At 51.5% G+C, this 136,701-nt stretch overlaps 6 protein-coding genes across 13 annotated transcripts; 2 read left to right on the top strand and 4 right to left on the bottom strand.

Annotated features, from left to right (window-relative positions):
* Positions 1 to 16,131: 16,131 nt before the first annotated feature.
* On the bottom strand, positions 16,132 to 29,835 carry LOC101598970 (angiotensin II receptor associated protein). 2 transcript variants are annotated; one of them, XM_004657638.2, is made up of 5 exons: positions 29,707 to 29,835; positions 21,585 to 21,619; positions 20,141 to 20,246; positions 18,566 to 18,761; positions 16,132 to 17,143 (listed from the first exon to the last, which is right to left on the bottom strand). In XM_004657638.2, exons 1-5 carry the CDS (start codon positions 29,731 to 29,733, stop codon positions 17,025 to 17,027), a joined length of 483 nt encoding a protein of 160 aa, XP_004657695.1. In that variant the 5' UTR covers positions 29,734 to 29,835; the 3' UTR covers positions 16,132 to 17,024. The 2 variants fall into 2 exon arrangements, with proteins under 2 accessions (XP_004657695.1, XP_045005859.1); XM_045149924.1 differs by lacking the exon at positions 29,707 to 29,835 and adding an exon at positions 28,068 to 28,087.
* A 10,652-nt stretch (positions 29,836 to 40,487) lies between these two features.
* Positions 40,488 to 75,678, bottom strand: Draxin (dorsal inhibitory axon guidance protein). The gene is made up of 7 exons (XM_004657639.2): positions 75,554 to 75,678; positions 53,703 to 54,151; positions 50,064 to 50,254; positions 47,440 to 47,551; positions 46,974 to 47,063; positions 45,443 to 45,532; positions 40,488 to 40,747 (listed from the first exon to the last, which is right to left on the bottom strand). The coding sequence occupies exons 2-7, from the start codon at positions 54,139 to 54,141 to the stop codon at positions 40,635 to 40,637; spliced, it is 1,035 nt and encodes a 344-aa protein (XP_004657696.2). The 5' UTR covers positions 54,142 to 54,151; positions 75,554 to 75,678; the 3' UTR covers positions 40,488 to 40,634.
* Positions 75,277 to 91,762, top strand: Mad2l2 (mitotic arrest deficient 2 like 2). 3 transcript variants are annotated; one of them, XM_045150241.1, is made up of 9 exons: positions 75,277 to 75,507; positions 85,586 to 85,636; positions 85,739 to 85,857; positions 88,444 to 88,515; positions 88,963 to 89,063; positions 89,819 to 89,913; positions 90,206 to 90,279; positions 91,188 to 91,280; positions 91,436 to 91,762. In XM_045150241.1, the coding sequence occupies exons 2-9, from the start codon at positions 85,597 to 85,599 to the stop codon at positions 91,475 to 91,477; spliced, it is 636 nt and encodes a 211-aa protein (XP_045006176.1). In that variant the 5' UTR covers positions 75,277 to 75,507; positions 85,586 to 85,596; the 3' UTR covers positions 91,478 to 91,762. The 3 variants fall into 3 exon arrangements, with proteins under 3 accessions (XP_045006176.1, XP_045006175.1, XP_045006174.1); XM_045150240.1 differs by lacking the exon at positions 75,277 to 75,507 and adding an exon at positions 75,944 to 76,002; XM_045150239.1 differs by lacking the exon at positions 75,277 to 75,507 and adding an exon at positions 84,493 to 84,802.
* Positions 91,763 to 91,875: 113 nt separating this feature from the next.
* Positions 91,876 to 101,011, bottom strand: Fbxo6 (F-box protein 6). Of its 4 annotated transcripts, none has more exons than XM_045150236.1 (6): positions 100,915 to 101,011; positions 97,202 to 97,495; positions 94,375 to 94,501; positions 93,820 to 93,915; positions 92,691 to 92,826; positions 91,876 to 92,354 (listed from the first exon to the last, which is right to left on the bottom strand). In XM_045150236.1, the coding sequence occupies exons 2-6, from the start codon at positions 97,464 to 97,466 to the stop codon at positions 92,118 to 92,120; spliced, it is 861 nt and encodes a 286-aa protein (XP_045006171.1). In that variant the 5' UTR covers positions 97,467 to 97,495; positions 100,915 to 101,011; the 3' UTR covers positions 91,876 to 92,117. The 4 variants fall into 4 exon arrangements, with proteins under 4 accessions (XP_045006171.1, XP_045006169.1, XP_045006170.1 ...); XM_045150234.1 differs by having other exon boundaries at positions 100,636 to 100,978; XM_045150235.1 differs by lacking the exon at positions 100,915 to 101,011 and adding an exon at positions 100,464 to 100,526.
* Positions 101,012 to 101,212: 201 nt separating this feature from the next.
* LOC101599855 (F-box only protein 44) lies at positions 101,213 to 114,801 on the bottom strand. 2 transcript variants are annotated; one of them, XM_004657641.2, is made up of 6 exons: positions 114,670 to 114,801; positions 113,434 to 113,719; positions 106,834 to 106,960; positions 106,616 to 106,711; positions 106,366 to 106,501; positions 101,213 to 102,125 (listed from the first exon to the last, which is right to left on the bottom strand). In XM_004657641.2, exons 2-6 carry the CDS (start codon positions 113,696 to 113,698, stop codon positions 101,982 to 101,984), a joined length of 768 nt encoding a protein of 255 aa, XP_004657698.1. In that variant the 5' UTR covers positions 113,699 to 113,719; positions 114,670 to 114,801; the 3' UTR covers positions 101,213 to 101,981. The 2 variants fall into 2 exon arrangements, with proteins under 2 accessions (XP_004657698.1, XP_004657699.1); XM_004657642.2 differs by lacking the exon at positions 106,616 to 106,711 and having other exon boundaries at positions 106,863 to 106,960.
* Fbxo2 (F-box protein 2) lies at positions 114,784 to 121,358 on the top strand. The gene is made up of 6 exons (XM_004657643.2): positions 114,784 to 115,236; positions 118,855 to 119,241; positions 119,635 to 119,764; positions 119,838 to 119,933; positions 120,588 to 120,726; positions 120,899 to 121,358. The coding sequence occupies exons 1-6, from the start codon at positions 115,215 to 115,217 to the stop codon at positions 121,031 to 121,033; spliced, it is 909 nt and encodes a 302-aa protein (XP_004657700.1). The 5' UTR covers positions 114,784 to 115,214; the 3' UTR covers positions 121,034 to 121,358.
* Positions 121,359 to 136,701: the final 15,343 nt, after the last annotated feature.

Below are 136,701 nucleotides of genomic sequence, written 5' to 3'. Positions count from 1 at the left end.
AAGAAGGAATCACACTAGAAAGTGGCAGAGCTGATACTCACACCCAGGACCAGTTGACGTGACTGAATGACCTCTGCCTGCCACCCACCCACCCAATATGCTCCACCTTTGCCAAAACCAAGCTCAAGCATGGAAGCTGGAAGCATGGTGGGGCCCTGCCCTCAGGCCATGGGCACTCAGCAGGCACTCAGTCTCTGGCCAGTGTGGGCTCGGCTGATCTGGCCAAGATGAGACTCATACGTCCACAGTGTCCAGCACAAGCCCACCAGAACCTGGACCTGAGCTGCTGCCTGCTGCTGGGCCTCACGGTGAACTCCCAGAGCTGCTCGCCATGCCAGGAAGACCTGCTGGACTTGGGCTGTGCTCAGCCACCTGCCTTCCCGACCCTGCTGCACACAGCTTCTCCAGCACAGGGGGAGGCCTGAGCCAGGCACTGCTCCTGTGCCCAGGCCGCAGTCCCGCAGGTCTCTGGCTGGCTAGCATGTGAGGACCCCAGTGCTCTTCTCAGGCTCTCCTGGGAGGCTCCATACTGGCTGTGGGGCACCACTGTGCCCCTCACAAGCTCACGCCAGGCCTGGAAGTGGCTGCAAAACAGGAAGGCCTGGCTGTCTCTCAGTCCTGTGTGTTCAAGTTGACATGTTGGAGAGACGGCTCAGCAGTTTAGGTGCTTGCTTGCAAAGCCTGCCAGCCTAGGATTTGATTCCCCAGTTCCTACATAAATGTAGGTATACTAAATGGCTCATGTGTCTGGAGTTTGCAGTGGTAAGAGGCCCTGGCATGCACATACTCTAAGTTAAAAAAAAAATTAGGGACTGGAGGGATGGTGTAGTGGTTAAGGCATTTGCCTGCAAAGCCAAAGGACCTTGGTTCGATTCCCAGGACCCAAGTAAGCCAGATGCACAAGGGGTTGCATGTGTCTGGAGTTTGTTTGCAGTGGCTGGAGGCCCTGGCAATCATTCTCTCTCTCTATCTGCCTCTTTCTCTTTCTGTTTGTCACTCTTAAATAAATGATTTTTTTTTAATTTAGAAAAAATAAAAGTTCACCGGGCATAGTGACATACGCCTTTAATCCCTGCACTTGGGAGGCAGAGGTAGGAGGATCACCATGAGTTCGAGTCCACCCTGAGACTACACATAGTGAATTCCAGGTCAGCCTGAGCTAGAATGAGACCCTACCTCGAAAAACAAAACAACAACAACAAAAAAAAAAAAAAACCAAACCAAAAAAAGTTCTTGGGGGCCCAGTGTGGTGGCGCACACCTTTAATCCCATCACTCGGGAGACAGAAGTAGGAGGATCATTGTGAATTCCAGGTCACCCTGAGACTACACAGTGAATTCCAGGTCAGCCTGGGCTAGAGTGAGGCCCTACCTCAAAAAAACAAACAAACAAATATATAAATAAATAATGGAGGAAAAGCTAGGCATAGTAGCACATGCATTTAATCTGTGAGGTAGGAGGATAGCTGTGAGTTCAAGGCCAGCCTGGAACTACAATGAGTTCCAGATCAGACTGGGCTAGAGTGAGATCATACTGGGAAAAATAAATGGCGGCAGCCAGGCATGGTGGTGCATGCCTTTAATCTCAGTACTTCTGAGTTCGAGGCCACCCTGAGAATATATAGTGAATTCCAGGTCAGCTTGAACTAGAGTGAGACTCCACCACAAAAAACAAAAACAAAACAAACAAAAGAAAAAGGCAGGAAACCTCAAAAACAAAGCAAAACAAAAAAAGAGGCATGGTAGAGTATGCCCAGAATCCCAGCACTTGGGAAGTGGAAGTAGATGATCAAAAGTTCAAGGTCATCCTCAGAAAAAAAGAAATATTGTTTTTGTAAGGCAGGGTCTTGCACTAGCTTAGGCTGATCTGGAAACTCACTCCAAAAAGCCCAGGGTGGCCTTGAACTCACAGAGATACTCCTACCTCTGCCTCCTGAAAGAATGAATTATGGACACTCCAGGGCCTCCTGCAAATGCAAACCAACTAGTACATGCAAACCAGATGCATGCACCACTTTGTGCATGCTTTACACATGTACTGGGGAATCAAGCCTGAGCTGGTAGGCTTTGCAAGCAAGCACCTTTAACTGCTGAGTCATCTCCCAGCTCCATGCTGAGTTTTTTATTTTATTTTATTTTATTTTATTTTGAGAGCGACAGACAGAGAGAGAAAGACAGAGGGAGAGAGAGAGAATGGGCGCGCCAGGGCTTCCAGCCTCTGCAAACGAACTCCAGACGCATGCACCCCCTTGTGCATCTGGCTAACGTGGGACCTGGGGAACCGAGCCTCGAACCAGGGTCCTTAGGCTTCATAGGCAAGCGCTTAACCACTAAGCCATCTCTCCAGCCCCATGCTGAGTTTTTAAATATTTATTTATTTATTAGAAAGATAGAGAGAGAATGGGCATCCCAGGGCCTCTAGCCACTGCAAAAGAACTCCAAGTGCATGTGCCACCTTGTGCATCTGGTTGATGTGGGTTCTAGGATATCAAACCTGGGTACCTAGGCTTCGAAGTTAGGTGCCTTAACCCCTAAGCCATCTCTCCAGCACCATGCTGGGTTTTATGTGATGCCGGGGATTAATAGCAAGCATGTTATCAACTGAGCAACATCCTCCCAAAATATACATTTAATTAGTTAGTTAAGAGAGAGAGAGTGAATGGGTGTGCCAGGGTCTCAAGCCAATACAAACAAACTCTAGATGCATGTGCTACCTTGTGTATCTGGCTTATGTGGGTTCTGGGGAATCAAACCTGGGTACTTTGGTTTTGCAAGCAAGTGCCTTAACCACTAAGCCATCTCTGCAGCCCCCCAAAATATACATTTAAATAAATAAAAGCCAAGCATCATATTGACTGGTTACCCAACTGTTCATCATGTGGTTAGGTCCTAATGCATGCACTCACTGTTTCCCAGCTTTTACAATCATAGCTAACACTTCAACAGGTATCATTTTGCCCATATCTTTTTCCTTGCCTGCTTGTTTCATCTGTATTCTGTTTGGGAGGGAGTGCCAACTACCCAGACCAGATTGGAGGTCCCAGCTTACCTGCCTTTCTAGGCAGTGGCTACCACACTTTTCTTCTCAAGAAGGGGTGCCCCCAGAAGCTGATGCAACCTGTGTATGGGGATGCTCCATTTTCTGCTGCAGAGCCAAGCATCTCCACTGGATCAAAAGATAACTGGAAGCCGGACGTGGTGGCGCACACCTTCAATACCAGCACTCAGGAGGCAGAAGTAGTAGGATCACTGTGAGTTCAAGGCCACCCTGAGACTACATAGTTAATTCCATGTCAGCCTGGGCCAGAGTGAGACCCTACCTCAAAATATATATATAATAAAAGACAAAGAAATAGAGACTGAAGCACAGAGGGGCTTTGCCCAAGTTCCCAGAGCTAGAAAGTACAGAAGCAGATTTGAACTTGGGCAGGGCTGCTTCTGGTGCAGTCATGACCTGCAACTGAGCCCCAGCAGGTCTTCTGAGTAGGTTGACACACTAGGGTTTCATCCCCTCCCAGGCCCAACTTGGAGAGCTCTGACCTCTTGTGTGGTGCCCCATGCCGCCTGCAGTTGGGTCTCCCGGAGCCACAGGGCCCACTGCAGTGCCTGGAGGCCCTTTCGAAGCAGCTGCCTGCGGCTCAGTGACACTGCATTGGCCATTGCTTGCCGTCTTCGTGACAAGTGCCTCCAGGCTCTGAAACATCTGGACAGCAGCTTCTGGCTAGGGACAGAGCTGGCTCAATCAGGGCCAATCAGGAGGCCAGCCCAGGTCATTGGTCTTTCCAGCAATCATATGTGATGTCCCGGGCCACAGTGGAAACCCTGGCTGCAGACCCAAAGAACTTCTCTCTCACTGGTGGCTGGATAGGAAAGCCCCCCCCCCCACCTCCCTCCCACAAGGAGAGAGAAGAACGCCCCACAGCACTGCCAGGATTCCCCATGAAACCCTAGAGCCCAGTTCTCAAACTCTAGATCTACAGGCCCAGGGGGGCCTTTATTCCCCAGCAGGGATAGTGGGAAAGTAGTTCTGTCCCCTTCAAATCCTACCAAGGCTCTGCCACTGAAACCTATTTCCATCAGGCCCTAGTTCCCAAATGGGAGAGGTGTTGTCCCTGGAGGGGCCCCACCCCCACACACTATGGCCTCACCCAGTGGTGCTGAGATGTTTCAGGTCTTGATCTGCTGAAGCAAAGGGACACAAGTTTCTCAGGCCAAAGAGTAGATGTGACAGCTTCGGCCTTAGCCAACCCAGCCTCCCCAGGCCTCTACCTGCCGGACACTCCAGGCTGGGGCTGTTGTGTCTGGTGGACAGGAGGCCTTACTTTTCTGTTCCCTGCTGACCGGCTCCTGGGAGGCTCTCTTTCCCCCTTCCTGCCCAGGTGGGATGCTTGTTTGGCCTCTTTGCTGCCTGCCCTTCTCGTGACACTGGGGTGCTCCCCTTGTTCCTCCTGCTATATGGAGGGACTAGAGGACACTTCTCTCTCACCCCTAGGGGCTGGACAGGAAGGACCTCTTGCTCAGAGTCAAGGAAACCGTCAGTCAGTGTCTGCAGAGTGGCTTTGGGCCACTCTGAGAGTCCACCCTGGAAACCTGCATTGTGTCTGGACCCCTCATCCCAACTTCTGACAATAGGTTGACCAGGCTTGGGTGCGGCTGGGGATGGCCAGCAGCAGCTGGTGCAGTGCCCCCACCGTGCAGGGCTGGGGGATTCCTGCGATGTTTGGCTTCCAAGACTGGTTGCCTCTCGCTCGAGGTGTTGCACCGAGGCCAGCAGTCTGTAGATGGAGTCAGGGGACGGGGGCAGGGTCCAAGGCTGGCTCTGGACAGGGACAACCAGGTCCTCTAGGGTAAGGGGCTTTCCCACAAGCTTGGATGCTTGACTCCCTGGGCCATGCCAAGAACCAGACCACAGGCCCCCAACAAGAGGTGCCATGCTCTCAGAGAGCCTTGAGTCTGGGCAAAGGGCATCTGTGGCCTGGGGTGCCTGCCTTGGGCTTAGGGATGAGTGGCCCAGTGGCTGGCAGCTGCCCCAGAGATGAAGGCTGGCGGTCCCCCGGAAGCACAAGTTGGCCTGCTGCATAACAGGCTCCTGGGCTTTTCTCAGGAGCCTCCCCGCCTGGAGCTGAACATTGCTCTGCTGCCGGAGACCCAGGCGGACTTGTTGGCCAGTTGTGTCCTTGAGGGCCAGGCGGCGGGGACTCGGACTGGCCAGGTTGCTCTGGACTTGGTGAAGCTCCTGGTGCAGTGCTGCTCCTGAGGAGGGGGGGTAAACTGACACATGGGCACCTACTGGCCTCCTCCACTGCCCAGGCTGATGCCTAGGCTCCTGCAGGGTCTCCACCGCTCTACAGAGAAGAACGACAGTCACACCCTGGGGGAGTATGCAGTGACCGGCTCTCAGGTGAGATGAGTGGGGTATCTAGGCTAGGGAGAGTCAGAACTCCCGGTGGGAGGGACTTGAGTTCTGGGTCCCTGGGGGAATGGATGTGCAGCTCCTGGGGGGTCTTTGAGCCAGGTGGTGACATGGTTTGACTTGGCTCCGTGGAGCATCAAAGGAGAGGGAACAGAAGAGATCAAGGAGACACTGAGCTTAGAGCGTCTTCTCACACCCCTGGGGTCCTGCCACCCGATGCAAAGTGGTTGGTGTGACATCTAGGGGCTGCTTACAAGGGCCTGGCAGGGATGAATAGGCCATAAAAATGCCAACTTCGTGGACAGGAGCTAAAGCAACTTAGCCTATGGTCACAGAGCTAGAACACGAATAAACCGTGTGAAGGGTCCCTACATCCACCCCTCAGCAGCAACCCTGGCTGCCCTCAGCTGACTGGGGCAAGGAAATCAAAATCTAAACTTGAGCCAGGCGTGGTGGTGCACGCCTTTAACCCCAGCACTTGGGAGGCAGAGGTAGGAGGATCGCCGTGAGTTTGAGGCCAGCCTGAGACTTACATAGTAAATTCCAGGTCAGCCTGGGCTAGAGTGAAACCCTGCCTCGAAAAACCAAATTAAAAAAAAATCTGAACTTATTCTTGGAGCAGCTCTGTGGTGTCCAATGGCTCTGAGAGCCGAACAGGAAAGTCTCTAGCCCTCCATCTCTGACACAGATTGGTATGCAGAGCATCATACAGCTCAGGACAACATCCAGGCTCACTCTTGGTCCCAGTTGTTCTAGATCTTACTCTCCAAGACAGGTGCCTGAGACCTCTCCCTCTGGAGGCCCCTTCCTCCCAAGTTCCCTCCCTCCTGAGACTACCTCCCAAGACCCCACCCTCCTGTAACCTTGCCCTCTCAGGACCTCCCTTGGGCCCCAGGCTGAACCACCCAAGCCAACCCTGGGAAGCAAATCTCTAGAGCTAGGGAGGCCCTAGGCAGGTGGGAAAGTGGAGGGGATCCCACTGCAACAGCCTACCCAGGCCAAGTTTCTTGCCTGGCCTCAGGAGGGCCACATGCTTTGGGGGTACATTCTCCTTGTGGCTGGTGACATATCTTGGCTCCATGGCTTTGAGACAGCTGTGTCCTTAGTTCACACAGCCTGCAGTCTAGAGATGTAACTCAGTGCTGGAGTGATGGCCTAGGTTCCATCCCCAGCATGGGAACATGGGAGTACAGGAATAAGGAAGAGTCAGGGACTGCAGATAAAAGATAGGAGAAAAAAAAAAGACAGGGTGCCCTAGTCACATTGCTCTGGTCCCCACCCCACCCTTTAGCATCAACCCTGGCTGCACTTGGGTCATCCCCAGCTGTCCTTGGCATGGCCTCTTTCTCTTCTTGCTCAGCCCATCTGGGTCTCCTCTCCCTACCCCGCATACCTTCTCCCCTTTTCATTGTAACTTTCTTTTCTGTTTTTCCCCTTTGCTTTTTTTAAAAATATTTTATTTAGTTATGTATGTAAGAGAGAAAAAGAGGCAGACAGAGAAAATGGGTATGCCAGGGCCTCTAGATGCATGCTCCACTTTGTGCATCTGGCTCATGTGGGTCCTGGGGGATTGAAGCTGGGTCCTTAGGCTTCGCAGGCAAGCACCTTAACCACTGAGCCATCTCTCCAGCCTCCCCCCTTTTTTTTGTAGGGTCTTACTCCAGCCCAGGCTGACCTGGAATTCACTATGTAGTCTCAGGGTGGCCTCGAACTCATGGCAACCCTCCAACTCTGCCTTCCAAGTGCTGGGATTAAAGGTGTACACCACTACGCCTGGCTTTGCTTTGCTTTCCTCCCCTATCCTTTTCTCTTCAACCCTCATTCTCTCTCTTTTTAAATACTCTTTAATATTTTTATTTTAACTTATTTGAAAGAAAGAGAAAGAGACAGAAAGAGAGAATGGACGGACACGCCAGGGCCTCCAGCAGCTGCAAATGAACTCCAGATGCATGCACCACCTTGTGCATTCTGGCTTTACATGGGTCCTTTGGTTTATTTTATTTTATCTTTTATTTATTTTTTTGAGGTAGAGTCTCGCCCTAGCCCAGGCTGACCTGGAATTCACTATGGAGTCTCAGGGTGGCCTCGAACTCATGGTGATCCTCCTACCTCTGCCTCTCGAGAGCTGATATTAAAGGTGTACACCACTGTGCCCAGCAAACCTCTCTCTCTCTCTCTTTTTTTTTTTGGTTTTCGGAGGTAGGGTTTCACTCTAGTCCAGGCTGACCTGGAATTCACTAAGGAGTATCAGGGTGGCCTTGAACTTACAGCGATCCTCCTACCTCTGCCTCCCCAATGCTGCAATTAAAGGCGTGTGCCAGCACGCCCGGCTAACCCTCTCTCTTTTTGAAAGGGTCTCTCACTATGCAGTTTAGGCCTACCTTGAACTCATGATCTTCCTGCCTCAGCCTGCCATTGTGACTCTCCAGTCTCCTCCAGCCCTGCTGTCCACTGAGAAGGAACCGTGCTGCCAGGACAGGTTTCTCTAGAGGGGACTTGAAGGAGGGGTGGATCCCCTTTGCAGCCTGTGGCCATTTCTGCCCATTGCCCACCCCTGACTCAGCTCTGAGCTGAGGCCAGGCAGGCCAGGTGGGCAGAAAGTCTGAGTCACGCCTAAGAAAAAGGGAGCTCAGCTCTTGGGTCACTGTCACTCTTCCCAGCACACTGTCTCAGTTCTTGGTGGTCACCACCTACTCTTCCCTGTACATTCTGGGGCCTCTCTGTCTCACCTACCCAAGGGCAGCATCCAGGCTTCAAGTTGCCATAATGTGAATCAGGGCTGGAGAGATGGCTCAGCAGAGTGGTTAAAGGTACTTGCTTGCAAAGCTTGCCAGCCCAGATGTGATTCCCCAGGTAAAGCCAGATGCAGAGTGATGAGTGCATCTGGAGTTCTTTTAAAAGGGCACTTGCCCTGATGCACACATTCTCTCTGTGTGTCTCTCTCATTATAGCTAAATAAGCAAATAATGGGATAGGGGAGTGGCTCCGTGGTTAAAAGTGCTTGCTTGCAGGGCCTGACAGGCCAGGTTTGATTCCTCAGTGCCAACACAGAGCCAGATGCACAAGATGCTACATGCATCTGGTGTTGTTTACAGTGGCAGGAGACCCAGGTGCATCCATGTTCCCTCTTCCTCTCTCTCTCAAATAAATAAATGAATAAAGAATAATAAAAATAGCCGGGCATAGTGGCACACACCTTTAATCCCAGCACTTGGGAGGCAGAGGTAGGAGGATCACAGTGAGTTCAAGGCCATCTTGAGACTACATAGTGAATTCCAGGTTAGCCTGGGCTAGAGTGAAACCCTACCCCAAAAAACAAAATAAATAAATAAATAAATAAATAATAATAATAGACCAGGGGTGGTGGCTCACACCTTTAATCCCAGCACTCAAGGAGCAGAGGTAGGAGGATCCCTTTGAGTTTGAGGCCAGCCTGAGACTAATTCTAGGTCAGCCTGGGCTAGAACAAGACCCTTAGCTCAAGAAACAAAAAAAAAAAAAAAAAAAAAAAACATAAAAAGTAGGGCTGGATAGATTGCTCAGCGTTTAATGTGCTTGCCTGCAAAGCCTAAGGACCTGAATTCTATTTCCTAGTACCCACATAAAGCCAGATGCACAAGGTGGTGCATGCATCTGGTGTTCATTTGCAATGGCTAGAAGCCCTGGCATGCCCATTCTCTCTCTCTCTCTCGTTGCCTCTCTCTCACACAAATATATATTTTTTGGTTTTCTGAGGTAGGGTTTCACTGTAGCTCAGGCTGACCTGGAATTCACTGTAGTTTCAGGATGGCCTTGAACTCTCAGCAATCCTCCTACCTCTGCCTCCAGAATGCTGGGATTAAAGGCGTGCGCCACCATGCCCAGCAAATGTAAAATAGTTTTAAAAAAAATGAGGAGTGCCGGGCGTAGTGGCGTACGCCTTTAATCCCAGCACTTGGGATGCAGAGGTAGGAGGATCGCTGTGAGTTCGAGGCTACCCTGAGACTCCATAGTGAATTCCAGGTCAGCCTGGGCTAGAGTGAGACCCTACCTTGAAAAACCAAAAAAAAAAAAAAAAAAAAAGAGGATATTGGAGCCTAGAAGGACCACCTGCTGAGCTGATGGGCCTACAGCTGTTCAGCACTGCAGAAGGGGCCAACTCAGAGTTGACTTTTTTTGTTGTTTTGTTTTTCGAGATAGGGTCTCGCTCTAGCCCAGGCTGACCTGGAATTCACTAAGAAGTGTCAGGCTGGTCTCGAACTCACGGAGACCCTCCTACATCTGCCTTCTGAAAGAGACCCCCAGATTAAGAGTTGACTTCTAACTCTGGCCTCCTTCCTCGCACTTGGCCAAAGTTAACAGGAGATCCGTTACCCACCCGGGGCCAGGGATCTGTCCACGTGTGCCCAGCTCCGCTCCTCCATCCCTGTTCGCCCCTCCCTGCCCAGATAAGGACGCTCAGAGCCTCCTTTCCTCTTCCCACCAGAGCAGCCTGCCTGGGGTCGGTCTCTTGCCCTGCTGGGCCTGCTGTCGCGTGTGTCAGCCTTCCTGAGGGCTCTCCTTTGCCCGGTGGGGTTCGAACTCGCAGGGGACGTCGGAGGCCGACCGCTAACGACCGCGGGCAGGAGGGGGCGGGGAGACGAGAGAAGAGCGCGCACGCTGGGCCCCGCCCCCCGCCCCCCCGCCGAGTCCCGGGCCTCTGCGCGTGCGCGTCCGGCAGCAGCCTGGCTGGGCTGCGGGCGCGGGTCCTGCTCGCCGGGTTCGGTGGATGTGGCCCAGAGCCCAGCTTCGCGCGTCGTCGGTCCGGCCCCAGGTCTCTCTGCAAGCGTCTAGAACCTACCCTACCCGTGCCTCACTATACCTTGAGGTTGAATTAATCAAGCTTTCCTCCAGACCTCTTCTGTTTTTTTCGAGGTAGGGTCCCTGACCTGGAACTCACTGTCAACTCACGGTGCCCTCGAACTTACAGCGATCCTCCTCCCACCTCTGCCTCCCGAGTGCTGGGATTAGAGGCGTGTGCCCACCACGCCTGGCTCTCTTCATTTTACACACACACACACACACACACACACACACACACACGTCTTTGCATGTGCTGCTCTGTAGAGTTCTAAGCCCTTTCCTGTCCAGATTGTGTATGTGTGTGTGTTAATTTTCCTGTGATAAACTCCCACGAAGAGAGGAAAAAGTCCTGGCCAGAGGTCAGAACACGCGCTGGAAATCATCCTGGTGACCTTCTGAAAATCCCAAACCCTAACCCTTTCTTTTTGCTTTGCTTTCGCAGTACGTCAAGCAGTGCACATACCCCTAGCAGTCCTCCCTTAGCCTCCTGAGTGCTGGAACTAAAGTTGTGAGCCACCGCTGCTGGCTTTTTAATTTTTGTTTTGTGGGAGATTGAACCCTGGCCTTGCACGTGCTAGGCCAGTGTCTTATCACTGAGATACATCCCCAGCCCAACTGCTTCTTTCAGATATCTCTGTGGCATCTCTTCAAGTCCCTCTTCCTGGCAGCCCACTCTCTTCAGGTGTCTGCTCTTTTGATCCCAGTTTTAACCCTGTTTGTCACCTGGAACTTGTCCTCTTTTTAAATCTCTCCTAGAAATTCCATCACCACAGTGTCATGTTCCAGCTCTGAGATCACACCTCCAGTGTCCTTGGCTGAGGCTCCTCAGTCCAAACCTGTGTCCACAGCAAGGGTCTAAAATACCAGCTTTCACTGTGGGCTCTAGGGAGCCCTTGGTTCGCTGGTAGTGTGGGGAGGGAGATGCTTCAGCAGAGCAGCTCTTTGACATTCTGAATCATAGGTACATAGACACAATTTGAAAAAAAAAAAACCAAAGGGCTAGGGAACCCTAAGCTCCCTTCAAACTCAAATCTGTGACTCTCAGTTTTCATCTGAGAAACAGCAATATTTTATGTAGCAGTTACTTTCCCATTGCTGGCACAAAACACCAGATCAGAAATAGCTGATCAAAAGAAATGTTTTATTTTGGCTTACAGGTTTTTTTTTTTTTTTCAGTTTCTTTTTTATTAACAACTTCCATGATTGTAAACAATATTCCATGGTAATTCCCTCCCTCCCCCAACTTTCCCCTTTGAAACTCCATTCTCCATCATATCCCCTCTCCCTCTCAATCAGTCTCTTTTATTTTGATGTCATGATCTTTTCTTCCTCTTATGATGGTCTTGTGTAGGTAGTGTCAGGCACTGTGAGGTCATGGATATCCAGGCCATTTTCTGTCTGGAAGAGCACGTTGTAAAGAGCCCTACCCTTCCTTTGGCTCTTACCTTCTTTCTGCCACCTCTTCCTCAGTGGACCCTGATTGGCTTGCAGTTTTGGGGGGAAGCTTCATTGTGGCAGGAAAGCATGGCAGAGCAGACAGCCAACATGTCACATCAGCTGGGTGGAAGCAGCAAGAGTGAGCTAGCTCTGAACACTCAGTGGCCTGGACCAATAAACCTCAAGGCCCACCCCCAGTGACACACTTCTAGCAAGGCTCTGTATCCCAAAGGCCCCACAACTTTCCCAATTGCCACTAGCTGGGACCACGTATTAAAAACACAGGAGAGTTTGGAGAGATTGCTCAGTGGTTAAGGTACTTGCCTGCAAAGCCCAACAACCAGAGTTTGATTCCCCATGTGCCTGGAGTCCAGTTGCAGTAGCTGGAGGCTGTAGTGCACCCATTCTCTCTCTGCTTGCACATAGTTTTATTTTTAACACAGCAGTCAACCAGGCATGGTGGCACACACCTTTAATCCCAGCACTCCAGAGGCAGAGGTAGGAGGATTGCCATGAGTTTGAGGCCACCCTGAGACTACATAGTGAATTCCAGGTCAGCCTGAGCTAGAGTGAGACCTTACCTTAAGAAACCAAAACAAACAAACAAAACTTCAGGAGTCTATGGGGGACATTTTATTCAAACCACCATGTTACTGCAGATGGTCTCTAGACTCTCAGGTGTGCGTGAACCACCCACTACCTGAGGAATGGAGCCTCTCTCAGAGCCTGCAGTTACCAGCGATGAAAACCTCAGCTTTACTTCCTGAAACTATTCCAGTCTTCTGAAATTTTGTAAAAGGCACTCCATAAGTGTTTGCATAATTGATACTAAATGAATATAGATATTTGAATGGGCAGATTGTCACCCCTCCCTTAATCACATGGTAATATGAGCAATTGGATTTAACATTTAATAAACATTTAGGGCATACCATTTTAAACCTTCACGAATCACGGAGTCAGACACAATTCTTACTCCTTTCTGTATTAGGAAACTGAGGAATGATGAGATTCAGAGGAGTTTTGTTTTGTTTTGTTTTGTTTTTTCCCCAGAAGTAGGGTCTCACTCTAGCTCAGGCTGACCTGGGATTCACTATGTTGTCTCAGGGTGGCCTCGAACTCATGGCAGTCCTCCTACCTCTGCCTCCCCAAGTGCTGGGATTAAAGGCATGTGCCACCATTCCCAGCAGTTGTTTGTTTATTTACAAGGAGAGACATTGAGAGAAATAGGCACACCAAGGGCTTCCCCCACTGCAAATGAGCTCCAGATATAGGGACCACTCTGCATCTGGCTTTACCTGTGTATTGTGGAACTGAACCAGGACTTTCAGATCCTGCAAGCAAGCATCCTTAACCTCTGAGCCATCTCTCCAGCCCCTGTTGTTTCTTACATAGCAGTCTCAGGGTACCTTAAACCATGGCTTGCTGGCTGAAGAGCAGGTCTGGAGAGACAGGCTGTGAGAGCCAGGCTTTCTGAGCCAGTCTGGAGAGGACCGAGGAGAGGAGTGAGGTGAGCCTGGTCAAGTTCTGTAAAAAGGAAGAGGTACTGACAATTTCTCAGGCTTCATTCCAGGGAAGGCTCAGCTTGGGGAAAACAGGAAACAGATTCAAAAACTGGACAAGAAACTTGGGCTCTCCAGATCAGAGGTGAGAAGCCATCAGAGGAGAGGGCATTTTGAGTTTATAGAAAGGCAGACATTAGAGAGAGGGGTGTAGAGGAGTGTCCAGGGAGTTATTGTCTTAGACCACACCAAATCCTGCAGTTTAGGTTGTGAGAACATACAGACATTTTGTGTGACACTATGATGTGAACTCATCTATAAAGTTCATACCAGGACACTTTGTAATTGAGTTACCAAAAAAAATTTTTTTAATGTCTTTTTGTCTTAAGTAGCTTTATGATTTTGTGTTGGATAACCTGCCAATGTAGACTAAAACCTGGGAGCTGCCCTTGCATAATCTTGTAGACTGTAGGCACTGATACCCCCAGGCCTTTCTCCCACTAAGACTGTATTATAATGAAAACCATGGGCTGGAGAAATGGCTTAGTGGTTAAGGGACTTGCCTGCAAAGCCAAAGGACCAAGGTTTGATTCCCCAGGACCCATGTAAGCCAGAGGCACAAGGGGGCGCATGCATCTGGAGTTCGTTTGCAGAGGCTGGAGGCCTTGGTGCGCCCATTCTCTCCCTCTCTCCCTGCCTATTTCTCTGTTAAACAACTAAAATTTTAAAAATATATTTTAAAAAATGAAGGGCTGGAGAGATGGCTTAGCACTTAAGGCGCTTGCCTGCAAAGCCAAAGGATCCCAGTTCAACTCTCCAGGACCCACATAAACCAGATGCATGGGGGTGGGGGTCATGAGGGCGTGCATCTGGAGTTCATTTGCAGTGGCTAGAGGCCCTGGCATGCCCATTCTCTCTCTTAAATAAAATAAAATAAAATGAAAACCAGCTTGGGTTTTCATCTTGTTCCCCTCAGGTCACACACACCCTCCCCCATGGCTGCTGCCACCATGGACCTGATGTTTTGTAGGTCACATTTTTTTTTTTGTTCATTTTTTTTTAATTTATTTATTTGAGAGCAACAGACATAGAGAGAAAGACAGATAGAGGGAGAGAGAGAGAATGGGCGCGCCAGGGCCTCCAGCCACTGCAAACGAACTCCAGATGCGTGCGCCCCCTTGTGCATCTGGCTAACGTGGGACCTGGGGAGCCGAGCCTCGAACCGGGGTCCTTAGGCTTCACAGGCAAACGCTTAACCGCTAGGCCATCTCTCCAGCCCTGTAGGTCACATTTTTATACTGGACCACGCATAACCCAAAGAACAAGACCCCGCATTGCTCTGGAGTTGTCAGCCACACACCAATGCTCTCCTGTAGCTCCTATCGCTCTGCTGTAGCCTGTTTGCTCACTGCTGCGAAAGCGTGGATGCCAGAGGGTCTGAGTTGTCCACTCTTAACTGTGGAACTGCTCGACACTAGGAGCTGGTCACCAGTGTCCTCACCTCCTGACATCAGTAGTGCTGTCGTGCGGCTTTCTGGCCCCCAGGGCAGCCTTGCTCTCCTGCTCACAGACCCTTTTTTTTTTTTTTGGCATTTCAAGGTAGTGTCTCACTCTAGTCCAGGCTGACCTAGAATTCACTCTGTATTCTCAGGTGGCCTAGAACTCACAGCAATGCTCCTACCTCTGCCTCCCATGAGTGCTGGGATTAAAGGTGTGCACCACCACATCCAGCACAGACCCATGTTTTCTTTCAGGACTATTTTTTTAATATTTTATTTCTGGCTTATGTGGGTCCTTAGGTTTCAAAGGTAAGTCCCTTAACCACTAAGCCATCTCTTAGGACTCTTGTTTCAGGCTATGTCCTCTTCATGAGAAATCTCCCAATGTCTATCCCTAGAGAGCAAGCACCACCTGATCCCCAGCTGGGGCCCAAGCCCTTGCCCAGCACCTGGTAGCTACTCACTTGGCCTCTGCCAGCTAGCAAGATGGACACGGGAAGCAGTGGGGGCTATGCCCCTGGGAAAGCCTAGGCACCCGAGGCCCAGGGATAGAAGATTAAGCTATGAACAGCCAGTCCAGTCACAGTGGAAGCCTTGGCCCTGTGACTCCAGGAGTTCCAGAACAGCAGTCAGCTGTGGCCAGAACATAGGGGCTACTGGAGCTGGCCCCTTGCCCTTGCCTCATGACTACTCATCACTGGCTCCAAGAGCAACACCACTGGTCACTTAGGACGCTTGACACTGAACTTCATAACCACCTCTGTGCAGGTCTGGACCTCTTCCAGAATACATTGAAGGACAGGTTGGAGAGATAGATAGCTCAGCAGGTAAGTGTGCTTCCTGCACAAACATGAGGGCCTGAGGGGGCCTGAGTTCAAATCTCCAAAATCCATGTAAAACTGCTGGGTGCGACCATGTGCTCCTGCAACCCCAGTCCCATTGGGAAGCAGAGACCTGGCAACTACCAGAGCATGAACAGGGGGGACTGGGACTGGATCAGTAAGCCACAGAATGAATCAACGAGAAGCTTCAAAGAGGGCTGGGGGAATGGCTTAGTGGTTAAGGTATTTGCCTGTGAAGCCTGAGGACCCCAGGTTCAATTCCCCAGAACCCACATAAGCCTGATGCACAAAGGGGCACATGCATCTGGAGTTTGTTTGCAGTGGCTGAAGACCCTGGTGTGTCCATTCTCTCTGCCTCTTCCTCTCTCCCTCAAATAAATAAATAAATAAAATATTTTTTTAAAAAAGAAGCTTCAAAGAAAGAAAACAAATTTTAGCTCAAACCCAATGTCCCACTCTGGCCACCACAGGTAAGTATGTGGGGCACTGCAAGGGACATATACATACATACATACAACACACACACACACACACACACACACACCAAAAAAAACCAAAACCCCCAAAACCAAAAAGGACATTGAGCCGGGCATGGTGGTACACACCTTTAATCCCAGCACTTACAAGGCAGAGGTAGGAGGATCACAGCGAATATGAGGCCACCTGAGAGTACATGGTGAATTCCAGGTCAGTCTAGGCCACAGCAAGACTCTACCTCAAAAAACAAACAAACAACCCCAAAAAGGACACTGAGGGTGCACAGCTGCTGTCAATGAAGGACTCAAGCCAAGGCCCAGGTCCTCAGAGTCAGAGGACTGATGCCTGCGTGCCAAACTGACCAGCATCCTCCTTGGGTAGGCTGCAGCCAGGCCCAGCAAAAGCCACTCCTTCCTCCATGCACAGAATGGGCAGCTCAGCCCAGGCTCTATCTGGGCATTCAAAGGTGAAATTGTCCCAGGAATGGCAAGTCAGGTCTCAGCCCAGAGATCAAACATGGCTCAAACACAGCTGGGTCACTGAGTCCCTGAACTTTAATGCCGGGGCTCCAAGAAAGGCAGCTGCAGGCTGTGGCAGGTCTTGGAAGCTTCAGGCCTTGGCACAAAGCAATCAGGCGGTGAGAGTCATGGGACCTTGTTCCTATGCAGAACAGGTCCCGAGGCTGGGCAGGATCCCAAGCTCTCAGAGCTTCTGCAGAAGGGCTGGGCAACCTGGAGGAGGCCTGAGGAGGTGGCCCTCAATACCTGATGCTGCCACCCTCAGTACAACTTGGCAGGGACTGCTTGGCGCAATTACGGGATGGGAAGAGAAGCCAACAACTAGAGTTCCAGCCTGGGGACCAGGAGGTGACTTGAAGGAGAGATGCACCCGGTGCTCTGAAGCCTGGGTAGGACTCCTGACGTTCCAGACACTTGATTCAGGCCACTCCTGGCATGGGGACTGGAAGACAGTCCTCTACAGGTTCAGACAAGGGAGGCAAGAAGCACCAAGCAGGCCGCGCTGCTGGGGCGGTGTCAATACCCCCGGGGGGTGGCTTGGCCTCTGCCCTCTGGGCCTGCGAAGTGCTCTGCAGGCTCCTCTGTTGTGTCAATTGTCTGGTAGGTACCATGTTCCTGAGAAGGTCCAAGGAAATCTGGAGGACGTGGGAGGAGAAAAAAGAAAGGGTGAGAACTTGGGGCCTTTTATTCAAGCCACATCAAAACCCGACCCCCACACAGCCTATGGTGGACAACGTGATGCCAAGGACAGTGGCAGGGGCCCAGACATCAAGCCTTTATCAGGAAGCACCAGTATATCCCTCAGTGTCTCTACAGGGCAGGTATTTACAGACGAGGAAAGTGAGTGCAGGTCAGAGAGGTGGACTGCATCGCCCAATAGCCTGTGGCTCGAAGCTTTGATGATACTGAGGTCCAAATCCACACTCCAGGTCCCCTGAGCTGGCGCGCCCAGGCACTGTGTCACACCCTACCCAAGAAGCATGTGCTCAGGGACCTGAGAACAGATGCGTTGCCCTGGGCCCACAGACTTCTCTCCTGCCCACCTCCAGGCATGAGGACCCATGTCACTGTATCCAGAAGCCTTGGAGCCTGGCAGGGTTACTGCACTCCCAGAGCTGGGACTAGGGTAGAAGACAGGGCACAGTGTTCCTCCCACATGACCCCTGCCCCACTCTGTATGTCTGTCCCAGGACCGTGAATAAGTCACAAAGCTACAGGTCTTAGTTTCCTCATCTGAGTGACAGCTGGACTGCCCTGGGGTCCCCTCATCCCGGGGCAAGTCTAGACAGTGCTGAAGTCAGCCAGGGTAGGCAACAACAGGCCTTTCTTTCTGTTCTGCCCAGTACTCTCCCAGGTGGGTCCCAGGACACCCTCATCCTGTCTTGTCAGGAGCAAAAGGTAAAAGACCACACCCAGCTCCCCACACTCACTGCTCCGAGACAGTGAAAGAAGAGCCACTTCAAGCTGGGTGTGGTGGCGCATGCCTTCAATCCTAGCACTCGGGAGGCAGAGGCAGGAGGATCACCATGAGTTCGAGTTTGAGGCCACCCTGAGACTACACAGTGAGTTCCAGGTCAGCCTGAACTAGAGTAAGACCCTACCAAGGAAAAAAAAAAAAAAAAAAAAGCAAAGTCAGAAAGGGCAGGAAAATGGCTTGACCACCACGAAGGTAGTGTGGGCTGGGCTGGAGGTGAGAGGGCCAGTGGACAGGGAGAACCTGCCACTCAGCGCCAATTTTAGCTGGCCCAAGCAAAACCACCTCCTCTGCCCATCTAGAGTTGTGTCTGCCAAAAGACAGTGACCCCACATGGCAGGAGAGCAAGGATTCTAGGAAGGGGCCTGATAGGAACAGAGAGGGGAGGAGCCATTCCTGCAGCTGCCTGCAAGCCCTGCGCCCTAGGAACTGCACCTCGCCTCAGCTCAGCTTCATCCCTACTCGGGGCTGAGGGTGGACCACAAGTCGGCCCAATGCCTGACAGCAGGGAAAGGTCGCAGGAGACAGGCTCCCGAAGCAGCGAGCCGAGCCCAGCCCAGGGAGGAGATGAACAAGGGCTCACCAGGGCGGAGTGAGAGCACGCCTCCACGCTCCCGGAGCATGTGGTAGACCAGGCAGCAGGAGAAGGGCTTGAGCAGCAGGCTGAGGATGGCCATGCCGGCGCTGAAGCGGCCTGTGTCCCCAAGGGTGGACTTCGGGTAGAAGATGCTGATATGGATGATGTCCAGGAAGATGGTGGCCACCAAGCCCCCCAGGAACTGCAAGAGCCACCACCATGAGTTCATGGACACTGACGCCTTGCCACACCCCCAAGATCCCCTCTCCATATATGGCAGGCCAGGAATGCATCCTGTAACTGGGCTATGAGCAGGATGCTGGAGTCTGGACTTGGTCTGCTGCACCATCACAGCACCCCCCCCCCCCGCCGCCACCAGTCCATCTCTTGTCACCAAGGCCATGATGGGGACAAGCACTTATCTCTAGAACCTCCAAGTGGCACAGTCCCCGTTGCTGTCATTCCTAAGTTCTTTCATTAACTCTATCCAATTATCATTCATATGCCATACAATTCATTCATTACAAGCATACAGTTTAAAGTTTAATACAACCGTTTCTATACTCTACTTTTAGAACATTTCTGCTATTACCTCCAATTCCCTCATTACCATTAGTTGTCAATCAGCTCTCTGCCTAGCCACAAGCAATTTCCAATAGAACTAACTTCCTTTTCTTTTCTTTCTTCTCTCTCTCTCTCTCTCTCTCTCTCTCTCTCTCACACACACACACACATACTCTTTCTCTCTCTCTCATTTTTATGTTTCAAGGTAGGGTCTCCCTCTAGCCCAGGCTGACCTGGAACTCACTCTGTAGCCCCAGACTAGCCTGGAACTCTCAGCACTCCTACCTCAATTTCCCCAGTGCTGGCATTAAAAGTGTGTGCCATCAAACCTGGCAAGAACTTCATACAGGCACACATACATATAACATACATACTTATGAGACAGAGTATGGGCATACCAGGGCCTCTTGCCACTGCAAGCAAACTCCAGAAACTTATGCCACATTTTTAATTGACTGTATGTAAGTACTGGCAAATTGAACTCAGGCTGGCAGGCTTTGCAAACGTGTCTTTAATCACTGAGCAATCTCTCAACACTGCCAATAGAACTTTCAAAAAAAGAAGGGGAGGGACAGTCCCTTAGAATCCAAAAGAAAACCCCTTCAATCATCCTGAGCAGCCACGCCTCAGTGCAAAGAGCTGGAGGTGCACCACTTGCCTCAAGCCAGGGTTAACTTTGAATTGATAAATTAGGGTACTCCCTCTTAGCCAGACCTCCCAGTTACATCCCTCACTCTTAAAGACAGCTGGGAGGCAGGTCTTCATACAGCCCTGGATGGTGGCCAATCTAGAGGGACTACTGTGACCCCATCCTATGCTTATCTTGGGGAAGACAAAAGCAGAGGTAGGGTTCTCAAGTTAAGTGAGCCTGGGAGGATTATGTATAAGGCCTTAGAAAACAGAAAATGTGGCTGGCTGGGGGAAGAGAGGACTAAACAGGTGAGGTGAGCTCAGATAGAGACCACAGCACACACTCAAGCATTCCCAGTCCCCCATCCACTCCTGCTCCCCACTCACCATGCCTATGGCATCGATGGAGTCCCGCTGTGCCACGGCCCATACACCCAGGGCCAGAACGGTGAAGTTGGCCCAGGGATAAGCATGCCAGAACACCATGCAGCCCCTGCCGGGAGAGTCCATTTGTCAGGTGGTCACTGCCCTGCAGTTGTCCACCCCTCCCATAGTCACCTCTGTCCTGCTCCAGAGTCCTCTGAGAACAAATCTCATTGGCTCCACTTCCCACATGTCTCCTGAACCTCACATCTCCCAACATGGATCTCGCCATGTCTTTCCTGCCCCCTGTGACTCTCCTGGCCACTGTCCTGTGAGACTCCCTCTGCCTGAACACCCACCATTTTTTGTCTCTCTTTCTTTTTAAAATTTTTATTTATTTAAGAAAGAGAAAAAAAGAGGCAGAAAAATAGAGGGAATGGGTCCATCAGGGCCTTCAGCAGCTGTGTGTGTGTGAGGGGTGGGTGTGTGCATGCGTGTGCACACAGCACACTGGTGGTCAGAGGGCAATTTTGGTTACTGTTCCATCTTGTTTGAGGCAGGTTCTCTCTTGTTTACAACTGCATTTGTCAGGCTAGCTTGTGGGAGATTCTCCTGTCTCCACCTCCCTTCTAGCCACTGGTGTGTTGGGATTATAAACACTAGCCCTGTAGCATCTGGCTTGACACAAGACTGGCATGGGTTCTGAGGATCCTGGCATGGCAAGTAACTCATCCACTGAGCCACCCCTCCTTTTATTTTTTATTTTTTTTGTTTTTTTTTTTGAGGAGGGTCTCACTCTAGCCCAGGCTGACCTGGAATTCACTATGGAGTTTCAGGGTGGCCTCGAACTCATGGCAATCCTCCTCCCTCTGCCTCCCAAGTGCTGGGATTAAAGGCGTGCACCACCACGCCTGGCTAAGCCACCCCCTTTTTATCATCTTAGTCTCAGCTCAAGTGTTTGTAGGACCTGGTTCCACGCTGACCTGATGCAATGCCCGCCCTACTGTCTGGGCCTCAGTCACCTGGGAGGAAACTTGGTCAGAGTGATCCTGCCCTCACTGGTCACTTCATTCGTAGTGGTTTATGCATGCACTGCACTTCAAAGCTTTCAAAATGCATATGTGACTTCAATGGTTTCTGGCCTTGCTTTGGCAGGGGACTCTCCCCTGACGCTCGAGAAATGAGAGGTCACAGTGAAGCTCCCTCCTGGAGCCCCCACTTAGAGGCGGGCCGGAAGGAGGAGATTGTGAAGGACAGGGCTGCAGGGGCGGGTCTCTGCCCCACTGTACAGATGGAAAGCGGTCCCAGCCCTGAAGGGCACAGTGGCCTGCCCACTAACTCGCATGTCAGAATAGGACCCGGCAGACTGGGACCCCAGGAGACGTGAGGATACAGATCCTAGGAACATGTGGACAAGGACCCCAGGGGCATGTGGGTACACAGCCAGACACACCACAGAGTCACTCACCAGGTGGTCAGCAGCCAGTGAACCAGGAGAATCACCTGTGGCACAAGGAAGGAGGATAAGTCTGTGACTGAAACCGTCAGGGCACAGCAAAGCCTTGGAGCCAGAACACACCGGAGGCCCCTGCCTGCTACCTATAAAGGCAACAGCCTGCCTCCCTAGAAGGGGGGTGGTGTGTGCCTTCACTCCCAGCAGGGGGAGCCCTGGCTGAGGAGAGCTGCCTTCAGAGCCCTGGCTCAGGAATCAGGAGACACCAAGGGACAGGGGGTGGGGCCTCAAACAAGGGGTAGCTTCTCAGGGCACTGGAGCAGAGGGGGAGGTGAGGAAGGAGACCCAGGGTTGCAGTAAGAGTCCAGATTGCAAGTCCAGGGCAGTGAAGGAAGCTGAAGACTTCTGCAGGCGCATCACGGCATGACTCGTGTTAAGAAAGCAAAATCCTGAGCTGGGTGTGGTGGCGCACGTCTTTAATCCCAGCACTTGGGAGGCAGAGGTAGGAGGATCACTGTGAATTTGAGGCCACCCTGAGACATAGTGAATTCCAGGTCAGCCTGGGCTAGAGTGAGACCCTACCTCGAAAAACCAAAAAAAAAAAGAAAGCAAAATCCGTTGGACATGGTGGCACATACCTTTAATCCCAGCACTCAGGAGGCAGAGGCAGAGGCAGGAGAATTGCTGTGAGTTCAAGGCCAGCCTGGGACTAGAGTGAGTTCTAGGTCAACCTGGGCTAGAGTGAGACCCTACCTTGGAAAAAACAAAAACAAAAATAATAATAATAATAACGCTGTGCGTGGTGGCGCATACCTTTAATCCCAGCACTCAGGAGGCATAGGTAGGAGGAGTGCCATGAGTTCAAGGCCACCTGGAGACTACACAGTGAATTCAGCCTGGGCTAGAGCAAACCCTACCTTGAAAAACAAACAAAAAAGGAAACAAAATCCTGTAGCTGGTGGCACTCGCCTTTAATCCTAGCACTCAGGAGGCAGAGGTAGGAAGATCATCATGAGTTCAAGGCCAGCCTGAGACTACATAATAAACTCCAGGTCATCCTGGGTTACAGTGAGACCCTACCTCAAAAACAAAACAAAAATCCTTCTGCCTTGTCTGGATTTTGGTAATATCCCACCCCTTAACTGCTCTGAGTCCTTAAAACCACAGCCCCTTTATTGGACTGGCTCTCATAGTGACCCACAGGGCTCTGCTCAAGAAGCAAAGATAACAGGGGCAGATGCCCTGGGTGAGCAGGATGTGGTCAGCCAGAGCAGGTTATAGCCGGGCCTTCCAGGCTGTGTGCTAAGGATAAGCAGGGATCCAACAGGCTAAGCCAGTGTACCAGGACCTGGGCCCTGAGTAGGAGCGTGTTGCCACAGCTGAGGAGGGAGTGGGGTGGTCCTGAGACTTCCTGGAGGCCAGGAGCCCAGAGTGGGAGCTTCCCTGGAGGAGATGAGGCAGTGTGTGTGGGAGGAGGGGAGAGTCAAGCTAGGAGAGGAGAAGGAGAGAGAGAAAGCAGGGGAGGGCAGTGTGCTAAGCCAGAGGAAAGGAGGCAGGTTTGCAGGAAAAGGCCAAGGCTTCAGGCCTGGCCAGCAGGAGGCAGGAACTGTCATACCTGCGGGAGGTGAAAAGTCTACAAGAGTGGGGGAGGGAAAAACTCTTCTGGAAGAGTTACTCTCTACTATACACATGCACACCCACAGTGGCCCAGGCCTTGCGCTCTGTGCCTCATATACTTTATCTGGGCTTCCTAACAGTGAATTTGTGTTTCTGAAACACAAAATATTTTATTCCCATTTTACAGGTAAGCAAGTAGGGTCATGCAAATCTGGTTGACCAAGATTCCTCAGAGAGGGGCTAGAGAGATGGTTTATTGGTTAAGGCACTTGCCTGCAAAGCCAAAGGACCCAGATTCGATCCTCCAAGATCCCGCATGCCAGATGTACAAGGTGGCACATGCATCTGGAGTTCGTTTGCAGTGGCTAGAAGCCCTGGTGTGCCCATTCTCTCTCTCTCTCTCTCAAACAATAAATAAAAAAATTTAAAAATATATTTTTAAAAAAGATTCTTCAGAGAGCCAGGTGTGGTGGTACATACCTTTAGCCCTGGAACTTAGAAAAGCTTAGGTGGAAGGGAGGATCACCGTAAGTTCAAGACCAACCTGGGTTACAGAATGAGTTCAAGGTCAGCCTGGGCTAGAGTGAGACCCTCTCTCAAAACAAGCAAACAAATCTAGGGCTGGGAGATAGCTCATCTGGAGCTCATCTGCAGTGGCAAGAGGCCCTCAAGTACCCACTCTCACTCTGTACTAGCAAAACTAATATATAAATAAGGCTATTTTTAAAAAATTGAAGCCTAAAATGGGCGTGGTGACACACACCTTTAATCCTAGCACCGGGGAGCCTGCAGTAGGAGGATGGCCATGAGTTCAAGGCCAGCCTAAGACTACAGAGTGAATTCCAGGTCAGTCTGAGCTAGAGTGAGACTCTACATCAAAAACACCAATAAAAGGCTGAAGAGATGGTGTTAGTGGTTAAGGCCTGCAAAGCCTAAGGCAGGTTCAATTTCCCAGGACCCATGTAAGCCAGATGTACAAGGTGGTGCAAACATCTGGAGTTTGTTTGCAACAGCTGGAGGCCCTGGTTGCCCATTCTCTTCCTAGCTGCCTCTCTCTCAAATAAATATGTAAAAACAAAATATTAAAAAAAAAAAAGAACACTGGGCCAGAGAGATGGCTTAGCGGTTAAGACACTTGCCTGTGAAGCCTAAGGACTCATGTTCAACTCTCCGGGTCCCACATAAGCCAGACACGTAATGTGATGCAAGTGCATAAGGTTGCACATGTGCACAAGATGGCACACACATCTGGAGTTCGATTACGGTGGCTGCAGACCATGGCACGCCAATTCTCTCTCTTTCTCTCTCTCTGATTAAAAAAGAAGTCTAGCAGGATGTTGTGGAGCTTGCCTTTTAATCCCAGCAGAGGTAGGAGGCTCACGGTGAGTTCAAGGCCATCTTGAGACTATGTAGTGCATTCCAGGTCAGCCTGGGCCAGAGTGAGACTCTACTTCTAACCACCCCCCCAAATGAAGCCTAACTCCAAAACCTGTACTCCTAACTTCCACCCTGCAGCCAGGGTGAAATAGAGTGAATTCCAGGTCAGCCTGGGCTAGAGTGAGACCCTACCTCAGAAAAAAAAAAAGGTACAAGAGGCTTAGTTCCCAGGGGCTCAAGTGACCAGAGGACACGGATGCCCTGCATCCACCTGGGGCTCAAAGGAGGGTGTAGAGCTGCCAGCTGAGGATAGACAGCAAGGAAGAGTCGTCTTAAGACCACTGGCCTCAAGAGGGTGGGATCCACTGAAACCCCCATCCTGCAGAAAAAGGAACCTCAGGCTGGAGAGATGGCTTAGTGGTTAAGGCGTTTGCCTGCAAAGCCAAAGGGTCCTGGTTCGATTCTCCAGGCCTGATGTAAGCCAGATGCATTAGGTGCTGCATGTGTCTGGAGTTCGTTTGCAGTGGCTGGAGGCCCTGAGTCGGCGCCCATTCTCTCTCTCTTTCTCAAATACATTAAACATATTTTAAAAAATAGAAAATAAATAAATAAATAAAAAGGAAAAGGAACCTCACTGGCCCGCAGAGGAGGAAGGGACATTTGAGTGAAGAGAAAGGTGGCGAGTGGGAGTTAACTGAAGCAGAGACGAAAGAACATGTAGTGCAGAAGGGACAGCCCCCACGAAGCTCGGTGGCAGAGGGGAGCATGGAACATTCTGGAAACTGTAAAAAAGAACATGTACCCGGATGGCAAGGACCCCCCCCCCCATCTTTACCTTGGGCTTACAGGAATCTCACCCAGGTGGAGGGTCATGCAGCTGACCTCTGCAGTCCTTGGAGTCTGGCTTTTTTTTTTTTTTTAGATGAGATGCACATTAAGTTTATTTAAAATACTAAAATTCTTATGACTCCTAAAACTTTACATGAGAATTATAATAGAAGAATGCTTTAACTTAAATACTCAAGGTCAACTCAAATCCAAGAGTCCCTCATTTTGGTGATAGGGGAAGAACTTCACTAGGAAATAGGTGGATTAAAATCCTAACAGAAGCCAGGCGTGGTGGCGCACGCCTTTCATCCCAGCACTCGGGAGGCAGAGATAGGAGGATTGCCGTGAGTTTGAGGCCACCCTGAGACTCCATAGTGAATTCCAGGTCAGCCTGGGCTAGAGTGAGACCCTACCTCGAAAAAACAAAAAACAAAACAAAACAAAACAAAAAAATCCTAACAGAAGCCGGGCATGGTGTCACACACCTTTAATCCCAGCACTTGGGAGGCTGAGGTAGGAGGATCACAGTGAGTTTGAGGCCACCTTGTCTCAGGGTGGCCTCGAACTCACAGCCATCCTCCTACCTCTGCCTCCGAAGTGCTGGGATTAAAGGTGTGTGCTGCCACACCTGATTCTGATGCCTGGCTTTTGGACTACAAGGAGATGCTAAGGAGGCATCAGGGAAGTGGCTCATATCAACACTTTCTTCCTCAAATTGCCATCCAAGCCTTCCTTCTTCAGAAACAGCTGTCAGTGGCAAGCATTACAGCTCCTCTACCTCTACTGTGCACACAGTAGGTCTGGCCTAGTCAGATCTGGAATAGCTGGTGTTTCTGGGATTGCTGAGATCAGTCACCTTTCTCACCACATCATTGTAGTTTCCTAAATATTTAAGAAACCTACACTACATAGTCACTTCTGTTAAGACCCTGGGAAAAGAAGCACATAAGAGTCTAAGCATCCTCTGCCTCAGTTTCCCCATCTTTATAATGGAGGCCTCTGTCCCAAGATCTGTCGTTAATGAAGGCTGCAGGGGAAACAGAACCAAGGGGCCCCACTCTCCTGAAAGCCCACAGCAGGAGGTGCCAGTGACTCACTGGGGCAGAGAACTGTCCCCAGGGGCTCTGGGAACAGGAGACCTGAGGTTTCTCAGGCAGAGGAGCAGGAAGTCTAGTAGTGGACAGTGGAGCCAGGGGACAGTGGGAGAAAGGTGGAGCCTGAGCTCTGGGCATTCACTACAGCACTTGACCCAGGCAGGCTGCCATCTTTTCCCTAGATGAGGCCAACAGGCCAAAGGCAGCAGGGGTCAATGGGTACTGGGTGGGGAATAGAGAGGGTCCTCTCTCTGCCATGGGGGCAACGTATGTCACACAGGGCCTGTCTGTCCCAATGGGCTGTGCCTCCGAGGAAGTAGGCATTTGCTGGTTTCTGCACTTGCCCACTTAGTTACCACAAGATTCTGGGTAGGACTCGCACCTTGCAGCAAGGGCAGCAGAGGCCGCACCTGCTATTCATCCACACTGCCCATGTCTGCACGCTCAACAGGGGCGGAGCTAGGCTCCACCCAAAGCTTATCAACAACAGAAGTCACATATAAATCCAAGATGTATGTCCACCTGGCCAGGGTGTTATTATTATTGTTTTTGTGGCTGTCCTCAAATTTATTGTAACCAAGGATAACCTTGAACTTCTGATCCTCCTGCCTCTACCTCCAAGTGCTGGGTTTGGTGTGCACATGATGACTGGTTTATGGGGTTAGACTAGGATGTGTGTGTGGATCTTTTAAAAAAATACGTTTATTTACTTATTTGACAGAGAAAGAGGGAGAGTGAGAGAATGGGCGCGCCAGGGCCTTCAGCCATTGCAAACAAACTCCAGATGTGCATGTGTTCCCTTGTACATCTGGCTAAGGTGGGTCCTGGAGAATCGAACCTGGATCCTCTGGCTTTGCAGGCAAACACCTTAAACACTAAGCCATCCCTCCAGCCCTAGACTAGGCTTTTTTTTTTTTTAATATTTTATTCTTATTCATTTATTTGAGAGAAATAGCCAGGTAGGGAAAGAAAGAAAGAGAGAGAGAGACAAAATGAGCATGCCAGGGTCTTCAGCCGCTAAAAACAAACTCCAGATACATGCGCCCCTGAGTACAAGAGAAACAGGCATGCACCATCATGCTCGGCTTCTGGCCCAAGGCTAACAGTAGCACTACGTTACTTAGTGGATACCAGATCCTCCCCTTGTCACCCTAGCGGGTACGGCCTGTTTTCATCCTCTTCTTACAGTGAGCAAGCTGATACTCAGAGAGGGCAAGAAACCTACTCAAGGTCACACAGTATCAATGCTTGCCCTTAAAGGCAGGCATGCCTAGCCCCACACAGCCTGTGTGCTCTGTCCACTATTCTATGCTGTCAGGACCTGCAAGGGGAAGGACAGAAGGAAATGAACTTTAGCCTGATAAGACTGGAGAAGACGGCTCAGCGGTTAAGGCACATGTCTGCAAAGCCTAAGGACCCGGGTTCGATTAAAGCACAAGGTGGCACATACATCTGGAGTTTGTTTGCAGTAGCTACAGTTCCTGGTGCACCCATTCTCTCTCTATCTGCCTCTCTCTCTCTCTACATATATATTTTTTCAAATAAATAAATAAGATGTTTTTAAAGAAAAAAGAAAGCTAACCTGCTAAAGGGAAGGCTGAGTAGACGCCAAGGGAGCATAAGGACTTAACACTTGGTTTGGGGCTGAAGATACAGCTCAGTGGCAGAGTACCTGCCTACCATGGGCAAAGCCCTGGGTTTTCTCCCTATTGGAAAACAAAAACAAACAAATAAAAAACCAGTACACAGGGAGGCAGAGGTAGGAGGATTGTTATGAGTTCAAGGCCACCCTGAGACTACATAGTGAATTCCAGGTCAGCCTGGGATAGAGCTACGGGGTGGACTGATGGAGGTGGGGGAGAAACCTTTGTTACTTATCCTGAGAGGAGGGAGGAGGGGGACTTCTCAGACCTCAGATAAGCACTGAATACTTCAATGCATTCTGTGCTTGGTGGCCAGTTATATGAGACACAGTGATGCCCTAGGGCAGCAGAGTAACAGAGCCAATAGCCAGGGCTGCAGGGAGGGTTCACTGGCTAACTGGCAGATTCTAGAGCGAAACTCCTGGGTCTAACCCTGTCTCCATAGGTGGGTGACCTGAGCTTCTCGGAAATGCTTGCTCTTCCTGGCTCAGTGGCTCAAGGACACAGGGAGTTGGAGGTGTGGGCAGCATTCAAGCCCGCACTGCCAGGGGCTCCACCTTTGGGCAGCAGGCCTCATTACCTCTATAAGACCAAGTCAGCTTCCCACGACCTTATGAACCCAAATCTGGTCCTTTCCAAACCTGTCCCAGTACCATTCATCCAGGTCAGGGCTTCCACCAAGAGAAGCATGAGTGGGGTTGGAGAGATGGCTTAGCAGTTAAATCACTTGCCTGCGAAGCCTAAGGATTCGATTCCCCAGGACCCACGTAAGCCGGATGCATAAGGTGGCACATGCGCCTGGAGTTTGTATTTCTTGGTGCGCCCATTCTATCTGCCTCCCACTCTCATAAATAATTTTTTTAAAGAAGAGGGAGAGAAGCTTAAGTAGTGCTGGACCTTTGGTCTCAGACACCAGGGGGTGCTAAGTGATTTGTCACTTAGGAATGACAGGATCATGTCTCAAGGAGCTTGCACCGAGGCCCAAAATGGCCGGTTTAGTCCAAGGTCCACACCCCTCTGACCCAAGCTAAGTCGCTGGCCCTTCTTCTGTTGCAAACGGAGTGGGCGGGGAGAAGCAAAGGAAGAACAGCCTGGTTCAGGAAATGAAGACACTCCAGGAAGCCCCGCAACATGATCCCGGGGCGACAGGGTTGGGGGTTTTGCTGCTTTTAGGAAACTTCTGCAACCCGCGGTTCTTAATTATGAACTATGGGCGCTGCCTGTGGAAGTTAATTATGGAAAGCCGAATGTTTGGGGACATCTGCTCACAAGACCCCCGGGATTGTACTGGAGGCAGGAGGTCTGGCTCTGTCTGAGTGGCAGAGGTGTCCCCCACCCTGTTGCTGAGGAATTCGGGGCGTGCCGGCCACTGTGGACCGGGGTCTCTCCCGGCCGAGGGTCTGGCCCCCCGCGCAGTCCCTGGGTGTCCCTCTCCGAGTGTTCCCGGCCTCGGCCGGGGCGCACCTCCTCCTGCCCTGGTCCTTTCCCCAGGTCCCAGGTCCTCCCGCCGCCTCCCACGAGCGAGCGCCCGGCACCCTCGGGCGGAGGAGACCCGCCCGCCCCGGCCCGCGTGGCCACCTTCAGGTTCACGGCCGGCAGCTCCATCCCGACGCCGGCGGAGGGCACCTGAGCGTCGGCCGCGGGGGCTCCGGGGCTCCGAACTTGGAATACAAACTTGCTCCGCTCCGCCCCGCGCGTGGCGCTCGCTCCAACCCAGGCTGGGTCCCGGGCCACGTGAGGCGGGCACGTGACCGCCGTGGGTTGCTAGGAGACGGCGTCAGGCAGTCAAGGCAAGTGTCCAATGCTCCCGGGCCACGTGAGACGGGCACGTGACCGCCGTCGGTTGCTAGGAGACGGCGTCAGGCAGTCAAGGCAAGCGTCCAGTGCAATCCCCCTACACGGTGCGACGTTCAGCTTGGAGAGATGGCTCAGCGGTTAAACGCGTTTGCTTGCAAAGTCCCCACGCCTGGGTTTGATTCCCTAGTACCCAAGTCAAGCCAGAAGCACAAAGTGCCACATGCATTTCTCTGTCAAATAAATAAAAATCTAGAAAGTAGGCTAGTGCAAACTGCTACTGTGATAGTAATTAGGGTTCTCCCGCCCTAGGTACCCTCTTCTCTCCCACCGTATCCCCACGCAGTTTAGTTACAATATCTGTCTCCAAGGTACTTGGAAAGATAAATGTCTTAATTCATGCCATTAAAGGAAGATAAAAATGGGCTGGCGAGATGGCTTAACGGTTAAAGCGCTTGCCTTCAAAGCCTAAGGTACCCACGTAAACTAGATGCACATGGTGGTGCATGCATCGAGTCTGCAGTGGCTAGAAGTCCTGGCATGCCCATTCTCTCTCTCTAATAAATATATATAATTTAATCCAGGCATGGTGGCGCATGTCTTTAACTCCAGCACTCTGGAGGCAGAGTTAGGAGGATCGCTGTGAGCTCGAGGTCACCCTGAGACTACATAGTGAATGCCAGGTCAGCCTGAGCTAGAGTGAAACCCTACCTCGAAAAAAATATTTACATATATATACATACATATATATATAATTTAATATAAAAAGAAAAAAGGCAGAGGAGGCGACTCATCCTGCAATAACAACACTTTGGAGGCTTTGGTAACTAGTCAAAATGTATGTGTGAGCCAGTTACGGTGGTGTACACCTCTCTCTAATCCCAGCACTTGGGAGGCAGAGCTAGGAGGATCGCTGTGAGTTTGAAGCCAGCCTGAGCCAGGTCAGCCTGAGCCAGAGTGAGACCCTTCCTCAAAAAATCCAAAAAACAACAAAAAAAAACACTAAATAATTTCTAGTGCTCCTTTGCTTGACTCTTCAAAGTGTAACCTCACCACCATGGACATGAGAGACATATGTTCATCTTAAGTGTCTCTCCTATGCTGTTCCTGGAACCCTAGGTGACTGCAGGTTTGGAACAATGATTAGAAACTTTTGGGTGTCTTTGGAGATGGATCTGAAGCAGGACAGTGAAATGCTGACAAATGCCTCAGTTAGTCTTTTTGTTTTAGTTTTTGTTTTTCAAGGTAGGGTTTTACTCTAGCCCAGGCTGACCTGGAATTCTGACCTCACAACGATCCTCCTACCCCTGCCTCCCAAATGCTGGGATTAAAGGCATGATCCACACTCCTGGCTTCTTTTCACTTTTTTTGTTTTTTTATATATTTATTTATTTTAGAGAGAGAGAAAGAAAGAGAGAATAGGTGAGTCGGGGCCTCCTGTTGCTACAAATGAACTCCAGATGCATGCACTACTTTGCACATCTGGATTTACATGGGAAATTGAAGTGTGGGCCATCAGACTTTGCAAGCAAGAGCTTTTAATAACCATAGAGCCATCTCTTCAGCCTTTACTTATTTTTTGGTGTATGTGTGGCATATGCACATGTGTGGAGCTGCATGAGCCTCCATGCACACACGGGGACAGGCCAGAAGAGAATGTTGGATACATATGTGAATGTCTATACCCGTGATTACATGTGTATACTCACATGTCCAGCTATTGTTCCTCTGTGCTCTGTCCCTGGGCCACCCCACCTAGAAAGCACGTTGCTCCTCATGCCTCCGGTAGCCTGCTCTGATTCTGCCCCAACTACAGGATCTCAAGTAGCCAACACCTTCCTTCTGTGGGACCTCCCATCTTTCCACATGGAGGGAGGTGGGATTTTAGGCTTTGGCTGAGCACACAAGACCAGCTGTGGCCCTGGCCCTACAGCCCCAAGATACCCATCGGTAGGTGAGCTCATCTGGGTGTTTGCTTTCCCAGTATCAGGTAGGGCAGGCTCTAGAAGGCCTCACTTCCTTGAAGGAGCAGTATTGGAGCTGGAGCCTGAATCTCTGCAGCTGGAGATAAGAGAAGAATGAGGAAAGGGGGGGCCTCCACCTCCCACCATTGGAAAGCACCCCTCCCCTCAGGAACGCCTAAAAGGCTGTCCTGGAGCCTGAAGGGTTGTCTGCCAAAGATGATGGGATTTTGTTTCTGGCAGCACCCACCAACTGGTCCTAGATGAGCCACAAAGCTCCTGGTGGCAGGAGAGGGGGTAAGGGGATGGGGGGGGGGTGACCGTGTCCTGCTTCTAGTGTAGTGGAAAAGGAGCTGAGAGGCGCCCTGACGTTCTAAGTCGCTGTCAGAGTTAACTGCTGAGAAGCTGAACTTACCTTCCTCAGCAGCTGAAGGAATCCCCAAGAGAGAACTGTTTTAGGGGGTATCCCGAGGGATGATAAGAGGGAAGGACAGTTTTGACTAAAATAAAGTAAAATAAAGCTCATGGTTAGGTCAACCCGACTACACAATTCATATGTGTGTTGATTCATAGGTACATCTTAAAAATTATTTATTTATTTATTTATTTATTTATTTATTTATTTATTTGAGAGAGTCAGAGAGAAAGAGGAAGGGGGGAAGGAGGGAGGGAGGGAGAGAATGGGCGCGCCAGGCCCTCTAGCCACTGGAAACGAACTCCAGACACATGCGCCACTTTGTGTATCTGGCTTACATGGATCCTTGGGCATCCAATGGAGGTCGTTTGGTTTTGCAGGCAAATGCCTTAACCACCAAGCCATCTCTCCAGCCCTCATAGGTACGTTTTGAGAACTTGTTGTGAATCATATAAACTGCACAAGCTAACTGTCACACCCTGCTTCTGTAAACCAGCTGACCGCTTGCTCACTCGCCCCCACCTTGGCTATGAACACTATAAAATGGAAGTAAAATCTCAGCTTAACACCGAGGTTACTTCGAGGCGTGATCCTAACTTTGGTCCCCAGGAAATAAACTCTACTTTCACTCATGCTGGTGCTGGAGTGACCTTCTGAGAGAAGTTCCATAACACCAGTAGGTATATTCTAGGTGCTCAGTGCACCTGTGGCATTTGAGAGGCAATGTGGGCTCATGGACAGAGGCAGGGTGGTCTTATATTATATATGTATATGAAGAGAGAGAGAGTGTATGTGAATATGCGCACACCAGGCCCTCTTGCCACTGCAAACAAACCCAGACACATGTACCATTTTGTGTAATTAGTTTTATGTGGATACTGGGGAATTAAAACAGCAGGCTTTGCAAGCAAGTATCTTTAACTGCTGAACCATCTCTATGTTCTCCGATGGTGGCCTCAAACTCATGGCAATCCACCCACCTCTATGTGCTGGGATTAAAGGCGTGTACCACCATACCATATGTATATTTTGCAGGCAAGCGCCTTAACCACTAAAGCCATTTCTCCAGCCTCTGGTTCTGTTTTTTTCTTTTCTTTTTTTTTTTTTGAGGTAGAATTTTGCTCTAGCCCTGGCTGACCTGGAATTCATGATGTAGTCTGAGGGTGGCCTTGAACTCATAGCAATCCTCTTACCTCTGCCTCCCAAGTGCTGGGATTAAATGTATGTACCACCACGTCCAGCTTGGTTCTGTTTCTTAAGCAAACTCTGAGATCCACCTCTAGTGCAGACACCTGACCCTCTGAGGGCTGTGCCCAGACTGCTGACATCCTTGTGGCTTTGAATTTGGCTGGTCTTGATCCTTTATCCCAACACCATTCTGATCTGTTTTAGTAGAAATAGATTTAAGTTGACATTCCAAAGGAGGCAAGCTTTTAGAAGCCCAGCAAGCCTTTTGGTAGCCATTGACCTAAATGTCAGGAATGAGAGTAGGCAAACTATATCCCATAGGCCAAATCTGGCCAGCTGCTCTTTTTTTGTTTGTTTGTTTGTTTTGTTTTTGTTTTTTCGTGATAGGGTCTCAGGCTGACCTGGAATTCACTATGTGGTCTCAGGGTGGCCTCAAACTCATGGTGATCTTCCTACCGCTGCCTCCTGAGTGCTGGGATTAAAGGCATGTGCCACCATGACTGGTTTAAGATTTTTTTTAATTAATTTATTTTGAGAGAGAGAATGGGTGCACTAGGGCCTTCGGCTGCTAAGAAACTCCAGATGCGTGCGCCCCCTTGTGGCACATGTGCAACATTGTGGGCTTGCATCGCTCTGCATCTGGCTACACGGGACCTGGAGACTCAAACATGAGTTCTTAAGGCTTTGCAGGCAAGCATTTTTTAAACATATTTATTTATTTACCTGAGAAAGAAAGAAGCAGAGCAAGAGAGAGAGAAAGAGAGAATGGGCACGTCAGGGCCTCCAGCCACTGTAAACAAACTCCACATGCATGCGCCTCCTTGTGCATCTGGCTTATGTGTGTCCTGGAGAGTTGAACCGAGATCCTCTGGCTTTGCAGGCAAATGCCTTAACTGCTAAGCCATCCCTCCAGCCCCTGCTGCTCTTTTATATTGATAAAGTTTTACTGGCACACAGCTGTGCTCATGTGTTTTGTACTTATGTGGTTCTGTGCTGTGCGATGGAAGAGTTGTGTCACTGGGACAGGGAAGGCAGGATTTGTGGGGTCTCTAGGAAGGGGGACTTTCGGTTTGGTTCCTTAGAACCATTCTCAGCTGGAGCGTCTTGGCCCACTGAGCTGAGGGACAGCGATTCCTCAGGGAAGTTTTGGTACAGCACTTCACAGTCCTGCATTGTCAAAGAGTCCGAGTCCCAAGTCAACCCCAGAGATGCAGAGCCAGGTGGGCTCAGAAACTTGGGGTGCTCCCCAGAGGATTCTGAGACTGTTCAAGGAGTCACATTTTAGGAAGCACTGGGTTTGGGAAAGCTGGGACCTACAGCCAAGCTGGGTTTGGGAGGTCTTTGCAGGATATCACGCTCCCAGGGGATGCCATATATATATATACACACATACATGCATACACACACACACACACACACACACATATATGTATGTATATATATATATGTATGTATATATATATATGTATGTATATATGCCATATATATGTATATGCCTAGCCTTGTCCCAGGTATGTCTCCCAGCTGTTGGCTTTGGCACCAGGACATGGTACTTACTTACTTACGCAGCAGCCTGCTGTGATCAGCCAGGCCGGGGAGGGCCTGGGCAACAGAGTGGGTGGTGCTTGCAGACACATCCTCCCTGGGCTGGAGCCCTCCCCACTGTCCCCCGATTCACACACTTTCCCAAGATGTCATCTGAGCTTGCCCAGACTTGTCCTGAAGCTGGCAACTGCTTTTCTCTGCACTCGGCTCCTCTCAGGCCCACAATGAAGCCGCTGGAGGCCAACGTGCCTGTGACCAGCCCCGCAATCTCCTTGGAACCTCAGCTGCTCCCACCTCCAAATGTGGAGGAAGAAATGCACATGGAAGTCTGGATAAAGGACACAGTGAGGAGTGAGGTTCAGGTGAGGGAGGGACCCCAGCTACCCTGCTTGCTGCCTCACTCAGAGAAGGTGTCAATCAAATAAACTTAGTCAATGAATGGGAAGTGATGAGAAATACAAGGCTCAGGGTCTCCCGCAAAGGCCATGACGAGACCCAGAGATACCCCGTGCCAGGCCCACAGACCTTCTCAAGGAGGAACAGAGATGACCAGCAGTTTAGCAAGTATCTCTTTATTTACAGCTCAGGCGAATGCATGCAGTGCAACCTCACAGGACTACAGGAATACAGCATCCTTTCCCTGTTCCTCCCAGCTTTAAAGGGGCGCCCCATTCTGCCAGGGAATTTCTAAGCATCCAAAACCCAATGACAGGAATCTCAGGGCAGGCACTATACTATCTTCTAAATAGAGCCAATGCCAGCAGGAGACAGGGCTCCAGGCGTGGAGTTTGTCACTGCTGGTAAGTGGCCCAGAGACGGGCCTCAGAGCTGCCAACGCACGCCTGACTGCAAGCACCCGGAATCGTCCCAATGCTCCCGACCATGCAGCACTTCTGTCTTCCCTAGGCATCAAATCCCATCATGCACAAGAACGGCCTAGGGAGTGTGGCAGCAGTCGGAGGGCCGAGGCCACCCCCAAGACTGAGGTCCAACAGGCCTTCAGGAGGCTCTGCGGTTCTACCAGGCTCTGGCTGTGCAGGGAGGAGCAAGGACAGAGCAGCCTTTGCAGCTCAAAGCGGCCTCCACGCAGAGCTGTGGCAGGCCACTGGTTCCACCTTAGGAAGCACAAAACCAACTCACTGCAAAGTGAGAGCCTGCCTCTGCAACCCATGCCCCCAACCCCTGGCCCATCCCTCTTCAGCACACTCCACGATTTCCACAGCCAGTGGGCATGAAGGTTGTGGAGAAAGGGTACCCAATCCAGTTCAACGAACCCCCAAAGTGGGACCTCAGTGGTTGGCGGGACCCACACTGTCTCCAGACACCTGGGGTTTTGGTCACTTTGTTTCTGAAACACTTGTTCCTTGCAAGTGACATGGCCTCATCCCAGGGAGCCTTGAGTGGCCCATCTTTTCTGTACTGGGAGGGAGAACTTGGTTTAACAGCTTGACCGAAGGATCCACCTGCAGTAGCCCACTGGTAGAGAGATGTGTCTCACGGATTCATCAATAGGCACACAAAGCTGTCATTGTCCTTTGAGGTTTGGTTCTCAGGTCACTGGACCCTCAGCCCATTCCTAACAGACGTGGAAGCCACTCAGCAGAGGAAGCCCAGAAAGGCAGTCTCTATGGAGGGACAATGTGGTCTGTGGGAGTGGCGGTGAGGCTTCAGCCAGAGGAACACAGGCAGAATTAGGCGACAGACACCCGTGGCCACCTCTTGGCCTCTGCTCAGCTCTCCCTAGGGTACATTTTTACACTCAAGAATCTATTACTGCAAAGCCATGAGCTCCCAGCTCTGTGTCAGCACAGGAACTTGCGTGCCCTGGCCAGGGCTGTGTCCGGAACAGTCTTGGGCCTCTCTGACCATACACAGCAGTCCCCTTTTCGAATGGAGCGGCTCAGCCCTTGTGACTCGCACTTGGGAGCCAGCAAGGTGACAGAAAACACTGTTGTGTAGCTGTGGGCTCCTCGTCAGAACAGAAGACCTGCTTGAAAGGCTTGTCCGTCAACACTGTGGGGTGGGGTTATGTGCTGGACACTGTTCTAATCCCACCTAAGAATTAAGTGCTCAAACTACAGGTGAAAAAGTCAAAGCACAGAAAGCTTAAGTAACTGCCCTGAGGTCAGCAAGGCAGAGAGCGGCGCTGCTGCGGGTGGGTGGGCAGGCTTTCTCGGCCCTGCGTACCCGGGAGACCCTTTCCCAGGGCGCAGACCAGTGAGCTTGTGAATCAGCGGTACAGCACTTGCCTGGCAGTGTGAGGCTGTGGGTTTACCCCCTGGCGTAGCACAGAGAAAACCACATCTGTATTGAAATAGAATCTTGGGCTGGGGATGTTGCTCAGTATGTAGAGTGCCTGCCTGGCACGCCTGTGACCCTGGGTTCCATCCTTAGCACCACATAGACCAAGTGTGATGACACAAGCCTGTAATTCCCAACCCTCAGGAGGAGGAGCACTGGAAGAAGTTCAAAGTCATTCTTGACTACATAGTTTGAGGCCAGCCTGGGCTACGACAATCCTTGTCTCAAAACAAAAAAATGGAGGAGCTGGGCACAGTGGCGCATGCCTTTAGTCCCAGTACTCGGGAGGCAGAGGTTGGAGGATCACCGTGAGTTCCAGACCACCCTGAGACTCCATAGTAAATTCCAGGTCAGCCTGGGCTAGAGTGAGGCCCAACCTCGGAAAATAAATTAAAAAAAAAAAAAAAAGGAAAGAAACTCAAGCTAGAGCTAAGGAAGAACTTCCCAGTGGTGAGGTGGTTTAAACACTTAGGGGGGCTGTGGGATACTCACCCCTGGAGATAAGGATTCCACCCTTTAACTTGTTCTTTGCCAATGCAAAATGGAAGTAGTAAGGGACAAGAGATGGGCCTGGAATTTCCAACTGGGATATCTCCTGGGCCATGGAGGTTCTGTGGGTCTTTCAACTTCCTCTTGACTTGGTATCTTTCTTTCTTTTTTTTTTTTTTGGTTTTTCGAGGTAGGGTCTCACTCTGGGCCAGGCTGACCTGGAATTAACTCTGTCATCTCAGGGTGGCCTTGAACTCCTGGCAATCCTCCTACCTCTGCCTCCCAAGTGCTGGGATTAAAGGCGTGCGCCACCACGCCCGGCGACTTGGTATCTTTCATTACTCATGTCTTGAGATTTTTTTTACATTTATTTTATTTCCTCAAGGTAGAGTCTCGCTCTAGCCCGGGCTGACCCGGAATAATTCACTATGTAGTCTCAGACTGGCCTCAAATTCACAGTGATCCTTCTACCTTGGCCTCCAGGATGCTGGGATTAAAGGTGTACACTGGATGAGTTTTTTTTTTTTTTTTTTCAAGGTAAGGTTTCACCCTAGTCTAGGCTGACCTGGAATTCACTATGTAGTTTTAGGGTGGCCTCGAACTCATGGTGATCCTCCTACCTCTATCCCCCTTACCCCCCAGTGTTGGGATTAATAGGCGTGTACCACCACACCAAGCTCAGAGGCTGTGTTTTAATTGCTGCCCCAAACACAGCATGCTGGATTCACTGCCCGCAGCCACTCCTTAGGGTACTGTCCTCACAGAGCCCTTGCAATCTTGAACCCGCCTCTCCCTGTGAGGCACACGTGACACTTGGCTTGGCTGGTCCCTCAGGAGCTCAGGTTCCCATTGCTGACTTTGATCCCTGGGCTCCCCACTCCATTCCCATGTCTATCAGACCTGAGCAGGGAGAGAAGAGCAAGCCTATCTGATTTCTTCCCGATCTGCCTACTTTTCTTGGTGCCTGACCCCTGGCCTAGACAGTTTCCCCAAAGCAGTAAACAGCCCAAGGTGTCCCACGGTGTGGTCCAAGCCCAGGAGAGGTTAAGGCACACTCAGACAGTTGACCAGGAGGGAGATGCCAGGTGGAGGGATTTAAAGGACTCCCCAGGGGCAGTCACTTGAGCCAGATTGGCTGGGACAGATTTTCTGCTGGGAGGAATCACAGGTCTGGCCCATTGGGGTTGTTTCAGAACTCACCCCAATCTTAGGTGGGGCTCCATGTCCCAGGGGATTCTGCTGCAGAAGTGGGGGCGAGGTCTAGAGACGGTGTCAAGGGGTGTGAGAATCACCACAGTAAGAAAAGCAGGCGTCCCCACGCACATGCAGGGGTAGAAACCCTTAGGACAACTTGGAAGTATGTGTCCCACATTTGGATGAGCAGAGCTATGGGGACATGAGGGACATCACTGTTTCCCCAAACACTTCATGTCTGAGACTACCAATTGTCTGCGGACAGGAATCTGCTATCTGCCGGAATCACTCAAGAGGTGCCATGGGCATGGTCATGGGGGTGCGGAGAGGAGGCTGGGGCTGCAACCCAGGGCTCCATGCATGCCAGGCAAGACCTGTCTTTTTTGTTGTTGATTTGATTTGAGACAGAGTCCATGCATCCCATGATGGCCTAGAACACAACATGTAGTTGAGGATAACTTGAACGCCTGATCCTCCTGTCTCCACTTCCCAGTGCTGGGATCACAGGTGTGAGCCACCATGCCTGGTTTATGTGTTGGGCTCAAACCCAGGACTTTGTACATGCTAGGAAAGTATCCTAACAACTGAGCTACATCCCCAGGCCTGTTTTATTTTTTGGGGGGGTTTCCAAGGTAGGGTCTCACTCTAGCTCAGGGTGACCTGGAATTCACTATGTAGTCTCAGGGTGGCTTTGAACTCTTGGAGATCCTCCCATGCACCACCACGCCCAGCTACCTGTTTTGTTTTTAAAGATGATAACCTGCTGGGTATGGTGGCTCAATCTACTGTCATCCCAGTGCTTGGGAAGCTGAGGCAGGAGGATTGTCCTGAATTCAAGGCCAGCCTGGACTACAGAGACTGTCTCAAAAAAATTATTTTTTTTTTCGAGGTAGGGTCTCACTCTAGCCCAGGCTGACCTGGAATTCACTATGTAGTCTCAGGGTGGCCTCAAAGATACAGCAATCCTCCTACCCCTGCCTCCCAAGTGTTGGGATTAAAGGTGTGCGCCACAACGCCCATCATATTTTGTACATCTCTGTCAGAAAAGGCTGAGGACAGTCAAATTATTCAAGTCATAGTGACGATCACCACCTGGGAGCAGATCTCTATGGTCAAGGCTGGAGGGCCATTGACCTAGGATCCTGGACAAGTCCTCTGCGGAAAATGTTCACAATGCCTACTTGACAGGGTCGTTGTGGTGATACCGGGAGACAATGTATGACTCCCTAAGCACAGCCCTGGTACCTAGGAGCTCCTTGGTTAGGCTCCCTTAGGTGTCTCTTCCCCCCCCCCCCCAAACCTCTTGGTTTTCAACTTGAGTCTTCGGCAGTGCTGCGATTGGACGGTAGAGGGCGCGTTCGGCACGGCCATGGCAGACGCGGGCCGCACGGACTGCGCGGGTGGTGCGGGCGGGGCGGAGGCGAAGCCTGGGCAGCTCCTCCTGCCAGCCGGCGCTGCTTGGGTCAGAGTGTCCTGGACCTGCACCCGCGCTTGCAGACTCAGCCATCAGTTCTCCACTGGATCTCCCAGGGCTAGTCACAGACCCCGCGCCCGGCTTCTCCAGACCTCCCGGGCTCAGGCCCCAGGCCGGTGGGGAAGGCGCCACTGGCCCTGGGGCGCTAGACATTGATGAAGGATCCCTGGTCGCTGTCGGCCGTCTCGGGCTCCACGCAGCGTCCCTTCCTCCGAGTGACCCTGCGGTTCCGGTGGAATTTAGCGTAGCAGCGCAGCCCTGAACCGGAGGCCAGGGAGTCAGTCAGGCCTGCGTGCCCCTCCCTTCCTTCCCTCCACCGGTACTGGTTCTCACTCTGCCACCCCCCCCACCCCACTCTGTCCTGTGATCAAAAGAGATGGACAGATTGACAGCTGGTGGCGCACGCCTTTAATTTAATCCCGGCACTAGGGAGGTCGAGGTAAGAGGATCACTGTGAGTTCGAGACCACCCTGGACTGGAGTGAAACCCTACCTCAAAAAACCAAAAGAAAAGAGAGAGAGAGAGAGAGAGAGAGAGAGAGAGAGCGATTGAAGACGGTGACGCACATCTATAATCCTAGCATTCAGGAGTCTGCATCAGGAATGCAGTGAGTGTAAGGCCATAGCAAAAAAAAAAAAAAAAAAAAAAAAAGAGGAGGAAGGTGTGGAAGATGGCTCAGTGGCTCAGGTGCCTTAGCAGCCCATCTAGAATCCCAGTACTCCAGAAATGGAGAAAGGAAAGCCCCGGGGCAAGGTGGCGAGCTATGCTAGCCAAATCTGCAGGCTCTGGGTTTGAGAGACCCGAATTCAACAAAGAAAGTGGAGAGAGATAAGGGACTTGCCCAATGTCAACTCCGGCCCCCAGTGCGCAAATGCGCATGTGCACACGCAAAAACCGGTGGCGTTGCCCAGATTGCTCAGTGGCTGAAGGCACTTGTTTGCAAAGCCTGCCGGCCCATGTTATATTACCCAGCGCCTACATAAAGCCAGACACAAGTGGCATATGCATCTGTGGTTTGTAGTGGCAAGAGAGCCTGTCACACCTGCCTGGACACACACACACACAATCAGAACACATTATATACAGGTGTGAAAATGGGAAAAAATACTTTTCTTAGGTTTGATAGCTTAACCTTCTCAATTCTAACTCCATCCTTACTGTTCTTGCTTTCCTTCATTGTCACGTCATTCCTTCCTCTGCCAGAAATCCCTCGCCCAAGCTCTTTGCATAGCTGCCTCCTTCACTGGTGGCCTTTGGGTGTCAATAAGAGTCTCCTCTAACGAGCACCCAGTTAAAGTAGGTGGGGCCTTCCTGGCCCACCAGGGGGCAGGTGTAACGGCTGTGGCTCTACTGGGGCCCCTGAGAGTAGGGAAAGAGATGCTAGGGTGGCCCCATGAAACCCCAGATACACGAAGTGGTACATGTATCTGGCTTTGTGCAGTGGCAAGAGGCCCTGACATGCCCATTCTCTCTATCTGCCTCTTTCTCTCACTCACTTAAACAAACAAACAAATAAATAAATACATAAAAATAAACTTGGGCTGGAGAGATGGCTTAGTGGTTAAGGTGCATGCCTGTGAAGCCTAAGGACCCAGGTTCGATTCTCCTGGTCTCATGTAAGCCAGATGCACATGGTGACATATGTGTCTAGAGTTTGTTTGCAGTGGCTGGAGGCCCTGGCATGCCCATCCTCTCTCTCTTGTCTCTTTCTCTCTGTCCCTCTCTCTGTCTCTAATAAATAAACAAATAAATCTTTTAAAAAAGAAAGAAAGAAAAGAAACTCTTACAGTTCAGGGTAGGAAGGACCACAAGGTGGCAGGACATCTGTGCTTTAAGATTTCATTATCACCAGCTGAAGGAAGAGGGCAATGCTAGGAAATTTCTCCTACATGACCTAGAATTTACACAGGGGCCATTGGGCCACAGTGACACACTAGAGGGCCAAGTAGTCATGAGGGTGAGTGAGGTGGTTGTTGGAGCCTTTGGGAAGCCTCCAGACCTCTGGTCTGGTCTTAAATATTGGCTTCCGTTCTGAGCCTGGTGTTCAGCAGCTCAGGGCCTTCTGGTTTGGCATGTTGGTGACATACCTCCTTTTGGGCATCTTTTTTTTTTTTTTTTTTTTTTCCTGAGGTAGGGTCTCACTCTAGCCCAGGCTGACCTGGAACTCACTATGTAGTCTCAGGATGGCTTTGAACTCACAGCGATCCTCCTACTTCTGCTTCGCAAGTGCTGGGATTAAAGGCATGCATTACCACGCCTGGTCTGGATATCTTTTTTATTTGCTTTTGTGTGTGTGTGTGTGCGCCGTGGTGTGTGTTGTATGTAGGCCCTTGCAGCACCCCATAGGCAGGTAGGGTTGTTTGTTTGTGGACCCCAGTGAACCTCTTCATCCTCTTCTGCCTGGTCTTACTTGTGAGCCAGACTCTCCTTTTACTAATTCTGGAACTTGTGGGGCTCTGAAGATTCTTGGATCTTTGCTTCCTTGAAGGACTGGGGGTTATGGGTGCACATGGCCATGCCCAGCTGTCTTCCATGGAAGCTGGTTGGCAGTCTCAGGACCTCATGCTTACACAGGAAGTGCATTTAACCACTAGCCAGCTCTCTAGCCTCCCTTCTGGACATCTTTCATGAGCTAGAGTCCGAGTCTCCAGGGAAGAAGCAGCAATTTGGGTGGGACTTAGAGGTGAGGGGCCCTGGATGCCTGGAGGGCAGAGGGAGCCCCTATGGAGGCCCATAGGAAGAAGGAGGGGAGCACCCCATCCATGGGGCCACTCACAGCTCCCTCTCTCGAGCATGGCTGGGTTGGTGCCCTAGGCCTGTGACCCCGCCTGTCCACTCCCCTGTGAAATGGGCCTCATCCCGTGCGCAGACAGCTGCCATCTCTAACATCCTCTCTGCACAGTGCCCGTCCTCTACCTCACAGTCTGGCCCCCCCGGGCCTCGTTTGCTCCCAGTCTTGCAGCCAGATGACATCCTGTAGCTCAGGCTGGCCTCAAATGCACTATATGGCAAGGATGACCTTGAACTCCTGATCCTTCTGCTTTCACCTCCCAAGGGCTGAGATTACAGGCTTGTGCCGCCGCCACACCAGACTCCAGAGACAGCTTATCTCTGGATTTGCTTCTTGTCTGCTCATCTGGCTGGAATGTAACCCACGGGTGCAGGAGCCGCAGTTCTTTTCACCCACAGATTCCAAAGGACCCACCACGATCCAACACCTCACAGATACTCAGCAGATACTTCTTTGCCAACTGGCTGAAACCAATCCCCAAAACTAAATAGTTTCACTGCTTCCACAGATGGTCGTGTGGAGGATAACGTGAACAAAAAAGGACATGTGGCTCAGGTTCATGGCGAGGCTGGAGGATAAGTGAACGAATGATGTGGAATAATTAATGTTCAGGCTGGACATCTTTTTTTTTTTTTGGTTTTTCGAGGTAGGGTCTCACTCTAGCCCAGGCTAATCTGGAATTCACTCTGTAGTCTAGGGTGGCCTCGAACTCACAGTGATCCTCCTACCTCTGCCTCCCAAGTGCTGGGATTAAAGGCGTGCGCCACCACGCCTGGCTGGACATATTGTTTTTAAGGGGCTCTGATCTTTCAGCCTCTCTAAGTATCCAGAAACTCAGGGCTTCAAGATCACAAAGAGGACTAAAGAGGTGGTTCAGTGGGTAAGAGCATTCGCTGTGCAAACCCTCCACTTTGCTTACTGAGATAAGATCTCCTGCTTGAGGATCCCGTCTCTGCTTTTTAAGTGCTGGGCATACAGATATGCTACTAGCCCTTCTGGCATTTGAGTGGATGCTGAGCATCCAAACTGGAATCCTTACACTTGGGTGGCAAGGGCTGTATCCACAGAACCATTCCCCCAGCTCCCCCACCAACTTTTTCTGTTTTCTTTTGTTTTGATGTCTTGAGATGGAGTCTCACCATGCATCCCAGACGGGACTATAGCTCATTATGTAACCCAGGCTGTCCTGGAACTCATGATGCTCCTTCCTCAGCCTCTCAAATGTTGGCCTTATGAGTGTGCCACCATGCCCACTCTTTTCATTCTTTTGTTGTTTTCTTCTTTCTTTCTTTTTTTTTTTGTTTTTTTTGAGGCACATTCTTACTCCAGCTCAGGTTGACTTGAAATTCACTATGGAGTCTCAGGATGGTCTCGAACTCACAGTGACCCTCCTATCTGCCTCCCAAGTGCCGGGATTAAAGGTGTGCGCCACCACGCCCAGCTCTTCTCTTTCTTTCATGGGCTGGGGATAGTGTGTATGCAGGTAGGCACCATGTTCCCAGTCCTCCGTGACTCTTCTACAGGTGTGACTTTGGGAAGTCACTCTGTGGGGTGGGGATCATTACAGCTCCCTTCCAGGGGCCTCTGTGATGATTCATGGAGAAAAGGGCTTACACAGCCCACCAACATGCATGGGCAGGAGGGCTTGAGGTCAGTGCTCAGAGCAGTTGGACAGGCCATGGGGAGCCCAGGGAGCCCTTCCAGTGACTGCTTGGGAACCCAACCCTGCCCCCTGTTATCACCTCTGGAAAGCCTCCCAGATAGAATTCTGGTGTGAATGCTGCCAACCTTCTCAGGTTGGATCTTATTTAAAGAGAGAGATACACTCCTGCCTCCTGTGTCCTCCTTTCTCCCACGTCTAGATCAGAGCTGATCACAGCTTGTATTTCAAGAGGTGAGAAATGCAAATCTGATGCCAGGAATGGAGACAGAGAGTTCAGGTTGGGAGGTCCCAAGCAAACCTGCTCTTGCTTGTGCCTTCAGCCACCCAGAGGATCCTCCCACCTGCTACCTCTCCACAGGCCCCCTCCACCCACCCTCCACCAGGAAATGTCATCCCTAGCATCCCTGTCCCACCGCAGCCCCCTCTCCCTGCAGAGCAGCTTGACAACAGAGACTTCATGTGTCCCGAAGCCTCCCTCCCCCAGGGAATGTGTTCTCACCTTCTACACACATGCAATCGTCAAAACATTTGTTGTTGAGTCCGCGGTTATGAGGCGTGCAGAGATGTTCCCGCAGGTCGCAGCACGTCCCTAGGGACACAGTGAGCGTACGTGGTCAGCCAAGCTGAGCGGCCCCTCCCCGCCAACCCGTACAAGGTCCCACTGGATGGGACATCCATCATCTGTGTGGCAGGCCATGCCCCGGCAAGGGGGACCCATCTGGTGTGCAAGGCTGTGGGCCAGAACCATCAGTGGATGTCATGGCAAGGTCCCAGGAGGCAGGTGGCAGAGACACAAGCTGTCCCAGATGGGCAACTGATTGATCACTGGAGGAGTGAAGGTGGGCTGAGATCACTTTCTGGGAGACAGCGGGTGAAACAGGCGGTGTGTGTGGGGGGGGGGGTTGTTAGAGGTGGAGTCCAGTCAGAGATCATGGACACCAAGGTCCTCTTGGACAGATGGGGAAACTGCTGTCCTAGGCAGGACAGAGGCATGGCTTTGCCTGTCACAGAGCCAGTTCCGGAGGACCTTCCTCTGTCGGACCTGGACTCTAGCCTTTCCTTCATGCTGAGAGTGCAAATGACAGGTGAAAACACAGCTTGTTGGGGACTGGTGTCAGTCTGAATACAACATCCTATGGAGGCTTCACTGGCTGTTTTGTAGAATATTCCAGCCACCAACGTAACAATCGTGGCTCTGTGGAAGTGACCACCCCCAAAGCACTCATTATTCAATGGCAAGAAGGACCATTAGACAGTGGCCTCCAGAGCTGTTAGCCGTCTCCGGGATCACCTCAGCCCATGCCCTTCTTAGTCAGCAGCCCCGGACAAGGCTCAGCCTCACAGATCCAGGGTGGCGACTTCTGCCCAGCAGTGGTGCCTGTGAAAGACATGGCCTTTGCTCCACAGCTCCCGCTACATTGGGGAGACTAGCATCAGGCTGAAGGTCTCTCCATCTAACCTGCTTCCTCCGCTATCTTTCAAGAGCATCCCCCAGTCCCTCATAGTTAGAAGTGTATCCCCGCCTCACACACTTCCAACTCCAGCTCCACCTCCGTCCTGCCTGGCTTCACGAGGGCCAGCAGTTTCACACACGTGTTGTTAGCCTGTCTTGATGGGGTGAGCGGCCGAATGAGTGAAGGGATCACGAAAAGATCCCCAGAAAGCCGGGTGGTGTCATGATTGGATAAGGACAGTATTCAGCCCTGTGCATGTTTAGATGAAGAGGTCAAGAGAGAACCATGCCAGTCAAGGCAGCACCGGCTGCGGTTAGAGGCTTGGGTACCAGGCTGGCCCAGGTTTAGGCTGTTTCCTGTCTGTGTGACCTTGGGAAAAGCTTCTCATAACCATATAGCTTTGTCTCCTCTCTCTCTCATGATGTAGATAGTGACCCTCAGAAAACCGACAGCTGCTATTGTCATTTATTGTTCATCAACGAACATGGACGTTCAGGCCTGGTTCCATGCCAGGGAGCCCTTGCCCACTCCCTGCCATCCTGACCAGAGTTTCCTCCTGGCTGGGCCCTGGGGTACCTGGCAGGCAGTCCTGGTGATGGTTGCAAGGCTCCCCTTCAGTTGCTGATGTCTCGTTACCGTCACTGGAGAAGAGACCTCGAGATTTATCTGGGGACAAGAAGATCTGTGGTCAGTGAGGGCCAGCCAGGGCAGAGAGAGGAGGCATCGGACTTAGGTGTCCTGGAGCCCAGGCTGCCAACTCCACAGGGAGAAGATGCTCTGCCTCTTCGGTCCTCATTTCCCTCTTCTCTAAACCAGAGTCAGCAGTATGCAGACTCCATAGGCTGCTTGTCCACAGCTGATAGCCAGGGCACGTTTGGCATTCAATAAGCCCACCGTACGGTTTCCACGGTGACTGTCAGTGGCAGCTTAGCGCTCGCCTTCAGACAGCTTCAGGTTGGGCTGACCTCAGCAGATGCTCCACCAACAGAGGGTGGGGAGGGAAGAGAGTCTGGGCATGGCGTAGGTGGGAAGGTGGCCATACCTTTCTTCTTGGCAGAAGGCCAGACCTCAGGCTTTAAGTCTTCATAGTCCGTCCAGTCAAACAAGGCCATGTCCAGTGTGGGCATCACCTCCCCGTCAGACCTGGGCTGGGCCTGCAGAAGAGGAGGCAGGTGAGGGAAGCTGGAGCCTTCCAGCTGAGACAGGTAGGAATGTGAGGAGGTCTCAAGGCCACTGGCAAAGGAGAGGCTTCTCAAAGGCCACTTTGTCCTCTGTTGGACAGGTGGAATTCCTGCCAAGTTCCTGCTCCATTCCATCACCAAGCTGCCACTGGCTGGCATCTGTCTTTCTCTACAAAGTTATTGTTAATTGACATCTGCCTTTTTCTAGGAATACAAGTGTAGATATCGTGTGAGTTTCATAAACAATAATGGTTGCTTCTCCAATGTTCTAACTAAAAGATGATCAGAGTTAGGCATGGTGACGCACACCTCTAATCTCAACAGTTTGAGAAGCAGAGGTAGGAGGATCACTCTGAGCCATCAGAGCTTAGGGTCCAGGCTTTGGAAGAGATACCCCTGGGCCCATGCTGGCATGAAAATAAACTGATTCTCCACTCAGTCTCTGGTGATGGTTTTGTGAGCCTTAGCCTCCCATATCAAGTTATTGTTTTGGTTTTCCGAGGTAGGGTCTTGCTGTAGCTCAGGCTGACCTGGAATTCACTATATAGTCTCAGGGTGGCCTCGAACTCACAGTAATCCTCCTACCTCTGCCTCCCGAGTGCTGGAATTAAAGGTGTGCACCACCATGCCCGGCCAACTTCTTTTTTTTAAATATATTTTTTTGTTTATTTGTATTTATTTGAGAGTGACAGGCATAGAGAGAAAGAGGCAGACAGAGAGAGAAAGAGAGAGAGAGAGAGAGAGAGAGAATGGGCACACCAGGGCCTCCAGCCACTGCAAATGAACTCCAGACGCATGTGCCCCCTTGTGAATCTGGCTAATGTGGGTCCTGGGGAATTGAGCCTCAAACCAGGGTCCTTAGGCTTCACAGGCAAGCGCTTAACCACTAAGCCATCTCTCTAGCCCAACAACTTAAAAAAAATTATTTCATTTGTTATAAAGGGGGGGAGGGAGGGAGAGAGAGAGAACAGGTGTGCAAAGGCCTCCAGCCACTGCAAACAAACTCTAAATGCGTGTGTTACCATGTGCATCTGGCTTATGTGGATTCTGGGGAGTTGACGCTAGTTCCTTAGGCTTCTCAGGCAAGTGCCTTAACCGCTAAGCCGTCTCTCCAGTCCCTGTACTTGTTTATTCTTGTTTGTTTGTTTTGCTGAGACAGAGTCACACTGTGCCTGGAACTCTCCCTGTAACCCAAGAGTGGCCTTGAACTCATGATGACCATCAGGAGTCTCCCGAGTTCTGGGGTTGCAGGCGTGAGCCAACATGCCCAGCCTTAAATGCTTTTATTTACATTGAAAACAGTCGTAAGACTGAGTCGTAAGGCTGCATAGTTGGAGGCCAGCCTGAGCTACAGAGTGAGTTACAGGTCATCCTGGGCTCCAGTGAGACTTATACTTCAAGCAAGTGCCTGTAACTGCTGAGCCATATCCCTGGCCCAAGACTCTACAAAAGGAACAAACAGAAAAATGAAAATAATTGTCAAGCCTCAGAACTGTAAAAAGGATTTGGTGAACTCCTGCCCCCCCCCTTTTCCAGAGCCCCCCAGTAGGAGGCATTTGTGTGAGCACCATTTGCTTGCTTTTCCTTTCTCCATAAACCTTTTCCAAAGACGGAGAGTAGACAGGTCAAATGTGCTCTTTGAATCTACGTTATCCGGGGTCATAGGGATGTGGGTTTTAAATCACCATGGCTGCTTCTGGAAATCTTCCAGGCCAGGTGTGTGGGCGCATGCCTATAGTCCCAGTTCATGGGAGGCAGAGGTAGGAGAATCGTTGTGGGTTCGAGGCCAGCCTGGGATTACAGAGTGAGATCCAGGTCAGCCTGGGCTAGAGTGAGACCCTACCTGGGAGGGGGGAGAATTTGCTTCCATGGGCCTGCTACTTTCTTTTCTTTTCTTTTTCTTTCTCAATTTTTATTAACATTTTCCATGATTATAAAAAGTATCCCACGGTAATACACTCCCTTAACCCCCCCCCCACTTTCCCCTTTGAAATTCCATTCTCCATCATATCCCCTCCCCATCTCAATCAGTCTTTCTTTTATTTTGATGTCATGGTCTTTTCCTCTTTTCTTTCTTTTTTTTCCCTCTAGCTAAGGCTGACCTGGAATTCACTATGTAGTCTCAGGGTGGGCTCGAACTCATGGCGATCCTCCTACCTCTGTCTCCTGAGTGCTGGGATTAAAGGAGTGCGCCACCACGCCCAGCAGGTCTGCTACTTTCTTACAGAAGCTAGTGTGCTGAGCTGGCATTGGCTTCCTGGCTGTCCCCAGTGTGAGCCCCTGGCTACACCCTGTGTGCAGTGGCAGCCCTTCCTCAGATGGAGCGTCCAGTGGGGCAGAGGCTGGACGGACCCAGATTCCGGAGACCTGGCTCAGGTTCCTCCCCTGCCGCCTTCCTATCCTGTCTCCACCTCCAGTGGGGACTGAGGTTAGTCTGAAAGTCTCAAGAGCTCTTCCAGCTCCAAGGCCCTGTGGGACCCCTTACCTGGGACTGCAGGGAGGTGACAGGCAGGATCCTGGACTCCTCCGTGGCAGGCGCAGCCTCCAAGGTGGTTAGGAAGAGCATCGTGGGGGCCAGGCTGGTGGAAGACTCCTCGGCAGCGGCGTCCAGGGTCTGGTCTTCAGTGGGCTCGGCCTTCTTTATTAGGGAGCTGGGACCTCGGATAGCGGCTCGGCCTGAGACCGGGCAGCAAACACAGGGTGACCTGCCTGCCACCTGGCGTCAGCCTACAGGACAGCCTACCTTTTCTGCTGTAAGTCAGCTGCCTGTAGAGACCATGGGATGACCACTGGTCCCACCCACATCCCTGCCATCTACCCTGCTAGGGACCTGCAACCTGGGGCGGGGGGCGGACAGCAGGGAGTGACTGGTAGAGGAAGAGACTGGATGGAGGGGCCTCCCTGAAAATTCTAGCAAGTCTTAGGGAGGGGGTGACAGGAGGTTAACATAAAGAATAGGAAAACTGGGCATGGTGGTGCACGCCTTTAATCCCAGCATTCAGGAGGCAGAGGGTAGGAGGATCTCTGTGAGTTTGAGGCCACCCTGAGACTACATAGCGAATTCCAGGTCATGCTACAGTGAGACCCTGCCTCAAAAAAAAAAAAAAAAAAAAGGAAATATGGAAAGCTTCCTAAATGTGAGGTGTGAGGTTTAGGGAGGAAGCAACACCATGAGGCTGAGGGACACTGCACACTGTAGGGGGAGAGGCCTTTGAGAAAGCTGGCAGGCAAGAGCAGACAGTGCTGGGTGATAACAAATAGCCACTGAGCTGGTTATCGAACACCTGCTATGCTGGGTTCCAGGGATGAACCATTTCACAAGTCTTTTTTTTTTTTTTTTTTTGAGGTAAGGTTTTACTCTAGTCCAGGCTGACCTGGAATTCACTATATATTCTCAGGGTGGCCTCGAACTCACGGCGATCCTCCTACCTCTGCCTCCCAAGTGCTGGGATTAAAGGGGGCGCCACCACAAGTCTTATCACGTGACCGTTACAGGAGCTCTGGGAAGCTGGGATCCAAACCACGGAGGCCGGGCAGCTCCACCAAGGACACACGCAGCTCATAAGTAGCAGAGCCTGGACTTGAACCCCGGTTTGTCTGAGCTTGTCCTCCACTCAGAGGTAAGACCTAGCTGTAGGTTGAGTTGGGTCTGTTGGGGTCACGTCACCCTATAGGAATGAACCCAAGAGAGTAGAAGGGGGACTTCCGAGCCGTTCACTTTGCAGACAAGGACGCTGAGGTCCTGTCAGCCAGAGCCTCTACAGATGTGAGAAGCACAGTTGGCGTGGCCTGCAGACGTCCGCTGTCTCCTGCTACCATGACACCCTCCCCCCATCCTAGGGCTCCGTTACTTCACTGACACGGAGGACAAGGACTAGATGCATGTTGTGCCCTCCTGTTGGTTTCCAATGGCACCTCAATCTGACCTCCAGGGTGCAGGCTGTCTGTGGAAGCTAGGCCCTTATCTGGGTTCTGCCACCTGGAAGCGTCAGCAAGCCTGTCAAGAAAGCTAGCCCCAGCCAGCGTGGCGGCACACGCCTTTAATCCCAGCACTCGGGAGGCAGAGAATCGCCGTGAGTTCAAGGCCACCCTGAGACTACATAGTGAATTCCAGGTCAGCCTGGACTAGAGTGAGACCCTACCTCCAAAAACAAAACAAAACAAAACAAAACAAAGAAAGCAAGTCCCACCTCCCATGCTCTTTGCAGGAGAGGGTGGCTGAGGCTCCCCCCCTACCTTCTTCCCGGAGGAACTCTCCCTGGCCTCCCATCTGCCCCTAGAGGCAGTCTCACTCCATGAAAAGATTTAGCAGTCAGGTGCCCTGTGGGCTCAGGGCCAGGTGAGGCTGAGGAGGAGCTTGCTGGGCAAAGCGGTCTGGGCTGGTCTGTCAGACTGTTGAGACTCTTTGGGCCAGGGGAGACTCAGCCTGGGTGGCTACAGAGGCACCAGGACTGGGGAGGATGGGCTAAGAAGGTTAAGAAAACAAACAAACCAAAAAACAGAGACCATTAAAAAAGCAAGGTGTGGTGACACAACTTTAATCCCAAGGTAGGAGGATCACCATGAGTTTGAGGCCACCCTGAGACTACATAGTGAATTCCAGATCAGCCTGGACTACAGCAAAAATCCTACCTTGAAAAAAGAAAGAAGGGCCTGGAGGGATGGCTTAGCCATTAAGGCATTTGCCTACAAAGCCAAAGGACCCAGGTTCAATTCCCCAGTACCTACGTTAGCCAGATGCACGAGGGGCACATGTGTCTGGAGTTCGTTTGCAGTGGCTGAAGGCCCTGGCATGCTCATTCTCTCTCTCTTTCCCTCCTTCTTTGTCAAATAAATAAATAAAAATAAAATATATATTTAAAAAATTCCAGTGAGACCCTACCTCAAAAAAAAAAAAAAAGAAGAAGAAGAAGAAAAAGAAGAGGAGGAGGAGGGATGGCTGGAGAGATGGCTTAGCCTTTAAGGTGCTTGACTGCAAAACCTAAGGACCTAGGTTTCCCCAGGACCCACATAAGCCAGATGCACAAGGAGGTGCAGGGATCTGGAGTTCCTTTGCAGTGGCCGGAGGCCCTGGTGTGCCCATTCTCTCTCTGACTCTTTCTCTTTGTCTCTCAAATAAGTAAATGAATAAAGCTATTTAAAAAAAGAAAAAAGAAAGTTGAACACACAGGCAAACAGAGGAGGGAAGGGATATGATGTCTTTTCTGTGGGTGCTGTGGATTAAGTCTTGAACATCCCTCAAGGGTCCAGATGCTAAAAAGGCTTGGTGAAACAGCCTATGGTGCTACTGTGAGATAGGGGAACCTTTGGGGTCTGGCAGGAGGAAGTTGATGTGTCCTTAGGGGGATATTGGGACCCTGATACAGCTCTCTTTCTCTTTTTTCTCTTTCTCTCTCCCTCCTGGTCATCACGAAGTGAGCAGTTTCACTTGGTACACACACCCACCACCATGCTCTGCCTCACCTCGGGCCCAAGCAACCATGGACCAAACCCTCTGAAACCATGGGCCAGGGGAAATTTCTCCTTCCTGCGCTGAATGTCTCAGCCCCTTCGCAGGAGGAGAAATCAAGGCACAGGAAGTTACCTTGCCATCCTGTCTCTTTGCAGGACTTAGAGTAGAGTAGATTTAGGTCAGATGGAAGGTACAGTATCTTGACTTTGGAGAGAAGTTGACTGATAAACAGAGCTTCTATTGTACATATCCATGTCCACACCCAGGCCTCACCCTGCCCCTCTCCCTTTACCAGGCTGCCCTGATTCTTAGTTTTCTTTTTCTTTTCTTTCTTTCTTTTGCAAAGTAGGGTTTCCGCTCCAGCCCAGGCTGACCTGGAATTCACTATGTAGTCTTAGGGTGGCCTTGAACTCACAGCAATCCTCCTGCCTCCCGAGTGCTGGGATTAAAGGTGTGTGCCACCATCTTTGAATTTCCTTTTCCTTGCTTTTCTTTCTCTTTCCTTCCTTCTTTTTTCTTTTCTCTCTCTTTTTCTTTTTTTTTTTTTTTGCCCTGATTTACTAAGAGGTCTCTCCTCTTCTGGGTGCCCACTGCCTGCCCCTTCCTGACCTTGACACTGGACTGAAGCCCACCCCCATTATAGGACACCCCCCCGCCCAGGCCTCCAGCTACCTCGGTGTGGTTTCAGCCTCTCCCTGCGTCTCTTGTGCTCTCTGCCACGTTTCCTGGCTCTTTCCCACCCTGGATTCCGGGGCTCCTTCTCCGGGTAGGGCAATGCCAGCCCCAAGAGCAGGTCCTTGTCCCTCAGGAGGCCTGCAGGGCTCTGTTCAGGTGGAAGTCTCATGTCCAAGCCAGCCTGCCTGGTGGTGGTGACCACAGAACCTTTCTGGGCTCGGGCGGACCTGCCTGGGTCTCGTTCCCTCCTGCCCAGGCCCCGCCTGCTGTGGTGGCCAGCCTGAGGCTCCCACAGCGCAGAGCCAGGGAAAGGGATGTGAGTCTCAGGTAGGTTCTGGGCGGTTCCAGGTGCGAGAGAGCCTGCCACACTGAGCTCTGGAAACAACAAGAGGACCAGGAACAACGTGGGGACCTTGGGGACAGTGGGCTCTGCCATTGGATCCTCCCTGCAAAAGAAGCAGCAGTGTGAGGGTGGTGATTAATCTCCCTCCCAAATTCTCCCACTAGGGACCCTGTTATCATAGCTCTGCATTATCATTGCTGTTTGCTTAACAGGCTTTGGAGGGAGGGCTCTGTCCCTCACATTTCTCAACTCCTAGAGACACCTTTTATTTTTTAACTTTTTTTTTTTTTTTTGAGGTAGGGTCTCACTCTGGCCCAGGCTGACCTGGAATTCACTATGTAGTCTCAGGGTGGCCTTGAACTCACGGGGATCCTCCTACCTCTGCCTCCTGAGTGCTGGGATTAAAGGTGTCTGCCACCACGCCCGACTTTTTTTTTTTAACTTTATTTATTTATTTATTTTGTTTTTTCAAGGTAAAGTCTTGCTTGAGTCCAGGCTGACTTGGAATTCACTGTGTAGTCTCAGGGTGGCCTCAAACTCATGACGATCTTCCTACCTCTGCTTCCCAAGTGCTGGGATTAAAGGCATGCACCACCGTGCCCGGATACTTTTAAAATGTTTATTATTATTATTATTATTATTATTATTGATTTTTCAAGGTAGGGTCTCACTCTAGCCCAGGCTGACCTGGAATTGCTATGTAATTTCAGGGTGGCCTTGAACCACAGTGATCCTCCTACCTCTACCTCCTGAGTGCTGGGACTTTTAAAATATTTTTGTTAAAGCCTGATGCTATATAGTTTAGCCTATAATCTCAGCACTTGGGAGGCTGAGGTGGGAGAATTGCCATGAGTTCAATGCCAGCCTGGTCTACACAGTGAGTTTAGGACAGCTTGGACTACAGAGTGAGATGCTGTCTCAAAATGAATAAGTTTATAAATAAGCCAATAAACCAGTTGCGGTGGCGCACGCCTTTAATCCCAGCATTTGGGAGGCAGAGGTAGGAGCATCACCATGAGTTCGAGGCCACCCTGAGACTACATAGTGAATTCCAGGTCAGCCTGGACTAGTGTAAAACCCTACCTCGAAAACCCAAAAACAAAACAATAAATAAATAAGCAAATATATAAGAAAAATAAATATTGAGTCAAGTGTGGTGATGCATGTCTTTAATCCCAGTACTCAGGAGGCAGAGATAGGAGAATTTCTTTGAGTTTGAGGCCAGCCTGGGACTATAGAGTGAGTTCCAGGTCAGACTGGACTAGAGAGAATTTTTTTCCAAGGTAGGGTCTTGTTCTGGTTCAGGCAGACCTGGAATTTACTATGTAGTCTCAGGCTATTTTTGAATTCACAGTAATCCTCCTCCCTCAGCCTCCCAAATGCTGGGATTAAAGGCATGCACCACCACATGGGGCAATTTCTTTTTTTATTGACAACTTCCATGATTATAAACAATATCCCATGATAATTCCCTCCCTCACCCCCACTTTCCTATTTGAAACTCCACTCTCCATCATATCCCCTCCCCCTCTCAATCAGTCTCTCTTTTATTTTGATGTCATGATCTTTTCCTCCTGTTACGATGGTCTTGTGTAGGTAGTGTCAGGCACTGCGAAGTCTGGCTAGTATTTGTTTTTTGAACGCACATGTGTGTGTGGTGTACATGTATGTATGTGTGGCAGCATATATCTCATCATGCTCAGTTACTCTCCACCTTAATTGTGTGTGACTGAAGACATGCATGTGCCATGGCCTACGTGTGGAGATCTGAGGACAACGTTGGATATCTGTCCTTACTTTCCATCTTCTCGTTGTTGTTGTTTATTTTTATTTATTTATTTGAGAGTGACAGAGAGAGAAAGAGGGAGAGAGAGAGAAAGAATGGGTGCATCAGGGCCTCCAGCCACTGCAAACAAACTCAGGCATGCGCCACCTTGTTCATCTGGCTTACGTGGGTCCTGGGGAATAAAGCCTCAAATTGGGTTCCTTAGGCTTCACAGGCAAGCACTTAACTGCTAAGCCATCTGTCCAGCCCGCTTTCCATCTTTTTTTGAAAGGGTCTCCCATTATTATTCACCTGAGTTTTACCAAGCTAGCTGGCCCAAGTACTTCGGGGAGATTCTCCTGTTTCTGCTGCTCTTCTCTTCGTGGGAGTGCCGGGATTCAGATGCTAGCCCCAAGGCACACTACAGCATACAACTACTTTTTTTTTAATTAAAAAAAATTATTCATTTATTTGAGACAGGAAAAGAGGCAGACAGAGAGACAGAGAGAGAGTGGGCATGCCAGGGCCTCTAGCCATTGCAAACGAACTCCAGACGCATGCACCACCATGTGCATCTGGCTCACATGGGATCTGGGGAATCAAACCTGGGTCCTCAGGCTTTGCAGGCAAGTTCCTTAACCACTAAGCCATCTCTCCAGCCCTACAGCATAGAACTATTAAGAGAGTTCTGGGGATCTGAACTCACGCTTGTGAAGCAATGCTTTACCCCAGCCCTCTATCCTCCCGGTCCCCCTTTTTTTCTTTTTCTTTTATAATTTTTTTGTATTTTATTTTTGCTTATTTATTTGAGAGAGAGAGAGAGAGAGAAAGAGAATGGGCATAGCAGGGCTTTCAGGCACAGAAAAGAAGTCCAGATGCGTTCGCCCCCTTGTGCGTCTGGTTTATGTGGGTCCTAGAGAATCTGATTTCTCTGTCTTTTCAGGCAAGCGCTTTAATTGCTAAGCCATTTCTCAAGCCCTCCTCCCCACCACTTCTTTTTTCTTTTTTGAGACAGGTCTCATACAGAGATTTGATTTGGCTAGACTTACTGGCCAGCCAAACTCCAGGGATCTTCTTGACTCCACCTTCCCAGCACTGGGATTACAGGCACATGCTGCCTTGCCCAGCTTTTATGTGAGTGCTAAGAATCCAAACTCAGGTCCTCCTGCCTGTGGTGCAAGCACGTTACCAACTGAGCCACTCTCTAGCCTCTTTTTTTTTTTTTTTTTTTGGTTTTTTTTTTTTTGAGGTAGGGTCTCACTCTGGCTCAGGCTGACCTGGAATTCACTATGTAGTCTCAGGATGGCCTTGAACTCTTGGCGATCCTCCTACCTCTGCCTCCCGAGTGCTGGGATTAAAGGCGTGCGCCACCACGCCCGGCTTCCTCTTTTGTTTTTTAAGCAGACATTTATTTATTATTTATTTATGTGTGTCGGGGGAGATGGGTGTGCCAAGGCTTCCAGCTACTTCAGAGGAACTCCAGTTGCATGTGTCACCTTGTGCATCTGGCTTTACATGGGTCCTGGGGAATGGAGCTCAAGTCCTTAGGCTTTGCAGGCAAGCGCCTTAACCACTGAGCAATCTCTCTGCCCTCCAACTTCTTTTTTGTTTTTCTTTATTTATTTTCAAGCAGAGATACAGAAAGAGAGGGCACCTTAACCACTGATCCATCTCTCCAGCCCCTCTTTTTTTTTTTTTTCTTTTTTCAAGTCAGGGTCTTGCTCTAGCCCAGGCTTACTGTCAGGGAGTCCTCAAACTCATGACAATATGACAATCTCCTACTTCTGCCTCCCCGAGTGCTGTCACATATGCCATGCCTGGCGGTTTTTATTTTTGTTGTTTTTTTTTTTTTTTTTTTTGGTTTTTCAAGGTAGGATCTCACTCTGGTCCAGGCTGACCTGGAATTAATTTTGTAGTCTCAGGGTGGCCTTAAACTCATGGTGAACCTCCTACCTCTGCCTCCCCAGTGCTGGGATTAAAGGGATGCACCACCATGCCCAGCTTTTTTTCTTTTATTATTTTTTATTTTTTTGAACAGCGCTTTGAATTCACTAGTTAGTTAAATAATGACCTTAAACATATAGTGGCCTTCTACCTCCCACATGTTGGGGTTATTAATTTGTGCCAATTCACCTAGTTCTTTTTTATCTTTCTTTTTTTGTTTTGAGACAAGGCCTTTGAGGCAAACCTAGGTTACCCTAAAACTTGTAGCAATTGTCCTGCCTCAGCCTCCCAAGTGCTGGGATTATTGGGTGAGCCACCACACACTGTTGGAGACATTTTTACTTGTCAAGAGTAAGTGATGTGGGGGGAGGGAGGGCATGGGATACTGTTTACAATCATGGAAGTTGTTAATTAAAATAACAATAAAATAAAATAAATAAGAGTAAGTGATGTTAGTGGCTTCTTATGGGTGGAGGCTGGGGTACTGATAACCTCCTCACAGTGCACAGGACATCCCTCAACAACAAAAAAATCATCCGGGGCTGGAGAGATGGCGCAGCAATTAAGAACAATTACCATGCAAACATGAGGGCCTGAGGAGGTCTAAGAGAGGGCTTTGAGTTCAATCCTCAAATAAACAAGAGTGGCCATGTCCTGTAGGGGTGCAGAGACCTGGGAATTGCAGGAGCTTTCGAAAAGGTGGCAAGCTCTGATGGGTGGCGGGGGCGGGGCGGGCAGGTCTGGGGATGGCCAGCTCCAGGATCAGTAAGAGACTCTGGCTCAAATAAGTGGATGAGGGGGCTGGAGAGATGGCTTAGCGGTTAAGCGCTTGCCTGTGAAGCCTAAGGACCCCGGTTCGAGGCTCGGTTCCCCAGGTCCCACATTAGCCAGATGCACAAGGGGGCGCACGCGTCTGGAGTTCGTTTACAGAGGCTGGAAGCCCTGGTGCGCCCATTCTCTCTCTCTCTTCCTCTATCTGTCTTTCTCTCTGTGTCTGTCACTCTCAAATAAATAAATAAATAATAATAATTATAATAAATAAGTGGATGAGGGATGGAAAGTCCCATTCTGGCCACTCCAGGCAAGTGCAGGGGCTGCTGCATGGGCACATGCCTGTGCATACGCTACACGCACATTTTCCTGAACAGCAGCGAGGGCCCAGTGTGGTAAGTTAGACTTCATAAGTGCCTGTGTTCTGGGTCCTTGTTGCTGTTTGTCCTCTCTACTCCTCCTCCCCCTGTCCTTCTTCTTTGTGTCTATGTGTGTGTGATATGAATGTATGTGCATGTGTTGGGTGCAGTGTGTGTGTATGTGCACATGGATGTGCAGCTACATGTGGAGGTCAGAGGTCATGTTCACTGTCTTCCTTGATCACGGTCCACTTCACTGAGGCAGGGCCGCTCCCTTGAACCCAGAGCTTGCTGACTGTTTAGTCGAACTAGCCAACACGTCTTGTGAGTCATCTTGGCTTCCCAAGCGCTGGGATTACAAGCAGGTCACCATGGCCTCCAAGCATTTATGTAGGTGCTGGAGATGCAAACTCTGGTCCTAGCTGAGTGTGGTGGTGCACACCTTTAATCCCAGCATTTGGGGAGGCAGACATAGGAGGATCACTATGAGTTCAAGGCCACCCTGAGACTACACAGTGAATTCCAGGTCAGCCTGGGCTATAGTGAGACCCTACCTAGAAAAACCAAAACAAAACAAAAAACCTCTGGTCCTCACACTTACACAGCAAGTACTGTACCCACTCATCCCTCCCTCAAGCCTGCTTTCCCTTCCCTCCCTTCTTCTTTTTCTCCCTTCCTTCTGCCCTCCCTCTTTATTTCCATCCTCCCTCTCTCTATTATTCCCTCTCCATTCTTCCTTTTCTTTCCCTTTCTTTCCCTCTTTCTGTGGGACAGGGACTCATGTAGCTCAGATTGACTTCAAACTTGCTATGTAGTGAAAGATGACCTTGAACTTCTGACCCTCCTGTCTCTTTTGTACACTTTATTTATTTACGAGAGAGAGAGAGAGAGAGAGAGAGAGAGAGAGAGAGAGAATGGGTCTGTAGTCACTGCAAACAAATTCTAGATGCATGCACTGCTTTGTGTACCTGGTTTACGTGGGTACTAGGGAATCGAACCTGGGTCCTTAGGCTTCACAGGCAAGCACCTTAACCACTTTCTTCAGCCCCTGATCCTCCTGGATCTACCTTTGAGTACTGGAATGACCCCCACCATGAGCACAGAGGTGGCTGGAGCTTCTCTCCTTGAACTGCCCCTGCTTTGGAAATGGCTGTGCAGATTCAGCTCTGCTCCCCCCTCCCCAGGGTGGGGTGAGCCCACCTGACTTGCACCCACTGCTCCCCCGAGGAAGGAGAGTCTCTTAGAGATTAAATGCCTTCCCTCCCCCACTGCAAGAAGAGTAATTCCTGACAGGTGCAGGAGATGCTTCCGTAAGCCTGTGGCTAGGGGGGTTGATGGGAGAGTCTGTCAGACTGGGCCCCCCGCGCCCTGCAGAGCCTCTGTCTCCCACCCCAGTCTTGGCTAGGCTCACACCAGGTCAGCCAGCTGATTGAATCTTTATGGCCTGCCCAGGACTCCATTAGGTTTCCCAAGGTGCTTACACCACCATTTCTTTGTGATCTGTGGTCTTATAATTGCCCAGGGCGAGGAAAAACTGGCATGCCGGTGATGATCCTGATTCCCAGCAACTCTCCCTCTCTCCAGCCAGCTCTGGCCCTCGAGCTCACCCTCAGCTAATCCCCAGGGGAGCTTACCCACCCTCTAAGCCTCCACCAGGCTGATGCACTGCACACTGAAGAGGAAACACCTCTGAATCTTACCTCCCTTCATCCCCTGGCCTCCACTGCCTAGACTCTGGTCTCCCTATAGCCACAGGCTTCTAAAGACCCTGGACTAACCTGTGTAAGGCAGAATGAATATGAAGCTGGGCTTGCGATGCCATCTCCCCAGCATGGTCCATCATTCCTGAGACCACGGACTCTGCCATCCATACCCCGTGCCCCACCAGTGACCAGAAGCATCTGCTCTGCAGTGGTCTCCAGGCCAAGCACCCTATGGGGCTGCAGAGCTTGTCATTCTTGCTTCGTTGGGCTCAGAGGGATGCCTCAGCCTCGCTCAGTGCCCTTGGCAATTCATGTCCCAGGCTACTCTCCCAGCTGGCAGTTAGCCTGACCACAGCCAGACTCAGCCTCTGCCCTCCCTATGGTGGGGAGCTGGGAAGTGCTGTGCTGGGCTCCATCTGGGGCCCCGCCTCAGCCTCAGCTCTTTCTGTCCTGCACCCAGAGCCTGGGAGAAGTCCACAGGATGCTCCCTCCATGGAGGGGCCTCCATTCTGGAGAAGGGGAGAGGACAGAGGCAGATCAGCTGGGGCTTGGCAGAGGTAGGCAGACCTGCAGGCACCGTGAGCAGCTTGCTGGTCCTGGGCAGAAACCCGGTGACCCTCAGAGCTTCGTCATGGCCTGGCGATGCCTGGAGAACTTCTCTTCTATGGGGATAGAGCCCCAGCCCCATGCGTGAACACCCCAAATGTGGCAATCCCCAGACCAGCGGCTGCCTTCCATGTCCCACGGGCATCACCTGGATGTCCCCTGGCCTACAAGCACATCCAGTGCTTCCTGGAACTCCAACTCAGCACCATGCTGCCCCCTCCTGCCCTTTGCACTCCATAGGTCACACACACAGCTGGTTTGGGCAGATGCACCCACATGGGCACCGTCCTTCCCAGAACTGAATAGCAACATTTTGCCCTGAGACCCTGCCTCTGACCATGATTTTCACCTGTTTACAGAGTCTGTGGTGGCTCCCTATTATTTTCCCTTTATTTTATTATCTTTTTGGGTTTTCAAGGTAGGGTGCCACTCTAGCTCAGGCTAACCTGGAATTCACTACGCAGTCTCAGGCTGGCCTTGAACTCGCGGCGATCCTCCTACCTCCCCAGTGCTGGCATGAAAGGCATGCGCCACCACACCCGGCTACTTTCCCTTTTGACTACAGCCTCCTCACTTGGGCACTCAAGACCTTGCATAATGCTGCCCCATCATCATCTTTGCAGCCCCGACTGCTCCCTTCTTCCCTTGGTAGCCAGCAGAGTTCCCTGGGCCACAAACACACTCTGCAGCCTGGAACAAGTCCTTCCCTCCACCAGCACCTTTCTCTGCCAAATCATGTGACTCCTTTGGGCCCATCCCTGTCAGACCCCCTCAATGCGGATTATGGGCTTTCATGGAAACACCTAACCAGCGGCATCGACAAGGCTCTGCCAAGGCCTGCCTTAGCAGCTCGGCACTTCCACGACCCAGCCTCCCTGAGCATTGATGACCATGGGCCTAAATGGTTGCTGATCCCACCGGACATGTGTGTATTACTGTGTGTGTGTGTGCGCACATGTGTGTGCATGAGTGTGATGTGTACGTGGTGGCAGGCTGCAGAACCGCCTCTTCAAACCCACAGGATTTGTACTCAGATCTTGGCACAGCCCAGTGGCTGTGATGCCAGCCTGGCAGAGAGCCACTCAGGAAACATGGGCTGCTACAGAAGCTGTGCCAAGGATCCCCAGTGATGACGGGCTCCAATCCATTTCTGTCACTCTGGAAGCCAGTTGGAGACTGTGTCACAAAGCACAAAGCATCCAGGCGAAAATGGAAGACAGGTGTGGTCCCTCACCCCCGCCAGCCCTGACGGTTCTGTTTGAAGCTTGTTGGCAAGGCCTGGGATGAGCCCAGGACCACTCCTCCCTGTGCTAGGGACAGACAGTCCATGGGGTTGCCCTGGACAAGAGCCACTGAGAAATAACAGGGACATCCACAAGCCAGGATGGTCCTGTCATCACTGAGGCCCAACAGTGAATCTTCAAGGCAAAACAAAATGAAACTCTGTGTAGTAAGAGGAGGACACCTAGAGTTCACATGCTGTTTTGTTCTCTTAGCTCAACTGCGAGGTACGTCGGGTAGCATTTCCATGTTCTTTATTTTTTAGTTTTTATTTTTTTGGTTTTTCCAGGTAGCTAGCTCAAGCTGATCTGGAATTCAGCATGTGGTTTCAGGGTGGCCTCAAACTCATGGTGATCCTCTTATCTCTGCCTCCCGAGTGCTGGGATTAAAGATATGTGCCACCACGCCCGGCTTCAATGTTTTATTTTGAGATAGGGTCTAAGACACTCCAGGCTGGCCTCCAACTCCCTATGTAGCTGAAAATAAACCTCTGACCCTCCTGTCTCCACCTATGAAGTGCTGGGATTACAGGAGTACACCATCATGCCTGGTTTATGCAGTGCTGGAGGGAGAATTTAGGGCTTCATTCACACATGCTATGGAGCCACTCTAACCACTGAGCCATATCTCCAGCCATTTTAGGAACAAGGAAGCCAGGCATGATGGAGCCCACCTTTAATCCCAGCATTAGGGAGGCAGAGGTAGAATTGCCATGAGTTCAAGGCCACCTTGAGACTACATAGTGAATTCCAGGTTAGCCTGGGCTAGAGCGAGACCCTACCTCAACAACAAAAAAAAAAAAAAAAATGAGGAAACTACACCCCTAGAGTTGCAGTACTTAGGAGGCTGAGGCAGGAGGATTGCTTTGACTGGGAAGCCACCTTGTACTAGATCATGAGTATCAGGCTAGCCTAGGCTACAGAGTGAGACTCTGTCTCCAAAACAGCTGGGCATGGTGGCATATGCCTTTAATCCCAGAATTTGGGAGGCAGAGGTACAAGGATCACTGTGAGTTTGAGACCACCCTGAGACTATATAGTGAATTCCAAGTCAGCCTGGACTAGAATGAGGTCCTACCTTGAAAAAACTAAAACAAAACAAAAACAAACAAACAAACAAAAAACCCAACAAAATAGTTGGGCATGGTGGCACATGGCTTTAATCCCAGCAGTTGGGAACTGAGGTAGGAGGATCGCCATGTTTTCAAGGCCACAGAGTTCTAGGTCAGCTGTAGTTAGAGTGAGATCCTGCTTCAAAACATCAACAATGGGGCCTGAAGTGATGGCTCAGCAGTTTAGGTTCTTGCCTGTGAAGTCTAAAGACCCAGGTTTGATTCCCCAGTACCCACATAAGCCAGATGCACAAGGTGGCACATGCATCTGGAATTCATTTGCAGTGACTAGAGGCCCTGGTGCCCGTTCTCTCTCTCTGCTTCTCTCCCTTAAATAACTAACTAAATAAATACCAACAATGGCCAGGCATGGTGGTTCACACCTTTAATCCTAGAACTCAGGAGGCAGAGGAGTTCAAGGCCAGCCTGGGACTACAGAGTGAGTTGCAGTGGCAGGATGCCCTGATGCACCCATACTCACTCCCTTTCTGGAGGATTTTCTCTCTGTGACTCTGTTTCTCTCTCTGTCTCAGGTTGTCTGTCATGACACACACCTTTAATCCTAGCACTAGGAGGCAGAGGTTAGAGAATCACTAAGTAAGAACCTACCTTGAAAAAAATAAAATAATAATTCTTTTTTTTAGAAAAAGTAAAAGCCAACAATGGGCTGGAGAGATGACTTAGTGGTTAAACGCCCTTGCTTGCAAAGCCTGATGGTTCAATTCCCCAGGAGCTATGTAAAGCCAGATACACAAAATGGCACATACATCTGGAGTTTGTTTTCAGTGGCAGGACGTCTTTTATATAAATAAGGGTTGGAGACCCAAAAGGTACCATAGTGCTGAGAAGAAGTGACAGAGGAGTGTTCAGCACTGAAATATCTCTATCTTACTTTCCAAGACTCGGGGTCCATTACAGAAGAGGTGGCAGAAAGAATGCAAGAGCCAGCCAGGTGTGGTGACACACGCCTTTAATCCCAGCATTCTGGGAGGCAGGGGTAGGAGGATACCATGAGTTTGAGGCCACCTTGAGACTACATGGTGAATTCCAGGTTAGCCTGGGCTAGAGTGAAACCCTACATAAAGAAAGAGAGAGAGAGAAAGAGAAAGAGAAAGAAAAAGGGCTGGAGAGATGGTTTAGTGGTTAAGGCACTTGCCTGTGAAGCCTAAGGACCCAGGTTTGATTCCCCAGAACAGAACCCATGTAAGCCAGAGGCACATGATGGTGCATGTGTCTGGAGTTTATTTGCAGAGGCTAGAGACCCTGGTGTGCCCATTCTCTCTCTGTCTTTCTAATAAATAAATAAATAAATAAGAATCTAAGAACCAAAGGAATGGTAGGACTGCTTACAATGCAAAATCATTCAGACAGAAATTGGCCTCGAGGGCTGGAGGGATGTCTTAGTGGTTAAGGTCTTTGCCTGCAAAGCCAAAGGACCCAGGTTCAATTCGCTAGGACCCAGGTAAGTCAGATACACAAGGTGGTGCATGCGTCTGGAGTTCATTTGCAGTTGCTAGAGGCCCTGACATGCCCATTCTCTCTATCTGCCTCTTTCTCTCTTTCAAATATATATATATTACCACCACCAACAAAACAAAACAAACTGAACAGATAAATAAAAAGAGGAAACTAACTGGGCATGGTGGCGCACTCTTTTAATCCCAGCACTCAGGAGGCAGAGGTAGGAGTGAGTTCGCGGCCACCCTGAGACTACAAGTCAGCCTGGGCCAGAGTGAGACCCTACCTCGAGGAAACTGAGGCTGTGTGATGATAAGCCACAAACCTAAAGCACGGCAAGATGCACAGGGGACACCAGTGCTTGCTCCATTTTCAGTGCTCGGAGCCCACATCCTCCGTCCCCTGCCTGACACCGCTGTCACCTGTCCCTGGGACTAGCATCTTTACCAGAGAGTGCAGGGGGCCAGGAGTGGGGGCCAGGTGCTGGCAGCTGGGAAAAGGGCCTGAGGGGGGGAGGGTTTGTCTCAGCCCCATCCGGTCAGGCACTGTGGGTGGGGAGGGCTGGAGAGCAGGCTGCATTCTCCATCCAAGAGGCAGCAGGAGGCAGTGTCTTATGCAAATGAAGGCATCAATCCCGCCAGAGCTTTAATTCCTCTCCCGAGGACAGCCTCGCATCTGGGGGCCTGGAGATGAAGGGCTGAGGGAGGAAGCTCCTGTGTCCCCCCACCCCCTCCGCCTGGCAGACAACTGTGGAGTTCCACCACCTGGCCTCCCAGGACAGCCGCAGGGCCCGCATTCCTGCCTCTCTCACTGGTCCACTGGTTGCACAGTGGGCTGAGGTGGGGCGCTGGGTACAGGATCCCCTGAGAATGCCAGTTTAGGATGCGGGTGGCTCTGGCGGAGCCTAGAGATAATGCAGCTCTACCCAGGCCCTGAGCCAGATGACAGTCCACTTGGAGACTTTGGGCCCATCATTTCCCCCTGACCCCAGGCTCCTCTTTCCACATGAGGACAGTAAGTCTGAGTTGCTGCCATATTTGGTAGAGATGTTTTGGGAAGCAGTGGAGTCAAATTCACTTTAAAAAATATATTCTCGGGGGCTGGAGAGATGGCTTAGCGGTTAAGCGCTTGCCTGTGAAGCCTAAGGACCCCGGTTCGAGGCTCGGTTCCCCAGGACCCACGTTAGCCAGATGCACAAGGGGCGCACACATCTGGAGTTCGTTTGCAGTGGCTGGAGGCCCTGGCACGCCCGTTCTCAATCTCTCTCTCTCTCTCTCTGTCACTCTCAAATAAATAAATAAAAAATGGACAAAAAAAATATTTAAAAATATATATATATATTCTCGGGGTGGGGGCTGGGCAATGTAGCTTGATGGTAGAGTACTCAACTGACATGCACAAGCCCTGGGTTCCACCCCCAGCATTGCAAAGTGAAGTAAGTTAAATGTTAACTATTTTGAAAACTAATAAAATTGTAAAGATTTATACTGTTTGAATATATTTCAATGTTCTGGACTTTGTGTGTGTGTGTATATACATAAATTGGTGACAGGGTCTTTTTAAATTTACACACACACACACACACACACACACACACACACATATATATATATAAAATATTTTAAATATATATTTTATTTATTGAGAGAGAGAAAGAATGGGCGCTCCAGGTCCTTCAGCTCTGCAAACGAACTCCAGATGCATGCACCCCCTTGTGCATCTGGCTTATGTGGGGCCTGGGGAGTTGAACCAGGGTTCTTTGGCTTTGCAAGCAAATGCCTTATCCACTAAGCCATCTTCTCCAGACCTTTAAAAATTTATTTTAAAATAAATTTTATTTATTTGCAAGCAGAGAAAGAGAGAGAGACAGAGAGAGAATGGACATGCCAGGGCCTCTAGCCACTGTAAACGAACTCCAGATGCATGTGCCCCTTGTGCATCTGGCTTACATGGGTCCTGGGGAATCAAACCTCATTGCAAGGTCTCACTGTAGTCCAGGCTGACCTGGAACTTACTCAGGATTTGTTTGTTTGTTTTTTGAGGTAGGGTCTCTAGCCCAGGTTGACCTGGAATTCACTATGTAGTCTTGGGGGACGGGGGGCTTGAACTCACAGCGATCCTCCTACTTCTGGAATTAAAGGTGTGTAACCCCATGCCCAGCTTGGAACTCATTCTGTAGCCTGAGTTGGTCTTGAGCTCACAGTGATCCTCCTCCATCAGTCTCCTGAGTGCTGGGATGAAAGGCATATGCCACCACATCTAGTGTGTCCGCCCAGCTTTTGTTTACCCAGTTTCAAGATAGGTGAAGCCAGGCTGGGGAAATGGCTTAGTGGTTAAGGCATTTGTTTGCGAAGCATAAGGACCCCAGTTGCCCAGGACCCACATAAGCCAAATGCACAAGGGGCGCATGCATCTGGAGTTCGTTTGCAGTGGCTGGAGGCCCTGGTGCGCCTATTCTATTTCTCTCCATCTGCCTCTTTGTCACTCTCAAATAAATAAAAATAAACAAAAAAATTATTAAAAAAAAAAAAAAAGATAGGCGAAGGCCTGACATAACTTGACTTCTGGTGCTCTGAGTTTTGTGGGGGTGCAGAGAGAGAACTTTCAGAGGACAATGGTGGTCACTCACAATTCTGCCTGAATCTCTAGGACTCTAGCTAGACTTTGAAGACCCAGCTCAGCCTCAGCCCTGACCAGCACCTGCTGCCTGGTTTGATATCCTTGAGAACAGGAAGTAGGCACTTCCCTTCTCCTCACCGATTCACCCTCAGGTAAGTAAAAGTCCCCAAGACAGAGTAACAACTGCAGGGAATCTTCATGGTGAGCTGAGAACCTACACACGGGGCTCAAAATTATGTCTGCCTGAATTATAGAACACTGTCATTTGGGGAAAGGAATTACTGGTGGCCGGCTGCTACACACTGCTTATAAAACACTGCTTTTATTGGTTTTGTGTACAGTATTGAGATTGTGGGTTAGATTTCATTTGGGAAAAGATTTACTCAAAGGATCAGGGAGGGGAGCTGAGGTTGTTGCTCAGTAGCAGAACACTTGCCTAGTGTGTGAGCGAGGAGGCACCAGATTTCAACCTCAACACAGATACACAAAGCACTGGGCAGTGGGTGTGATGGGCCCCCCAAAGGTCCTGTCTGCCAAGGGGGCCTGATAATTCATAATCCATGATGACAAGTCTCTTCCATCTGTCTGTCCAACTGCCAACCCTCTGGGGGAGGGGTGACAGACACTCTGACCCCCCCCCAGGGGGGCTTCTGGGGAGCCTGTAAAAGCTGGGGACATATGTTAAGCCAGCATGGGTTTGGAGGATATACTTGTAAATGTTAAATGCTGAGACACTGTACTACAATCCCAATGACCCATGCCAGGCATGCCCTCTCTCTGGCCCTCCAAGGAGCCCTGCCAGGCTGTCTGCCAAGCTCCGCAAAGGTGACAGGTTGCTGGCACAGGAGAGACCCTTATGTACTCGGCTGCTGAGATAGCGCCCTGAGACCAGCATGGGGACTTTTGGGGGGGGGTGCTTCTATTTTTCAGGGGATCATCAGGAAAGAGTACAGGTTGGTGAGGGTGGGAAGCTACAGAGAAAGGGGGTCTTGATGCCGGCTGTTCCCCTGGCCACAGCTCAGGTGCTGAAATACTGCCCCTCATAGAAACACAAGCCCTTCCAGGCTCAGAAGAAACTCTGAGGTAGCTGCCTCTAGTCAACCTAGCCAGGAAGGGACTTTCAGATCCCTCCACAACCACGGAGATTATCCTCTGAAGGTACCCATCTGCACCCAACCCACATGCTGCCTCCTCTGGGTCACTGGGGAGGCCAGGCTGGCCTTCTTGGGTCCAAGTGATGACCATCTTCAACTCATGGACCTGGGTCTGGAGTTCCAGGCCCACAGGATGTGGTGAGACATCCCACAACTTCCCTTCCAGACACTGAGACTAAGGGCTGGATTCGGTCCTGATTGGCAGCCTCAGGCAAGATGGGTCTCCGTGTGGTGTCACTTCAGCCACAAACTCCGTCTACTGGCCCTGGCGTGCTTCATGTCTCTGGAAGGTCTCCATGTCTGCTCTTCTGCCCATATCGATTTGGGGAGAATGATTTGCTGCTTAACCCTAGTACCCCATGGCGACAGCAATCCCATCTTGGTCCCCAGATTCATCTACTTCAGGCCGATGATGGGAACTGTGGGAACCATCTCCAGCGGGATGCTTCTGTACTTCCAACAAGATCCTAAAGGTGCGTCAGCTCACCCCTGTCACGGAGGCGAGCAGGCACCTCCTGGGATGGCTGCGATTGGTGGCAGCCTTCAGCCCCTGCCTCCTCTAAGGAGAATGTCACCACCTGACAGTGGGCTCCATAAACCTGAAGCTCCAGGCCCCTTGGGCTACACCATGGTCTTCTTCAAGGAGAGCTGATTCCCCCAGGAAAGTAGGTAATTTTCTTATTCAGTTAAAATAGTTGCTTCTGGAGCTAGGCATAGTGGCGCATGCCTTTAATCCCAACACTCAGGAGGCTGAGGTAGGAGGACCACTGTGAGTTCGAGGCCACCCTGACATTACATAGTGAATTTCAGGTCAGCCTGGGCTAGAATGAAACCCTATCTCAAAAAAGCAAAGCAAAAAAAGAAAAAGAAAGTTGCTGCCTACATGAACAAGGGAAAGACACAGAGTAGATTTTTATTCCTGGGCTGCTTGTGGTTTTTGTTGTTGTTGTTGTTGTTGTTGTTTTTCGAGGCAGGGTCTCACTCTAGCTTAGACTGACCTGGAGTTCACTATGTAGTCTCAGGGTGGCCTTGAACTCACGGTGATCCTTCTACCTCTGCCTTCCAAACGCTAGTGCAGGGATTAAAAGCATGTGCTGCCATGCCCGGCTGCAGTTCTGTCTTTGTATATTCGATACAAATTCTCACAGCCCTAGCTGAACTCAAACTCTCTATGTTGTTGAGGATGACCTTGAACTCCTGATCCTCTTGCTTCTACCTTCCAGGTGCTGGGATTACAGGCATGTGGCTCCATGCCCAGCCCCATGGCAGTTTCGGACCTGCCTTGTTCCTTCAGCCTCTCTCCTTAATTCCTTCCCTGCCATTGCTCTTCATCAATGAACCTGAATTTCCGCATGTATGAAAGCGGGTCATCTGCCTACCTTGATATTGAATACTTAGAGGTCAGTACTTAGAGTTGAGTTGGGGTTGGTGGTGGTGGTGGTGTTTGTGCATGAGTGGAAACTATGCTGCAGGTGGGCTAGAGGGAAGAGAAGAAATACTCACTGGGGAGAAGGGTTGAGGTGCTCATCAGCTGCCCAGAGTGCACATAGGCATGTCTGCCTTGACAGTCCTGGGTTAGCTCAGCTCATCTTCTCCCTTTACTACAGCCTTGTACCTTCAAAACCTTTTTAATAGGAAAGGGGGACCCTCATTCTTGGGACCTCAGAACAGCCAGAGCCCTGTTGGTACCTCCCCAGGTGTCTCTCTCTGTACCTGATGAGCCCTGCAGGGAGCAGGACTAGGACACCTTACAAAGGAACCTGCTCCAGCCCAAAGAGCGTCGCCTAGTCCTGGCCCATCGTGAATGGAGAAACCCAGGCTGCGGCTTAGAGGACTCTGAGTAAGAGACGCAACGTCTGCCTCAGGACCTTCCCTCTCGGTCTAGCACAAATAGGAACTGGCTGGAAGAGACCTCATGGGAGAGGCACAGTGCATGGAGTTCTAACATGCCAGCCCAGCAGGGAATCCAACTCAGGCATGCCAGGGCCTCCTGACACTGCAAACAGACTCCAGACACATATGCCACTCTGTGCCATCTGGCTTTTCACGGGGAACCGAACCCAGGCTGTTGGCTTTGCAAGCAAGAGCCTTTAACGGCTGAGCCATCTCCTCAGCCCCATGGACAAGTGTCTTAACCTCTTTGGGCCTCGGTTTCTTCTCCTGTAAAGTTATGACAGTGGTGAGGTCCAGGAGAAGCGGAGGTCTCAGTGGGCCACAATGAGTAGGGGCTGCTGTGGTTGTGGGGATAGGGAAGAGAGGGGATAAAGAGGCCGGGGATGGACAGGGTGAGGGTGGGAGGCTCTTGGGAGCATTTGTGTCTGAGTGTGCAAGGGACAGGCGCAGGTGGTGACTCTTCTGTCCTAATAGGGTGATCGATGGCAGGACAGGACAGGCTCAGGGCAGCCTGGAGGGAAGCATTGTCATGGCAAATGATGTTTGGCTTCCCTGCAGGCGGCTCCATCTGTGTTTATTGTGCCCCCCATTAGGTTCCCCAACTCCACGCCACTCACACCTCTGCAAACCTACACAGCTTTGTGGCTCTTTCACCCACCTCCTGTTCTCGCGTCTTGGCCCCTTCTGCATTGCAGGCACTCGCCACCCTCCTCCTTTCCCGAGCAACTCCCAGCCCCAGATCCCGCAAACTTCATTATTTTGGTGCCCAAATGAACACCATTTGCCATTTGGTGAGAACCACCACATAATCCGTAAGTGAAAAAACAGCAGCTGTTGGGTTCTGGCAGAAGGCAAAGTGGAAGGAATGGAAGACTCCTAGAGTCATACAGGCCTGGGTGGGAATCCTGACTCCAGGACTGGGGAGCTAATTAACCTCTTCGGGTTTCACCCCACGTCTGTACAATGAGCATGTTTGTTTGCGTATCATTGACGGGGCTTCGCCTATTCTAGGCCTAGAGTTTTATTTTGTTATTAAGTTTAGTCCTTAGAAGTGGATACTATTGTTCAGATAACAATAGCAACAATGCACAGATCTGGACAAAGATCTGACAGATTAGCCCAAGGACCCACAGTGGAGCCAGAGGTAGAACTGGGATTGGAACTCACAGCTTCCTGACTCACTGGACTCTGATTCTGTCTCAAGCGCCTCACCATTCAGTAGCCAGTCCTGAGGCAGTTGCTGTGATTCTCAGGAACTGGTGATAAGTACTGGGCATCTAACCCAAATGCTGACCCCGAAAGAACAGTTAAAAACCACAGATCCTGGGCTGGAGAGATGGCTTAGCCATTAAGGCGCTTGCTTGTGAAGCCTAAGGACCCAGGTTCAGTTCCCCCATAGCCATGTAAGCCAGATGCACAAGGTGGTGCATGTGTCCTGAGTTCATTTGCCCTGGTGTGCCCCTTCTCTATCTGCCTCTCTCTCTCTCTAATAAATAAATAAAAATAGAATATTTAGCCAGGTGTGGTGGTGTACGCCTTTAATCCCAGCACTTGGGAGGCAGACATAGGAGGATCACCCAGTGTTCGAGGCCACCCTGAATTCCAGGTCGGCCTGAGCTAGAGTAAGACCTTACCTTGACAAACCAAATAATAATCATAATAATAAATAAAATATTTAAGAAAAGCCCCACAAATCCTACAAGTCCATCCCACCCATTTGGGGTTCCAGCAGGAGCCGCTTTCCTCATAACCATCCCCCTACCTCTTACCGAAGCAGGGAACTATGCCAAGTGGTGAATGCCAAGCCATCATGTAGAGAGGGTTGTCAAAGCCAGACACAGAGGACACTGGCAAGGGAGGATTTGCTGCCTCACTGGTCACCAACCCCACACCTTTGTAGAAAGGAAGGACTGGAATAGGAGCAGCAAGACAGAGGCAGAACAGGGATGCTCAAATGACCCATTGCCTGGGACCACGACCAGGACTTCTTGGGGAACACCTGCTCTTTTCAAGGGTCAGAGAAACCTCCTCCGTCACACTCCTGGCCAATGGTCTTCTTTCAATAGTGGCTAAATGAACAGCTAGGATGCAAACCCAGGCTGCACAGAGTCCCTGCCCTGTAAGCTTGGGCTATCTCCCGATGGTCAGGCGCAGAGGCCATGCTCATCTTCCATAGTGATTCCTGGCCCCAGGAGCACGGGGATTTTGTGATGGCTCTGCCTCCCACCACACAGCCACAGTCCTAGCCCTGGGCCCAGCTCTGCTCCTGGCTTGGCTAGCAGGACCCACAGAACCCAAGGAGAGGCTGTGAGCTACAATTTTCCATTCTTTCCTGCCCTCTGAACCAAGGATGCCCTTCAACATAACAAGTGTATGCAAAACACCTACTGAGTGTCAAAACACTGGGATCACAGTAGGACACCCGGCCCAGGCCCAAACCCAGGGAGGGGCAGAGAGCTTCCCAACTGATCCTGGGACCATGAGAGGCAAGGAAACCAGGGAGAGCAGGGGACTTTGCCCAGAAGGGAACATCTGACCTTGTCCTGCAAAAATGGGCCGACTCGGGCTGGGCTCAGGACAGAGGGACTTCAGCTGGAGGGAAGACCCTGAGAAGTCTGGAGCAAAGGTACTCTGCCTTCCATCCTGGGACCCAGGATGCAGGAGAGGCCAGAGGGAGAGGCAAGAGAAGAGGGCTGGGCCAGTAGAGGTCCCCACGGTTAATTTAGTGGCACATAATCAAGAAGGGTTTGAGTTGGGGGAAAAGGCAGAGGAAGTGGCATCATTTTCATTGAATGAGGCAATGAAGATCTGAGCAAGCTCCCCAAGGGTTTTGGGAACTGCTGAGCTGGCTTCCTGAGAAAGGCGGTGGCCAGGCAAGGTAGGGGCAGAGACAGCGGGGAGGCCACAGCAGCCGAAGTTGGGGGCCTGTCTGCCAGATGGGAGCCTTGATGGTATGTGTGTGAGGACTCTTGCCTCCATGCTTGTCTTATTAAAAGGAAACCTGGGCTGGAGAGATGGCTTAGCTGTTAAGCGCTTGTCTGTGAAGCCTAAGGACCCCAGTTCAAGGCTCGATTCCCCAGGACCCACGTTAGCCAGATGCACAAGGGGGGGCATGCATCCGGTGTTCGTTTGCAGTGGCTGGAAACCCTGGAGGGCCCATTCTCTCCCTCTGTCTCTCTGCCTCTTTCTCTGTCTGTCACTCTCAAATAAATAAATAAGTAAACTAAAAAAATTTAAAAAAGAAAAGAAAAGAAAACCCTGGCTGAAGCTGAAACAAAACCAGCCTGGGAGCCTTCACCCTGCCTGCTGGGAAAAGGTTCTTTCCTTTCGGGAAGCTGCCCTCAGTGAAACCACTTGTACCTCATCCCTGCCACACTGGTGAAGCCCATCACCTGTTCTGACAGCACGCGTGATGGACAAGGGGTGGAGGGATTAAGCAGCGGGTTCAGGACTTAGCGAGATGATTCCCCGCAGGAAGGGAAAAGGCTTGTGTGCTGGCTCCGTGCAAAAAGACACGGAGCTGGACAGAGGTCCTGAGCTGGGAGGAGTTCCATAGACACCGCTGGTGAGCGCTAGTGAGGGCGACATGCACATCGCCACACACACCAGCCTGGTTTGGAAGCACAGCCCCCTTTTGCCTGGCTTTTAAGCTCAAGTTTTAGGATAGACAGAGGCAGAAGGAGTGGTTTGCTCTATGTGAGGCTGACTGCATGGGCAGCTGGAGGTCGGTGATGGGTGAGAAACGGAGAGCGCAGAACCAGGGTTTTAGATGGAGACAAGGTCCCTAAGCTTGGGTTTTGCCATAGGTTCTTTGGCTCCTCATCCCTGTCCCATTCAGGGACTATAGTCCCCTCCCCCACTGACGCCAATGCTTACCCACCTACCTGAGAGGCTTTTCTCAGGATATGGGCACACATTCCTATAGATAGGTTCTTTTGTCCCCGTTTTATGACGGGGACACTGAGGCTCAGGAACGCACTCCTTTGTCCAAGGCAGTGCCTCAGAGTCTATCAGACTCCAGGGAGATGGCACTGAGCCAGATGGGGAAATCTTGCCTGTTGCCAGGCTGAGGGGTAGGCAGCTTGGAGGTAAGGGTGACCACTGACAAGAGTGAAGGCTAAGGAAGCAGTGGAGGTGGCCCAGAAAAACTTGGCGGGAAAGGCAGGCGCTTGCACCCCTCACACCTGGACTTCAGGAGATGGCTGAGCCCCCTGGTGCTGCTGTTGAAGGGGAAAGAAAGGGACGGGGCCGGCTCAGAAGAGGGAGTTAGGTGCCCTGGGGAGCTGGGGAGGGAAAAGGGCTCCCCCTGCCCTGCTCTGCGTTTCCCAAACACACCCAGCCCCACCCTTGGTCAAAAGGGCCAGCTTTGCTCAGGTTCAAGAAGTCTTCTAGCTCTCTTCCAACGGTGGAGGATGGCGGCCGGAGGATGGGGGGGGAGGACCACCCAGAGATTCAGAGATCCAGAGACAGAGACAAAGAGACACCGGGTCCCAAAGCGTCGCGGCTAGTGCGGAGGAGACAGAAGGGGACCCGAGAGGGCGGCGAGGGCGCGGGCGAGGCGGGGTGTCAGAGAGCGTGGAAAAGTGAGTGTCCGGTGCAAAGAGGCGACAGGGGACCGAGTCGGTAGCCGAGGAGACACGCGGAGCGGAGCGGGGAACCATACACAGACTTGCGGACGGGTAGACGGACGGATGGATGCGCAGGCCCGAAGGTGGGGAAGAAAAGCGGCTCCTCCAGCCTCAACCCACGGGGGTGCGCCAGGTGGTGGCCCACCTTTGTCCCCGCGCGTGGCCAGGTGAGGCTGGAGGGCGGAGCCAGGGGCGGGCCGAGCTGCGCCTTACCTGTCCGGCCAGCAGGGAGGGGACCGAGGGACGCGGGGCCGAGCGCCTGCGGGAGCCGAGCGCCACCGAGGGCTAAGCGGCCGAGCTGGGAGAGAGGTGCGCGGGCGGCGGGTGGCTTTGCCCGGGCTGCGCGGGGCTGGGAGGGAGGGACGGAGAGAGGGAGGGAGCGAGAGAGGAGGGCGGGACGGCGCGCGGGGAGGGGATAGAGGAGGGGCCCGGGGCTCCCCGGGCCCCCCGCGGAGGGCCAGCCCCTGGCCGGGCCCCGGGGCCCCGCGCGCTCCCGGCCCCGCGCGCCCTCGGCAGCTGCGCTCGGCTTTGGTCGCCCGCTCCCCAGAGGCGCCCGGCGCCGCCGCCGCGAGGGCGCGGGCCAGACAAAGGAGGCAGACAAAGGCGGGCGCTGCCCCGCGGCCGTGCGGGCTGCACCGGGCGAGGCGGGCCCGCTCCTCCCGGTGCGTAAGAGCCGCCTCGGCGCGGCCCCGGGGCGCGTGGGACGGGAGGGCAGCCAGCAGCGGTGGCGCATCTGGAGCGACGGCCCCGCGGGAAGCGGGCGACAAAGGGTCGCGGCGGCGGGGGCGGGGGTGTCCCCTGGCGGACCCCAACAATGGATGGCGACCGTGCGCTCAGCTGTGGTCGCGTCTGGGCGGGCAGGGACCCGTCGCTCCCCAAAAGGATTATTCCGCCTAGGCTGTCAGGGGACAGAAGAAATGCCCGCGGCGGGGAAGGCGAAGGCGGGACCGAGGGCGAAGCGGCCTTTGTAGCCTGTGAAAGTGCGCGGAGTTGGGGTGGTGGGAGGGGTGTGGTTCTCGGAGAAGTCGCTGTCACTTGTGGGTTCCACATCACCTGGGCGTGGACAGCACACCTGTGCCCCCCACCCCCGGGAGAAATATCCCCCAGCACACGCACGCACGCACACACACACGTCCTGAGCCTGCCTGTCGCTCCGCAGCCCAAGCCAATCTGGACAAAGCCGGCCCTCCGGCGGCGGCTCATCCATCACCGCGCGGGGCGCCGGTGTCCTGGCGACCCTAGGAGTCCAGGAATGCCAGGCTACGCGTCCCAAGACCCCCATAACTCATAGCGGGGTCAGTGAGGCCACTGGCACTGCAAAGATCAAAGAGCAATAGGGCGGGACCTGGCACGTGGGGGAGCGGCTGAGGCATTCATGGCTGAGGGGTGGAACACTGTCCTGTATTAGGCTAGTTGTCTGGGTTCGTTGTCTCCCGTGATACTGGGACCTTGGGCAAGTTGCCTAACTTTTTTGAGCTGGGCATTGTAGACGACGGTGAGTGGTCTGTGTAAGAAGACCTGGTTCCTAAGGCCCCCAGTCCACAGGAAAGACTCCGGGAAAATGAGCGCTATTGCTATTGTAAGATCTTGACATGCTGGCCATAGGATGGCTTGGGGAGAAGACTGGGCTACTTATTGGCTGGAAGGTTAGAGTCACTATTTCCATAAGTACCTACTGAGCAGCTACTGTGTACAAGCACAAGGGCCAAGATTCTGCAGTCTAGTGAAGCAGAGGAAAGATACGACTTGCAAGTCAGCAAGTGTGTATCAGGCGGTCATTAGGGTTATGGACAAAAATAAAGTCCATTACAGAAGTTTGTCAGGGAAGGTCTCTGGTGAAGCACAGCTTTTGTTTTTTTGCAAGAAAAATGAGGTAATGATCCCCTGTGGCTGCATGAACAGCATTTGGAGGAGCCAGTGTGAAAGACCTGAGGCAGGAGACTGCTTTGTATCTGATGAAGGAAAGAGTGATAGAGGAGGAGGGAGCCAGGCTAGTGTCACCAGAGCTGCAGAGGCCACAGCAAAGGCTTTGGCTTTTTAGTTAGATCAGGAGCCTTTGAAGGGTTGTGAGCAGAACAGAAACACCGTCTCACCTGGGTTTTAACAGCCCCAGTGAGTCCAGAGTTTGTAAATAGATTGCACTGGGTAAAAGCAAAAGCTTGGAGAGACAGCTTAGTGGTTAACGCATTTACCTGCAAAGCCAAAGGACCAAGATTCGATTCCCCCAGCATCCATGTAAGCCATATGCACAAGGTAGCACATGCATTTGGAGATCTGGAGGCCCAGACGTGCCCATTCTATCTCTCCTTGCAAATAAATAAAAAATATATATATTTTTAAAAATAAGCTAGGGAAGCCGGGTGTGGTGGCACATGTCTTTACCAGCACTTGGGAGGCAGAGGTAGGAGGATCGCCATGAGTTCAAGGCCACAGTGAATTCCAGGTCAGCCTGGGCTACAGCAAAACCCTACCTTGAAAAACAAAACAAAACAAAACACCCAGCTAGGAGAGCAGGTATAAACCATGGCAGAAAAGAAATAATGGTGGCATGGGAGGGGCTAGTGGGCAGGCAACATGACGCTCATTTTCCAGGATGAGGCTGTGACCATGAGCCAGAAATGTACCTTGGAGGCTGACTTAAACGCTGCTGCAGCTGTTGTCCACTGGGGTGACCTTTTCACAAGTGAGACTGTACCCTGGGTTCTTGCACAGACACAGTAACAACAGGTTGATGTTGGGAGAGGCTTGGGATCTTATTCTGTCCAGGTTCTGGTGACTTTGGGTCAGTTTCACCACCTCCAAAATGGAGCAGTTGAATGGCAGATGTGGATCCAAATATTCATCAACAGATCAAAATGGTTAATCCAAGGGAGGGCATTTGACAGCAAAGAGAATGAAGGAGGCCAGACATGGTAGTGCACGCCTTTCATCCCAGCATTCAGGAGGCAGAGGTAGGAGGATCACTGTGAGTTCGTTCTAGGCCACCCTGAGATTACATAGTGAATTCCAGGTCATCCTGAACTGCAGTGAAACCCTACCTCAAAAAAAGCAAAAACAAAACAAAACAAAACAACAACAACAACAACAACAACATAATAATAAAATAAATAAATAAAATAAAAGGTAGTAAGTTCTAAAAAAGAAAGATAGGCCAGGCACAGTGGTACACACCTTTAATCCCGGCACTGAGGAAGGTGAGGTGGGAGAATTGAGTTTGAGGCCATCCTAGGCTACACAGTGAATTCCAGGTCAGCCTGGACTAGAATGAGACCCTATTCTTTTTTTAAAAAAAATATTTAATTTAATTTATTACAGAGAGAGAGAGAGAATGGGCATGCCAGGCCCTACAAACAAACTCCAGACACATGTGCTACCCTATACACCTGGCCTATATGGGTCCTGAGGAATTGATTCTAGGTCCTTTGGCTTTGCAGGCAAACGTCTTAACCTCTAAGCCATCTCTCCAGCCTGAGACCCTATTATTGAAGCAAACAAAAATAATAAATAATAATTTAAAAGGAAAAGAAACTGAAGATAAAAAGGAGGGCTGTGAAGATGGCTTAATGGGTCAGAGCACTTCCTATGCACTCATAATGACCTGAGTTCAGATCCCTAGAACCCAAGTTATGCTGGGAGCAGGAGAGCACATATGTAATTTCAGTGCTACCATGATGAGATGAGAGGCAAAGACAGGAGACTCCCCAGGCTCACTAGCCTAGGGAACATGGCAGTGAACAAGAAACCCTGTCTCAAAGGAGGTGGACGTTTTGCAAGGCCTGACACTGGGAGTTGTCCTCAGACCTCCAATACATGTGCTGTGGCATTGGCACATGAGCAAGAATGCGCATACACACACTGTTAGATTCAGGGTTTGCAACGGAGGACCAAACAAACAGCTTCTTAGATCTAAGACTTTACTGTCATGGGGCAAGGGAGAAGGGGAGAGGCAGAAGAGAGAGAAAGAAGAGAAAGGAGAGAAAGGGGGTGCATGTACCAGAGGAAAAAAAAGGGAGAGAAGGAGGAATAAGGGGGATGCATGCACCTGTAGCAGGAGAGCCACAGAGAGAGCAAGGGTGGGCCAGGGAGTGGGTTTTATGGGAAGAGGCAAGACACTGCTCTGGAGGAAGGGGCCTTGTCTCACCATGGTTGGGAGAGCATTGCAGAGCAGAGCTGTACAGATCGTGCTGGCCAGAAAGCAGAGAAAAGCACTCACCTCTTTTTCCTTCCAGGGTCCCTGCCCATGGGAGGTCCTTGTTGCTCCCTGGGATCAAGCTGGGTGCTGCCCACTTTCAGGGTGGGTCTTTCCTCCTCAGTTAATATTCTCCAGAAACACCCTCTCAGGCAAGCCCAGAGATGTCCCTCAGGCTCCCAGGTACTTCTAAAGCCAGTCACCTTAACACTGAAGAGGAAGCATCTGAGTGGAGGGTGTGTAGCGCCAGCGGCATCCAATGGGGAAATGGCACTTGTGGGCTGTGCTCCAATGGGAGGGCTGGAGGCCCTCCAGGGTCACTGGTGTAAGGTCGGAGGTTAGCAGCAGACCCCGGGATCTGGGGCCCTTGTGCAGGCCAGGCCTCACTCTCTAGAAAGCCAGGTGAGGGAGGCCAGGAGCTGGCGGTTAGCTGCTATCCATCCATCTTTAAAATATGTATGGATGAGCCGGGTGTGGTGGCGCATGCCTTTAATTCCAGCACTCGGGAGGCAGAGGTAGGAGGATAACCATGAGTTCAAGGCCACCCTAAGACTACTAGCTCAGGTCGAAAAACAAAAACCACAACAAACAAACAAAAATGTATGTATGGGGCTGGAGAGATGGCTTAGTGGTTAGGACGCTTGCCTGTGAAGCCTAAGGACCCATGTTCTACTTTCCAGATCCCACTTAAGCCAGAAGCACAAGGTGATGCAAGCGCACATGCGCACAAGATGGCACATGTGTTTGGAGTTTGATTGCAGTTGCTGGAGGTCCTGGCATACTAATTCTCTTTTATTAAAAAAAAAATTTTTATTAAAAAATATGTACATGGGCCGGGCGTGGTGGTGCACGCCTTTAATCCCAGCACTGGGGAGGCAGAGGTAGGAGGATCGCCATGAGTTTGAGGCCACCCTAAGACTACATAGTAAATTCTAGGTCAGCCTGAACTAGAGTGAAACCCTACCTTGAAAAAAAAATGTATACGCATGTATGTATGTACGTACATACATATGTGTGTGTGTATGTAATTTATGTGTGCTCCAGGGTCTCTTGCTGCTACAAACAACTTCAGATGAATATGCCACTTTGTTTCTAGCTTTACATGGGTGCTGGGGTATTGAATACAGGTGGGCAGGCTTTTGCCTTTCACCTCTGAGCCGTTTTCCCAGATTCTCATGTTAGTTAGTAGCTCCTGCTATCATGTGCACTCGCCTTAGGGCATCTTGGGAGCTGCTTGCTATTTTGGGAAATGAAACTGGGAAGGGAGGATGCTAAGGACAGTTTAGATGGCATTTTTTTTTTAGTTTTATTTATTTATTATTATTATTTTTGTTTTTTTTGAAGTAGGGTCTCACTCTAGCCCAGGCTGACCTGGAATTCACTATGTAGTCTCAGGGTGGCCTTGAACTCACAGCGATTCCCCTACCTCTGCCTCCCGAATGCTGGGATTAATAGGTGGGCACCACCACGCCCAGCTTATTATTTAAATTTTTTTTGAATTTTTATTTATTTATTTGAGATTGGGAGGTGCAGAGTCTGAGAGAGAGAAAGAGAGAATGGGCACACAAGGGCTTCCAGCCTCTGCAAATGAACTCCAGATGCATATGCCACCTTGTACATATGGCTTACGTGGGTACTGGGGAATCAAACCGAGGTCCTTTGATTTTGCAGGCAAGTGCCTTAACTGCTACACCATCTCTCCAGCCCATTTTTATTTTTTTTTAATTTATTTGTTTGCGAGAGAGAGAAAGAGAGTGGGCTTACCAGGACCTCCAGGCACTGCAAATGAACTCAAGAGTCATGTATCACCTTGTGCATCTGGCTTACATGGGTCCTGGGGAATCAAACCTGGGTCCTTTGGCTTTACAGGCAAGTGCCTTAAACACTAAACCATCTCTCCAGCCCTGACTTGGGCATTTTAAATAAGTTTTTATTTATTTATTTTCAAGCAGACAGAGAGAGAGAGAGAGAGAGAGAGAGAGAGAGACCGACCTTGAGCTGGGTGGGTGTTAAACTGAAAGAATGAACATACTAGCTTCTCTTGTCAGGAATGTGCCAACCAGCAGGTCCTCTGAGCACAGGGTGTCTGTGGAACTGCCATCAAATTATGTGTGTTTTACTCTGTCTGCCTCCTTCCTCTTTGCATTAAATGTCCTGAGAACCTTAGGCAGGGTGAGGTAGATGATGCCTCCTGTGAGGAGCACCACAGCAAGAAGCATCTTGCAGGAAGGACACCTTGTTGTCCATGGTTTCACCAAATTCACTCAGTGCATGTTTGTTCAACAGACCCTGGAGTCCTTTGGTGCCACCAGAGTCTTTGCTGGGGTGGTGGTGTGTTTTCTTGTGGCTCACCTCTCTGCTTCCACTTAAATGTCTGTTGGGAGTGATTTTTTTTTTTTTCACTGTCCTCATTGCTGGTCCTCAGAGACTTGCTCCAGTTGGCAAATACATTGTCTCTCTCTCTCCCCTCAACAACATCCATCCCTCCCTTCCAGCCACCCTCCTACCTATTGTCATTATGGTGAAAAACATGCGAATAACTTTGAAAAACAGTCTCCTGGCAAATGGCGATTCAACAATGTAATAACAACTCCATAATGTAATCTGGGTCCTCTGAGCATCCATCATGCTCACACAATTAAGATGAAAACCCAGATGCTACAGAGCTGCATGCACGGGTCCCTGGCTGCTTGTCCCATATTGCCTCAGCCCCCTGCTCATGTCCCTGCCCCATCCCCAAGGAATTGTTCCCCCCTCCCCACTTCTGTCCCCTGCCATTCACTAATGATAAAAGTGCTCCAGCAGCAGGGGAGGGGACAAAAAGGACCCTGGCTTTCCCCCAAGGAGCCAGACATCCACTACAGTGAAATCTGAGGGCGCCCAGTCTTCAGGGCAAGGGGCTGCTCAGTGGGCTGTCTGCTGAAAGGGTTCTGTCCTGCATGGTGTGATGTGGTCAGGGTCTTCAAGTCTATGCTACCAGTCACAATTCCTGAAACAAAACCAGTCACTCCTTTGGGTTAAACAATGAAATTTACAAAGTGCCCCCATTCTTTCTTGGGTATCCAACCCCTCAGGGAGCTTGTTAAAGAGCCAGTGTCCTGTTCAGGAATATCAGGGCAGCTGGACAGCAAAGGGTTTAATAGGGTCCCTGGGGATTGAGATGCAGATATCCTAGGTCTGCTTTTTAAAAACTGCTCTGCTCACGTTCCTGGCTTAATCCCTCTGCTGGCACATTACTCACCTTTTCCCAGGTTTGCAGGCTTGAGGTGCGGGGGAGATGCATTGATGAGCTGTCAGGCAAACATTTCCACTAGAACTGTGTACAGACTGATGGATGGACTCCTGACAAGTCTTAAATCCATGGAGGTCAGAGTCAAAGTCTTTTTGGCTTCTGGTCTGACTTGTCACTCATAACTCCAAGGCCACATCTCTGACCTTGTCCTTCCTATCTGTAAGAGAGGCTGGGTATAAATTAAATTCCTGGTGTTTTTACAAGCATGGAAGCTGTATTTATTTGTATTTTTTAATACTTTATTTTTATTTATTTATTTGGCAGAGAAAGAGGGAGAGAGAGAGAGACAGAGACAGATAATTGGCATGCCAGGGCCTCCGGCCACTGCAAACAAACTCCAGATGTATGCCCACCCCCCCCCTTGTGCATCTGGCTAATGTGGATCCTGGGGATTCGAACATGGGTCCTTTGGTTTTGCAGGAAAATGCCTTAACTGCTAAGCCATCCCTCCAGCCCTTATTTTTTATTATTTTTAAATGTATTGCTGAGTGTTGTATGCCTTTAATTCCAGCACTCAGGAGGCTAAAATAGGAAGATCACTGTGAGTTCCAGGCCAGCCTGAGACTACATAGTGAATTCCAGGTCAGCCTTGGGCTAGAGGGAAACCCTACCTCGAAAAAAAGAAATTATTTACTTGCACATATATGTGTGTAAACAAATGCCTATCTGGCTTCACATGGGTGGGCTGGGAAATTGAACACTGGCCAACCAACAGGCTTTGCAAGCAAGGCCCTTTAACAGCTGAGTTCCCCCCTCCAGCTCCCAGGAGCTAGGTTTACATTCCACCTGTATAACTTTGGTGAGCGAGGGAACATCTCCGGGCTTGTTTTCCTCTGAAGTGGGACTGCATAATGAATACTTAGCTCTTAGGGCTAATGAGGAAATTAAAGAAATGAGGGTTTGCCAAATACTAAATGCCACGTGCATGGTGGTAATAAACATTATCTGAGACTTTTCCAGCCCTTCAGACTTGAGTTCGTGCCTCTGCAGGACTCTGGAGTAATATTACTTTCTCCTTTCCTACCTTCCTTCGTTTCCTCCCACCCTTCTTCCCTCCGTTCTTCCTTACTTCTTCCTCCTGCTTCTTCCCTCCCCCTTCCTTTTCTTTTCTTTCCAAGTAGAGAGAGCTGGAGGAGAGAGAGAGAATAGGCGTGTCAGGGTCTCCAGCCCCTGCAAACAAACTCCAGATGCGTGGGCCACGTTGTGCATCTGGCTTTACGTGGGGTACAGGGAAATCGAGCCCGGGTTGTTAGGCAGGCAAGCACCTTAAACGCTGAGCCATCTCTCCAGCCCGGGAGGGAGGAACACTTCTGCTGGTCCCTTCCTGCAGCCTTGTGACTCAGGCAAGTTTCTTTACCTCTCTGATTCTCACTAGGCTCATCTGCAGAAAGGGAACAAACATAGCAATTGTCACATGGAGTATTCTGGTGATTTAGTGAGACAACCTACAGGCACTTATCTCAGTGCCTAGCTGAAGTTTAGAAAGGTCTGCTATTGCCAGGCATGGCGGTGCAAATCTTTAATCCCAGCACTGGGGAGGCAGAGGTAGGAGGATCGCCGTGAGTTCGAGGCCAGCCTGAGACTACAGAGTGAATTCCAGGTTCAGCCTGGTCTAGACCAAGACCCTACCATGAACCCCCGTCCCCTCCCCCCAAACGGTCAGCTACTCGAAGCATCTGGGAAGTTGATTCTCTGGGGAGGTCAAGCCAAGCAGAACTTGGTTCCGGATAGGGGTGGCGCGGAGGCGTGTCCAGTGCCCCTTAGCCCTCCCACGTCCCCGCCTCCAAGCCCGCGGATTCGCTTTCGGTTGGACAGCTGAGTGTCGGGGGATGTGGAGTCGGAACGAGCAGCAGATGTCGCTGCCCTTGGTTCCCAGCTGGGCCTGACACCTGGCCCTCCCTAGCAACTCCTACCACTTCCTGCCCAGGACTCCCAGAAGCTGGAGGGAATGCGGGAATGTCCTGGAAGGAAGAGCGATCTGGTATGGAGGGCACAGCAGGGTTTGTTTGTTTTTTTCCCCGCATCTTAAGGCCAAAGGAAGTCCTAGCTCATTCTGAAATAGTGTTACCCGTTGTGCAGGCCCGGCCCCGCCCCTCCGAATCCTCGCCCTCAGCCCCGCCTCCGCAGCCGCCTCTCCTTCCTTAGTGGAGGAACCCGAGCCGTGGGAGGCTCGGATTGGACGTCTCAGGGGAATGGGCGTGGCCAGTGGCGGCGCTAGGACCACGCGAGCGCCGCGGCGGCCACGGAGTGGCGCGGGAGTCTGGGGGTTGCGCGGGAGGCGTGAGCGCTGGCGATCGGTGGTTCGGAGTGCCGGGGCACCGAATCCGAGCCCGGGTGGGGATCAAGGCCAAAGCCGGTACCGGGTTAGGCGAGAGGGCGGGATTTCCGCCCGGGAAGGATCCGGCCCGTAGGGGGCGGGGCTTCTTCCGATCTGGCTGCGCTTCCCGCGTGTGGGGCGCCTGAGCCCCGGGAGGTTGGTCCCCGGGCGGCTGCGGCCCTGCCCTTCTGCCAGCCCGGCTCTGGCCTTTCCTGTCGTGGCGGTACCGGGGCGAGTGGGTGCGGGCCGCCCGTGGATCGTCTGATCGCGGCGCAGCTGGGACCTCCCCACGCGTGACGCCAGCGTGGGGCGCACTTCGCGGCTCCCCGGCGTCTGCGTGGCTGGGGGTCCCTCGCTCCTGTCTCTGCAGGCGGGGAGGAGGGCCCCGAGGGCCGGGGAGGCGGCCCTGGCGGCTCCTGGTTCTCTGGAACTACCCCCCGCCCCCAGGTGGCTGAAGGATGACCACGCTCACGCGACAGGACCTCAACTTTGGCCAAGGTAGGGAGGCTCGACGTGCCCACGGGGACGGAGGCGGCGGGGGAGCGGGTCTGTCCAGCGGTCTTGCCCACCCGGATGTGTCCCCCTCCACCCCCCGCGCAGTGGTGGCCGACGTACTCTGCGAGTTTCTGGAGGTGGCCGTGCACCTAATCCTGTATGTGCGCGAGGTCTACCCGGTGGGCATCTTCCAGAAGCGCAAGAAGTACAATGTGCCAGTTCAGGTGAGACACCCTCCCCCACCCATGGCCGGGCTGCGGCTTCTGGTGAGTTTGGTGCCCTGGAATTTGTTTGGAGGCAAGGTCCCACTCTAGCCCAGGCTGTCCTGGGTCTCGACTCTGTAGCTCCAGCCTGGCCTCGAACTCACTCTTACCTCAGCTGGGATTAAAGGCGTGCACCACCATCTTCGGTCCCCGACTCTGGATTTATAAAAACCTACCCCCTCTACCTCGCATCTGTAGCCTGATAACTTCTCACCACTGGGGAGATTCCCTTAGCTAGAAGTTAGAGACTCTAGACTAGAGTTGCCAAGGGTTGTGGCTGCATTTTATAACCTTGCACTTTTCTCTTTATTTCCCCTAACTACAAGAGGTTAACTTTTTATTTATTTACTTATCTATTTGGTAGGGTTTCACTCTAGTTCAGGACTCTGTAGCTCAGTCTTCCCTTGAACTCACAGCAATCCTCCTACCTCAGCTTCCTGAGTGCAGGCTGGGACTAAAGACATGGCTCACCACCACTGGCTTTTTTTTGCTTTTCCTTCCGTGTATCTCAGACTCAAACTTGCTTTGTATGGGATGTTGGCCTTAAGCTCCTGATCCTCCTGTGCTGGGATTGCAGCCTGTGCTGCATGCTCCTCCTCTTACTGGATGAAAAGGCAAAGCAATAAACTTGTTGCTCTGCTTGCAGGTCCTCCATCCCAGCTTCTTTCCCATTGTCGGCCCTCAGTTAACATGAGAATAAATGACCTCTGAATCCTGGGAGGTGGTGGGAGTTTAAGGAGTAGGCCAGGAAGAGTAAGAATTGACACCTGCTAAGTTCCTTGTTTACTAGGAAGGTATGGATTCTTACCTTTTCATTCTCACCTTCTCTTTACCCAGGCTTCCCAATTAAAAGCTTAAGAGAAGTTAAGTGATTTGCCTGAGGCCACTTTGCACCTTAGCTTTCACTTTTTAGTTTAGTTATTTTTTTTTCCCCCCAAGGCAGGGTATCATTTCAGCCTGGCTGGCCTTGAATTTGTGATCTTCCTACCTCAGCTTCCCCCAGTGCTGGTATTAAAGGCTCAGCTTTACCTCCTTTTCCTTTTTTTTCCCCTTGAGGCACCTGGCCAAGTTTTTTTTTGTAATTTAATTTATTTATTAGAGACAGAGAAAGGAAGAGACAGAATGGACACGCAAGACCTCTACTCAATGCAGACACATGTGCCACCATGTGCATCTGGTTTATGTGGGACCTGGAGAACTGAACCTGAGTCCTTGGTGTTCGCAGGCATGCACTTTAACCACTAAGCCATCTCTCCAGCCCCCTGGCCAAGGTTTTGAATGCTGATTAAGTTTCTGGGATCCTTTCTCTGGGGGGGGAAATGGCGCACCCCATTTTGTGCTGTTTTCAGACTTTAGGAAAGTCTGCACCCTGTATCAGGAGCCCCCAGTGTTAATGTTAAACAGCAGAGCTGAGATTGAATGCTTTTTTTTTTCTTTCAGTTTTTCGAGTTAGGGTCTCTCTAGCTCAGCTGACCTGGGATTCACTATGTAGCCTTCAGGGTGGCCTGAAACTCATGGCGATCCTCCTACCTCTGTCTCCTGAGTACTTGGGATTAAAGTTGTGTGCTGCCATGCTTGGCTTTCTTTCTCTCTTTCTTTTGCTTGCCTTCCTTCCTTCCTACCTTCCTTTTTCTTTCCTTCTCTTTCTTTCTTTCTTTCTTTCTTTCTTTCTTTCTTTCTTTCTTTCTTTCTTTCTTTCTTTTTTTGGCTTTTCGAGTTAGGGTCTCACTCTAGCCCAGGCTGACCTGGAATTCACTCTGTAGTCTCAGGGAGGCCTCGAACTCATGGCAATCCTACCTCTGCCTCCCGAGTGCTGGGATTAAAGGTGTGCGCCACCACACCTGGTGTGTGTGTGGGGGGTATCACCTTGTGTGTCTGTATTACTTGGGACCTGGAGAGTCAAACATGAGCCTGGCATGGTCTCACATGCCTTTAATCCCAGCACTCAGGAGGCAGAGGTAGGAGGATCGCCGTGAGTTCGATCCCTCCCTGAGACTACAGAGTGAATTCCAGGTTAGCCTGGGCTAGAGTGAGACCCTACCTTGAAAACCAAACAAATAAACAACAACAAAAAAAAGAGAGTCAAACATGAGTCCTTAGGCTTTGCAGGCAAGCACCTTAACCACTAAGCCATCTCTCCAGCCCTGAATACTTTTTGTTGTTGTTGTTAACTACTTATTTTATTTAACTGTGTGCGTGGTAGTCATCAGTGGGTGAGGAGGATGGTGCCACCACCTTTTATTGCTACAAATTAATGCTAGTCATCCTGCTTACTTGGGTGGCCTAGGAATTGAACCCAGGCCAGCAGGCTTTGCATTAAATAGCTTTAACTGCTGGGCCATCTTCCCAGCCCCTGAATGCTTGCCTTTAAATCTTTAAACATCTTTCCGCTATGGATAAGTTCTCTGATGACAAGTTGGGTGTCTCAGGCAACGGCCCTAGGGAGCTGCTGAGCCTGTGTCCAAAGGCCAGCAGAGTATGTGGTAGGTATTGGTGGTTTGTCCTGCTCATGCCTGTCGCCTCAACATCTTGTGGGTTTGTGCACAGATGTCCTGCCACCCTGAGCTGAATCAGTATATCCAGGACACGCTGCACTGTGTCAAGCCACTCCTGGAGAAGGTGAGGGGGTGCCCAGCCCTTCCAGCCATTCTGTTCCCAGTCTCTTCCTCCATGCTCATGGGCAGACTCTGGGGTGAGATGATAGACGGTGTGGATTCCCCATATCTCTTAACACCCACCTGCCTCCTAACCATGCTCAGCCAACATGTGGCCACATGTAGGGTGTGCTGATGGGGCCAGCACTGAGTGGGGATTCTTATTCCACATATCTCCCAGTTTTGTCTGGTCCTGTTCTGAGACTTCCTTGAGGGTCAGGCATCCTCTTTTGGCTTGTACCACTTGTGCCTGGGGGTAGCAACTTCTCAAATCCATTTGCTGCCCTCTCAGGGGCCTTGGCCAATGGCTTAGGAAGGCCCTAGGTGCCTGGCCCAACCCTGCTCAGGAAGGGAGGGTGCAGGCAGTGAGGTCAGCGCCTAGCTCTGGAGTGTAGGTTTCCTGTACTTGCAGAATGACGTGGAAAAAGTGGTGGTGGTCATTTTGGATAAGGAGCATCGCCCAGTGGAGAAGTTCGTTTTTGAGATCACTCAGCCGCCCTTGCTATCCATCAGGTGAGCTTTTGCCGTCCCTTGCTTGGCTGTCTGGCTGCAACCTCTGTCCAGTCCCCACTCTCTTGGTAAAGACAGGAGAACTGAAGAGGTGGCTTAGCAGCTAAAGGCACTTGCTTGCAAAGCCTGCTGGCCCAGGTTCGATTCCCTAGTGCCCATGTAAAGACAGATGTTCAAAGTGGCCCTGGTGTGCCCATGCTCGCTCCTCTGTTTCAAATAAATAAATATATATTTTTAAAGATATGGGCTGGAAGGATGGCTTAGCGGTTAAGGTGTTTGCCTGCAAAGCCAAGACCCAGGTTCAATTTCCCTGGACTCATGTTAGCCAGATGCACAAGGGAGTGCAAGCATCTGGATTTCACTGGCCTGGCGTGGTGGTGCACACCTTTAATCCCAGCACTTGGGAGGTAGAGGTAGGAGGATCACCATGAGTTCTAGGCCAGCCTGAGACTACCTAGTGAATTCCAGGTCAGCTTGAACCAGAGTGAAACCCAACCTTGAAAAACTAAAATAAATAATAAATAAAAATACCTAAGAGGAGGGGTTGGGGAGATGGCTCTGTGGGTAAGAGTGCTTGCTGCATCAGTATAAGGACCTGAATTCAATCCCCAGCACCTATATAGAAAGCCACGCCCAGTCCCCTGCACACCTGCAGGGCATCTCTCCATGCTGACTGTCTAGGGTGGGGCTGGGCCGGGGCTCTCTGGCCCTGCTGGGGGAGGGGCAGTGCGGGACCAAAGGCCTCCTTTCCCTCCCAGCTCAGACTCCCTGCTGTCCCATGTGGAGCAGCTGCTGAGAGCCTTTATCCTAAAGATCAGCGTGTGTGATGCTGTCCTGGACCACAACCCCCCAGGTGTGCCTCCCTGTCCCCTGCTGTTTCCTTGGTTACCTCAGCTGCTTGTCTTTTCAGTCCCTGCTTGGCCACTCAGAGCCACCCCTTCCTCCCTGCCCTTGAGTACCGCTGAGAGTCCACCTCCAGATGATTTCCTGACTGTTTCCTGTAACTGTGCCTTCCTTAGCCCTTGGCTTGCACTTGACGTGCTGGGGGTGGTGCTGCCTAGAGTGTGGAGGAAGAAGAGGGAAGGGCCTGGGGTCCATTGCTGGGGCTGCAGGGCCTTGACCCTGATCAAGTTTTCCCTCTGCAGGCTGCACCTTTACAGTCCTGGTCCACACCAGAGAAGCTGCCACGCGCAACATGGAAAAGATCCAGGTGATCAAGGTGAGAGGAATGGGACAGGGGAGGGGCGCCATTCTAATGGACAGCTTGCAGTAGTGCCTGGCTCCCAGAGGATATGGACACCCAGGGTGAGAGGAACCCTGAGGTTCTAGGTGCTGGGTGGTCAGCTCACCCTGGCTCTTTTTTGTTGTTTTGTTTTTTGAGGTAGGGTTTCACTCTAGCTCAGGCTGACCTGGAATTCACTATGTAGTGTCTCAGGGTGCCCTCAAACTCATGGTGATCCTCCTACCTCTGCCTCCTGAGTGCTGGGATTAAAAGCAGGCACCACCATGCCTGGCTAACTTTAGTTTCTTTTTATGAGAGAGAAAAACCTGACACACCAGGGCCTCCAGCCACTGCAGTTGAACTCCAGACGTGTGTACCATCTTATGTGCACATGCGGCCCACCCCGCGGGTTTGTGTCACCTTGTGTGTCTGGCTCATGTGGGATCTGGAGAGTAAAGCATGGGTCTCTAGGCTTCTCAGGCAAGCGTCCTAACCGCCGTGCTCTCTCTCTAGCCCACCCTGGCCCTATTTATTTATTTATTTATTTATTTGAGGGGGGGGAGCAGATAGATAGAGATAGAGAATGGGCATGCCAGGGCATGCCAGGGCCTTCAGCCACTGTAAACGAACTCTAAACATATGTGCCACTTTGTGCAACTGGCTTATGTGGGTCCTGGGGAATTGAACCTGGTTCCTTTGGCTTCACGGGCAAGCACCTTAACTGCTAAGCCATCTCTCCAGCCCCACCCTTGCTCTTCTCTAGTAGAGTTTTCAAAGGCCTGGAAATGTGCATCACCAGCAGCTCCTAGAGATTCCAGGGACCACGCCCCAGAGAGGGAAGGTAGCAGAGTGTGGACAGGTTGGGCTCTGGCCACTTCCAACTCTCACTTTGGTCCCCTCCTTAGGATTTTCCGTGGATCCTGGCAGATGAGCAGGATGTCCACATGCACGATCCCCGGCTGATACCCCTAAAAACCATGACGTCAGACATTTTAAAGGTGAACTTGGAGGGAACAGAGAAATGCTTGGAGGTGGGCCCCAGAGACAATCCCAATCTAGAGGGCTTGCCACCCGAGACTTTTCCAGCCCTGCTCACCTCCCAAGCAAGTGCCTAGTGGTTCCCCAACTGAGACCACTTCTTTCTCTCTCCCAGATGCAGCTGTATGTAGAAGAGCGTGCTCATAAAAGCAGCTGAGGGATCACCTGCCCCCCCATTGCCCAGCTGTCAGACTCTGGGGCCCAGCCCATGGTGGCTCTGCGGTGCCCCCCTTGACTGCAAGTGCTCTTACTGCCTTGGCGTTGGCTGCTATCTGGCCCAGCTGCTTGGCCCCACTTGCCTTCGTGGAGCTGGTCTGCCCAGAAGACCAGGGAAGGATGCCAGGACCGCCATCTCCCAGCCTCCAAGGGCTCAGTGGCTCACACTGTCTATCTCAGATACTGTGCTGTGAGTTGTTTATTGTGAATAAAGGGCCCAAAGGGCTGCCTGGGCTGTCATTAACCAGAGCAGAAGGGGCAGGGGCAGCCAAGTTTGTCCTAGTAAGGGGCTCCTTCATCAGAGTGCCAGGGACCCCACCTGTAAACCCAACACCAGGCTGGTTTTACTGAAAACATTTATTACAACAAAATGTCAGAACGTTGTAACTAATTTACCACGAGTCAATAGCTTTGCCCAAGGCTGAACTGGGGCAAGTGTTCCAGGGGCTAGGGACCTCACTGCTCACAACTGGCTCAACTCCTGCCTGGAGGGCACCTTTGGCAGACCCTGACCCCAAGGAGGACGGATGGCTGTTGGATGACAGTTATCATCGGGACTTGAGGAGCCAAAGCAGCAAGTGCTACTGGAAGTCCTCCCAGCCCTGGAACATCTCGGGCAGGGCGTCGATGGGGATGGGCACGACGGGGATGGGGACGGGGGGAGGGGGAGGGTTCTTGGCTGGCTGGTGACTGACGGTGATGCTGCTGTTGGTGACGCGGGGCCCATACCAGCCTGCCCAGAACTGGGTGTCTTTGCCCCCATGCTGGAAGAGGATGTGGCGGACACCTGGAGGGTAGTCGGAGAAGGTGTGGGAGACCTGGGAGAGGGAAGAGGAAGTAACCACTAAGATCAGTAGAGGTTTAGAAGTGGGGTGAGTTGCCAGGCGTGGTGGCACACGCCTTTAATCCCAGCACTCGGGAGGCGGAGGTAGGAGGATCACCATGAGTTTAAGGCCATCCTGATACTCCATAGTGAATTCCAAGTCAGCCTGGGATAGAGAAAGACCATACCTCAAAAAACTTTAAAAAAAAAAGTGGGGTGAGCTAGCCTTCCATGGCAGGGACAGCTGGGTCCTGCAGGACATTTGATTCTGGTTTGCTGTCAGCTTAGCTCTGAGAGAAGTAGGTGGTGGGGCAGGCAGGTGGGTCCTCACCTCTGTCCAGGTGGCGTCGTTCCACTGATGGATGGTCACTGGTGGAGGCTCAAAGGAGGCCAGTACGATGTAGTCGGCTGAGGCCAGATGTACCCGGAGGTAATAGGTGCACCCACAGTCTTTTCTTGCAGCAAACCTAGGGGGAAGGAGGGTAGACAGTTGGCGTGTCAGCCACTGAAGGCCAGCCTTGGGGACAGACAGGTGGCTGGGTCACACAGACTCACTTCTGAACTTGCCCACTTCTGCCAGCACCCCTCTGCCCATGAGGCTAGAGAGCTGTGCACTCCTGTGACCCAGGGAAGCATGTAGCTACAAGAAGTCTCAGTTTCCCTACCTGAGAAAAGGATGTGAGCTTACAAATTGTCTTTACAAAGAAGGCCCTGTCTGCTCAAGCTGTGCCACCTGTGTGTTATTGGGCGGCATGGAGCTCAACCTGGCCACCCTACAAATATTGTCCCCTTATCTGAGCAGTGGTCCCAGGGCCTGGCTGAGCCCTGCTCCTGCTTCTATATGGGCCAAGCCAGTATCCTACCAGTGGTTCTGTGCTTAGAAAGGGCTCTGGGCTTGACTGGGGGTGTGGCCCAGAGGTAGATCCCATGGACTGGAGGCCCTGGGTTCTATCCCTAGCACCAAAGAAATAAATAGAAACAGAAGGAGCTGGGCATGGTGGCACATGTCTTTGATCCCCATGCTCAGGAGGCAGAAGTAGGAGGATCACTATGAGTTCGAGGCCACCCTGAGACTACAGTGAATTACAGATCAGCCTGGGCTAGAATGAGACCCTACCTAGAAAAAGAAGGGTGGGGGGCGGTGGAATAGAAGTAGAATAATCCCGAGGAAGCGGTAGGGAGGTGCTAGGTAAGAAAGTGTGTTTTTCCTGGGGTGCTGACGTTTTCTGTTGCTCCTAGGCCTTTAGTGACAACTGATCAACACAACTGATGTCTTTGAGTCAAGGACCAGAAGGCCTGAGGGTGCTGCCAGAAGAGCAGGTGTTAGGTCCAAGGCAGCCTTTGCCCAAGGAGACAGCTGGGTAGAGATGGATGGGCCTTTCCTCTGGCCCGGTGGCTTTGGCAGAAGGGCAGGGGGGAGTGATGACATTGAAGCAGGGATACCGGCACAAGTCACTTACCAGTCTTTAACGACAATATCAGGCCGGAATGTGTCCAGTAGCTCTTCCCAGTAGCCCTCAGCCTTTAGGTCCACCAGCTGGGACTTGAGGCACATGCTGGGGCAGAGAAGGAGGCTTGTAATCATAAGTATGTTAGGTAGGGCCTGCCCTTGTTTGGCTGTGGCAACCCTTGTGGGCCTAGGAGATCCCAGGACAGGTCCTGATGAGAGCTCCATCAAGCTCTTACCCTGGGCTGACTGTGGGAAATGCAGATTTGGACCTACTTGTACTTGAATAGGATTGGATCCCAGTCCCACAGGTACCGCAGAGTGTGTCTGACTCCTGCTCCTGGATCACAGATGCCTTAGACATGTAACTTAACTATTCAGTGGGCTCCCAATTGTCTGAAACCCATCTCCCCAACTGCTGGGGACCTGCCACCAAGCTGACTGCTCCTGGAAGTAGAGACTGGGACCCTGTGCCCTCTGAGCTTCTGGAGGCCCCACTTAGCCTGGGAGTTAGCAGAAGTGTCCAGCCCCTCTGCCGCAGCATGACCTGCTTGAGTCCACCTCTTACCCATAGGAAGTGACGAAGTACTTCTTGACTTTGGGATCCGGAAAGTTTGTGCCGTGCTCCCCAGGGAGGCTCTCTACCTTCCAGTGGTCTCCTCCATTTGAGTCGATCCTCCACGATCCCATGTCCTCTGGGAAAAACAGAAGCCCAGATGAGATCCCCGGAATTCACTATGTAGTGTCAGGCTGGCCTGGAACTCACAGCGATCCTCCTGCCTCTGCCTCCTCGGTCGGGATTAAAGGCGTGCACCACCACGCCTAGCCAATCTAGTCTTATTTGCAGTACTGGAGATGGAACTCAGCCAAGATTAGCACCCTACCAGCCCAAGGGAACCTCATCGGTGCCTTGGTGTTTCCCTTGTCCAGCCTGGTCTCACCTGGCCTCCTGATTGCTTCTGCTGTGGGACTTGCTCCCTTGTATTCACAATGTGACTAGAAATTCTAGACCAAATCTCATTTCCATGTTGCCATGAGATTTCTTTTTGTTTTCTTCCCCAGGAGATTCTCACTGTAGCCCAAACTGACCTGGAACTCATACTGGCCTCAAATAAACTCACAGTAATCCTCTTACCTTTGCCTCCCTAATGCTGGGATTAAAGGAGTGTGTGTGCTACCACACCTGGCAACATGAGGCTCTTTTAGTGTTTTTTTTTTTTTTTTTCCCTCAAGGTAGGGTCTCGCTGTAGCCCAAGTTGACCTGGAATTCATTATTTAGTCTCGGTGGCCTCAAACTCATGGCAGTCCTACCTCTGCTTCTCCCAAGTGCTAGGGTTAAAGGTGGGTGCCACCATGCCTGGTTTTATTTTTTTAATTTAATTTTTATTTATTTGAGAGAGAGACAACGGGTGCACCAGGTTTGTTTGTTTGGTTTTTTGTAGGTAGAAGATCTCACTCTAGCTCAGACTGATCTGTAACTCAGACTCTGCAGTCCCAAGCTGGCCTTGAAACAATCCTTATGCCTTCCAAGTGCTGGGATTAAAGGCATGTGCCACCACACCTGGCCCCCATGAAGCTCTTATTACCCACATTTCAGTTCTTAAAAATAAGAGATTATGGCCAGTCATGGTGGTGCATGTCTTTAATCCCAGATACTTGGGAGACTGAAGTAGGAGGATCTCTGAGTTTGAGGCTAGCCTGGGATAGAGTGAAACTTTGTCTCAAAATAAATAAATAAAAAAGAGCCAGGTGAGGCCACCCTGAGACTACATAGTGAATTCCAGGTCAGCCTAGGCTAGAGTAAGACCCTACCTTGAAAAAACAACACAATGAGAATAAAAAGGGCCTGTGATGGAACCGATCCTCAAGGCTGTTAGGAGTTCTCCCCATGTGGCTGTTTTACCTGGCCACTGGCTTCCCCATAGTTCCGAAAGGAGAAGCCCTGGCTAACTACAGTAGCTCAGATTTGAGGAGCTAAGAGAAACTATTATTCCTGCATGATTAGGGCCAAGAGGGAGCATCAATGTCTCCTAGACTAGTGGCTCAGGAGTCCCCCATTCAGTCGGAGCAGGCCAGGAAAATTGCCACGGGAGCTTTGCCATAGTCCTTGCTTGTGTCCTCGGGAACCAGCCCTTCCCATGTGTTCTAGAGGGTTTCCAACAAGACCAGAACGAATAAATTCCAGGAGCTGAGCTACACTGGCACAAGCTGAGGCCCATGGGAGGTCTCAGCAAGGGTGGGCTGGTCATGGCTGCATGTGGCATCTTGCAAGGAAAGTCTGCAGCCTGGTTCTGTGAGGTACTAACAGCCACATGGCGAGCTGCTAGGCAGCTTCTAGATGGAATCTGGGGCAGGCGGGGAAACTGAGGCATTCGAGAGGAGCCAGAGTCTGATCAGTGGGACAGTCCTCTCAGGTGGGCAGTTATACAAGTCACATTTTAGAGCCCAAGTGCTCCATGTAGCACAGACGGCCAGTAGCTTTCATTGTCTGCCCTCCTACGATCCTGGCGAGGACAGGAAGTAGAGGTGACAGGTTTGCTAAGTGCATAGATGAGGCCACTCGAGTTGGCAAGGAGCAGGGTGAGAGGGGCATAATAAGTGCTGAAAAAAGGAATTAAAAAAACAAATAGTAAGTAGGATAGCACAGGCAAAATGAGGCCTTGAACTGTGATTATACTCCCCTCTAAATCCTCCATCGGTGTAGTGGGCTGCCAGGGGGATGGATAATCATATTTGTAACCCCCAGTGGAGTCCCTGCCCTGGATAATGGGGGCAGTGTTCATTTGCATGCCTGTTGAGCAATTACCATGTGAAGGTGTCACTGTGGGGAGCGTCAAATAGGATCCCTTAGACTCCCGGACCTTGACATTTGTAGCAGAGAAAAAGATATGCAACACCAGAGGACAGATGGCTCAGCAATTAAGAGAACTTCTTGAGTACGAGTGTGGGACTCACAGGAGCTCACAGGAAGACAGCAGACCAGTAAGACACTCCTGCTCAAAGAAGCAGCAGCTGGAGCTTGGAGCATGGTGGTGCTTGCCTTTAATCCCAGCACTGGGGACACAGGCAGGAGGGCTGCTATGAGTTCAAGCTCAGCTTGGGCTAAAGGAAGACCCTACCTTTGAAAAGATGGGTGCATGGGAAGCTGCAGGGACACGTGTGCACATACCACATCACACGTACACAAGCACCCCCCACAAAAGAAACCCCAAAAGCACTATAAGGCCGTACATGGATGAAGACAGAGGTGGGAGGCTGTACATGAGGGTCAAGGCAGGTCTCCACACTAGAATGAGGAGCCAGGGGAGCTGCTAGAGGCCTAAGAACATCGTAGGTTGGTGAGAACAAGCTCAAAGCCCCTGAGGTTCAGGAAAGGAGGGGCCGCCCCCACCCACCTTCAGCACACGGGTTACGCAGCAGGTTCCTACGGAGGCTGCATAGAAAATAGAAGGTCTTCCAGTCGGTCACAGGCTGGTCCCAGTCCTCGGTGATGAAGCCCTCCCGCAGGCTCTTGCGCTTCCAGAGGGTCACCAGGTCGATGAGGTCTCGCCAGAGGCTGCAGACCGGGCGGCAGTGGAGCAGCAGCTGGCGGGCGGGCACGTGCGTGAACAGCTCCAGAAGAATGTTCTCGGGCAGGTCGTTGATGCTGACCAGGGCCATGCTGGTGGTGGGCAAGTGTGCTCTCAGGCCTGTGGGGGACAATGACGGCCTTGAGCAAGAAGGCAACCCTTCATATGCTGGGGGCTGATCTTTTCACTCTCATCAGAGCGTTGAGTGTGCTAGGTTTGAGGTACGGTCTCGCTCTAGCCCAGGCTAATCTGGAATTCACTCTAGTCTCAAGGTGACCTTGATCTTGGCCTCCCAAGTGCTGTGATTAAAGGCATGTACCACCATGCCAGGCTAAGGGTTTTTTGAGGATTCTTGGGAGTCCACGGTAGCTGTTGACAAGTGCATTTGGAAATGTGCAGTAAGAATACTGAGCTGGGCGTGGTGGCACATGCCTTTAATTCCAGCACTTGGGAGGCCAAGGCAGGAGGAGCAGCTGTGAGTTTACAGTCACCCTGAGACTCCATAGTGAATTCCAGGTCAGCCTGGGCTAGAGCGAGACCCTACCTCGAAAGACCTTAAAAAACAACAAACAAACAAACAATAGAGTCTGGTGGCTCCCTATATATCCCTAGCACTTGGGAGTACAACTGTAAGGATTGCTTTGAGTTCAAGATCAGCCTGGGCTACTAGCAAATTCTAGTCAGGTCAACCTGGGCTATAGAGACACTGTCTCAAAAAATTATAGTCCTTCCCCTCCTTCTCTCCCCACCCCACCCCCACCATTTTTGCAATGCTGGGGATAGATTTCATGTATGCTAGGCAAAAATTGCCAGTGAGTTGCATTATTAACCCCTTGATATCAAAACCCTTAAGAGGCCGGGTGTGTTAGTACATGCCTTTAATCTCAGCACTCAGGAGGCAGAAGTAAGAAGGTTACTGTGAGTTCAAAGACAGCCTGGGGTAGAGCTAGACCCTACCTGGAAAAACCAAGTAACTAAAATCCTTAGGGACAGAACTGGGTGTCATGGTATTCTGTAATCTCAACTACTAAAAGGCTGAGGTTTAAGGATCACTTGAGTCCAGCAGTCCAAAGGCCAGTCTGGGCAGCAGAGAGAGACCCAATCTCAAAGTTTTAGGAATATTACTTTTTTTTGGTTTTTCCAAGGTAAGGTCTCACACTAGCCCAAGCTTAACTGGAATTGACTCTAGTCTCAGGGTGGCCTTGATTTCAGCCTCCCAAGTGCTGGGATTAAAGGCGGGCTCCAGCACACCGTGCCAGGGAAACAAATTCTTTTTTTTTTTTTTTTCTTTTGGTTTTTCGAGGTAGGGTCTCACTCTGGCTCAGGCTGACCTGGAATTCACTATGTAGTCTCAGGGTGGCCTCGAACTCTCGGCGATCCTCCTACCTCTGCCTCCCGAGTGCTGGGATTAAAGGCGTGCGCCACCACGCGCGGCTCCAGGGAAACAAATTCCTAAAAGCAACTCATCCACATCCAGGAGCTGAATGTGGTAGCACATACCTGTAATCCCATGGTAGGTGGGGGAAGGGTTAGAGTTGAAGGCCAGCCTTGGTTACATGAGACTGTCTCAGGCCATCTAAACACTGAAGAAAAGTTTTGAAGCTTGTTGGCCAGGTGACCTGGTATGGCTTTGTATGTTCTTCTTGGTTTGGTGACTGTTCTGGTCACTGTCACAATATGTAGCACTGTATCTGTGTTCCCAGTCTCACTTCATTCAGTGGAGGAAGCTCCACAGACTGGGCTGGGCTCCTTGCATGTCAGGTCTGGCCACTTGGAAATGCCAGATGCCTGGGAGTTCCTGGCTGTCCCCATCCCCAAGGGCACTCAGGGAACTTGCTCTAGGTGGGGTGTGTGTGTGGTGGGGGCTCTGTACAGTCACTCAAGTGACCCTTACCTGCTTATGCCTGAGGGGAGAATGTTCTCCACCCACTTTCCCCAGGGAAATGGAAAGTTGCTGAACTCTGTGGCTTTCTAGAGTCTCCGCCAGAAGGCCAGTGGAGGTTTGATGAAGGTTTTCAACTCAGAACCTGGGAGGGTGGGCACAACCCTGCTCTAGTCCAGGGAGGAGCACTTAGCCATGGCCAGGACAAGAGCAAGCAGGCAGGCAAAGAACCTGTGCCTTGGTGAAATGCCTTGCTGGGCTGAGGTAGGATGGGGCAATGTGGCCATGTCTTCCAACTGTGAACAGTTTGTAAGAATGAGCTGCTGGCGGTACAATCCTGTGACCTCAACCACTCCCCAGTAATCCAAGCGTCTTGGGAGGTTAAGGCACGTAGATTGAAAGTTCCAGGCCAGCCTGGGCAATTCGTGAGATCACCTCAAAAAGTAAATACAGTTGGGCATGGTGGTGCAAGCCTTTAATTCCAGCACACGGGAGCCACAGCTAGAAGGATCGCTTTAAGTTCGAGGGCACCCTGAGGCTACAGAGTGAATTCCAGATCAGCCTGGGCTAGAGCGTGACCCTACCTCCGAAAACCATAAACAAAAAAATACAGGGGTGGGGATGTACCTCAAGTTGGTACAGCGCTGGCCTAGCAAGTGGGAAATCCGGAGTTCAAGATCCAGAACCACACCTCTCCCGGTGGTGGTGGTGGGATCTACTTAAAGCCTCAATGTCGGTTACAATGTTAGCAATTTATAAAGGCACTGCGCAGACTCGGGAGTCGTGGGTCCAGTGCCTTCCCCTGCCGGCTCCGGTGTAGCCCTAGATGACATTCTCCCCCCTCCCCGCTTCCGCGTCCCGGGAAGCCCCACGGCGGAGCCGGCCGCGGAGGGAGGGGCGGTGACGGAGAAGCCCACGCGGGTCCGAGCCGTCGCCGCCGGGTCACGCGACCGGGTCGCTCGCGGCGCCGCCTCCAGCCCGCCGCGCTCCTACGTGCTCCGGGGCTGGGAACGCCCCCGCCGCCCTCCGCGAGCCCCCCCCCACGCCCCCACCCCCGAGTGGCTTCAGGCCCGCGGCGCCGGCGCGGGGGTCCCCGGGGGGGTCCGCGAGGCCCGGCCCACGCCGCGTGCGCGAGCGACAGCCGCCGAGCCCGGGCCCGCCCCCCCGCCTCTGCCGCCCCGCTCCCGTCCCCGCCGCGCCCGCGACCTGGGGCTGGGCCGAGCGCGCCGGCGACGCGACACCGCTGCTCCGGTCGGCGTGGGGCCTGGGCCTGGGCCGTCCGCCGTCGCCCCGCCCCGCCCCGGCCGCCGGCCCGCGTCACGCGCCTCCCAGCGGCCCTCGGCGGCCGCGCGAACCCGGGCCCGGGGTCCCCCCTCACCTGGCCCCTCTGCGGCCGCGACGCGGACCCCGTCCCCGGAGGCTCAGGGCCGCACTCCTGGCTCCGGTTGGGCTCTTCCCCAACTTCCAGTGACTCAACGACCGAAGATTCTGGAGTCTCCCGTCAAGATGAAATTCCATCAAGCTTTTTTTTCCCCCTCCAGCAAACCCTCTTCAAGCATCTACTTGAGGCTGTGTGGGCCGAGCTGGCCCAAGCCCCACTCGTCCCGGCCGGGGTTGGCGGGGGGCGAGCCCCAAATCGGACGCGTTATCTGCGCACCTACTGTGTGCCGGGCACCTCTGCGCCGCTCGCCCGGCAGTCAGCAGCCTTTGGTGTTCTCGCGGCCGCCAACAGCACGGTGGCCCTCCAGAGGAACCCGGCCGTACTGCAGGTTCCTATCGCCACCGGAGGGCGACCCAGGGGTCTCCCTCCCATAAGCTGCTCTCTGCCCTGGCTAGGCTCCCTGAGATGCCACCCTCTCTGTGGCCCCGGGTAGCGGCCCACACGATTGTCTCTGCAGGGCCAGGTAGGGCTTCCCATGAACTCACCTTCCCCTCCAAAGCTACAGGGCACAGGCTGGATGGGAAACCTTTTATTTGTATTCAATAAAGGAGAATGACAAGTGGGACTCTGGCAGGGGCATCTTGGGAACGGCATAGGGGGTGGGGGTTATACTGCACGTCAAAGGGAGCCCAGCTGGGGCCCTCTACCTCGCTCTTTTGTACTGGTTCTCAGAATCGGGGCCCATCCTGTCCCCTGCCTGCTCCCACCCCGTGTCTCCTTGATCAGGGTTCCCTGGGTCCCTCCAGGGCGCCTTGCCCTCATCTTGTTCTCATCTGGCTTCTGAGGCTTCACTGATGGTTAGGGCAGTTCACACCCACTCTGAACCCCAGTTCACCCCAGGTCTGCCTGTCCATCCCGGGCCGGAGCTCTGTCTTCTGATTCGGGTAGAGGTCGCACACATAGCTGGTAGGGCCCTCCTCCTACCACTACATCTGCTTCTTGGCGCCTGAACTTTCAGAGGCAGTCAGTCCCCAGACCCGCGAGACATCTTGCCTGTCCCTGTACTAGGGACCCTCAACCCAGAGAAAGGTCCAGGGTAGGGGTAGGGAGAGAGATCTGGGCTGGCATCTAGGCTTGGGGACCCTTCCCTGAGACTCTCAGGGACTCATGTAGGGTGGCAGGGGCAACCCAGACGGAGAGGCTCCACAAGGAAGAGGTGACTGGGGGTAAGAACAAGCTACAAAGTCTGAGGATGCCTGGTTTCCACTTCCCCTTCCCAAGTCCCACCCTCTTCTGATAGACATTTACCAGTCAGGGTTCAGAGGTTAGGGGCTCAGGGAGCATCAGGGCAGCGGGGGCCCGATGGTGACGCTGCTGTTCGTGACCCTCGGGCCGTACCAGCCGGCCCAGTAGTGAGTGTCCACGCCTCCGTGCTGAAACCAGATGTAGCGGACGCCGGGTGGGTAGTTGGAGAACGTGTGGGAGACCTGGGCGTAGGAGAGGGAGAGGAGCAGTCAAGGGGCCGGTCCTGATGGCAGCTGCTCTGTCCTTGGGGGTTGGACCAGGGTCACCAGGTGGAGTTCTGGGCTGAGCTTTGTGATTTGGGGCAGGTCATCTTGGCTGTTTGTGCCTCAGTTTCCTCACCCATAAAATGGAGCCAAATCTAGGATTATCATGGGGCCCAAAGAAAAGGTTAGAAGCTGCCAGATAACACAGAGGTTCAATGAGGCCACCACTGGGGAAGTGAGGCTAATACTTAGTTAAAATTAGTTTCAAATTAGAGGCTGAGGAGATGGCTCAGTGGTTAAAGGTGCTTGTTTACAAAGCCTGCCGGTCTGGGTTCAAATGCCCAGCATCCACATACAGCTGAATGCAAAGTGGTGCATGTGTTTGGTGTTCACTTACAGCTGCAAGAGACCTTGGCACGCATACATGCGTGCATGCATGCATAAATAAGTAAAACTTCTAAGATTAATTAACATTAGATAAAAATAAAGCAGACATGGTGGCTTGCACTTGTAATCCCAGCGCTCACAGCAGGCTGAGGTAGGAAGATTATCTTAAATTCAATACCAGCCTGGGCTACTGAGTGAGACCCTCCCTGTCTCTAAACACAAAAATGAAACAGAAACATTGACAACATAAAAAGCAAGTTGGGGCTGAGGGTATGGCTAAGCGGTTAAGGTGTTTACCTGCAAAGTCAAAGAACCCAGGTTCGATTCCCTAAGACCCACGTTAGCCAGATGCACAAGGGGGTGCATGTGTCTGGAGTTCGTTTGCAGTGCCTGGAGGCTCTGGCACGCCCATTTTCTCTTGCTCTTTCCGTCGCCATCAAATAAATAAATAAATAATTTTTTTTTTTAAAAAGTTGCTCTGCAGTCCTAGAAACAAGTGGCTTTTACTGGGTGTTCAAGTGTTCCTGGAGCTGCTGGTTTAGGATGCTCTCACTATAATCCTATCAGATTGTGCCTGTGTAAGACTGGGCTTGGCCTAATGCTACTTTTGCCAATAAAGTTCTATTGGAACAGTAATTACATGTTGTTTAAAGCTACTTCCCCATGGCAGCAACATGGCTGAGGGTCAAGCTGTGAACTGAGGTAATTGTATCTAGCTTTCTTGTTTTTTGAGACAGGGTCTCATTCCGTAGCCAGGTTAGCCTGGAGCTCACTCTGCAGCTCATCCTCACCTCAAACTTATGGTGATCTTCCAGCTTCAGCCTCCAGAGTGCTGACATATCATAGGCATGAGCGGTCATGCCCTGCTTTGTTTCTGCCCTCAGTGGTAGAGTACTGGGCTAGCACGTGTGAGACACTGTGTTCCATTCCCAGGCCCATACACACACAAAAAAGATACAGACAACACGTGGGCTGGAAAGATGGCTCAGTGGTTAAAAGCACTTACTTGCAAAGCACTAGCACCCATGTAAAGTCACTCATGGGTCAGACTCATCTGCAGTGGCAAGTGACCTTGTCTCAAACAAGATGGAGCAGCCAGGTGTGTGTGTGTGGGGGGGGGGCACGTCTTTAATCCCAGCACTTGGAAGGCAGAGGTAGGAGGATCACTGTGAGTTTGAGGCCAGCCTGAGACCTACATAGTGAACATCTGGGTTAGAATGAAACCCTACCTCAAAAAAAAAAAAAAAATAAATAAATAAAAATAAAATAAAAAAAAACACACACAAAAAAGTCAATGTTTGTAGGCTGGAGAGATGTCTCAGTAGTTAAGACACTTGCATGGATAAACCTAAGGACCCAAGCTCACCTCCCCAGTACCCATATAACACCAGATATACAAGGTGATGCATTCATCTAGAATTCATTTACAGTGGCTTGAAGCCCTGGCATGCTCATTCTTTCTCTTTCTATCTCTTTTTTTAAAAAATTTTTATTTATTTATTTATTTGAGAGCAACAGACACAGAGAGAAAGACAGATAGAGGGAGAGAGAGAGAATGGGCGCACCAGGGCCTCCAGCCTCTGCAAACGAACTCCAGATGCGTGCGCCCCCTGGTGCATCTGGCTAATGTGGGACCTGGGGAACCGAGCCTCAAACTGGGGTCCTTAGGCTTCACAGGCAAGCGCTTAACCGCTAAGCCATCTCTCCAGCCCTCTTTCTATCTCTTAAATAAATTAATATAATTTTTTAAGTCAATGTTTGGGACTGGAGAGATGGCTTAGTGGTTAAGTTGCTTGCCTACAAAGCCAAAGAACCCAGATTTGATTCCCCAGGACCCATGTAAGCCAGTTGCACAAAGTGGCACATATGTCTGGAGTTCGTTTGTGACAGCCAAAGGCCCTGGCATAACCACTCTCTCTCTCTCTCTCAAATAAATAAAAATAAAGTAAAAATAATTTTTAAAAAGTCGTTTGGGCTGGAGAGATGGCTTAGCAGTTAAGGCACTTGCCTGCGAAGCCTAAGGACCCATGTTTGACTCTCCAGGTCCCACATAAGCCAGATGCATAAGTTGACTCAAGCGTGCAAGTTCATGCATGTGCACAAGGTGGCACAAGCATCTGGAGTTTGATTACAGTGACTAGAGGCCCTGGTGTGCTAATTCTCTCTCTCTCTCTCATTAAAAAAAAAAAAAAAGACAAGTTTGACCCAGTGTAGATAACACAATTGGCCCTCAGCTTATGATGGGGTCCAAATCAGCCTGCTTAAGTGGAAATTGCCTCAAGTTGGAAATGCATGGCACATTTGAGAACTCCTAAGCAGAACTGGGGAGATGACTCAGTGGTAAAAATTGGTTGCTGTGCAAACCTCCTGGGTGGAGTCTGGCTCCTCAGAACCCACATGGAGCCGGCTACAAGCAGCACATGAATCTGTAATCCTACCACCTATGGCAGCTTGGTGGTGGAGTCAAGAGAATCTTGAAGCTCGTCTGTCTGAAACAAGGTGGAAGGCAAGGACCAGCACCGCTAGGTTGTTCTCTGGCCTCCACAGATGTGCCTGTTCACACATGGTACGCACGTGCGTACACATACAAACAAGAAAATAAAACAATAATAGTAGTAATAAAAGAGCCGGGCATGATGGCACATGCCCTTAATCTCAGCACTCGGGAGGAGAGGTAGGAGGATCACTGTGAGTTCAAGACAAGCCTGGGTGAGATCAAGGTCAGCCTGGGCTAGAGTGAGATGCTACCTCAAACAAACTTCAGATGCATGTGCCACTTTGTGCATCTGGGGAATTGAACTTAGGCTGTCAGGCTTTGCAAGCAAGCACCTCTGACCACTAAGCCATCTCTCCAGCCCCCTGAACATGTTTATTTGATTTGTTTGTATTTGTGAGGGGTGGGTATGGGAAGACCAGGGTCTCTTGCTGTTGCAAGCACCAGATGATTGCATTGCTTTTTGTATCTGGAAATTGAACTTGAGCCACCAGGCTTTTCAAGTGTGTGCTTTTTACCAGTGAGCCATCTTTCCAGCCGCTAAGCATGTTTTTAAATATTTTATTTTTATTTATTTATTTGACTGAGAAAGAGGGAGAGATACAGAATGGCGCACCAGTGCTTCCAGCCATTGGAAATGAACTCCAAATGTGTGCGCCCCCTTGTGCATCTGGCTAACGTGGGTCCTGGGGAATAGAACTTGGATCCTTTGGCTTTGCAGGCAAACGCCTTAACCAGTAAGGCATCCCTCCAGCCTCCCTAAGCATGTTTTTTGATTTTACATTTTTTTCTATGATTGAACCGAGGATTATGCTAGGTAAGTACTCTCCCATTTAACTATATGCCCCCCAGCCCTCTTTTTACCCACACTTTGGTATGTGTGTACTATGTGTGACCTATGTACCTGTGTGCACAGATGTGGGCGCATGTGCGGAGGCCAGAGGAAGACATCAGGTATCCTCCTATGTCCCTCTTTCATTTGGTTTCCCTGAGATAGGCTTTCTTAATGAGCTTGGCACTCCCCAGTTTTCACTTTCGCTGGTTGATCAGGGAAACCCAGTGATGCTCCTAGCTTCGCCCCCTCAGCACTGAGGTGACAAGGGTATGCAGCCATGCCCAGGTTTTTATGTGGGTGTTGGGGGTTGAACTCGGGTGAACTCGGGTGCTCACGCTTGTGGGAAAAGTGCTCCCCAGCCCCCTTTTGTGGCTTTTAAAAAATTCTGAGGCAGTGTCTCACTAAGTTGCCCAGGTCACACAAGCCCAAGTGAAGGTAGGCTAAGCTGAACTGAGGCCTGTGTGGGGTCACCTCCCACCCTCCGCCGGGCCAGGTCCACTTACCTCCCTCCACCTTGCATCGCTCTTCTGCTGGATGGTTGCGGGGTCTGGCTGGAAGGTCCCCAGAGGTGCGTGTGCCGACGACAGGAGCTGCACGCACAGCTGGTACTTGGACCCGCAGTCCGGCCTGGCTGCGAACCTGCAGGAGGAGGCACATGGAAGCATCCTTAAAGATCTTGGTGATGGGGGGGCAGGGTGGGGGTGGGGCTCCTGAGTGGAGAGCCCTCCCCAGACCCTCGCCCCAGGCACTCACCAGTCTTTGACCTCGATGTCCGGCCGAGTGGTATCCATCAGTTCCTCCCAGTACCCTTCAGCCTTGAGGTCCACCACCTGAGACTTGAGGCAGGTGCTGGGGAAGGGTACGGGGAGGGGCTGGGGCTCAGCACTGGACCCTGAAGACCCTGAAGCCCCGGATGCTGGAACTTGGGCTCCCTCCACCCCCCCCGCCCCCACTGAGACCCCAGATCTTACTAATAGGAAGTCACGAAGTATTTCTTGACCTGGTCATTGGGGAATTCCTTGCGCTGGTCTTTAGAGAGATCCTCCACCTTCCACTCATCACCTCCATTCACATCCAGGCTCCAGAATTCAAATCCCTCTGCGGGGAGAGCAGAGGCAGTTATGCAGGGCGGGCCTTGATGACACTTTCTACATGCACCTCCCCCTCCTCTTCTGGGATCTCAGCGCTGCCCTCCAGTCCTATGCTTTCTGTCATTGCACATAAATCAACAGTGCTTCTCTGCTTTAGGGCTGCATGTGGCCTGGGCATGGGTAAGGGAGGGACTTCCACTGAAAAACCTAGAGAAAAGGTGATTTGAACGCTCTGGCAGACAGAACTGAATCTTCCCTTTTTCTTTTTTAATTTTTTTTTATTATTTATTTATGTATTTGAGAGAGAAAGAAAGAGGGAAGAAGGAAGGGAGTGAGAGCGACAGGAAGAGAGAGACACACACAAAGAGAATGGGTGTGCTAAGGCCTCTAGCCACTGCAAATGAACTCCATGTGCATGTGCCACCTTGTGCATCTGGCTTATGTGGTAACTGGGGAATCAAACCTGGATATTTAGGCTTCAAAGGCAAGTGTCTTAACTGCTAAGCCATCTCTCCAGCCCAAGACCAGAATCTTCTATCAGCTCTTGCAATAATGGCTATGTAGTCTTTGACAGGCTGCTTTCCCTCTCTGAGCCTTGGTTTTCTCTGTAAACTAGAGTCAAGAATTTGAAAGGATGAAGAGATGGCTTAGCGGTTAAGGCATTTGCCTGCAAAGCCAAAGGACCCAGGTTTGATTCCCCAGGACCCATGTAAGCCAGGTGCACAAGCTGTTGCATGCATCTGGAGTTCATTTGCAGTGGCTGAAGGCTCTGGCATGCCCATACTCTCTCTCTCTCTCTCTCTTTCTCTCTATCTCTCTCTCTATCTCCGCCTCTTTCTCCACCACTCGCTCAAATAAAAATTAAAAAAATAAAAATTGGGGCTAAGCCTTGTGTGGTGGTACACTTCTGTCATCCCAGCATTGAGGAGGCAGAGACAGGAAGGAGGACTATTGTGAGTTCAAAGCCAGCCTGGGCTACATAGTGAGATAGCAAGGCCCTGTCACAAAAAAAAAGGGGCTTGGAAACTTCTTTTGCTAATTGCCACAATATTTTCGTGTTTGTGGGCCATGTGCTGTTTCTAACACATTTTTTTGTTTCTTTTTATTTTTTTGAGGCAAGCCCAACAGACTGACTTTTTTTTTTTTAATGCAAGAGTGAGGAGAATGAGAGAGAGAAAAAAAAAAAGAGAGAGAGAGAATTGGCACACCAGGGCCTCCAAGCCACTGCAGTTGAACTCCAGATGCGTGTGCCTCCCTGAGTGCATGTGTGACCTTGTGCGCTTGTGTCACTGTGCATCTGGCTTACATGACACCTGGAGTGTCAAACATGAGTCCTGAGGCTTTGCGGGCAAGTGCCTTAGCCGTTAAGCCATCTCTCCAGCCCTTTGTTTCTTTGTTTGTTTGTGTTTTCCGAGGTAGGGTCTCACTCTAGCCCAGGCTGACCTGAAATTCACTATGTAGTCTCAGGGTGGCCTCGAACTCATGGTGATCCTGCTACCTCTGCCTCCTGAGTGCTGGGATTAAAAGCATACACAATCACGCCTGGCCCTTTGTTTCTTTTTAATTTTTAATTTTTTTTTTTTTTTTGTGTGTATGGACGTGTATGCCACAGCATGTGGGGGGGGGGGGGTGGTCAGAGGACAACTGTGAGGTGTCTGCTCTAGCTTCTGTTGCTGCTGTAAGGAACTATCAGGCTGCAAACCAACATCAAGCTTCAGATTCTCCTGGCTGCGCCTCCCATTGCCATAGGTGCTCTGGGTCATAGGTGCATTGGGATCACAGATGCAAGTGCCACTTTGCACCCAGCTTTATATGGGTACTGGGGAATTGAATGTGGGCCAGTAGTCTTTTAAGCAAATGCCTTTAGCTACTGAGCAATCTCCCTATCTCCTTGTTTGTTTCTTCCTTTTCACTACGTAGTCTCAGGTGGCCTCAAACTCACAACAATCTTCCTTACCTCTGCCTCCTGAGTGCTAGGACTGAAGGTGTGCACCACCATGCCTGGCCTCTTTTTTTTTTTTTTTTTTTTTAATAACCCCTGCTTCTTTTAAATGTCTGTGTGTGTTTGATCATTCTCTCATGAGCAGGTGTGTGTGCATGTGTATGCTAGTGTATGTGGAGGTCAGAGGACAACCTTGTATAGCCTTAAGGACACTGGCCACCTCCTATGAGAAAGGGTATCTCACTGTTAGGTTAGACTGGCTGGCCATCAAATTCCAGAAATCTCTTATCTCTGACACCCCACAGGTGCATACCACTGAGTCTAGCATTTTCACATGGGTTCTGGGAATTGAACTTAGGTCCTTTTGCTTATAAGGCAAGCACCTTACCTACTGAGCTATCTCCCCAGCCACTTAAAAAAAAAAAAAAAAAAACCTTAAAAGCATGGGTATTTGAGGCTGGGGTGATTGCTTAATGGCTAGAATCTCTCAAATAAATAAATGAAATTTTAAAAATTAAATAAATAAAATGCCAGGTATGGTGGTGAATGCCTTTAATCCCAGCACTCAGGAGAAAAGAGGTAGGAGGATCGCCACAAGTTCAAGCCCACCCTGAAACTACATAGTGACTTCCAGGTCAGTCTGGGCTAGAGTGTGTCACTACCTTGAAGAACCAAATGTATATAATATAAATAATAAAAAATATATGAAATGTATACACCACCATGCCTGGCTAAAATAATTTTTTAAAATTTTACTTATATATTTGAGAGAGCAAGAGACAAAGTGGAAGAGAGAAAGAGAATGGGCACGCCAGGGCTTCCAGCCACTGCAAACAAACTCCAGACACATGTGCCACCTTGTGCATCTGGCTTACGTGAGTCCTGGGGAATCAAACCTGGGTCCTTTGGTTTTGCAGGCAAACGCCTTAACTGCTAAGCCATCTCTCCAGCCATAAAATAATATTTTTTTGTTTTGTTGTTCAAGGTACGGTCTCACTCTAGTCCAAGCTGACCTGGAATTCACTATTTAGTCTCAGGGTAGCCTAGAAGTCACAATGATCCTCCTACCTCTGCCTCTCAAGTGCTGGGACTCAAGGTGTGAACCACCATGCCTGGCTCTAAGATAATTTTTTAGAGATATAGAGAGAATGGACATACCAGGGCCTCAGGGCCTCTAGATACATGTGCCACTTTGTGCATATGGCCCTATATGGGTACTGGGGAATTGAACCCGGTCCTTAGGCTTTGCAGGCAAGAACACTGAAACATCTCTCCAGCCCAATAAACATTTTTTTTTAAACAACTACCTGGAAAAACAAACACCAGAAACAAAACCAAAACAAAGCCGGGTGTGGTGGCGCATGCCTTTAGTCCCAGCACTTGAGAGGTAGAGGTAAGATCACTGTGAGTTCAAGGCCAGCCTGAAACTATATAGTGAATTCCAGGTCAGCCTGAGCTAGTGTGAGACCCTACCTCAAAAACAAACAAACAAAAGTCTTGGTGTGGTGGCACACGCCTGTCATCCCAGCACTCAGGAGGCAGCGGTAGGAGGATTGCCATGAGTTCAAGGCCACCCTGAGACTACACAGTGAATTCCAGATCAGCCTGAGATAGAGTGAGACCCTACCTCAAAAAACCAGAAAAAAAAAAAAAAAAGGGTGTGTGTGTATATTGCTGGAGAGATGGCTTAGCTGTTAAGGTGTTTGCTTTTAAAGTCAAAAGACCCAGGTTCAACTCCCCAGGACCCACGTAGGCCAGATACACAAGGGGGCACATGCATCTGGAGTTTGTTTGCAGTGGCTGGAGGCCCTGAGCACCCCTTCTCTATCTGTCTCTTTCTCAAATAAATAAATAAATAAAAATAAAAATAAGGGCTGGAGAGATGGCTTAGTGGTTAAGCACTTGCCTGTGAAGCCTAAGGACCCCAGTTCAAGGCTCAATTCTCCAGGACCCATGTTAGCCAGATGCACAAGGGGGCGCATGCATCTGGAGTTCATTTGCAGTGGCTGGAAGCCCTCTCTCTCTCTCTCTCTCTCTCTCTATCTGCTTCTTCCTCTCTCTGCTACTCTCAGATAAATAAATAAAATGAACAAAAAAATAAAAAAATAACAAAGTAAAATCCCCAAAAGCAAAACAAAACAAAAAAATAACCCCAAAACTATTAAGCCAGCAGGGTGGTACACGTTTTTAATCCCAGAACTCAGGAGGCAGAGGCAGGAGGACTGCTGTGAGTTCAAGGCCAGCCTGGAACTACTGAGTTCCAGGTCAGCCTGGGCTATAGTGAGACTCTACCTACCTCCACTCAAAAAAAAAAAAAAAAAAAAAAAAAGAACCCTGGTTGGAGAGCTGGCTTAGCTGTTAAGTGCTTGCCTGAGAAGCCTAAAGACTCCAGTTCGAGGCTTGATTCCCCAGGACCCACGTTAGCAAGATGCACAAGGGGGCGCCTGTGTCTGGAGTTCGTATGCAGTGGCTGGAGGCCCTGGCGCACCCATTCTTTCTCTATTTGCCTTTCTCTCTCTGTTGTTCTTAAATAAATAAATAAATAAATAAACAAATAAAATAGACAGCAACAACAAAAAACCCAAAAACTATTTTCAACCCTGTGGTTAGATTTGGCTGGCAGTCAAGAGCGTGACTGTAGGGATGGAAGGCGGCCGGTGAAGGTCAACAGCATGATGGCGAGGATGGAATGGAGGGAGCCTCCACAGGCTCTGCTTAGCCTGCCTTTTTGCTCTCACCATGTCAGCCCAGAGTTTTGACCATGAAACAGACAAGACCCCTCCCTGTTCTGGTGTAACTCACCAGCAAGAGACAGCACAAGGGGGGACATAGGGGTTCAGGTGACCGGAAGCGCTGGGTTTTATCCATTCCTGAACCACACTGGAAAGCAGAGGGAATCTCCCAATTGTCCACAGCCAACACCTTCTCTATCCTCTGAGACAATCTCTACAGGTCCAGCCTGACTTCGGTGTACGAGGACAACAGAATGTGGCTCTAATTAGTGTCTTGGGCACAATTTGTTTTAACTGGCCACCATTCCCTTATCTAGCAAAGGCCCTAAGAGAAATAATCAAAGCTATCTTCAAAATCATAACCCTGGGCTGGAGAGATGGCTTAGTGGTTACAGTGCTTGCTAAGGAAGCAGTTTAATTCCCCATTACCCATGTAAGCCAGATGCATAAGGTGGCACCACCTTGTCCATCTGCAGATCGTTTACAGTGGCTGGAGGGCCTGGTGTGCCCATCCTCTCTTTCTATCTGCCTCTCTCTCTGCTCCAATAAATAAATAAATAAATAAGTAAAATATTTAAAAAAATCATAATCCTCCTGCCTCAGCTTCCTGAATGTGGAATGACAGGTACGCCACACCATGCCCAGCTGAGATTATGGGTGTGTACTACCACACCCACCTGAGAACTAATAATCACTTTTTATGTTTGTTGTTGTTGTTGTTATTATTATTATTAACAAGATAATTCGTATGGATACATCATGTGTTGGTACCCTCTTTTCCCTTGTCTCTGTCCCCATTCCATTGGGGACGCTCCTTAGTGGGGTTGCAGGTAATCAAAGTCGGGTTTAACTCTAGTCCAGGCTGACCTGAAATTCACTTTTGTAGCCTTAATAACCTTTTTTTTTTTTATTTTTATTTGAGGGTGACAGACAGAGAGAGAGAGAAAAAAAAATGGGCCGGGCGTGGTGGCGCACACCTTTAATCACAGCACTTGGGAGGCAGAGGTAGGAGGATCGCCGTGAGTTCGAGGCTACCTTGAGACTACATAATGAATTCCAAGCTAGAGTGAGACCCTACCTCAAAAAACAAAACAAACAAACAAACAAAAAACAACAACAAAAAAATGGGCACGCCAGGGCCTCCAGCCACTGAAAAGGAACTCCAGACGCGTGAGCCCCCTTGTGCATCTGGCTAACTTGGGTCCTGGGGAGTCGAGCCTTGAACTGGGATCCTTAGGCTTTACAGGCAAGCGCTTAAGCCCTAAGCCATCTCTCCAGCCCTTAATAACCTTTTTTTTTTTTTTAAATATTTAGTTATTTATTGGCAAGAGAATGTGTGTGGGGGGTTACCAGCCCCCCTTGCCTCTGAGCCATGTTGGGAACCTGCCTTTAAGTGGGTACTGGGGAATTGAATTCAGGCCTGCAGGTTTTGCAAACAAGCACTTTTAACTGCTGAGCCAACACCCCTGCCCCCAAATAATCTTTTATTTCTTTTTTGTTTTGTTTTTTGAGGTAGGGTCTCACTCTAGCTCAGGCTGACCTATGTAGTGTCAGGGTGGCCTTGAACTCACAGCGATCCTCCTACCTCTGCCTCTGGAGTGCTGGGATTAAAGACGTGCGCCACAACCTCAGCGTTGGGAAACACCACTCTTGACCTCAGTCTGCCCCTCTGAAAAGTGGGTGCAGGAATAGTCCCTATCTCTGAGTTATTGTGAGAGGGCTTGGCTCACAGTAAGTACACAACTCTGCTCGCTAGTTTCCTCATGCTGGGCGTGTCTGGGCGCAGCAGACCCCCACTGCACCCACCTTCAGCACACGGGTTGTGCAGCAGGTTCCTACGGAGGCTGCGCAGGAAGTAGAAGATCTTCCAGTCGGCCACAGGCTGGTCCCAGTCCTCGGTGATGAAGCCCTCCCGCAGGCACTTGCGCTTCCAGAGGGTCACCAGGTCGATGAGGTCTCGCCAGAGGCTGCAGACCGGGCGGCAGTGGAGCAGCAGCTGGCGGGCGGGCACGTGCGTGAACAGCTCCAGAAGAATGTTCTCGGGCAGGTCGTTGATGTTGCCCACGGCCATGGGGGAGGCTCGAGGGTCCTTCTGTGGTTTTGGAAAGCTATGCTCCACTGCCAGCCATCTCCCCAGCACCTGTTACTTGCAACGGGGGGGGGGGGGAGGGAGGGTTCCCCCATCCCAGCAGCATCCAGCGTCCTTCTCTACACGTGGGGCCACGAGCTGTCCTTCCCTCCAGGGGCCACTGGTGCATATATGCGCGTGTGCGTGTGCGTGTGCGTGGAGGGGAGGGACGGCCCAAGGAGCATGGGACATAAACGTACTCGGTCTAAGGTGACCCTCACTGTTTCCCCTGGCGCCTAAGGACAGCCTCTAAGGGGCTGAGCAAGGTCACACAGACAGAAGAGGAGGCCAATCTTCAATAAGCCAACAGTCTTTGCGGGGGGGGGGGGGGAAGGGGGCGGGGAGTGCGACCGCCTGGTCCTGCAGATCCTGCCCCCTTCTTCATCGTCATTCTTCCTCCAGACCAGGTAAGGGGGCGGGGGGGGGGAGGGAAGATGGGGAAGATTACCACTATTTCTCACGGGTGTCCAGAGAACCCAGTGATTATCTCAAGATCTCAGAGACTAAGAGCCGCCTCCTTGAGACGGAAAGAGGGTGGGCGATGGGAAAGGACCCTATTTCCCCACCCCCACTCTTGTGGCTAGGACCCAGCTCCAGACTTCTGAGCATGCCTGCGGCCTCCCATTTTGCTATTTTGTGCTTTAAGACAACCCCCACCGCCACCTCCCCCCTTCCCAGCCAAAAAAACATCGAGACCCCGACCTTTGCGCATCAATAACGAGCTCAACCCTCGCCCCCGCTTCATGATCTCTCCCCGACCCCGTAGCCTAGGCAAGCCCTTGAGGCCTGGGCCCGGTCGGCACAGGCGCTTCCTGGGTGCACTGCGGCGCGACCCGGATCGCGAAGCCCGGCCGTCAGGTCCCCTTCCGCCGCGCCCCGTCCCCAGCGCTCTGCGCGCCCCCTCCCGCGGTCACCTGCGCTCGGATGCGCCGTGCGTTCGGGCCCCGCCGCCCTGACCTGCGCCTCCAGGGCCCCTGGTGGCTAGCATGAGGCCCGGCCCCCGACAATCAGATCCCGCCCACCACACAGACCACGCCCCCGACCCAGACCACACCCCTCACCGCAGCATAGGAAAATTACCTGTGATGGGGGCTCCTGGGGTAGTGCCCCGCACCCTCCGTGACCCAGACTCTCCCCGCTCCCTCTGCATCCCGCAGGGGCCACCTTCGGAGCCAGCCGGGAGACACCTCACATCGGACCTCACCTCCCATTCCAAAGCCGCCTGCTGACCTTTCCTGACCTCCTGGGTCTGGCCTGGTAGAGACAGCCTGGGCTGGCCGCGGGGACTGCGGGACGGCCCGGCTCCGGGCAGAGGCGGGGCGGGGCGCGCGGGGCCTTTAAGAGGCGCGGCGCCCCGGACCCGGCAGAAGCGGGCAGTGCCTGGACTCGCGGTCGCCTGGGGCCTCACGGTCCGTCTGCAGCGCTCACGCTCCTCCTCTCGCGACTGCGCTCCACAGCGATGGACGGAGACGGTGATCCAGGTAGCAGCCACCCGGTCCAGCTCGCTCCAGTGCGGGGGTCCTCGCAGCGCCAGGGGCGTCTCGAGCTCGCGCGCAAACTTTCACGCCAGCAAAGCCCCTAGAGATAATCCAGGGAGCGCAGGCTTCTGCCTGGTGTCTTGGTGTGGAGGGAGAAGTGACAGGCTGGGAGGAGGATGCCCCAGTCCCCAAAATGGCATCGGAGGACTCCCACATCTCAGGCTCCCGGCTTCTCGGAGGGGTTGGGGACGGGGGAAGTCTGCAAAACCTTTGCTTTCCTTAACTTCTTGCGTCTGCTAGCTCTGGGTACTGAGCCTCCTGAATCTCCGCCGGTTCCTGGGAGCTTATCCCTTCCTCACTCACCCTTTTTCCTTGTAGCACTCCCTCCTTCACCTGGGTGGTGGGCTGCCCCGTGGGGATCAAGCTACCACTGAGGAAGTTGGGCGCCCACTCTTGACAGATGCTCTGGGTACCCCAGGACTGCCCAATCATCTCTTCTGGCACCAAAGACCCTCCCACACCCTCCAGCTCTCTGCTGGGCCTGTAGGAGTTGCCTGCTGAGTCAGGCTTAGGAGCTGACCTGCTTATCATGATCTCCAACCCTTCCTCACTAGTCCTAGCTGGGGTGGGCACTTCTTGGGGAGAGGCGAGAGAACTGATGTGCACACCCTGGTGGGCAAGCCTACTCTTCCAGCACAGACTCTTCAGCTTCTGCAGCCCCCACCAACTCCCTCTACAGGGATCCAAATGGGCTCTTGCTTTTCCCCACGGCCCACATAGTCTCTGGACTCCAGGCAGGACCCAACCTAGCTGAGTGAACCAGCCTAGGGGCAGCTTCTGGGGCCAGATGACTTTCCTACCGCAACAATGTGGAGAGTTGTGTTTGAGGGAGCAGGCGAAGGGATCGTAATTGGATCTGGGGCCTCAGTGCCAAGCCTCGGGGCCAGGGGTGGGGGACTGGTGAGGTGCACCTTTCGGGGGAGCATCAGGTGTCCATGGGGCCAGGGCAGGGCGGGGATGGTGGTAGAAAAGTGAGGACACTGGGCCCAGCTCCCCAGAGCGCTAAGGGCAGCAGGATGGGAAGGCGATTTCTTCTCTGCCTTCCCCATGCTCTTCGATGTGACCTGAAGAAGTGCTAGACCTCTCTGGGCCTCAAATTTCTAATTGTCAAGAGAGAGGGGTAGACCCCTACATCATAAAAATGTGATCAAAATGGCAACAATGCAGGGAAAATGTTGTGTTTGATAGGATTCACTGTTCATTACACTCAGTATGTACTCTGGGCTCTGAGAAAGTGGTCAACTCTTTCATCTCTTCATCATCGATTCAGCTTTCCAAGGCCTGACTGTGTGGGCGGGGGGGGGGGGGGCACTTGAGGGTCTGAGCCCTGCCTTCGGTCTCCTCCCTCAACATTAGGCTTCCTTCCCCCACCCTCTTGGCTTCCCATGGCTCAGTCCTCAGGACTTCCTATCTAGCCCCTGTCACCCAAAGTGGCGTGGTCCCCTCCCCACTGGCTCTCCCTCCTTCAGTGGGACTAGTATCTGCTTACTCAAGGCTTCCATGGCCCAGAAGAGATGGCTGGGAGCCAAGTGATGTCCAGCTGCCCACACCTTACAGTGCAGAGTGCCCTTGCCCCTCTGCGGGAAGAGGATAAGCCTCTGCATTGGCCCGATGGCCTGGCACAATGATTACCCTGATTCACAGATGAGGAAACTGAGGGCCAGGATGGGAAAAGAGGAGTGAAGAGGTCTTCTCCCCCAAATACCCAGTGAACCACCCTGTCTGTCAGTGCATCTCCAGCTCATACAGCAAACTGGCTGGCTGGTGATGGCTGGGTCCACAGTCCATTCCTGCCACAGTGATTCCTCAGGTCCCCATGTCTCCTACCCTAATATTATCAGTAAAACCTTTGGCAAGTCACTTCATATATTTGACATTCATTACTTATTATTTAAAAAAATTTATTTTTATTTATTTATTTGAGAGAGAGAGAGAGGGATTGAGATACAGAAATAGGCATGGAGAGAGAGGGAGAGAGAGAGAGAGAGAGAATGGGTGCACCAGGGCCTTCACCCACTGCAAACGAACTCCAGATGTGTGTGTTCCCTTGTGCATCTGGCTTACATGGGTCCTGAGGAATTGAACCTGGGTCCTTTGGCTTTGCATGCAAGCACCTTAATTGCTAAGCCATCTCTCCAGCCCTCATCATTTATTATTTATTCAGGAAGAGAGAGAGAGAGAAAATGAGAATGGATGTGCTAGGGCCTTTTGCTGCTGCAAATGAACTCCAAATGCATGTACCACTTTGTGCATCTGGCTTTACGTGGGTACTGGAGAATCGAACCTGGTTTGTTAGGCAGGCAAGCACCTTAAACGCTGAGCCATCTCTCCAGCCCAGGAGGGAGGAACACTTCTGCTGGTCCCTTCCTGCAGCCTTGTGACTCAGGCAGGTTTCTTTACCTCTCTGATTCTCACTAGGCTCATCTACAAAAGGGGACACATGGAGTATTCTGGGGATTTAGTGAGACAATCTACAGGCACTTATCTCAGTGCCTAGCTGAAGTTCAGGAAGGTCTGCTATTGCCAGGCATGGCAGCGCAAACCTTTAATCCCAGCACTGGTGAGGCAGAGGTAGGAGGATTGCTGTGAGACTACATAATGAATTCCAGGTCAGCCTGGGCTAGAGCAAGACCCTACCTCGAGAAAACAATTAAGGGAGGGGGAGCGCCGGGACCTCTAGCCACTGCAATTGTACTCCAGACGCATGCACCACCACCATCACGTGCATTTTGCTTACGTGGGTTCTGGGAAATTGAATCTGGGTCCTTAGGCTTCCCAGGCAAGTGCCTCAGCCACTAAACCAACTCTCCAGCCCCCAGTGAAGTCCTTTGATGACACTGTGGCCATTAAAGTTGCCTTTGAGAGTCCAATACAGCCTCCCAGCTACTTATGAGTTATGTAATTCTAGGCCTTGTCTCCTCTCTGTGCCTCAGTTTCCTCATCAGTGAAACAGGGAATGTCATGGTCCTAACCTGGAAGACATGGGGTGAGGATCCGAGGAGCACTTCAGATGCTAGGAGCGCTCCTTGCTCTTGCGAAGTACCTGGTAAACAGGACTCCTGACTGAGCACTGGGTGCTAGGCCCTGGGGAGGGAGTTTTGTCAGGCCTGGCTCAGTGAGGTCAGTCTGTTGCACACAGAAGTGCTTATCAAATGATCGCACTCTGGAGGAAAGTTAAGAAGCCCTTAAATGCCTCTGAGCTGTGGAGGCTATGGGGGCTATGCTAAGGAGGAGGCTGTCCAGGAGGGCTTCCGGAAGGTGAGGGAGTCAGGGATCTGGGAGGGTACTCTAGGAGGATTGAAGGAGTCTGTGTGACACATCAGGACACGCCCATCCATCAGTAATTCCAAGATTTTGCTGGCTTTTGCTCAGGTAGAGACCTGCCTGGAGGCCTAAGGGAGCTTGTGACCTAAGGGAGCCTTGTGTGGCCCTGCTCCACTGGATCTGGGAAACTCTGGTTTCCACCCGTGGGTGCTGGCGCATCTGCAGCGTGGTGGTATTAGTGTGTGTGGGGGGGCAGTCTGGGACAGTCACAGCCTCCCTTGGTTCCTCTGCCCGTAGAAAGCGTGGGCCAGCCGGAGGAGGAGGTGAGCCCGGAGGAGCAGCCGGAGGAGGAGGAGGCGGGCTCGGAGGCGACAGCCGAGGAGGATCGGCCTGGGGACGCGGAGGAGGCGGAGGCGGAGGCGGCCGCGTACCTGGCCGAGCTGCCCGAGCCGCTGCTGCTGCGCGTGCTGGCCGAGCTGCCGGCCGCCGAGCTGGTGCAGGCCTGCCGCCTGGTGTGCCTGCGCTGGAAGGAGCTGGTGGACGGCGCCCCGCTGTGGCTGCTCAAGTGCCAGCAGGAGGGGCTGGTGCCCGAGGGCGGCGCGGAAGACGAGCGCGACCACTGGCAGCAGTTCTACTTCCTGAGCAAGCGGCGGCGCAACCTGCTGCGTAACCCGTGCGGGGAAGGTGAGCGCGCGTGCCCGGGGGAGCTCGTCGGCCTCCCCGGCCGGCCACACGGAGCCGAGTGCCACCCGCTTCCAGGTTACATGACATCTGAGCTCTGGTGCAGCGCCCAGCTCGGAGCGCACCCCCACCCCACACACACCCGGGGAATACTGCACACAGCCGTAGCTCCCTGGAAGTCTCTGTCTCAGGATGTCTCCGACATGAAACGGGACAGGTCTTGCGGACGACCTGCCCGGGAGGGAGAGGGGAGAGTGAGGAAACGTTCACCGTCCGTCCCATCCTCCATCCTCCTTGCGCCACCCCACCCCCACACCACTGTCATGGCAAGAGCCAGTCCTGCCACGGCTTTAGCAGGGGCTGCATGACCAGGGCAGGGTTGTCGTGTCCCTACAGAGGACTTGGAGGGCTGGTGCGACGTGGAGCACGGTGGGGACGGCTGGAGGGTGGAGGAACTGCCCGGAGACAGTGGGGTGGAATTCACGCACGATGACAGCGTCAAGAAGTACTTCGCCTCCTCTTTCGAGTAAGGAGAAGGGGCGTGGGGAGGGGGAACAAAGGAGGGGGGATCCAGGCTTTTCTGACACCAGTTCTCCCAGGTGGTGTCGCAAAGCGCAGGTCATAGATCTGCAGGCTGAGGGCTATTGGGAGGAGCTGCTGGACACCACCCAGCCGGCCATCGTGGTGAAGGACTGGTGAGCACCCTGGGGGCGGGGGGGGGAGGGTGGTGAGACTGCAGGGGAAGGAGGGGGCTCAGCTCTAGTGCTGTGGCCACTCTGGGGGGGGGGGGCCACAGATCTGCAAGGGTCGGCAGCTTCCTGGCTCTCGTGAAAAGGTGGGAACTCATGTTTTTTATTTAAAAAATATTTTTATTTATGAGGAGAGAGAGAGAACGAGAATGCACCAGGGCCTCTTGCCACCTCAAATGAATTCCAGGTGCATGCATCACTGTGCATCTGGCTCTATGTGGGTACTGGGGAATTGAATCCCTGGAAGTCAGGCTTTGCAAGCAAGCGACTTTAACCGCTGAGCCATCTCTCCAGCCCCTTCCTGTCTGAGTGTGCACGTGTATAGCAAGGCAAGAATGCTACTGATAGGGCCTGCCTACCCTCTAATACATATACATATATGTTCCCATATGTGTGACCAGAGTGTGGTGGTACTGGATTAGTCTTGGCGCTTGTCTCTGGGGCCAGTCCCTTCCCCTCTCTGATCTCAGCTTCTGAATCTGAAATGGGGGACACTTGTCCCAGCAAGGACGTTGTGCTGGGCGGAAGAGCGCTTTGGCTGTGGGCTGGGGATCAGGATGGGTAGGTGAGTCCCCAGGGCGTGGCGCGGTCTCTCTGCAGGTACTCGGGGCGCACGGATGCGGGCTGTCTCTACGAGCTGACGGTGAGGCTGCTGTCGGAGCACGAGGACGTTCTGGCTGAGTTCAACAGCGGACAGGTGGCCGTGCCTCCCGACAGCGAGGATGGTGGCTGGACGGAGGTGAGCCTGCAGGCGCCTGGGGGCGGGGCTCGTAGAAGTGATCCAGTGCCTACGTGGGAGGCTCACTGCCACAGAGAATCGGAGCTGCCCATGGGTTTTTGGCTCCCAAGAAGGGTGGCAGGGGGGCGTCTCAGAACCCTGAGGCTGACTCAGTCCTCCTTCACCCCCCCAGATCTCCCACACCTTCACTGAATATGGGCCAGGCGTCCGTTTCGTCCGCTTCGAGCACGGGGGCCAGGACTCGGTCTACTGGAAGGGCTGGTTCGGGGCACGGGTGACCAACAGCAGTGTGTGGGTGGAGCCCTGAGGGACCTCCTTCTCCTCCTCCTCCCCCAGGCGCCCTAAAGGGATAATAGCTGGGGAGGGGGGTTAGACAGGCCTTAACTTAGTAGCATCCTTACTTGCCTTGCCCACACCTGGCACTGCCTCTCTCCTGCCCCTTGTGCCAGCCTGGACCCCACGGAGAAAGGGATATATTGACTTAATGTCCGATTGCTTTCAGCCGCATCTCCAGGCAGCTGTTTCTAGAATGTACGATTTGATGGGGCATTGGGCCTGCTGCTGAATCCTTCGCACCTAGCACTGTGCCCACCTTAAAGTGGGCACTCAATAAATATTATTTGTCCAAAGAAGGAAGGAATAGATAACTGGATGAATGCACCACTCCGCCCTTCCCATCCTCCTCTTTCTCCCGAGGGCCTCCGGCCTGGCCTGGAAAAGTTCTTGGTGGCACTCCAGCGGCTCGGGTTTCCAGGGGCTCTCGGGCTGGTACAGAGCCAGCTGGGTCTAGGCAGGCCGGAGGACAAAGCCTGGGATTGTGAGGCTAAGGAGAGGCTGGCTGGGCCTGGCGCCGGACGACACCCAAGCTGCCCAGAGGCCAGAACAGGGCTGGGGATGGGAATTCTGCCCTCCAGGCCTTTCTTGAGCCAGCGATTAAGCTCAGATCCGTCCTCCTTGCTGTCTGGGGCATGACGGTGGTGGTCGCACAGGGCCTGTATCAGATCTGGACATCTGCTGTCTTGGGCCCAGAACTGGAGGGGTGTGGGGAGGAGGAAGAAGTTTGGTGGCCCTCTTCATTCGTGCCTGCTTCGTGTCCTCCATGGCCAGGACGACACTGATCACCAGTCATTGGTCTGTGGTTTCCTGGGTCATTTCCAGGCCCTGTTGGCAGACTGGCCTCTGTCATCGTTGGTGGGTGGGGGAGAAGGTGGAAGGGTGTGCCAGGCTTGGGTCTCTTGTCTCCTGGCATCCCTAGCCCTTCTGAAGCACCCAGATCCTTCCCCAGGATACTCAGTGTCTGGCTGGCTGGGTGCGGTGGCAGTTTTGGCGTCTTGTGCCCTGCTGTCCGGAAGCGCAGCCTGCTACAGTTGCCACGACCCTCAGCTCTGCTTTGATCCTGAGCTCTGGCGCCACCTGCAGGCCAGGCGGGATGACGGGGTCAATCCCGGGGCCTGTCTGCCATGGGTCCCTTGACTTTCATTCTCCCCCACCCCCATCCAATACCTCAAAATTCCGGAGCTGCACCTGGGTGTCCTGTGGGGAACCCTGAAGTAAAGGCATTCTGTGCCGTGGAGAATGAGTAGGCTGGCCACATGGAGGACCGAGGCCCCTGGGAAGTATTGGACCTCTAATCTAATAGGGAGCTGAGTTCGACAAAACCTTGGCCTCAAACCTCCTAGTCCAAGGTCGATATCACTCTCATCCCAAGGGCCCCTGGTCTGTGGGGAAAGCAGGGGTCACACCCACCCGAGCTGCCAATCATAAGGGAAGTCACTGGGCCTAGAGAGTGACTCCGTGAGGTCTCCTGCTGAAATAGCAAGGTGGGGCTTTGGGGTGAGGGTCTGGAGTGAGTTGTGAGCCAACCGGAGGGCACAGGGGAGGAGCAGAGCCTGTACTGGGCCATTGTAGGGGGCGGGGCAGATAGCAGTGGCTGGGGTCAGGATGACGGGTATGCACGTGGGCAGTGCTGCAGGTGGGGGGTCCCCAAACTTGAAGTGCTGGTGGGGTTCAGGAGGGAGATGCACTTGTGGGGTTCAGGAGGGAGATGCACTTTGCACCTGGCCTGGTATGCTGGCTGCAGACTAACTGTTGGAGTTTGGTGTGTGGCCAGTGCCAGGCCTCCTTCCCTTGGCTCCTGCCTTCCCCAGTGCCTCTGGAGGCAGGACAGGCGGGGGACTGGGAGGCAGGATGGAAAGCTGCAAGTAGCCAGCTCTGTGGCTCAGAAGAGGGAGCTGGAGGCCCCAAGGCCTTAGGAGAGACTCAAGGGTCTTGGGTGAGGGCCCTCAGCCCCTGAGTCTGTCACTGGAGTGACAGTTGGACACACCAGTGGCATTTAGTTCAGGGAGACCAGTCAGCTGCCTCTGAGCTGCCCCAGAGCTGGTGCTAATGGGGGAGGTGGCATGCCAGCTCACAGGGTATGGGGCACTTCCTGTCACACGATGCTGCTGTCCACTTGGAGGAGTAGAGGGTGTTGTCAACCTCTCTGCACAGGAGGAAACAGAACCAGAGATTGTCACAGCACATGGCTTCCCAGAGTCAGCAGAGGAGCACCAACGCCCATCAGGGCACCATGTTCCCTTAACCCTTAGCTGCGCTGGTCCATCTTAGAGAGCTGCAACTCTCTAAGGTGTCCAGCAGGGGGCCTCTCCTGCTCTCTCAGGATGGAGAGTGGTGGTGGGGGGAGGGGGTACATTGAAAGCCACAGGCAGAGCTGGAGAGAGGGCTTAGTGGTTAAGGCATTTGCCTTCAAATGCAAAGGATCCAAGTTCAATTCCCCAAGACCCACATAAGCCAGATGCACAAGGTGGTATGTATGCCTGAAGTTCATTTACAGTGGCTGAGGGACCCTGGCATGCCCATTCTATCTGCCACCTCCCCCCTTTCTCTCTATCTGAAATAAATAAAATTTAAAAGGCAGTGGAGCCTAAATACCTTTCTCTTAATTCTATATGTGTTTGGGTGCACATGTGTGCAAGTGTGGAGGCCCAGAGGATATCTGGCTTTACATGGGTAATGTAATTTTGGAATTTTCATCATGATAAAAATTTTCATCAGATAAAACATGAAAGGACAGCCTGGGGTGTTATATCTCCACAGCAGCTGGAAGGAAGTAGTCTGAGTTCTGGTCTTAGGGCTGGGCTATGACATCCCAAAGCTCATTCATAGTGACACAGCCCCTCCCAAAAGCTCCACAACTTTCCCAAATTGCCACTAGCTGGGGACCAATTACAAAACACATGAGTGTATGGGAGACATTTCATTCAAACCACCACAAGCAACTATCATGGATCAGGCTGGGACCAACACGATGCCACCCTCCTACAACTTAGAAAAACAACTTAGAAAAACAACTTAGAAAAACAACTTAGAAAAACATGAGTACAGGCAACTAAATGAAAGAACAAGTTGCCATGGTGGCACATGCCTTTAATTCCAGCACTTGGGAAGCAGAGGTAGGAGAATTGCTGTGAGTTCAAGACCAGCCTGGAACTACAGAGTGAGTTCCAGGTCAGCCTGGACTAGAAGAGAGAAATCCTACCTTGAAAAAACAATCAAACAAAAAAACCACCGAAACAAAAGATCATTGCCAAGGACAGGAGATGGACCAGTGGGTAAGAGTGCCAAGCAGGCATGAGGGTTTGATCCCCAGCATGCATGTAAACGTTGGTGTGGCCACCCAAGCCTGTAACCATAGTGCTGGGGACTGGGACGTGGAAAATCACTGGAGCTCACTGATCAGCTAGGTGGACCAAAAATGTCAACTCTGGATTCAGTGAGAAACTATCTTGAGGAACACGAGGATGAGCAATAGGGGAGGACTCCCGACACGACATTCTCCGTTGGCTTTGTGTGTGTGTGTGTGTGTGTGTGTGTGTGTGTGTGTACATGCGCACACACGCACACATACATGATAAGTACCAACATGTTGAAGCACTCAATCTACCCACCAGGCCCTACTATAAAAGCTTCCTATCTTCATACTCATTATTGACTTACAATAACCTTACAGGTGATAAACTTGAAGCACACGGAGGTTAAAACAAGACACTTGAGGCCGCACGACCTTCTAATCATTTGCAGAAGGGGGATTCTAGCCTGGTGTGGTGGCACATGCCTTTAATCCCAGCACTCGGGAGGCAGAAGTAGGAGGATTGCCGTGAGTTCAAGGCCATCCTGAGACTACATAGTGAATTTCAGGTCAGCTCAAGCTAGAGCAAGACTCTACTTTGAAAAGTCCCCCCCCCCAAAAAAAAAAGTGGCATTCTACTCTGCCATTGAGACACTTGACCTCTACAGAATAGTTAGCAAACTGAAGCATGAGTGAGGGCGGTCAGGAAGGACCTCCAAATCCGGTGATGGGGACCCAGGCATGTTCTGGGGACAGCGCAGCACCTGAACAGCAGTTCAAAGGCCCTGGGGTGGAATGACTTGTTTACAGATCAGAATGGCAGCCAGCATGGCTGGAGCCACAGAGAAGTGATCAGACATGAGCTTGGAGATACAGGCAAGTGACCCAGAGACTTTCCTGAGGACCCACTGTGTGCTCTCCCTATGTGGTGTAAGTAGGAAGTAGGTCTGACATGGTTGGCAGTTGCTGGGCGTGGGGGAGGAGCAGTTTGCAGTTTAAGCCTGGTCCATGAACCATGTTCCTGAGAGTAACAGAGTGACAGGAGTTCGATGTGATCATAGCAGTGACGGGCACATCCCGAGGCCTCCTAGGGCTGCTCTCATGCTAAGGGCCTATGCCCCCTGCTTGCTGCCCCTTGCTGAGAGACACCCACATCTCTGTGTTGAATGTGGAAGAACAGGCAAGTCATGAGCAAACAGATGACTCTGTTTCTGGCTCAGGGCTGACCCACCCAGGTCATGTGTTACAGGATCAAAAATGGACTTCTACTAGAGCCAGAGCAGGAGGCTTCAAACTCGGAGCAGAAGGAAATAGTGTTGGGGTGTTCTGGGCCATTTTGGGTTAAGGGATCAAGGGACGGAAAGTAGATGTCCTCTTAGATTTGTTTTTTAAATATATTTTTTAAGTATATTTATTTATTTGAGAGTGACAGACACAGAGAGAAAGACAGATAGGGGGGAGAGAGAGAGAATGGGTGCACCAGGGCTTCCAGCCTCTGCAAACAAACTCCAGACGCGTGCGCCCCCTTATGCATCTGGCTAACATGGGACCTGGGGAAGCGAGCCTCGAACCGGGGGCCTTAGGCTTCACAGGCAAGCGCTTAACCGCTAAGCCATCTCTCCAGCCCAGATTTGTTTTTTAAAAAATATTTTTTTATTTGCAAGCAGAGAAATAGAGAGGAGAGAGAAAGAGAGAGAGTGAGAGAAAGTATGTGGGTGTGCCAGGGCCTGTAACTGCAAACTCACTCCAGGTGCATGCGCCACTTTGTGTATCTGGCTTTACGTGGGTTTTGGGGAATTAAACTCCAGTTGTTAGGCTTTATGGGCAAGTGCCTTAACTGCTGCTCCATCTCTGCAGCTCATAGATTTCTTTCTTTCTTTCTCTCTTTCTTTTCTTTTCTTGTTTTTAGTTTTTTTTTGGGGGGGGGGAGAGGGTCTTTTTCTAGCCTCAGTTGACCTGGAATTCACTAGGTAGTCTGAGGGTGGCCTTGAACTCATCTGCCTCCTGAGTGCTAGGATTAAAGGCATGTGCCACCACGCCTGGCTAGATTTCTTCTTCTTCTTTTTTTAATATTTTATTAGCCAGGCATGGTGGCACATGCCTTTAATCCCAGCATTCGGGAGGCAGAGGTAGGAGGATTGCCATGAGTTCGAGGCCACCCTGAGACTACAGAGTGAATTCCAGGTCAGCCTGAGCTAGAGCGAGACCCTACCTTGAAAAAATTAAAAAAAAAAAATTTAGGGCTGGAAAGATAGCTCAGCACTTAAAGGCACTTACTTGCAAAACCTGATGTCCTGCGTTTAATTCCCCAGTACCCACATAAAGCCAGATGCACAAAGTGCACCTGGAGTTCATTTCCAGTGGCAAGAGGTCCTGGCATGCCCATTCTCTCTCTCTCCTGCCTTTTTTTCTCTCAAATAAATAAAAATATTAATTTTTAAATTTATTTGAGGAAGAGAGAGAATATATGGGTACTTCAGTGCCTTTCACTATTGCAAACAAACTCCACATACCTCTTTGTGCATCTGGCTTTACATAGGTGCCATGGGATTGAATTCCAGGCCCCAGGGTTTGCAAGCAAGCACCTTTAACCACTGAGCCATCTCCCCAGCCCTCCTTTTATGATTGCTTGATGGGGGCTGGAGAGATGGCTCAGCAGTTAAGGTGCTTGCCTGCAAAGCCTAAGGACCCAGGTTTAATTCCCCAGGACCCACATAAGCCAGATGCACAAGGTGGCACATATGTCTGGAGTTCATTTGCAGTGGCTAGAAGCCTATTCTCTCTTTGTCTCTCTACCTCTTTCTCGTGCTCATAAATAAATAAACAAACAAGTAAATTATTTAAAAAATATTGCTTGGGCTGGAGAGATGGCTCAGCAGTTAAACTCCTTGCCTGTAATGCCTGATGACCTGAGTTCAATTCCCCAGGACCCACGTAAAGCCAGATGCATAAAGGGGTGCATGCATTTGGAGTTCATTTCCAGTGGCTAGAGGCCCTGGAGCAGCCATTCTCTCCCTCTTTCTCTCTCTTTGAAAATAAATAAATAATTTAAAAAGATATCTTGATAGTTACCTCTGTTTAGCAACTTTGTAATAAAACAAGTTTCTCCCTTTTAGATCGATTTGCCTCTTAAGTCTTAATTTCAGTTGAGAGGGAACTTGCAGTTCCTCCCAATGCCACTAGGTGACAGTATTGCCAAGGCAGTCTCCAGGCTAAGCACGAGCCAAAGACATGGGATTTGAATACATAACCCACTGTCTCCTTGCTGGGGGCTGGGTCTGGATCTTCAGAGCCTGCACTTTGGAGATGCTCAGTCCATACGTCCCTCCAAGAAATATTTCTAAGGCTGGGCCCACCAAGACCTGAAGCCCTACAGGACTGGAAAAAAGTGGTGGTCTTTGGGAACCTGGGGCCTGGACCCTTCAGTCCCTTCTGTACCTCAGCAGGCCTTCCCCGAGGCCCCTTGCCTGCAGTGAACACACAACACCCAAGCAGATCTGATCTGACCTCCTTCCTGGTGAGCGATGACTCTGCTGCCCTCCCCACAATTAAACCTGACCTAGTGTTGACTGTGCTGAGCCAGGCAAATGAAGCAGTAGATTAAGAGGAGGTCAAAAGCCAATTAATTCTTGGTGGGATTACCGCCCTTGGCTAGAGCTGCCGTCAGCTCTGCAGAAGGGGTAGAGTGCCTCAGCTGGGGTCTGTGCTGATGCAGCAGGAAAATGTAAGGAGGAACTACCTGGGTGGGGGAAGGGGCTGGAGCTAAGGAAGGGGATGAGAAGTTGTACTTGTCTGGGTCCTCTAGAGGAACAGAAGGGATAGAATGAATTGTAGTAAAAACAGGAATTTATTGGATTAGTTTATGGATTAGCCCAACAATAGCAGCCTGCAGGCTTGGGAGTCCACATGGCCAGATGCCTCCGCAGTCCCAATCCAGCACTGAAGGCTTCGAGGTTTCCCAGAGAGCTGCTGGTTTTCAGTCCAGGCGGGAAGGCTGAGGAAACTTGGTTCCAGAGCTGACAAAGGAGAGCTGAAGTGGAAAGATGCACAAGCAGGTGAAGGCACCGGCAGGTGGGTGGGAGGAAGGGGTTCTTTTTTCCCAGAGCTTCCTTACATAAGGCCCCCTGTGGGGGAAGGGCTCACTCTGGAGGAAGGACTTCCTCCTTCAGTCAGTCCTTCCTGGAAGCAATCTCGGATTCCAGCAGAGAGAAATCAATGTCTGTGAATTCCTAACCAGATCAAGTTGACAACAGAACTTACCCTCCGCAGAAGTGTATCACAGCTATGTAGGTGATGCTTTACATCACAGGGGGAGAGCCAGGGAGACTCTCTGATCCCTAAACACGCATACAGGCATTGTTCCCTGAGGCTCACGCCCAGCCCAGGTGTTGTGTGGCAAATCCCTCCACATTGAAAGCAGTAAACAACCATTGCCATCTTTGTCAAAGGTAGCTAGGACAAGTCACGAGTGATGGGCACAGAAAGGGTCATTAGATCCCCACCTGAGAGCTCAGACGTGCCCCGGGCCAGCTGTATGCAGTGACTTGTATGCAATGCTTGAGGTCTCATAGCCTCAGGAGGGAGATAGACTACATAGAGGGTCAAGATCAAGGGACAGTGAGTCCCCCTGGCACGCTGCTTTGGGGTCTTCGTGCTCTGTAAGTCAGCTCCCCCTTGGAGACTGCGGAAAGAGCAGACGCAGGGGTGATCCCAACACAGGCAGCAGACCCTCCTAAGTGGCCGTGGGAGGTCGTCATCCACGATGGGATGAGGATTCTCGGTGGCGTGGCTGCTCTGGGGTCCCTAGGATCTGTAAGTAAGCCCTCACCCCGAGGCTGTCAGAGGAGCAATCTTCACACAGGGAGCTCCTTGAAGCGGCCATGGGGAGACGACATCATCCAGGGTGGGGTGAGAATTCTCAGTGGTGCGGCTGCTTTGTGGCCTCCACATTCCTACAAATAACCCCTCTTCATGTTCTGTAAGTGACTCCCAATAAACTCACTGGTTCACCGAACTGATATTGGTGCAACCATACTTTAGCCTGTCTTCTGAGCCCTATTTGGGGTGAAGACATGTGTTCAAGTCTCCCCAAGGGGAAAAGTTTCTTGTGACATTAGGATAACCTGAGTCTCTCCCTTGCCTTTTTTTTTTTTTTTTTTTTTTTGAGTAGGGTCTCATTCTGGCCCAGGTTGACCTGGAATTCACTATGTAGTCACAGTGTGGCCTTGAACTCATGGTGATCTTCCTACCTCTGCCTCTTGAGTACTGGGATTAAAGGCGTGCACCACTTCACCTGGCTTTTTTTTTTTTTTTAAGCTGGTAAACTATATTTTTTCTATTCATTTATTTATTTTAGAGAGAGATGGAGAATTGGCACACTAGGGTCTCAGCCACTGAAATTGAACTCCAGATGCTTGTGCCACCCAGTGGGCATGTGCAAACTTGTGCTTGCCTCGCATTCGTGTGTCTGGATAATGTGGGATCTAGAGAGTCAAACATGGGTCCTTAGGCTTCACAAGCAAGTGCCTTCACCACTAAGCAGTCTCTCCAGCCCTCCCTTGACTCTTTTTGTATTTTTTAAAATTTATTTATTTAGTTGACAGAGAAAGATGGAGAGAGAGAGGGAGAAAGAATGGGCATGCTAGGGCCTCCAGCCACTGCAAATGAACTCCAGACATACACACCCCTTTGTGTATCTGGCTAACATGGGCCCTGGGGAATCAAACCTGGGTCCTTTGGCTTTGCAGGCAAGCACCTTAACTGCAAAGCCATCCCTCCAGCCCCTTCCCTTGACTTTTTATATCACCTTTGAATAGGCAGGGGTCTCCAGCCTCCTCCCTATCCAGTCTTTACCTGTCCCCTTGTCTCCCATAAATCAGAGAGGTCACTTGTCTAGGGTCAAGAGCATAGCTTTAGTTGGATGTGACGGCTGTGGCCTGTAAGCCTGTAGTCTCAGCTACATGGGAGACAGAGGCAGCATGATCTCAAGTTCAAGACCTGCCTGGGATACAGAGTGAATTCAAGGTTAGCCTGGATAACTAATGTGATCCAGTCTCAAAACAAAAAGTAAAACAAAGTAAAAAGATCTGGGCCTGAAGCTCAGCACTGCATTACACGTGTCAGGCTCTGGGTTTAATCCACAGCACAGGAAAAAAATAAAGGCATGGATTTACTCTGGCTTCCTTTGACTCTGCCCCTTGTCGTCACCTATATAAACAGTCCCTGGAATCCCTAGAGGCTGCTTTGATGTTGACAGGGTCCAGGGCCCCCAAGATCCCAAGGGGCCAGGCACTGAAGGTGGGGTGGATGGAGGAAGTGGCATAGAAGGCTGGAACAGCACAGATCTCTCTCTCTCTCTCTCTCTTTTTTTTTTTTTTTTTTGAGGTAGGGTCTCACTCTGGCCCAGGCTGACCTGGAATTCACTATGTAGTGTCAGGATGGCCTTGAACTCACGGCGATCCTCCTACCTCTGCCTCCCGAGTGCTGGGATTAAAGGCGTGCGCCACCACGCCCGGCTTCAGTGCAGATCTCTTACATCACCTGCTTACGTTGTTGTCCCCTATGCAGCTCTCTGAGGCTTCACTTTGTCATCCCAGCACATTGAGGAGAAGGCCAGATAGGTCCTGTGCTGTAGCCACAGGGGTCCGAAGGGGACCCCCAGACGTGTGCCCTTCCCACAAGGGGTGCAGTCCATGCACTTGTGGGATGGAATAGCCAAGGGCTATCTATTGTGTCGTCTCTCTCTTCTTGGCGGCTCCCAGATAATAGAGGGACTTAGGTGCTCATCCTGCGTACTCTTGGCCCTGCAGCCCCAGAGTGCACCTTCCCCTGCTGCTACTTGGAAAAGCCCACTCTCCCATCCCAGCTCACAGCTTGCCTCTTTACTGGGCTGTACAAGGCTTTGCTACTTTCTGAGCACAATAAAAGTGTCCCCACCGTGTTGTTTAGCAATCCATGAGATGTCGCAGCTATGTGCTGGACATGTTAAGCACCATGCACGTGTGGTCTTGTTTAATCCCCTTGGTGATCCTATGCACTACTGTCACCCCATTTTATTTATGTTTTTCGAGGTAGGGTCTCACACAGCTATGGTCATGGACTCACATGGAAAATTCCAATGTTGTCCGGGGAGAAAGTTGGCAGCTGGTGGGGTCTTCTGTACCCCACGGACCTTACACTTGCATCAGGCCTCAGGCTTATATCTCCAGGCCATATAGACACTCAATTAACATACAGGCCCTTCTTAAGTTCCTACTGTGTGCCAGATATCTTGAGATGTTCTCAGGAGCCAACAGGGTCCTCATCCCCTAGGACAAATGGGGAGACAGAATGGAAGTTCCCAGTTCTGACATCCCTGGTTGTGTGACCTTACCCAAGTCACTTAATCAGTTGGTTCCTCAGTTTCTCCCTCTGTTAAGTGGGGGACAGTTGCAGCACCCATCTCCTAAGATTTTTGAGGATCAGGAAGATCAAAGGATATTCTTTGGAGTGTTTAGATCGGAGGAAAATGAACAAGTTCCCTGGTAAAAGGGCCACGAGAGAGTCCACTGTATTTGGGGACCTTTAGCCTGGAAGATCCCTCAGGAGGGAGCTTCTTGGAGGAGGTGGCAATGGATCTTTGGCCCCTGGGATGGAAGCGGGAAAGGGAGGAGGGACTTTCAAGCCAGCCACATGCTCCCTGTGTTCCCTCCCCTGCCCCCTCCCCCGCAGGCCTGGGGTCCTGACTCAGTGCTAAGACTCACAGTGGGGCTCTGTCCCCGGATGGTGATAGAGGATGGCAGGAGGTGGCCCAGGTGTTGGGAGGCAAGTGGGGAGTATGATGTTGGAGACCCTGAAAGCTGCATCAAGACAAAGATGCCTTGGGGGAAAAAAAAAGGAAAGGGAAAAAATGGTGTGGGGGGGAAGCAGGAGGGGAAAATCATTTTCTTGGGCTGGTGTTTCTAGGGGAATTAAATCTTGTTTCTCGTCACCACCGAGCGGAATAATCAAATCTATTGAGGCAGAAGCCCCCTCCTACTTATTGCTGTGGCTTTGCCCTAACAGTCTTGGGTCTGCATTTGAAATCAGACTGTCCTAGGGAGGGAGAGCTGGAAGGAGGGAGGCGCCAGCCCCCGGGCAATTACTCTACTCACCGCCACCGGAAAAATGAATTATTCCCCGAACACGGCAGCCTCGGCGATGAATTCTGCACTGCGGAGCTGCGGAGTCTCCCAAATTGGATTGGATGTGTGGATGTTTAAAACCAGGTGGAAGGTGTGTTGGTGGGAGAGGAGGGGTCCTGACAGCTTGAGGGGTTTCTGCTGCTTGCTGGGGAAGCCCCCGGGCCCACAGTCTGGGTAGGGATGGGTGGGTAGGTAAGATGTAGCCCATCCTCCTGCCCCAGGGTGTCCTCTGCGCTTGGCTGGGTGGAGTGTTTTATTTCTAACCTGAGGCTCAGAGGGGCCCAGTTGCTTGTCTGAGGCCACACAGCATGTAACCATGGCAACTGGTTACCCTTATGTATCTGTCCCCTGGGTCTTGCTGAAAAACTGCCTGCTCATCCCTTCGCCCTCACAGGGAACCCCAGATTGAACGAGTGCTTTCTGTTCTGAAGCCCTTGGTTCCATAGCTGTGTAACCTGGGACACGTTTCTTCACCTCTCTGGGCCTCGGTTTCCTGATCAAAAAATGAGGTTAGTGAGAATCTCTGTCCTAGTTGCTACTCTGAGAGGTGAAAATGTCAGAAAAGCAGCTCCAAGTGGCTGACTTAAGCAGATTTGCGGGTTCACACAACGAGGTGCCCACGATCGATTTCTTTCAGGTGCAGCTGGTTCCAGAGGCTGTGCCAGTGTGTTGAGCACTCTGGTGTTTTCTTTGTCTCCTAGTTCCACGTGCTTTCATTTCAGGAGGGCCCACTTCCCACACGGGCCAGAGCCCCCCAGGGAGACTGGCTGACAGCAAGGGGCGGGGGGGGGCTTAAAGAAGAAGGACGGATTCAGGTGCTGGGTGAGGAGTGGATCACTTCTGGCTTGGATGGTGGGTGTCACGTGGCTGTGGCCAGCTGGCCTTCTATAAGCAGCTGTCACTTCCAGTTTCCATTGAGGGTATGCAGCGTTCTCAGGGACAGGAGGGAGGGGCTGACCCCGACTCACTGCTCAGCCACCCTCTCTGTCTCTGCAGGTTCCCTCACCCCACCTCTAGGCCAGAGCCGGGTTCCAGAGCTGCCGAGGTGAGGTGGTGAGCTCACTCACGATGTGAGGATAAAGGAGTTTGGTCAGCCGCCTCCTTGGTTCTTGCGAGTGTTGGTGTGAATGAGCTGTGGTCCAGGACAGGTCATGGGGAGGTGGGGGCTTGCAAAGGGTGCTTCGCTGGTCACAGCAGCACCCAAATGACTATGGCTCAGGGCCCAGAAGGCAGAGGCCATGTTAGAATGCTGAAAAATATCATTTATGCCCTACCTCAGGCCAGGTTTGTCCAGCCTTGATGTGCTATAGAGCTGCTTTTAAAAAAAATTATTTATTTGAGAGAAAGAGAAAGAGAGAAAGAGGAAGATAGCAATGGGCACACCAGGGCCTTTAGCCACTGCAAACAGAATCCAGATGCATGTGTCACCTTGTGCATCTGGCTAACGTGGGTACTGGGGAACTGAACCTGCTAAGTCATCTCTCCACATGGGCTCTTTTTAATTGCAGGGTACAGGGTATATGTGGGGATGGAGTGTACACATAGTACCTCCTCGAACCCCATCTGAGTCTCCACATTAGCTGTTCCTGGTCCCTTTTTTTTTTAAAAATATTTTTATTTATTTATTTATTTGAGAGCGACAGACACAGAGAGAAAGACAGATAGAGGGAGAGAGAGAGAATGGGCGCGCCAGGGCTTCCAGCCTCTGCAAATGAACTCCAGATGCGTGCGCCCCCTTGTGCATCTGGCTAACGTGGGACCTGGGGAACCGAGCCTCGAACCGGGGTCCTTAGGCTTCACAGGCAAGCGCTTAACCGCTAAGCCATCTCTCCAGCCCTCCTGGTCCCTTTTTTGACCTGGAGTAGCCATTGCACCCTCCCAACTCTGGCCAGCTCCCTTCCTTGCCTAAGAAGGCTGTCTGGGCCCTGAATTCAAGTTCACTGCTGTCTGCTGGAGTAGCATTGTGCAAATAATGTACCTCTCTGAGCCTCATTTTCCCTCCCTGCAAATGGACAGTGAGATTTCCTGCTTAGGGCTGCCGTAGGAGTCAGTGGGGTAAGTGGCTGAGAATGTGTCTTGTGAATTATTTTGTTGTTGTTTTTATTTTGGTCTTTTTTTCCCCCCCTTAAAAATTTTTTTTTTCAAGGTAGGGTCTCACTCTAACCAAGGCTGACCTGGAATTCACCATGTAGTCTCAGGGTAGCCTTGAACTCATGGCGATACTCCACCTCTGCTCCCCAGTGCTGGGATTAAAGGTGTATCACCATGCCTGGTTCTTGTGAACCATTGATGTTCTGCACATACGAGGTCACTGGTTCCAGGCTTAATCACTTATGGAACTTTCCCCAGAACCCCAAGAAAACCGTGTATATGCAGACTTAGGGGTAATGTTTTATCTAGATTCTGGGCTTCAAACTCATGACTTCTACTCTGTCCCTCAATTTCTAATGTCTTTAGGAGGACATCTGCCCAGTTTCCTAGCCTTGGGGCCAGACTGGAGTGCCACACCTGAACTGGCACAGTAGGTGGATTCCCAGCTTCCTCAGGACCACTGTTGCTTCAACCATGATGTGAAGAACAAAGGTGACCTTCTCTAGCTCTAAGTCCACTAGGGTGTAGGTTGGTTTGTGGTGAGAAGACAGGAAGCCTGTAGAACTACATGCTCAGAGGCCACCAGATCCGTGTCCAAATCCCAGCTTCCCCTGCACATACTGGACCCAGCACACACAGTGGCTAGAGAGGAAGCCTACGTATTCCTTGACCAGAACCCCAAAAGGAAGGTAGAGGTTTATGTGGTATAACCGAAGCCTCAGAAACACCCACAAGAGCCCAGTCCACGCTTTTGCTCGGTGCATGTGTTGAGGGCTTCTTGTGTTACTGTGGGCTAGAGCTTGGCGTCTCTCATCCCATCTTGGGTTTCAGTCATTCTGGGGATGGGCAGTCCAGTCTTAGGGGGAAATCTAGGCTCCCATGTTACCTGTAGTGGCTGCCTTTGGGGTAGGGTGAGGTGAGGTTTTCTGACCAAGCTAACCAGGCTTAGGGGGTGGGGTGGGAAGATCATTCATATAGAAGACAGACCACAGCTTGGGAGATGGCTCAGTGAATGAAACACTTGCCAGGCAGGCACGAATACCTGAGTTCTCATTTCCAGACCCTATGTGAAGCCAGATTCAGAAGCAGGGGTATAAGTTCCAGTGTGCTGAGAGGTGGAGACAGGGCTGCTCTCTGACCTCCAGATGCATGGCATGGCACATGCATGCCCACACCCACACCCACGAACATGCATACACACCCCCAAATCAATAAAATATAGAAAAGACAGACTGGTCTCGTGTGGTGGTGCATGCCTATAATCCCAGAATTTGGGAGGCTGAGACAGAGTCGTAAGTTGGTGGGCAACATAGTGAGATCATGGAGGGAGAGAGGAGAGAAAGGCAGAGGGAGGGGAGTGAGAGAGAAGAGAAGGAGGGAGGGAGACAGGGAGAGCCTTTGACACAGGTTTTCTTCGCCGTCAGCACCACGGACAGCACCCCAGCAGCCTCCATCTCGCAGCTCCTAGGACAGAATAGAAGTTCAAATTGACAGGTGTGACAGTCCCTGCCCTCAGGGAAGGAAATAGGGAGGCACTGGGATGATGAGCAGTGACACCAGGCAGCATCCGTGTGGATGCTAATTCACTTCTCCACAGAGGGGCCGTATCTTTATTCTCGTTGTACAGGCCCGGGACTGGGGTGACCTCCGCACACAGGAAAAGCTGGACTTCCATCCAGTCTCTCTAGTTCAGAGGTGCGGCACAGCCTCCACACCCTGCTGGTGGCAATGCTCAAGGCTTCCCTGGTTCCAGTCCAAGACGCTGGGACTAGGTTCTTTTTGTTTTTCTCAATTTTTATTAACATTTTCCATGATTATAAAAAGTATCCCATGGTAATACCCTCCCTCCCCCCACTTTCCCCTTTGAAATTCCATTCTCCATCATATCCCCTCCCCATCTCAATCAGTGGGACTAGGTTCTTGTGTACATGGTCCCCTACCATCTCTGGGCACGCAGAGGGACAGAGCAGGAACAGAGCAGTGGGGCTGTTCACAGAAGATCACGCGAGTCCCTGTGGGAGCTAGGAGATGAGCTGCCTCTGGCTCCTGGAAGGAGACCTAGAATTCACCACCGGCTTTCCCCCACCTTTAAGC

The sequence above is a fragment of the Jaculus jaculus genome, chromosome 5 (assembly GCF_020740685.1).
Source record: "Jaculus jaculus isolate mJacJac1 chromosome 5, mJacJac1.mat.Y.cur, whole genome shotgun sequence".
NCBI classification, from domain to species: Eukaryota; Metazoa; Chordata; class Mammalia; order Rodentia; family Dipodidae; genus Jaculus; species Jaculus jaculus.
This window is presented reverse-complemented; position numbering and strand designations above follow the sequence as displayed.

Coding starts and splice junctions, on each gene's coding strand:
- LOC101598970 (XM_004657638.2), bottom strand. CDS start 29,733: ATGGAGCTGCCGGCCGTGAACCTGAAG. Junction 21,620..29,706: donor TGCCGGCCGTGAACCTGAAG/GTGGCCACGCGG, acceptor CTTGTGCCACAG/GTGATTCTCCTGGTTCACTG. Junction 17,144..18,565: donor CGTGCTCTCACTCCGCCCTG/GTGAGCCCTTGT, acceptor CACGTCCTCCAG/ATTTCCTTGGACCTTCTCAG.
- Draxin (XM_004657639.2), bottom strand. CDS start 54,141: ATGGCAGAGCCCACTGTCCCCAAGGTCCCCACGTTGTTCCTGGTCCTC. Junction 45,533..46,973: donor TCACCAGGACTGCCTGCCAG/GTACCCCAGGGC, acceptor CTGTGTCCCTAG/GGACGTGCTGCGACCTGCGG. Junction 40,748..45,442: donor CGATTGCATGTGTGTAGAAG/GTGAGAACACAT, acceptor CCTCCGGTTCAG/GGCTGCGCTGCTACGCTAAA.
- Mad2l2 (XM_045150241.1), top strand. CDS start 85,597: ATGACCACGCTCACGCGACAGGACCTCAACTTTGGCCAAG. Junction 85,637..85,738: donor GGACCTCAACTTTGGCCAAG/GTAGGGAGGCTC, acceptor CCCCCCGCGCAG/TGGTGGCCGACGTACTCTGC. Junction 89,914..90,205: donor CCTGGACCACAACCCCCCAG/GTGTGCCTCCCT, acceptor TTCCCTCTGCAG/GCTGCACCTTTACAGTCCTG.
- Fbxo6 (XM_045150236.1), bottom strand. CDS start 97,466: ATGGCCCTGGTCAGCATCAACGACCTGCCCGAGAACATTCTTCTGGAG. Junction 93,916..94,374: donor TACTTCGTCACTTCCTATGG/GTAAGAGGTGGA, acceptor TCTCTGCCCCAG/CATGTGCCTCAAGTCCCAGC. Junction 92,827..93,819: donor GATATTGTCGTTAAAGACTG/GTAAGTGACTTG, acceptor CCTTCCCCCTAG/GTTTGCTGCAAGAAAAGACT.
- LOC101599855 (XM_004657641.2), bottom strand. CDS start 113,698: ATGGCCGTGGGCAACATCAACGACCTGCCCGAGAACATTCTTCTGGAG. Junction 106,961..113,433: donor GCACAACCCGTGTGCTGAAG/GTGGGTGCAGTG, acceptor CTCTCCCCGCAG/AGGGATTTGAATTCTGGAGC. Junction 106,502..106,615: donor GACATCGAGGTCAAAGACTG/GTGAGTGCCTGG, acceptor CTCCTCCTGCAG/GTTCGCAGCCAGGCCGGACT.
- Fbxo2 (XM_004657643.2), top strand. CDS start 115,215: ATGGACGGAGACGGTGATCCAG. Junction 115,237..118,854: donor GGACGGAGACGGTGATCCAG/GTAGCAGCCACC, acceptor CTCTGCCCGTAG/AAAGCGTGGGCCAGCCGGAG. Junction 119,765..119,837: donor TACTTCGCCTCCTCTTTCGA/GTAAGGAGAAGG, acceptor CAGTTCTCCCAG/GTGGTGTCGCAAAGCGCAGG.